The following is a 144,179-nucleotide window of genomic DNA, read 5'->3' as shown; positions in this document are numbered from 1 at the left end:
CCACTCACAGGTGCAGCTCAGTCAGTGGCTACCCAAAGCCACAGCAGGCAGTCACATTCTCTAATGTGCCCACACGCTGCAACCTCAGTAATTGTCATGGCCAGGATCATTTGTGGGACATCATAGTGTGGATTACATCAGACCTGGTTGTTTTGAGGGTAAATAGATTGGAGAAAGAGGGTATTTTTGGTGTGTTGGTTTTTTTGTTTTTTTTTAAGTAAATGACTTTTCTGTGTGTTTTGTGTTTATTTCTTTTTACTTACAGCATTTGTAATGGGGGTCCCATAGACCCCTACCCATTACTAATCCAGGGTTTAGTGGCAGATGTGATTTTTGACAAATGACCCCTGTCATAACCCTTTATATGACTCTGACAGGACAATTGGGTTGAGCTGGTTAAATTGCCAAAATTGTCGCATCTAATGGATACAACAATTCTGGGGACAGCAGGCTGCTATTTTTAGGCTGGGGGGGCAATAACCATGCGCCTCCCCAGCCTGAGAATACCAGCCCCCATCTGTCAGCTTTATCTTGGCTGAGTATCAAAATTGGGAGGGACCGCATGTTTTTTTTTGTTTTTTTTTAATTATTTATTTAAATAATTTTAAAAGGGCCACATGGGCTCCCTCGTATTTTGATAAACAGCCAAGATAACTCACAAAGCTGGGGGCTGCTGCCTATAACTTTATGTTTTATATGTGCTAGGCATCAATATATGAGGGACCCTACACCATTTTTTTAATCTATTTATTTATTTATACGCTCCATTAGGGGAGCCAGATAGCTACTGTGAGGGTAACTATGCAGAGACGCCGGTAGTGCTGCAACCAATCACAGACACTGTCACAGGCGCTGGGTGGGGGAAGCAGTAAATATGCATGAGATGTAATGAGTGGACCTGGAAGCAATGTAAGAGCCGCACCACAGAGACTGGTATGTCCTGCTTTACTCATTTTGCTTCTTTTTAATTTATTATCATCCCTGTGACTGAACTCGAACAGGAATTGGACATACAGGTAAAAGTCTGTGTTCGGGTCCAGAAACCGGACACCTGGTGGTTCCGATTTCCTCATCCCTACTTGAGAAGAAAGATGGTTGAAAAACATTAACAATCTCAAGGTTACAAGTCCATCTCCAGAGATCTTGATGTTCCTTTGTCCATGGTGCACAACATAATTGAGAAGTTTACAACCCATAGCACTGTAGCTAATCTCCCTGGATGGGGGTGCCAGAGAAAAATTGATGAAACATAGGATAGTCCGGATGGTGGATAAGCCCCAATCAAGATCCAGAGAATTCCAAGCTGTCCAGCAGGTCCGGGGGCATCATTAGCAGAACAAAATATCCGTCCACCTCTAACTGAAATTAAATGCCATGAAGGAGATCCAGGAGGACCCCACTGCTGACACCAAGACAAAAAAGCCAAAATGTACGTTAGGAACCAAAATCCTTCTGGGAAAGCGTCTTGTGGACAGATGAGACAAGATGCAGCTTTATGGTAAAGTGCATCATTCTACTGTTTACCAAAACAGAATGAGACCTACAAGGTAAAGAGCTCAGCACCTACAGTCACACATGGTGGAGGTCAGAGATGTTTGGGGTGGTTTTGCTGCCCCTTTTTCTGTTCTACACCCTGAAATGCACTGGGAACCCCCAACACAGATGAGAATGAACACTATGTGGAAGGTTTTACGTGAACTCATTGTGAGCGCCTTGACACTTATGAACACTCATGAAGTGACCGTCCTCACTCACCTCCACATACGGGAGGAATCGATCCTTAAAGGGGCACTCCACCTGCATCCCTTTTACAATGTGTCTCTTCTAGCAGCTCAGACTTCCATTTTAGTCTGTTGTCTGCAGAGCGGTGACAGTGAGGATTTCACCATCACCCAGGAATATGAGGAAATAAACACAAAATACACAAGAGGAGCAGAGCGGAGAGCGGACATTGCCTCTGACCCCGGCCTGAAGATGAGGAGCTGGAGGCCGTCTCTGCTGCCGTCTCTGCTGCTCTCTGTTGTCACATTACACGTCTGTCTCTCTGAAGCTGTGGAGCCCTGGATCAAAGATGGAGGATCTATAAGAGCCATCACCGACCGCTACAACCAGAAGGAAGGGGTCACATACTTATACAAATCCCTGGACCTGATCCACACTGCTCCCCCGGAGGTAAAGCACTGATTATGGTGAATTACCCAGAATGCATTTCATTATAACTTTTTTACTGTAGATTATATGTGATGTGTAAATTTCCCCTGAGCACCCACAATGCACCGCGGTCTGGTCAGAGGAAACTGGGGAATTGTTGCTGCAGCTTCGTGTGTGAATGGAGTGTAAGGATACTTTCACACTTGCATTGTGCGACATCCGTTGCAATCCGCCGCCTTGAGGAATTACGGTAACCGTCGCAGGAATCCGTTTATTCCTCATAGACTTTTATTAGGGGCGGATTGCAATGGATGGTCTTGCGTTGCATCCGCCCCGCAGCGCATCAGTCGTTTTATCAGTGACCGTCAGTGACCGTCGGGCGGAAGGAACGCGCAATGTAACGTTTTTTGTTCTGTGACGTTCTACTGAGCATGCTCAGCATATCCAGCAGAACGTTCTTTAAAAGCACTCCTGGTCTCTCTCTCTCGGTCTCTATCCCTCTCCTTCTGTCGGTCTCTATCCCTCTCTGTCGGTCGGTCTCTCCCTCTCACCCCCTCTCTTATACTCACCGATCACGGGTGCGGCGCTGCACGGCTGTCACACTGCTCTGGCGGCTTTTTCTGCTTTTGAATATGCCGGACGCTCATTATTCCATCTCGTATTCCCTGCTTCCCCCGCCCACAAGTGCCTATGATTGGTTACAGTCAGACACGCCCCCACACTGAGTGACAGCTCTCTCACTGCAACCAATCACAGCCGCCAGTGGGCGGGTCTATATCGTGCAGTACAATAAATAAATAAGTAATTAAAAAAAAACGGCGTGCAGTCCCTCCCAATTTTGATACCAGCCAAGATAAAGTCACACGGCTGAAGGCTGGTATTCTCAGTATGGGAGCTCCATGTTATGGGGAGCTCCCCAGCCTAAAAATATCAGCCAGCAGCCGCCTGGAATTGCCGCATCCATTAGATGCGACAGTCCCGGGACTCATCCCGAATTGCCCTGGTGCGGTGGCAATCGGGGTAATAAGGAGTTAATGGCAGCCCATAGCTGCCACTAAGTCCTAGGTTAATCATGGCAGGCGTCTATGCACAAACAATGAAAAATCCTTTATTTGAAATAAAAGACAAAAAACACCCTCTTTCACCACTTTATTAATCCCCAAACACCCCTCCAGGTCCGACGTAATCCACACAAGGTCCCATGACGCTTTCAGCTCTGCTACATGAAGCTGACAGGAGCGGCCGTAGAACACCGCCGCTCGCTGTGAGCTCCACAGAGCAACTGAAGTGACTCATGCTGTCAGTGATGACGTCACTGAGGTAATGCCGGTATCTGCAGAGATGATGGGGGCGGTAGTGCCGGTGTGTGCGGTGATGATGGGTGCAGTAGTGCCGGTGTGTGCGGTGATCATGGGGTCGGTAGTGACGGTGTGTGTGCGGTGATGATGGGGGCGGTAGTGCCAGTGTGTGTGCGGTGATGATGGGGGCGGTAGTGCCGGTGTGTGCGGTGATGATGGGGGCGGTAGTGCCGGTGTGTGCGGTGCTGATGGGTGCAGTAGTGCCGGTGTATGCGGTGATCATGGGGTCGGTAGTGACGGTGTGTGTGCGGTGATGATGGGGGCGGTAGTGCCAGTGTGTGTGCGGTGATGATGGGGGCTCTGTCTCTCTCTCGGATAAAGAAAACTAAAAGAATGCAACACGTTATTTCACAGGAATCCGTTGCTTTTATTATCACTCTATTTACAATGCATCAGTCACATGCATCACACAACGCAAGTGTGAAAGTAGCCTAAGACACAAAAACAAAAGAAGATGGAATGGCTCTGATACTTACTGAGATATTACTTTTGCAATCACAAAAAAATAACAATTCTCACTGAGTAATGGAAGAGATTGTAACTTCCGGCAGCTCCTGAGAATGAGGAGCAACAATGTATCAGTGTAACGAGAAATATTTACATGTTTATCACTTCCCACAGGACAATAAAGAGAGGAAAACCTTCATCATTAAAGAGACGGTGTGCCCGAAATCTGACAACCCGGATCTATCGCAGTGTGATTTCAAGCCGGACGGAGTGAGTAACGGAAACACCGAGAAAAAGCGCAAATATATACAGCACATATATACTGAAGATACACACACTATATATAATCACAGCAATAAACAGCTAACTCCTGCTGACTCCCTGCACAGTGATACATTATATATACACCAGATTAGGAGTAAAGGACCACTATAATACTGCCCCTATGTACAAAATTATAACTACTATAATACTGCCCCTATGTACAAAATTATAACTACTATAATACTGCCCCTATGTACAAGAATATAACTACTATAATACTGCCCTCTATGTACAAGAATATAATCACTATAATACTGCCCCTATGTACAAGAATATAACTGCTATAATACTGCTCCTATGTACAAGAATATAACTACTATAATACTGCTCCCATGTACAAGAATATAACTACTATAATACTGCCCCTATGTACAAGAATATAACTACTATAATACTGCTCCTATGTACAAGAATATAACTACTATAATACTGCCCTCTATGTACAAGAATATAATCACTATAATACTGCCCCTATGTACAAGAATATAATTACTATAATACTGCTCCTATGTACAAGAATATAACTACTATAATACTGCCCTCTATGTACAAGAATATAATCACTATAATACTGCCCCTATGTACAAGAATATAACTGCTATAATACTGCTCCTATGTACAAGAATATAACTACTATAATACTGCTTCCTATATACAAGAATATAACTACTATAATACTGCCCCTATGTACAAGAATATAACTGCTATAATACTGCCTCCTATATACAAGAATATAACTACTATAATACTGCTCCTATGTACAAGAATATAACTAATATAATACTGCCTCCTATGTACAAGAATATAACTACTATAATACTGCTCCTATGTACAAGAATATAACTACTATAATACTGCCCCTATGTACAAGAATATAACTACTATAATAGTTCCCTCTATATGCGAGAATATATCTACTATACTACTGCTCCTATGTACAGTAATATGCCTTCTATTAGGATAACATAGGAAATATATCACTTGTGGTCCTGACTTTTATTGTTCTGTGTTTTGTGCATTTGTTACTTTCTTTCCTCTTTTTCTATAGACTGTAATGTGTGATTTATATTTGTAATTTCTCTGATTATTGTTTCTTCTTCTCTATATATACTTGTTTCTATATTTTGCAGGATGTGAGGCTTTGTTCTCTGGATCTTGGTGATGAAGTGTCTGTGGATGAAATCTGTATTAGTCTGAGCAAGGTGAGAAAATATAAAGATGAGAATTCATGTCCTGACATTTATCTTATCCTAAGTTGAGTCTTTTTATGTCTTCATATCTGAAGATTTGTGACCCTTTTCCTACTGATGAATCTGAGAACACATGACTGATTGTTATTGTCTTGTCCGTTCTTCTTCTCTTTACTCTTGATACTTTGTTGCCATTTGAGCCAAAATCCAGGATAATAATAATATAATAAGTTTTATTTCTATAGCGCCAACATATTCCGCAGCGCTTTACAATTAAGAGGGGACATGTACAGACAATATGAGACAATACAAAATAACAACATTAAGATACCAGGAGGAGTGAGGGCCGCGCTCGTAAGCTACAGTCTATGAGGAAATAGGGGGGCACAAAAGGTGAATGGGGGGAGAAAAGCTTGTCATATATGGTCCGGCCATCGATTTAATAGGGGATTCAAAAGCAAATGCATGAACCCATCGGTGAGAATTTATACAAGTACAGGGGACGAGAACTGGAAGTACGTTTTTTGAAGGGCAGAAAGGGACTAGATTAGATCAGGGCAGTGAGGGGATAGGCCGGTCTAAAGAAATGCGTTTTTAGGGCCCGCTTAAAGGTGTGGATGTTGGGAATTAATCGGATTTCTCTTGGTAGTGTGTTCCAGAACATAGGCGCAGCTCGTGAGAAATCTTGAAGACGGGAGTGGGAGGATCGAATTGTTGAGGATGTCAATCTTAAGTCATTAGCAGAGCGGAAGGCACGGGTGGGGTGATAGACAGAGATGAGGAGGAGATGTAGGGTGGTGCAGCACTGTGGAGGGCACGGGTGGGGTGATAGACAGAGATGAGGGAGGAGATGTAGGGTGGTGCAGCACTGTGGAGGGCACGGGTGGGGTGATAGACAGAGATGAGGGAGGAGATGTAGGGTGGTGCAGAACTATGGAGAGGATGGGTGGGGTGATAGACAGAGATGAGGGAGGAGATGTAGGGTGGTGCAGAACTGTGGAGAGCTTTGTAAGTGAGAGTGATAAGTTTATATTGGATTCTGTAGCGGATAGGCGACCAGTGCAATGACTGGCACAGAGCAGAGGCATCAGTGAAGCGGTTGCAGAGGAAAATGATCCTGGCTGTGGAATTCAGAATGGATTGGAGAGGGGAGAGTTTAGTAACAGGGATACCAATTAGTAAACAGTTACAATAATCCAGGCGAGAATGAATGAGAACGACAGTAAGAGTTTTTGCAGAGTCAAGTGTAAGAAAAGGTCAAATCCTTGAGATGTTTTTGAGGTGGAAGTGATAAAATATGTTGGATACTGAGATATTTTGAAACTACACATGGAAATAGCTACTGATTGTCTGGCCCCACTGGTGTCTGTTATTTTCATATTCATGTGTTTTAACGTATATACATATGTAAATAATCAGATATTTATAAAGTGCCCACTTTCAGGGATTTTTTAAGATGTTCCTTGTGGGTCTTATTCATAGACAACAAGCTTAAAGTTGACAGAATCTTTTTTAGGTTTGTAGAACCTTATAAAAGGCAATCTCGTCTAAAAAAGGGAAACAAAACAAGAGGATCCACCTCCTGGGCATGTGACATTCTGCTTGCAATCTCCTCAGCAGCACCTCCTTTTTTTCAAATATTCACAATGCAATGTAGAAGATACAAATACTTCAGACAGTGTGTGTTGTACAACTGTAACAATGAAGATAAGGAGATTAAATTAATGTAGGGCCTCGGGGGGAGGATTAAAATTGATATTTAACCGCTTCCCGACTTATCGGTACGTCTTATTTTGCTGTCTTCTTTTTATGACACAGTGAGTGGCGTAAAAAAAAGCAAAAAAAAATCAATTGCTGTTTCTTTTTGATTCTGCCTCACAAAAAACAGTAAAAAAGAAACCAAAAAACATGTGGTCCAAAATTGCCCCAATAAAAACTCCAACTGATTCTTCAAAAAAACAAGCCCTCACATGACTGTCGTCAGAATAATATAAAAGCTATAGCCTTCAAAATTCAATGATGCAAAAAACCTTTATTTTATAAAAAAGAATGATGACAGTAGCCAAATCTAAAAAAATAATATAAACTTGGTATTACTGTGATTGTACTGACCAGAGGAATAAAACCGCCAAATCACTTACACTGCAAGATGATCGGCATAAAAAATAAATAAATGCAGCCCATTCTTCAACTGCTTTTGATTTGTTCATTCTGCCTCCAAAAGATCGCAGTACGGTGCAGATCACATTTATCCTGCGCTCTACAGTGAGCACTTACATCGGGGACTATGTGTAAATATCTGAAATACATGATTCAGGTAAAATTCCCAATAGAAAATTTACTGTAATGAGGCAGAGGGGGTCACTTTGACCTCATGTCTGGCCTGTGGTCCGGCAGTGTCCATATTTTCATGCGTCTTTTTTATATGTGCACAAAAAGTGTGGTCAACAACACTTTTGTTCATCTTTGAAAAGACGGACCCCACTGAACAGAGACCAAACAGAGTCCGGAGTAACTCTGCTGCCTCATTATAGTAAATGGATCCATCAGGGGTTTCACCTGAACCACAGATTTTGGAGATGTAGATAGAAGCCCTGATGTAAGTTCTCAGCATAGAGCACAGGATAAATATGACCTGATCCAAAATGTTCTTTACCAAAATCACCACCAAATAACATTCAACTCAACACACAAAAACACAAGTCCCCACTTAGGTCCATCGTCTGTTAACAGAAATATAGGGGGCTTCCATGTTACTGGTAGTACAAAGGCTCGGGAAAAATGCTATAGTCACCCCCCCCAAAAAAAACCAACTAAATCCTAGCATCCACATGTTTGGCATTGTTGTAGTGAGCAGCACCCACTTAATTTATGGGGGTGCAGGTATCCAGAAGCACAAGCTGGGCATAATGTATGGGCACTACAATATATGAGACACTACAATGTACTGGGCTCTACAATGGCTTATTTGCTATTTTTAATTCAGCAATATTCACTGCGTTTGACTTCATGAGTGTTTTCAAGAGACTAAATCATCACTATACCCATAGATGAATTCCCAGTGGTGTGTGATATTAAAAATGGGGTCACTTGATGGGGCTTTACTGTTCTGGCACTTGGGGGAGGGGTGCAAATGGAGTCTGCAAAATATTCTATGAAAATCTGTGCTCCCAAATGCAAATGCCCCCCTACATTACACTTAGCATCCACATGTTTTGCACTGTTGTAGTGAGTAGAGCCTGGTTAGTTCATGGGGTGCAGATCTCCAGAAGCATAAGCTGGGCACAATATACAGGCACTACAATGTACTTGGAATGACGTGTTTATTTGCAATTTTTAATTTTGCAACATTCACTGCGTTTGACTTCATGGGTGTTTTTCCGAGACAAAATTGTCACTATACCTGTAGATGAACTACCAGAGAGGTGTAATATCCAAAACTTGGTCACTTGAGGGGGTTCCTGCTGTTCTGGCAGTTAGGGTCTCTGCAAATGGAATCCGCAAATGATTCTAGGAAAATCTGTCTCCAAAAATCAAATGGCATTCCTTCCATTCCGACCCCAGTACTGTACAGTCACATGTGGGATATTGCCACATTCAGAAGAAATTGTGAAACACATTATGGGTCATTTTTTACCTATTCCCCTTGTGAAAATTGAATATCTGGGGTTAAAACAACAGTTTAGTGGTAAAAATATAATTAATTTTTTCTTCACCACCCAATAGTATAAAATTTTGTGATACACCTATGGTGTCAACATGCTCACTGCACTGCTAGATTAATTCATTGAGGGGTGCAGTTTGTAAAATGGGGTCACTTGTGGGGGGTTTCTGCTATTCTGGCCCATCAGGGGCTCTGCCAATGTGACCTGCAAACCATTCCAACTAAATTTGCACTCTGAAATGACACTCCTTCCCTTCTTCACTTTGCACTGTGCCTCAAAAGTAGTTTTCAATCACATATGAGGTATCTGTGTACTCAGGAGAAATAACACAACAAATTGTCTGGTGCATTATCTCCTGTTACCCTTCTGAAAATGCAAAATTTGGGGCTAAAGCAACATTTTTGTGAAAAAAAAGTAACATTGTCATCTTTTTCCTTCCACATTGCTTTGGATCCTCTGAAGCACCTGAAGGGTTAATAAACTTCTTGGATGCAGTTTTGAGCAGTGTGAGGGGTGCAGTTTTTAGAATGGGGTCACTTTTGGTTATTTTTTTCACCTCGGCCTCTCAAAGTCACTTCACATGTGATGCGCTCCCTAAAAAAATGGTTTTGTAAATTTTGTTGGAAAAATGAGAAATTGCTGATAAACTCTGAACCCTTGTAACTTCCTAACCAAAAACAATGTTGTTTCACAAATTATGTGTAAAGTAGAGAAATGGGAAATGTTACTTAGTAACTATTTTGAGTGACATAACTTTCTGGTTTAAGGACATAAAAATTAAAAGTTCGAAAATTGCAAAATTTTCACCAAAATTCCAAATTTTCACAAATAAAAGTAAAAAATTTCAACTTAAATTCACCACCGTCACAAAGGACAAGATGTCACGAAAAAATGTCACAATCAGAGAAATCCGTTGAATGTTCCAGAGATATTACAATATAAAGGGACACTGGTCAGAAATGAAAAAATAAGGCTCTGTCAGGAAAGTGAAAACAGGCTGGGGGGGTGAAGGGGTTAAAGGAACTTGCCATGTCCAAAAATGTAATTTTTATCCGCGGATATGGAATTAATTTTCAAGTAAGTAGCATGAATATCCTGCCTGCCTTAGGTGAGCATTTGCTACAGGGAGAACATGAGTTTATTTTCCCCCTGTGGCCGCTCGCTTGTAGTCATGGAGGCAGTATAGTAAATTGTTACAGTCACCATTCACTAGATAGGGAGTGTGCTGTAATCACATGCCGGCGTGCGGGCAGAGCAGGCTGTCAATCAATGTGTCGGGGAATTATAGCATTTCTCGTCAAGACAGGTTCCCTCATAAAGTCTGCACGTCATGAATATTGGAGGGGAGGAAGTTGAAAGCATTCTGGAATATTTGGCACATCACAGAAGAGAGGTGTTACCTCTGACAGCGACACTGTCAGCTTGAGTCAGTGTATTGCACAGAACAGTCTGCCTGATCAGAAATGACCAAGAGGAATAATGTTTGAACCTGTTTTACTTTATTACACATTTCTAAGGCTGTGTTTGTGCTAAAAAGCTTAACAAGGGGGGAATATAGTCCTAGGGGGCCTTAAAGTGTTACATGCGTCTTTTTAGGGAATTTGGAGGTTTTGTAGTATTGTGATTCATTGCAATTTGTTGTTGCTTTACAGAAGATGTAGAATACTGTAATATGCAGCATAATATATAATAACCCAATATGATATTTGCATGGTATGAAGGAAACTTAGGAAAAGGATATAATAATATTGGATCGTCCATGACGTTACAATGGGGTTTAAGTATCATAAGTCATTACCTTTCCAAGAGGGTGGAGGAGCCATTGTTAAGACTCTTACCAATCGGAACTGTGGGACCAAGGAGGACCCCATGACCAGTGAGGACCCCATGACCAGTGAGGACCCCATAACCAGTGAGGACCCCTTGACTAGTGAGGACCCCATGACTAGTGAGGACCCCATGACCAGTCTGGCCCCCATGACCAGTGAGGACCCCATGACCAGTGAGGATCCCATAACCAGTGAGGACCCCATGACGAGTCAGGCCCCCATGACCAGTGAGGACCCCATGACCAGTGAGGACCCCATGACCAGTGAGGACCCCATGACCAGTGGGAACCCCATAGCCAGTGAGGACCCCATGACCAGGGAGAATCCTATGACCAGTGAGGACCCCATAACCAGTGAGGCCCCCATAACCAGTGAGAACCCTATGACCAGTGAGGACGGCATGACCAGTGATGACCCCATGACCAGTGAGGCCCCCATGACCAGTGAGGACTCCATGACCAGTGAGGCCCCCATGACCAGTGAGGACCTCATGACCAGTGAGGACCCCATGACCAGTGAGGACCCCATGACCAGGGAGAACCCCATGAAGCAGCTGACTGGTTCCCTTTAAGAGTAACTATTCATGATTATTCTGTTTCATTTTAGAATGTCCGTGTGAACAGATCTAGTAGAAGTAAATGCCCGAGAAAGCCCTGCTATCTGCCTGGAAGTAATGGTCCCCTCGACGTCCCCGATCTTTGAGGGTCTCCCGGCTCCTGTAGCTCTGATTCTGCGGCGGTCACTCCCTGTATTTTGGCTTTGCTTGTTTATCACACTTGATACAATGTAACACTGAATGCTCCAAAAAGTCAAGAGATACAATGCTGCAAATAAACTCTGCAACATATAATATTCCTTGTGTTCTTTATGAAAAGTGATGATGATGGTGAAGAAGAGCATGGAGGATGATGATGAAAGAGGAGAATGAATGATACAAATGGCAGCCATGATGATATACATGGGGGTGTCAATACAAAATACGATGGTGACAATGAGAAATAAGAATGAAGAAAACGGGGAAGAAATGAAGAAGATGTGAAGTGTGATAGATGGTGATAAGGAGAATAATAGTGATGAACATATGGAGGATGATATCAGGAGAAGAAGGAGGTGTGATGACACTGATGCCCTGGACTAGCCAGGTAGACACAGTTAGACCCCCGCACTACACCTGTCCCCTAAACAGGAGTCATCAGCCAACCACAAAAACCCTAATCACCTCTCTCAGTGCTTGATGGACACACCAGGGGGGGGAGGCAGGTGGTTGGCACACCCACAGAGGAGTTCAGAGGGCCTGAGGCAGGAAACACAGCAGTTTAGTTTTAGTATCGAGCAGTGGAGGAGGTGAGGCCTGTGAGACAGGCCGGTGACAGTCTCACAGGTGTGAGGGTCGTAGCCCAAACACCTTCGCTAGGAGGCATACGGTGGCCTTAGCCTGCAGGAGCAGAGAAGACAGCTTGGTGGAACCGTGGTGGACCGGGACAGGGTAGTGGCCCGCCGGTACCGACCCGGGGAACCGACTCGGAAACCGGAGCACACAGGGAGGTACTCAGACCCTGAAACGAGGTCCAGAATCCACTGGACTGAGTTAATTCACTGATTGCGGTCTGGACTATAGGTCCTTTCCCATCCCAAGTCCTGACTAAAGACAACAGCCCACCGAGGGGGATAGAAAGCCACCGCACAGGCAGAGAGATCCCACGGGCCAGCTTCTGCGGGCAAACGGGCTCCTCCGACATATACACAGCCGGGGAGCGGACTCCTGACGCTGAAGCGCAGGCAGTCTACACATACACTACACGGTGCAGGAGAAAGGCCAAGACTACCACCCGAGTGGGGGACCAGACGCAGCCGGCTGCGGGCACCGACCACCATCAACTTGGTTTACCAGTGACTTGTGTGTGTAAATAACCGTGAGTACAACAGTGCCATCCGGCCGCGCAACGCCCTGCTACTCTCCCCAACGGGTCCCGGGGCCTCCATCCCTGCCCACCGAGGGGTTAACATCTTGCTGCATAACATCTCCCCCGGGTGCCCCGTAACTGCAGCGGTTGTGTCCACCTTCACCACAACCCGTGGGTAGTGTCACAAACTGAAGAGCGGCTCCGGCCGTTCACCTACCTAACCCCCCACCGAAAGCTCCAGCATCCCCTTTCAGAGCGAAGTGACCCCGGGTCCGGAGGCGCTCGAGCCACCCACCAACTAGCCCGGATCCGAGGGGCTCAGCTGCGGCCGAGCGCGGGGCGCTACAACACCATTACGAAGAGTTAGCATGAAGACAAATATGGGGGATGATGATGATGATAATAGATTATTTTACTATGGATGAGGGTGTGAGACCAAGAAAAGAACAAGGGATGATGATGATTATGATGATGATGATGATGACTATTGTGAGGAGTGCGAGAAACAATGATAGAAATGGGGGATGATGATCAGACAATGATGATGATGAGGAATCATGACAGCGATGATGAATATAGTGATCATATTGATTAATGCTGTAGAGGGATGATAATACAGAAGACCCTGTTAGTGCGGCCAGAATTTAACCCTTAGGGCTCACACCAGAGTATAACTGGAGCCAGCGCTGTCCCATGTTTAATGGAGAAATTAATCTCTCCATCTTCTGTGCTACAATACTCACCATCGAGAAATCAGATCACAGCAAAGTGACACTGTGATATCTACTGTATATATATAGGTGTCATCAGTCATTCTACAGAAGGAGGAGGAGGTGAGCTGTGATATTGTGGAGGTGGCACTGAGCAATAGCTTGTTTGTTCAAACGTAATAAGAATATCTGTGTATATAAATAATCAAAATATAGATGTAGTTGTATAATAATCTGGCTGTCTATGTAGCCATCGCATAGACCCATAATATAATTTTAAGTTGTATAGCCATGAAGGAGTTAACCAAAGATAATGAAGCCAGAATGCGAAACTGCAAAAGTGTTATCAGTAATGTTCACACAGAAGGAATGTACGGGAGGCAGGCAATGTGCTGTGAGAAATTGGGGAGTGAAGCACTCCCTGTTTAGCTTTAAGGTTATTCATGCTTACTGTATAATTGGATCTATCGAATACACGAGTCAGTTGATGACGCTGGCTGAAAGAGAGAGCATGTCTGTGTGTTCATTGTCGGATACATTGATATATCGGCACTGGTATACAGCTAATACGGCACCGTCTCTGGATATCCCAAACGAAGATTCCATTAGCAGTCTTCACCCAAATTCCTCCCTTGACAATATCACATATTGTGAATGTGGATACTGTGTTCTCTGCTGTATATAGATGTGTTATGTCATACAGTAGGAAGAGGTGAGCTGTGATATCACCTATTGTGAATGGTGGATCCTGTGTTATCTACTGTATATAGAGGTGTTATCAGTCATTGTACACGAGGAGGTGGAGGTGAGCTGTGATATCATCTATTGTGAAAGGTGGATCCTGTGTTGTCTACTGTATATAGATGTATTATCTATCATAATAAAGGAGGAGTAGGTGAGCTGTGATATCACCTATTGTGAATCGTGGATCCTGTGTTATCTACTGTATATAGAGGTGCTATCAGTCATTGTACAGGAGGGGGAGGAGGTGAGCTGTGACATCACCTATTGTGAATGGTGGATCCTGTGTTATCTACTGTATATAGAGGTGTTATCAGTCATTACAGGAGGAGGAGGAGGTGAGCTGTGATATCATTCATTGAGAATGGTGGATCCTGTGTTAGCTACTGTATATAGAGATTTTATCTATTATTATACTGGAGGAGGAGGTGAGCTGTGATATCATCTATTGAGAATTTTGATTATTTGGGTCATCGGTGTATGGGGTGAGAAGGAGCTGATAGTTTCCCCACTATTAGTATTACTATTCCCCAGCTTGTGCTGCGGCCCCTCTACCACTCCAATCCTCCGCGTCCTTGTACTTGGATCTGACTTAAGGGGGCTTTACACGCTACGATATCGTTAATGTTTTATCGTCGGGGTCACGGTGTTTGTGACGCACATCCGGCGTCAGTAACGATATCGCAGCGTGTGACACTTTTGTGCGACCTAAAACGATCGCAAAAGCGGCGAAAATAGTTTGCCGCGGAGAGGTCGTCCTAAAACAAAAAATCGTTCTCTTCTAATTAACGATGTTGTTAGTCGTTCCTGCAGCAGCACACATCGCTATGTGTGACACCGGAGGAGTGATGAACATCTCCTTACCTGCCTCCACCGGCAATGCAGAAGGCAGGAGGTGTGTGGGATGTTACGTCCCGCTCATCTCCACCCCTCCGCTTGTATTGGCCGCCTGCCGTGTGACGTCGCTGTGACGCCGCACAACCCGCCCCCTTAGAAAGGAGGCGGATCGCGGGCCAGAGCGACGTCGCAGGGCAGGTAAGTGCGTGTGACGGGGGAGCGCGATTTTGTGTGCGACGTGCAGCGATTTGCCCGTGTCGCACAAATGATGGGGGCGGGTACGCTCGCTAGCGATATCGGTACCCATATCGCAGCGTGTAAAGCCCGCTTAATACTTCTATTAGTTATTACTATTCAGCTTCTCCCTCCAGGTCCACATTTGTCTCCGCAGAAATAGAGGAGATCTCGGTGTTTCAATATTTTCGGTTTCCCAGAATTTCGTGTATATTGTGGATGTCGAGATCACAGGAAGCGCTGAGGAAATCGCATGCAATTCTGCGGCTCCGGACGTTGCATCTCAGCTGTTTATTCCTGTATTTGTTACAACACAGATACAATGTGAAAATAAACAACTCACATTTAAAGGGACGGCGCTTGTTTTTTTTTCGACGACTTGTCCTTTTGAACGGCGCCTTTCATTTTCCCCCATAGTTTACTGGAAAATGGAAAAAACCTCCAAGTGCAGTGAAATTGTGAAAAATGGTGGAAAAGGAACGGATTTAAACTTTTATGTTTTTCATATTTTTTTAAAAAAAAAAAATTATTTTCGTTGCATTTTTAGTGCCATTAGGAGACTATAACCTGCAATCATCTGATCACTGGTGCCATATACAGCAATAGCAGAGGAGGGGTCCCTGTGCAGAAAGTGCACCCTCCAGACCCCCTAAAGCCAAAGATCTGACATACTCCTCTCTAGTGAAAGGAGAACCCCAATTGTAAACTTGGCCTAGGGTCCCCCATATTATGATACCCAGTACAGATAAAGCATACGGCTACAGGCTGCACCTATCTTGGCTGCGTATAAAAAAAAAGAGGAATCGCAAGCAGCTTTTTTTTTTTACATTATTTAAATAAATAATTTTTAAAAACTCCCCCATTTTTTTGATACCTAGCCATGATAAAGCCCAACAGCTGGACGCTGTATTCTCAGGCTGGGGAGACCCATGATTAGTGGGTCCTCCACAGCCTAAAAAATACAGCCTGCAGCCACCCAGTATTGTCACATCCATTAGACGTGACAATCCCGGCACTTTAACAAGCTCATCCCAATTGCCCCGGTGCGGTGGCAATCGGGGTAAAATAACGGTGGGCTTTTTGTATTTTATTTCAAATAAATAATTTTTTTCAGTTTGTGTTTATTTCTTTTCACTTATAGATGAGTAATGGGGTGTCTTATAGACGCATCCCATCACTAATCTAGGGCTTAGTGGCAGCTAAGAGCTGTCATTAACCCCTTATATTACCCCGATTGCCGCTGCACCAGGGTAAAAATCCAGGATTGTCACATCTAGGAGGATGCAGTTTTTATCATAACCACAAAAATGCACCTGTGGCCAAAAAACACATAAAAAAACGCATTGCGTTTTTGGTGCCTTATTGACCATGCATTTTTGATGCATTTTTTAACACCAGTGGGTGAAAAACGCATTTTTGTTGTCACCACAAAACTGCAGCCCAAAATAAAAAGCAACATGCGCACAGCAAATCTGAAATCTCATAGACTTTGTTGGGGAAGGAAAAGCATGCAGTATGTGGTGACTAAAAGGTCACCACAAACTGCATCACAAACTGCAGCGTGCGCATGGGGCCTAATGGATGCGACAATCCTGGACAGCTGCAGGCTGCTATTTTTAGGCTGGTGTGAGGACAATAACCATAGGTCTCCCCAGCTTGAGAATACCAGCTCCCAACTGTCGACTTTATCATGGCTGGGTATTAAAAGTAGGGAAGGGGGGACTGTCGCGGGAGGGGAGGAGGGTGTCGGCACACTACGCTCACCCCTTCTGCTCGGGTCCGGCAGCTGCTCAGTGGTGGCTCGAGCTGTGGGCCGGATCCCGGGGTTTCTCGAGCGACACTCCTCGCCCGTGAGTGAAAGGGGGATTTGTGGTTGGGTGTGGGGATTGTTATAGTTCGTGACGCCACCCACGGTTGTGGTGATTTCACCACCGCTGCTCAATTCGGGGGTCCCGGGGATGGTGATGCGGAGCAGCCAGGTGTTGTGTTGCCCCTCCGTGGGTAGGGGTTGGTGATCCCGGGGCCCGGTGGTGGAGAAGGAGGTGCGGGGCCTGGTGGGCGCAGGGACGCGGGGGCAGCGCTGTGCCTTGCGGCACTGTGGTACTCACTCAGCCTGAGACATGGACACAGTTTGTACGGTAAACCAAACGGCTGGTAGGACGGTCCCACAGACGGCTGCACCTGCACTCCCGGTAGGTGACGGTGATGTCCCTCTTCCTTGCACCTATGTTTGACTGATGGTAGCGGTGGATTCCCTCCGGTTACCCGCTCCCCGACTGCAATCTGGGCCGGAGGAGCTCTACACCTTGCCCGCAGGCGCTGGCCCTGAGAAACTGGTGCCGTGGCGGTGGCGGTGTCTCTCTGCTTCGGGTTGGGCTGTTGCCGTCAATCGGGACTTGGTTGTTGGGGGATCTACGTCCCCTTCACTGACGGATTCGGCAAATTTGGCGACTCCTAGCCTTGCCGGGGTCCGAGAGGCCCCTGCCCTGGTGCTGACTGTCTTTCGGAACACTGCTCCAGACCACCGGGCACACAGCCAACGGGGTCCTTCCAGGAACTTCCAAACGGTCCCCCTCCAGACAGTCACCGCCGTCGCTGACCTTGCTGATCTGGCCCTCCACAAAGCTGGACCTTCCAGGCTTTCCTTCTCTTTTTCCACTTTACTTCCTTCACTTTCACTTAGCTGTTGTTTACCTTTGCCCTGTCTGGGCTTCTCCTCCACTCCTTCTACTTCCTCCTCCCTGACTAGACTCTCCTTTCTCTTGCCCTCCCTGGGCTCAACTGCCTGGTTTTTCCCGCCTCCAGAGCTGTGACCTCCTTGGTGGGCGGAGCCAACCGCCTGGCCCACCCCCTGGTGTGAATCATCAGCCTCTGGAGGAAGGCAACAAGGATTTCTGGTTAGCATTGATGTGCCTACCTGGAGTGTGGGGTGTGGTGGTGTTGTGACCTGTGACCCCTGGCTTGCCCAGGGCGACACATTCCCCCTTAGCAAAATGCAGACCGTCCGCGGGCTGCCGTCCTACACCGGTTTTATTTTTCTGAAAAAGGGGGTAACAAGGTTAAGCAAACATGAATAACATTTTTAATAACTCTTCCCAAAACGGGAGGCACATTTTCTTTTAACGTTGCACCGGTTTACGGCTACGGTTTCCGCTCTCTCCCACCCAAGCAACCTGGCCCTGATGCTGCCCCTAAAGCCCAGGCAGCACCCCTTGACCCACAGTCCAGCACAAGTTACCCGAGCGGGATCTGTCCTTCCCTCCAGAGGGTAGCCACCGGTTCCTTTGGTGGCTGGGCCCTAGCCTGCTCTGCTCAGGGCCCTCCCTCCAACCTGCCTCTCCGGAGACGGCATTGCGGAAACGGTAACGGTAACCAACATATTTACAAGCCACTTAACGTTTGTGGTGCCCTGCAAGTTCACGGGCTTGTCCATGGATAGTTCCCATGCGAAACTTTAAACGGTCCCCACAGGGACAACGGTGTCGGCTCCTGCCGGTTCAATCACAAAGCAAATCAGGTGAAAAACTCGGTAATTTTAATTTTCTTATCATGTCAAACTTTTCAAACAAACAACAAACTTGAACTCAGTGGTGGTCCCAACGGGGACGGTGTTACGGGCATCCGCTGCCCTACTCCGGACTTCCAGGCTCCAGTGCTCCTTCCAAGGGAGGGGGCGCGGCGCTTGCTAGGGCCTCTGGGCTGCCCTCCAATCTAGCGTCCAGCGCAAACCACCCTCACTCCCCAAAGAACCGAGTGTACTGGACGATATCACCCGGCATCAGATTACGGCCAGGATGCTCCTCGGGCAGGTGGGCATTCACATCCCGCCGGGCTACAAAAACTTCGGCCTCCAGGCCCGGCTCGTAGATGAACCCGTAGCCCCGGCGGACATCAAACCGCCTCACCTGCCCCACGTACAACGGTCCTCGGGCACGGGAGGTTGCCCGCCGGAGGTGCTCCTTCTCCCGGATCGCTCTAGCCACCAGTTCGGCCTTCTTCCGCTCCCTCTCATCGATCTCCAGGCCCAGCGGTACCGGCTCCCTATCCCAGTACGGCGCTGCTGCCAGCGCCGGCGCACGGGTCGGGCCCCGCGGGACATCCAGAACGTTACCCACTGTCAGGAAGGTGGGCGGCGTATCCCGCGGTGTCATGGCCTTGGGCGCTGCCTTGCAGCAACAACCCGGCGCCACCTCAGCCGAGGTGTGGGGGATGGGCATAGGGGCTTTCCGCTGCCGGGCCTTCGGCTCGGAACGGGTCATCGGCTCCGGCTTGGGGAGTTTTTCAAGGGATGCCTCCGGTTCTACTTTCGGCGTCTCCCACAGTAACACCTCCGGTGTGCCGCGGGCTCCGGTTACAGGTCGGCCCGCCTGGGCGGGGACGCTGGGTACTGCTACCGGTTGCGGTGGTAGCAGGCCTAGTGGCGGGGTCACGGCCTCCGGGACGGGTGGCGAGGGAGGCAACGGGGGGAGAGGGCTTGGACCGGGCCCCACAGCCGCTATGACCGGCCCTTCAAGGGCATCGGGACGTGGGTCACTCACCCTCCCTTTCTCCGCCTCCTCCTCGCATCTCCGCACGGTGGCTACAACGTCCGCCATGTCGGCCTCCCACTCCTCCATGAGGAGCTGCATCCTGACCTGCAGCCTTTGATAGAGCTGCGCGGTTCGGATCTCCACCCACGCCGCGGTTCCATGCGCGGGGGCTACGGTGTCGCGGGACGGCATCCACATGATGGCTTCTCTGTTTGCTTCCAGGAACGGTATGCTTGCAAGGTCCTGGCGTCCCTGCTTTTATATTCGCGACTACATGCCGCCAGCCGCCATCGCGTCCCCCTTAGCTCTTTCCGGCCCCTCCTCTCTCGGGGCGGGGTCTTGGCCTTCGTGCCTCTACTGCTCGAGAAGACGCTCGAGCGGGAACTTTTCGCGCCAAAGATGGCGGCTTCTGAAATTTTTCTGCCGGGTACCTCCGGCGGTAACAAGGCGCACCTCTACCAGACGGCAGAGCGGTAAGATCCTGTTCGTGACGCCAAGTGTGTCGCCCGGGGACCAGGGGTACTCAGATCCGGGCCACGAGGTCACTTCTGTGGGTATCACGGTGGTGTGACCCGGTCTGTGATCCCAGGCTCCACAGTAAAAGGGGATTTGGTAAGGGAGATTGTCCGTGACGCCACCCACGGTTGTGGTGAGGTTGGAACACCACCGCTGCTCTGGACGGGGATTCCGGCAGCGATGGTATGGAGCAGCTAGATGTTATTTCTCCCCTCCGTGGGTAGGGGATTGGCTGTCCCGGGGCCCGGTGATGGGGTAAGCAGGGAGCAGGGCGCAGTGCTGCGGTGCGGTGCCCAAGGGCACGGGCGTACTCACAAGTAATTCACACGGAGTCACTGGTAAACTAGGAATTGCCGGTGTCCGCAGCCTTCGGTACGGGGGTGTTAGTGTCCCACACACGGTGCAGCAGCTCCTGTTGTTCTTTCCCTGCAGCAGGTGCCTTTCTCTCCACTCTCTTCCTCTTTCTCCTCAGCCGGGAATGGGGAATCCACTCCCCTGTAGCGATCCGGGTCACCCTAGGTACCGAGGGGTCACTACCCTGCTCCGGCTACCTCTGACCCCTTCCTCACTACGGCCTGTCCCGGCCCTCTCGGAGCACGCTTCACTATCAGCCTGGGAGCTACAACTCCAGGCTTCTCTTCTCTCTGCCTCTCCAAACACTCTGCTCCAGCCCCTCCCCTCTGCTCTGCTTTTCTCTTACACTGGGGGCTGTGGTTTGTCCTGCTGCACCGGTGTGAGATCAGATTACCAAGGAGGATTAACTCTTTCTGTGACAACCTGGCTTGCCCAGGGCGACACAGGGACCACATGTCGGTTTTTTAAATTATTTAGTTAAATTATTTAAAAAAGAGCTGCATGCAGTTCATCTTCTTTTAATTCACAACCAAGATAAGTGCACGGCTGGGGGCTGCAGCCTGTAGTTGTCTCCTTTACTTGCACTGGATATTACAATATGGGGGGGACCCTACGCCAATTTTTTTAATCTCTTTGTTTATTTTTACAACACTATAAAGGCACAGACAGGGTGTGTGATTTTAAGCAGTAACACACACTGTCACAGAAGATGGGAGCGCTGTCTAACTGCAACCAATCAGAGACACCGGCAGTGCATATGTATGAGGGTTAATGAGCAGCCTCGGATGTAGTGTCGGAGAGCGCACATCTAGCTGAAATGCATCGTGGCTCAGAGAGGACGCTGTGCGATGTGGGAAGGGTGAGTAAAATGTTCGGGGGGGGGGGGTTCTGTTTGCGCCAGACAAATATACAAGGAGGGGCCCAGGAATGGGACATATATACCAGGAGGAGGACATATATACCAGGACCGGGACAGAAACCAGGATGGGGATATATATACACCAGGGTGTGCCCAAAAGGGGGATATATATATACTATATATATATACACTAGGAAGGGCACAGGATGGGACACATATGCCAAGAAACATATATACCAGGAAAAGGACAAATAAACAAGGTTGGGGACATACTGTATATACCAGGAGGGGCCCAGGAAGGGAACATATATACCAGGAGTAGGACATATATGCTAAGAAGAGGACAAATAAACCAGGATGAGGACATATATACCATCATGGGCCCAGGAGAAGAACATATATACCAAGAGGGGGACAAACACATCGGGAATGGCCCAAAATGGGGACATATATACCAAGAGCAGGACATATGTACCAGGAGGGGCCCTGGATGTTAATATATATATATTTATATATAAACTTGGCTTTTACTGATACAAAATATAAAAGGCTGACAAAAACAAAGGTTGAAAACCCACCCTCTATTTATTTACTGCCACATAACCTTTAAGGTGAGGCTCTACAGCCAGGTATTGGGTGTTTTGGGGTTATATTATTTATCTGCGGACACTGCCTTGTTTATATACTTATTGTGCATTCTATTATCAGTGCCCTGACACTTCATTGGGGATATGTACAGGATTATTATGTCCATCCCCTTATTTCATCCATTCTTTTTCTCTTGTCAAACATGTTTTTACCCTTTGTTTTTGTCAGCTTTATATGTTTTGTATCAATAAAAGCCAAGTTTATATATAAATAGCTGGGTGTGTAAATTGTTGCTATGCAGCTTTTTTCCTCTCATGTTACAATTCATTTTTTTGCATAGTTTTTGTTAGCACCACTGTCTTTATTTATATTTATTACACGGTGATGCCCTCTACTTTTTTTCTTAAAAAAGTGTTGCAAGGGGTAATTGTGTGGGGATATTATACAAGGGGGCAGCTTGTGTGGGAGGGATAGTATACAGAGAGGCAGTGTATGTGAGGGGATATTATTATACAGAGGGGCAGTGTGTGTGTGTGTGTGGGGATATTATACAAAGGGGCAGTGTGGGTGAGCGGATACTAATTAGAGGGGCAATGTTTGTGAGGGGATATTATTATACAAAGGGGCACTGTGTGTGTGGGGGGATGATATTATACAGGGGGAACAATGTATGTGGGATATTAAACAGTGGAGCAGTGTATGTGGGAGAGATATACAAAGGGGCAGTGTGTGGGGGATACAAAGGGGCATTCTCCATGGGGATATTATACAAAGGAGCAGTGTGTGGGTGTAATATTATGCAGAGAGGCAGTGTATGGGAGAGATATAATACAGAGCGGCAGTGTGTGTGGACATTATACAGAGGGTCAGTGTGTGGGGGATACAAAGAGGCAATGTGGGAGAGATATTATAGAGAGGGGCGGGTGTAGAGGATATATTATGGAAAGGGGCGGTGTAGAGGGTGTATTATGGAGAGGGCAGTGTAGGGGTGTATTATTAATTTTCTAAGAGAAATGCTTCATTGGATGTCCCTAGACTCCACAATCCTCCTCACCTCCAGGCCCTACAAGGGGAGGTGCCGAGTCTGGAAAAGTGAAGGACCCCAAAGCAAGAAGACGCAGGGATGGCTGATATTGTGTATTGTATTGCTACATTGTTGCTCTTCACTTTCATGGTTTTGATACAGAACGTAATTCTGTGGTGAAATTTAGGAAAATTATCACTTATGAGTCAGCGAGACCCGGTCATCACCGAGGAATATGAGGAACTAGAAACACAATAAAGAGAGGAGCAGAGCGGAGAGCGGACATTGCCTCTGCCCCAGGCCTGAAGATGAGGAGCTGGAGGCCGTCTCTGCTGCTCTCTGTTATCACATTACACGTCTGTCTCTCTGACGCTGCGGAGCCCAGGATCAAAGATGGAGGATCTATAAGAGCCATCACCGACCGCTACAACCAGAAGGAAGGGGTCACATACTTATACAAATCCCTGGACCTGATCCACACTGCTCCCCCGGAGGTAAAGCACTGATTATAGAGAATTACCCAAAATGGATTATATTCATTAGATATTTGCATATAATGCTCCGTCCACAGCCAAAGCTGCAAGATCCTGCGGGGGTTTGTGACAGCTGAGCCCCGGATGTGGAACCGAAGGAATTGTCGCTGCAGCTTCGTATGTGAGTGGAGGGCAATTTATATTTTTAAACTAATAGAATTTTAGTTTCTTTTTTCTTTGTTTTTAACAGGAGGATGAAAGCCCAGAGAGGAAAACTTTCCTGATTAAAGAGACGGTGTGCCTGAAATCTGAGAACCCGGATCTATCGCAGTGTGATTTCAAGCCGGACGGAGTGAGTAACAGAAACACCGAGAAAACACATTGGGTCTCATTCAGACGTCCGGTGTGCGCGCGTCTCCGGTGTGCGAGCGTCTCCGGTGTGCGAGCGTCTCCGGTGTGCGAGCGTCTCCGGTGTGCGAGCGTCTCCGGTGTGGGAGCGTCTCCGGTGTGCGAGCGTCTCCGGTGTGCGAGCGTCTCCGGTGTGCGAGCGTCTCCGGTGTGCGAGCGTCTCTCATGTGTAAGTGTCTCTGGTGTGTGAGCGTCTCCGGTGTGCGAGTGTCTCCGGTGTGCGAGCGTCTCCGGTGTGCGAGTGTCTCCGGTGTGTGAGCGTCTCCGGTGTGTGAGTGTCTCCGGTGTGCAAGTGTCTCCGGTGTGTGAGTGTCTCCGGTGTGCGAGTGCCTCCGGTGTGTGAGTGTCTCCGGTGTGTGAGTGTCTCCGGTGTGTGAGTGTCTCCGGTGTGCGAGCGTCTCCGGTGTGCGAGCGTCTCCGGTGTGCGAGCGTCTCCGGTGTGCGAGCGTCTCCGGTGTGGGAGCGTCTCCGGTGTGCGAGCGTCTCCGGTGTGCGAGCGTCTCCGGTGTGCGAGCGTCTCCGGTGTGCGAGCGTCTCTCATGTGTAAGTGTCTCTGGTGTGTGAGCGTCTCCGGTGTGCGAGTGTCTCCGGTGTGCGAGCGTCTCCGGTGTGCGAGTGTCTCCGGTGTGTGAGCGTCTCTGGTGTGCGAGTGTCTCCGGTGTGCGAGCGTCTCCGGTGTGTGAGCGTCTCCGGTGTGCGAGCGTCTCCGGTGTGTAAGTGTCTCTGGTGTGCGACTGTCTCTGGTGTGCGAGCGTCTCCGGAGTGTGAGTGTCTCCGGTGTGTGAGCGTCTCCGGTGTGCGAGCGTCTCCGGTGTGTAAGTGTCTCTGGTGTGCGAGTGTCTCTGGTGTGCGAGTGTCTCCGGTGTGCGAGCGTCTCCGGTGTGCGAGCGTCTCCGGTGTGCGAGCGTCTCTCATGTGTAAGTGTCTCTGGTGTGTGAGCGTCTCCGGTGTGCGAGTGTCTCCGGTGTGTGAGCGTCTCTGGTGTGCGAGTGTCTCCGGTGTGCGAGTGTCTCCGGTGTGCGAGCGTCTCTCGTGTGTAAGTGTCTCTGGTGTGTGAGCGTCTCTGGTGTGCGAGCGTCTCTCATGTGTAAGTGTCTCTGGTGTGTGAGCGTCTCTGGTGTGTGAGTGTCTCCGGTGTGCGAGCGTCTCTGGTGTGCCAGCGTCTCTGGTGTGTGAGCGTCTCTGGTGTGTGAGCGTCTCTCATGTGTAAGTGTCTCTGGTGTGTGAGCGTCTCTGGTGTGTGAGTGTCTCCGGTGTGCGAGCGTCTCTGGTGTGCGAGCGTCTCTCATGTGTAAGTGTCTCTGGTGTGTGAGCGTCTCTGGTGTGCGAGTGTCTCCGGTGTGCGAGCGTCTCCGGTGTGTGAGTTTCTCCGGTGTGCGAGCGTCTCTGGTGTGTGAGCATCTCTGGTGTGCCAGCGTCTCTGGTGTGTGAGCGTCTCTGGTGTGTGAGCGTCTTTGGTGTGTGAGCGTCTCTGGTGTGTGAGCGTCTCCGGTGTGTGAGCGTCTCTGGTGTGTGAGCGTCTCCGGTGTGTGAGTGTCTCCGGTGTGTGAGCGTCTCTGGTGTGTGAGCGTCTCTGGTGTGTGAGCGTCTCCGGTGTGCCAGCGTCTCCAGTGTGCCAGCGTCTCCGGTGTGCCAGCGTCTCCGGTGTGCCAGCGTCTCCGGTGTGCGAGCGTCTCTGGTGTGCGAGCGTCTCTGGTGTGCGAGCGTCTCTGGTGTGCGAGCGTCTCCGGTGTGTGAGCGTCTCCGGTGTGCGAACGTCTCCGGTGTGCGAGCGTCTCTGGTGTGCGAGCGTCTCTGGTGTGCGAGCGTCTCTGGTGTGCGAGTGTCTCCGGTGTGCAAGCGTCTCTGGTGTGTGAGCGTCTCCGGTGTGCGAGCGTCTCCGGTGTGCGAGCGTCTCCGGTGTGCGAGCGTGTCCGGTGTGTGAGTGTCTCCGGTGTGTGAGTGTCTCCGGTGTGTGAGTGTCTCCGGTGTGTGAGTGTCTCCGGTGTGTGAGTGTCTCTGGTGTGCGAGCGTCTCTGGTGTGCGAGCGTCTCTGGTGTGCGAGTGCCTCCGGTGTGCAAGCGTCTCTGGTGTGCGAGCGTCTCTGGTGTGTGAGTGTCTCCGGTGTGCGAGTGCCTCCGGTGTGCAAGCGTCTCTGGTGTGCGAGCGTCTCCGGTGTGCGAGTGCCTCCGGTGTGCAAGCGTCTCTGGTGTGTGAGCGTCTCCAGTGTGCGAGTGTCTCCGGTGTGCGAGTGCCTCCGGTGTGCAAGCGTCTCTGGTGTACGAGCGTCTCCGGTGTGCGAGTGCCTCCGGTGTGTGAGTGTCTCCAGTGTGCAAGTGCCTCCGGTGTGCGAGTGCCTCTGGTGTGTGAGCGTCTCTGGTGTGTGAGCGTCTCCGGTGTGCGAGTGTCTCCGGCGTGCGAGTGCCTCCGGTGTGCAAGCGTCTTTGGTGTGCGAGCGTCTCCGGTGTGCGAGTGCCTCCGGTGTGTGAGTGTCTCCAGTGTGCGAGTGCCTCCGGTGTGCGAGTGCCTCCGGTGTGTGAGTGCCTCCGCTGTGTGAGTGTCTCCGGTGTGCGAGTGTCTCCGGTGTGCGAGCGTCTCCGGTGTGCGAGTGTCTCCGGTGTGCGAGTGCCTCCGGTGTGCGAGCGTCTCCGGTGTGCGAGTGTCTCCGGTGTGCGAGTGCCTCCGGTGTGCGAGTGTCTCCGGTGTGCGAGTGCCTCCGGTGTGCGAGTGTCTCCGGTGTGCGAGTGCCTCCGGTGTGCGAGTGCCTCCGGTGTGCGAGTGCCTCCGGTGTGCGAGCGTCTCCGGTGTGCGAGTGCCTCCGGTGTGCGAGTGCCTCCGGTGTGCGAGTGTCTCCGGTGTCCGAGTGTCTCCGGTATGCGAGTGTCTCCGGTGTGCGAGTGTCTCCGGTGTGCGAGTGCCTCCGGTGTGCGAGTGCCTCCGGTGTGCGAGCGTCTCCGGTGTGCGAGTGCCTCCGGTGTGCGAGTGCCTCCGGTGTGCGAGTGTCTCCGGTGTCCGAGTGTCTCCGGTATGCGAGTGTCTCCGGTGTGCGAGTGTCTCCGGTGTGCGAGTGTCTCCGGTGTCCGAGTGTCTCCGGTGTCCGAGTGTCTCCGGTGTGCGAGTGTCTCCGGTGTGCGAGTGCCTCCGGTGTGCGAGTGCCTCCGGTGTGCGAGCGACTCCGGTGTGCGAGTGCCTCCGGTGTGCAAGCGTCTCTGGTGTGCGAGCGTCTCCGGTGTGTGAGCGTCTCCGGTGTGTGAGTGTCTCTGGTGTGCAAGCGTCTCCGGTGTGCGAGTGTCTCCGGTGTCCGAGTGTCTCCGGTATGCGAGTGTCTCCGGTGTGCGAGTGTCTCCGGTGTCCGAGTGTCTCCGGTGTGCGAGTGTCTCCGGTGTGCGAGTGTCTCTGGTGTGCGAGTGTCTCCGGTGTGCGAGTGTCTCCGGTGTGCGAGTGTCTCCGGTGTGCGAGTGCCTCCGGCGTGCGAGTGTCTCCGGTGTGTGAGTGTCTCCGGTGTGTGAGTGTCTCCGCCGTGTTCACACTGTGATCATCTGAGGAAACATTCACAGGTCCATCATTTTTCATGGGGATGTGTCTGATTTTTGTCAGATTGTCTAAACCGTCATTGCAGGTCCGTGACATCCGAGCGCCGTCCGATTTTCCCGGACTGTCAGAAAGGAGAAGGTGGAGAAACTATTTTTTTTTTCTCCACATACGAGAAAATCCGATGACTCTCGGCCACGCTCTGATCACAGCGAGGTCCGAAAAATCTTTACGTTTTTCTCGTGCGTGGAGAAAATTAGACATCTGAATGAGCAATACTGTAAATGAGATTCTCTAATGGAGAACAACAGTGGTCACGCACCGACTCCATGCTCAGGATAAAGGACAAAACAACTAGAGGGAAGGAGGCAAAAAGCGCACAAAGGATGCACATAGACAGGATCCATGGCTGCATGGAGAAAGCAGGGTTTTGTGAGAGTTTCAACTTTTTCTCGAAACTTCTTAAGCAGTTCTTGGACTAGTTTTTTTCTTCCTGAAGAGCTTTTGAAGCGTTTTGAAAAAGTATTGTTTCAATCTTGCTGTTCGCAGGCACCGGGGAGTCACTGCAGCTTCACAGTGCAGGGGGGACGGCAGGCAGAATGTGCAGGCACCAGGGAGTCACTGCAGCTTCACAGTGCAGGGGGGACGGCAGGCAGAATGTGCAGGCACCGGGGAATCACTGCTGCTTCACAGTGCAGAGAGGGATGGCAGGCAGAATGTGCAGGCACTAGTGATGAGCGAGTACTAAAAAGCTCGGGTGCTCGAAGCTCGGGCCGAGCCTCCCAAGATACTCGTGTACTCGGGCCGAGCAACGAGCCCAATGTTATCCTATGGGAGACCCGAGTATTTTTGTGAAATGACCCCCCGGCAGCATGGAGAAACCCTAAAAATGGCACAAAAGTCTCAGAAGAGTGCTCAAATGACATGGCAACAGCATGGGGAAGACCCCTTGAAGCATTTATCACTGAAAAGTCACAGCTGTGAACAATTTTGTCCGCGTTTTACGCCATTTTTACGGACTCACCAGAAAACCTTCCAAAATGACCCCATAATGATTTTTCATGGCGGAAATGTTAAGGGCACATACCCAATAGTGAGATAGAGCTGGTGTATGTTACTTTTTGAGATTAATACATGAAAGATTTTACGTGAAAACATTGTGTGGCACTCCGATGTCCCTGAGAAGAGACGTACATGAAGGCCTCTTGAGTCTAATGTGCCCATTTTGAGGAAGTGAGTCTTTGTAGTATTTTCCTTTGCCAGGGCAGTCCAAAATTGTGAGGTTCACCAATGCCCCTGCATAGAGACGTGCATGAGGGCCTGTAAACCTGAAGTGCCCATTGTAAGGAAGTGGGTCTATTGTAGTATAGCCCTTTGCCAGGGCAGCCAAAAATTGGGAGGCTCCACGTTGTCCCTGGGTAGAGACGTGCATGAGGGCCTTTAAACCTGAAGTGCCCATTGTAAGGAAGTGGGTCTATTTCAGTATAGCCCTTTGCCAGGGCAGCCAAAAATTGGGAGGCTCCACATTGTCCCTGGATAGAGACGTGCATGAGGGCCTCAAAACATTAAGTGTCCATTGTAAGGAAGTGGGTGTATTATAGTATAGCCCTTAGGCAGGGCAGCCAAAAATTGGGAGGCTCCACGTTGTCCCTGGATAGAGACGTGCATGAGGGCCTCAAAACATTGTTCCCATTGCAAAGGAGCGGGTCTCCTGTCGTTGTAATGTCCATTCTGCAAAGAATGGGCGAAAAAATTTACCACTGGGGGTATACCTGAAACAAAGGCCTAAGTATTGCAATTTGTAACGGTCATCATCATGGTGGCGCATGAGGAGAAGGAGGAGCAGTCCAGCGATTATCCAAAGTCCAGAAGTGTGTACCCATGGGTGAGTGGAGGTACATGGCAAACTTTAAATTCCGCTCTCATTTGCTGGTGGTGTGGTGAAGTCTGGCCCAATCCAACCCTTGTTCATCTTGATCAGAGTCAGCCTGTCAGCATTTTCAGTTGACAGGCGGGTGCGTTTATCTGTAATGATTCCACCTGCGGCACTAAAAACACGCTCTGACAAAACGCTAGCGGCAGGGCAGGCCAGGACTTCCAAGGCGTAGAGAGCCAATTCATGCCACGTGTCCAGCTTGGATACCCAATAATTGTAAGGCACAGAGGAATGTCGGAGTACAGTTGTTCGATCTGCAAGGTACTCCTTCAGCATCTGGGCAAACTTAGGATTTCTTGTGTCACTACCCCTCACCTCAGGGGCTGTGGTACGTGAGGGGCTGAGAAAACTGTCCCACATCTTAAAGACTGTTCCCCTACCTCTGGCGGATTGGACTTGTGCCTCTCTCGGCTGTACGCCTCGGTTGTCCACTGATTCCTGACCTATGCCGCTAGCGTTTTGTGAGGGGAATGCTTTGCCTACTTCCGTGACTATGGCCTTCCGGAACTGCTGCATTTTGGTTGACCTCTCCTCCACGGGAATAAGAGACAAAAAGTTCTCCTTGTAGCGTGGGTCTAACAGTGTTACCAACCAGTAATGATTGTCGGCCAAGATGTTCTTAACGCGAGGGTCACGAGACAGGCAGCTTACCATAAAGTCAGCCATGTGCGCCAGACTCTTAACAGCCAGGACTTCAGTAGCCTGACCAACAAGATGACTGAACATGCTGTCCTCCTCCTCCTCCTCCTCCTCCTCATCTACCCTGTCCTCTGGCCAGCCACGCTGAACCGAGGATATGACTGGTGTGCATGTCATATCCTCAATTTGGCCGGAGAGTTGCTCCATGTCTTCATCCTCCTCCTCGTCATAGTCCTCCACTGCACGTTGTGATGAGACGAGGCTGGGCTGTGTGTTATCACCCACACCCACTACTGTTTCTTGCTGCAACTCATCGCGCTCCGCCTGCAATGCATCATGTTTGTTTTTCAGCAGAGACCGTTTTAGAAGGCAGAGTAGCGGTATGGTGACGCTAATAATGGCGTCATCACCACTCACCATCTTGGTGGAGTCCTCAAAGTTTTGGAGGATGGTACATAGGTCTGACATCCATCTCCACTCCTCAGGTGTTATGTGTGGAGTTTGACCCATTTCCCGACGGCTTAGGTGATGCAGGTACTCAACAACTGCCCTCTTCTGCTCACATATCCTGACCAACATGTGCAGAGTTGAATTCCAACGCGTGGGGACATCACACACCAGTCTGTGAGCCGGAAGATGCAAACGGCGCTGAAAGCCGGCAAGGCCGGCTGAAGCAGTAGGTGACTTTCGAAAATGTGCAGACAGGCGGCGAACTTTTACCAGAAGATCAGACAGCTCTGGGTATGACTTTAGAAACCGCTGAACCACGAGGTTGAGCACATGGGCCACGCATGGAACATGTGTCAGCTGGCCTCGCCTCAAAGCCGCCACCAGGTTCCGGCCATTGTCACACACGACCTTTCCTGGCTTTAGGTTCAGAGTTGTGAGCCAGTGATCTGCCTGCTGTTTCAGAGCTGTCCACAGCTCTTCTGCATTGTGGGGTTTGTCACCTATGCAGATTAGCTTCAGCACAGCCTGTTGCCGCTTCGCCGAGGCAGTGCTGCAGTGCTTCCAGCTTGTGACTGGTGTGGAGGGTACAGTGGATGAGGATGCGCAGGAGGAGGAGGCTGAAGAGCATGACATTCCGGAGCTGTAGAGTGTGGGTGAAACACTGACTGAGGTAGGGCCTGCAAACCTTGGTGTGGGAAGGACGTGTTCCGTCCCTCGCTCAGACTGGGTCCCAGCTTCCACAATATTAACCCAGTGTGCTGTCAACGAGATGTAGCGGCCTTGCCCACAAGCACTTGTCCACGTGTCTGTGGTTAGGTGGACCTTGGGTGAAACAGCGTTGTTCAGGGCACGTGTGATGTTTTGTGACACGTGGTTATGCAACGCGGGGACGGCACACCGGGAGAAATAGTGGCGGCTGGGGACCGAGTAACGTGGGACAGCTGCCGCCATCAGGTCACGGAATGCTTCTGTCTCCACCAGCCTAAAAGGCAACATTTCCAGCGCAAGCAGTCGCGAAATGTTAGCATTTAGAACTGTGGCATGTGGGGTGTTGGCAGTGTATTTGCGCTTGCGTTCAAAGGTTTGCTGAATGGATAACTGAACGCTGCGCTGGGACAAGGACGTGATTGATGATGGTGTTCTTTCTGCGTAGGCAACTGCAGGTGCAGGAGTGGAGGAGGCTTGTTCTCGGGCAGCATGGACAGGGGATTGGCTCGCATGCACAACCAGCGAAGACGTAGCAGTGACATCAGCAAGCACTGCTCCTCGACTCTGTTGTACTTCCCACAAAGTCGGGTGCTTGGCTGACATGTGCCTGATCATGCTGGTGGTGGTCAGGCTGCTAGTTTTGGTACCCCTGCTGATGCTGGCACGGCAGGTGTTGCAAATGGCCTTTTTTGAATCATCTGGATCCAACTTAAAAAACTGCCAGACTCGGGAAGACCTAACATTTGTACAGGCACCTTGTGTCGTTGTGTTGTTCCGGGGAACGGTTGCCTGACTTCTGCCTGGGGCCACCACCCTGCTTCTTACTGCCTGTTGTGATGCTACGCCTCTCTCCCCCTGTGCACTGCTGTCCTCGCTCTGCATATCCTCCTGCCAGGTTGGGTCAGTTACTGGATCATCCACCACGTCGTCTTCCTCTTCCGCACCCTGCTCCTCCTCCTGACTTCCTGACAATTGTGTCTCATCATCGTCCACCACTTGTTGGGACACGTTGCCAACTTCGTGAGAACGTGGCTGCTCAAATATTTGGCCATCTGTACAGACGATCTCCTCATGACCCACTTCAATATGAGCTGGCGAGAGGCCAGAATGTGTGAATGGAAACGTGAACAGCTCTTCCGAGTGTCCAAGTGTGGGATCAGTAATGTCCGAGGAGGACGTGTACTCAGCCTGGTGGTAGGAAGGAGGATCAGGTTCAGAAATGTGCGGTGCAGTATCACGGCTACTGACACTTGACCGTGTGGAAGACAGAGTGTTTGTGGTGGTGCCAATCTGACTGGAAGCATTATCCGCTATCCAACTAACAACCTGTTGACACTGGTCTTGGTTCAAGAGCGGTGTACTGCTGCGGTCCCCAAGAATTTGGGACAGGACGTGCGAGCGACTAGATGTGGCCCTTTGTTGTGGCGAAATTAGAGCTTGCCCACTACCTCGGCCTCTGCCTGCACCACCATCACGTCCACTTCCTTGTTCCTTGCCAATGCCCTTGCGCATTTTGCAATGCTGTGCACTGCTGACGTGTATATTCACTACTTGTGCGTTATATCAAAGTTTGTGGAAATTGCACACAAGTGCACCTGTACGCTGCCACCAACAGGCACACACGTGCGGTTTTAAAAACCAAGCACGGACGCAATAAGAACCTAACAGGTTTTTTTGGGGAGCGACAATTACAGACAAGTCAGACACTATCTGGACTGTTTTACACTGTGTACACCAGCCCCAGATATGATGAAGGCTGGTATACGGTCACCACTACCCTGCCTGCCTGCCTGCCTGCCTGCCTGTATACTGGTACAATAGTCCTGACAAGGACTCTTCTGGTCACTAGCCTGTATTCCGACCTGGCTATACCCTGCCTGTATATAGCAACAATAGTCCTGAGAAGGACTCTGCTACTGTACGCCGACCTGGCTATACCCTGCCTGCCTGTATACAACTAGAATAGTCCTGAGAAGGACTTTTGGTCACACTGTTTGCAGCCCTGCAACTGAAAAAGCTATAAAGGGCCGCAAAGCTTTCCCTGAAGCAGCGACACTCTCCCTGCACTGACTGTCTGGATAGCTGTGAGCAGAGCACAGCGCGCCGGCCGATATAAAGGCTCGGTCACGCTGTGCAGGCCGGCCAATCACTGCAATTCCACAACTAACAGGGCTGTGGCATTGCAGTGGTCTGCCAGCCAATCCCTGCATGAGGGCTGGCTCTCAAAAGAGCGCCAACATGCAGGGATGAAGACCACGAGTACAGCACGAGTATCGCGAGATTACTCGGTCCCCGCCGAGCAGCCCGAGTACAGCGATACTCGTGCGAGTACCGAGTAGTGACAAGCATGCTCGCTCATCACTAGCAGGCACCAGGGAGTCACTACAGCTTCACAGTGCAGAGAGGGACGGCAGGCAGAATGTGCAGGCACCAGGGAGTCACTGCTGCTTCACAGTGCAGAGAGGGACGGCAGGCAGAATGTGCAGGCACCAGGGAGTCACTACAGCTTCACAGTGCAGAGAGGGATGGCAGACAGAATGTGCAGGCACCAGGGAGTCACTACAGCTTCACAGTGCAGAGAGGGACGGCAGGCAGAATGTGCAGGCACCAGGGAGTCACTGCTGCTTCACAGTGCAGAGAGGGATGGCAGGCAGAATGTGCAGGCACCAGGGAGTCACTGCTGCTTCACAGTGCAGAGAGGGATGGCAGACAGAATGTGCAGGCACCAGGGAGTCACTGCGCCTTCACAGTGCAGGGAGGGATGGCAGGCAGAATGTGCAGGCACCAGGGAGTCACTACAGCTTCACAGTGCAGGGAGGGACGGCAGGCAGAATGTGCAGGCACCAGGGAGTCACTACAGCTTCACAGTGCAGGGAGGGACGGCAGGCAGAATGTGCAGGCACCAGGGAGTCACTGCGCCTTCACAGTGCAGGGAGGGATGGCAGGCAGAATGTGCAGGCACCGGGGAGTCACTGCTGCTTCACAGTGCAGAGAGGGATGGCAGACAGAATGTGCAGGCACCAGGGAGTCACTGCAGCTTCACAGTGCAGGGGGGACGGCAGGCAGAATATGCAGGCACCAGGGAGTCACTGCGCCTTCACAGTGCAGGGAGGGATGGCAGGCAGAATGTGCAGGCACCAGGGAGTCACTACAGCTTCACAGTGCAGGGAGGGACGGCAGGCAGAATGTGCAGGCACCAGGGAGTCACTACAGCTTCACAGTGCAGGGAGGGATGGCAGGCAGAATGTGCAGGCACCGGAAAGTCACTGCAGCTTCACAGTGCATAGAGGGACGGCAGGCAGAATGTGCAGGCACCAGGGAGTCACTGCTGCTTCACAGTGTAGGGAGGGACGGCAGGCAGAATGTGCAGGCACCGGGGAGTCACTGCTGCTTCACAGTGCAGGGAGGGACGGCAGGCAGAATGCGCAGGCACCGGGGAGTCACTGCGGCTTCACAGTGGAGGGAGGGACGGCAGGCAGAATGTGCAGGCACCGGGGAGTCACTGCGGCTTCACAGTGCAGGGAGGGATGGCAGGCAGAATGCGCAGGCACCGGGGAGTCACTGCTGCTTCACAGTGCAGGAAGGGACGGCAGGCAGAATGTGCAGGCACCGGGGAGTCACTGCTGCTTCACAGTGCAGGAAGGGACGGCAGGCAGAATGTACAGGCACCGGGGAGTCACTGCTGCTTCACAGTGCAGGGAGGGATGGCAGGCAGAATGTGCAGGCACCGGGGAGTCACTGCGCCTTCACAGTGCAGGGAGGGATGGCAGGCAGAATGTGCAGGCACCGGGGAGTCACTGTGGCTTCACAGTGCAGGGAGGGATGGCAGGCAGAATGTGCAGGCATCGGGGAGTCACTGCGCCTTCACAGTGCAGAGAGGGACGGCAGGCAGAATGTGCAGGCACCGGGGAGTCACTGCGGTTTCACAGTGCAGGGAGGGATGGCAGGCAGAATGTGCAGGCACTGGAGAGTCACTGCGGCTTCACAGTGCAGGGAGGGACGGCAGGCAGAATGTGCAGGCACCGGGGAGTCACTGCGGTTTCACAGTGCAGGGAGGGACGGCAGGCAGAATGTGCAGGCACCGGGGAGTCACTGCAGTTTCACAGTGCAGGGAGGGATGGCAGGCAGAATGTGCAGGCACTGGAGAGTCACTGCGGCTTCACAGTGCAGGGAGGGATGGCAGGCAGAATGTGCAGGCACCAGGGAGTCACTGCTGCTTCACAGTGCAGGGAGGGATGGCAGGCAGAATGTGCAGGCACCGGAAAGTCACTGCAGCTTCACAGTGCATAGAGGGACGGCAGGCAGAATGTGCAGGCACCAGGGAGTCACTGCTGCTTCACAGTGTAGGGAGGGACGGCAGGCAGAATGTGCAGGCACCGGGGAGTCACTGCGGCTTCACAGTGCAGGGAGGGATGGCAGGCAGAATGCGCAGGCACCGGGGAGTCACTGCTGCTTCACAGTGCAGGAAGGGACGGCAGGCAGAATGTGCAGGCACCGGGGAGTCACTGCTGCTTCACAGTGCAGGAAGGGACGGCAGGCAGAATGTGCAGGCACCGGGGAGTCACTGCTGCTTCACAGTGCAGGGAGGGACGGCAGGCAGAATGTGCAGGCACCGGGGAGTCACTGCGCCTTCACAGTGCAGGGAGGGATGGCAGGCAGAATGTGCAGGCACCGGGGAGTCACTGTGGCTTCACAGTGCAGGGAGGGATGGCAGGCAGAATGTGCAGGCATCGGGGAGTCACTGCGCCTTCACAGTGCAGAGAGGGACGGCAGGCAGAATGTGCAGGCACCGGGGAGTCACTGCGGTTTCACAGTGCAGGGAGGGATGGCAGGCAGAATGTGCAGGCACTGGAGAGTCACTGCGGCTTCACAGTGCAGGGAGGGACGGCAGGCAGAATGTGCAGGCACCGGGGAGTCACTGCGGTTTCACAGTGCAGGGAGGGACGGCAGGCAGAATGTGCAGGCACCGGGAAGTCACTGCAGTTTCACAGTGCAGGGAGGGATGGCAGGCAGAATGTGCAGGCACTGGAGAGTCACTGCGGCTTCACAGTGCAGGGAGGGACGGCAGGCAGAATGTGCAGGCACCAGGGAGTCACTGCGGCTTCACAGTGCAGGGAGGGACGGCAGGCACAATGTGCAGGCACCGGGGAGTCACTGCGGCTTCACAGTGCAGGGAGGGACGGCAGGCAGACTGTGCAGGCACCAGGGAGTTACTGCGGCTTCACAGTGCAGGGAGGGATGGCAGGCAGAATGTGCAGGCACCGGGGAGTCACTGCAGTTTCACAGTGCAGGGAGGGATGGCAGGCAGAATGTGCAGGCACTGGAGAGTCACTGCGGCTTCACAGTGCAGGGAGGGACGGCAGGCAGAATGTGCAGGCACCAGGGAGTCACTGCGGCTTCACAGTGCAGGGAGGGACGGCAGGCACAATGTGCAGGCACCGGGGAGTCACTGCGGCTTCACAGTGCAGGGAGGGACGGCAGGCAGAATGTGCAGGCACCGGGGAGTCACTGCGGCTTCACAGTGCAGGGAGGGACGGCAGGCAGAATGTGCAGGCACCAGGGAGTTACTGCGGCTTCACAGTGCAGGGAGGGATGGCAGGCAGAATGTGCAGGCACCGGGGAGTCACTGCGGCTTCACAGTGCAGGGAGGGACGGCAGGCAGAATGTGCAGGCACCGGGGAGTCACTGCGGTTTCACAGTGCAGGGAGGGACGGCAGGCAGAATGTGCAGGCACCGGGGAGTCACTGCGGCTTCACAGTGCAGGGAGGGATGGCAGGCAGAATGTGCAGGCACCGGGGAGTCACTGCGGCTTCACAGTGCAGGGAGGGATGGCAGGCAGAATGTGCAGGCACCGGGGAGTCACTGCGGTTTCACAGTGCAGGGAGGGATGGCAGGCAGAATGTGCAAGTGCAGATTTTCGGCCACGCACCTGACATCACAGGGTCACCAGAGAAGAGAAGGTGAGGAGGAATCCTGTATAATGAAGACTGGAGGCAGCACATGCCCCATAGCCTGGAAGATAGAGGATATAAAAGAGGATTTTGGCCAATCATCCTGGAGCCACACAAGAATGGCTAATGTCGCCTCTATGCCACCTATGTGCCCACATTAATATCTACTATCTAACTAAATCTCAAAATGGGGGCAGTTTCTTCCCTTTAAGTTGTGAGCTTTGGGCTCCTGAGGAGTCTTCTTGGCAGATGACTTTTCTCTGTGTTGCAGGATGTGAAGATTTGTGCTGTGGATCTGGGCGACGAGGACGCGGAGGACGCAATGTGTATAAGTCGGGCGCAGGTATGAAGAGGCAGAGCCCTGCAATGTTTTCCTGCACTTTTTGCTGTTTCCAGATGCCCCATTGCTGTGGATTCCCGCACCGTGCTCCTCAGAGGACGGAGCAGGAGACACTTTGCTGCTTCGCCTTCGCTTTTATCTCTTCCTCTTCTGCTATGTGAGCACGTTGCGTAAATACATGCAGTTACGCTGCGCTTTGTAGCGCAGCGTAACTGCATGCGTCCTGCGTCCCCTGCACAGTCTATGGAGATTGTGCAGGGGCCGTGCGCACATGGCGTTTTAGAGCGCAGCGCTTCGGCTACTGCCGAAGCGCTGCGTAAAAGTGACATGTCACTTCTTCCATGCGCTTTGCCGGCAGCTCCTGCTCTGTCTATGGGAGGAGCTGCAGGCAGAGCGCATGGAATCGGCTTCACTACGGACATTTCTACAGCGATTTAAAGCGCACATGTGCTCTTCAGATCGCTGCAGAAATTTCTGCAGTGAACTGTACGCAACGTGCGCACATAGCTTGTCGGTCTCCCCTATACCTCATCATTCTTCTCTATGTCAGGTTTCATCATTCTGGGGGTCTAAGGCTATGTGCGCACGTTGCGTACAAGCCCTGCAGAAATTTCTGCAGCGATCTGAAGAGCACATGTGCGCTTTAGATCGCTGCAGAAATGTCCGTAGTGAGCGCCGATTCCATGCGCTCTGCCTGCAGCTCCTGCCATAGACAGTGCAGGAGCTGCCGGCAAAGCGCAGGAAAGAAGTGACATGTCACTTCTTTTTGCGCAGCGCTTCGGCAGTAGCCGAAGCGCTGCGCTCTTAAACGCCACGTGCGCACGGCCCCTGCACAGTCTCCATAGACTGTGCAGGGGACGCAGGACGCATGCAGTTACGCTGCGCTACAAAGCGCAGCGTAACTGCATGTTTTTACGCGACGTGCGCACATAGCCTAAAGGGGAATATTCCTCTATGGGTGGATCACCAAGCTGTCATAGGTCGGCTTATAGGCCCTGAAATGCTCCTCCGGGACTGTAGATGTGCAGAAAGGACAGAATCTCTAGCGCCACCTATTGGATGTAGGAAAATTACAAGATGAAGGAGCCTTGCCACATGATTTAGGAGAAGAGGTCTAAGAAACTCCATGTGCAGACACGTGTTTTTTGATGTTTGCTCCTCATCAGTGCAAAGCGGAGACCTGATCTGGCTGGATGACAGTGACAGGGGCTCTATGGGTGACGTTACTCCTTCTGTGCGACAAATTGGTGTAAGGTGACTGATATTTCTGGAGTATCGGCGGAAACAAGATCCATTATCAGTTCAAACTCATTATCTCCAGGGTCCATCCTCAATTATTGTAGTTTTTATCTAAAAAAAATCTTTAAAAAAAGCCTGAAAACCAATTCTGTCCAATAGTGTGCGAGCTGCAGTAAAACATGGATGGGATCTGGTCGATCACACACTAACGCTGCACTTCTCCGGCACTGGGCTGGAGAAGGACAATGATTAAGGCTGTGGGCAGGTTTTTTGTGCAGCTTTTTTGTGCAGTTTTTTTGTTCAGTTTTGTCACAAATCTGTAAGCAAATCCTGATGACAGGAAAGTCAAAGAGGAACCTGAAGTGTAGCGCACACCCTTGCAGATTTGGTGCACAAAATAATCTTCAGCATGTCAATTCTTTCAGTGTTTGGGGAGTGTTTTTTTACTCTGTCAATTCAAATAAAAATAAACAAACATGCAAAACCGCATCAAAAGCGAGGCCAAAAACACACAAAAAATGAGGCAAAAATGCATAAAAACAAGGCCAAAAACACAAAAGTAAGGCAAAAAGGCATCAAAAATGCATCAAAAGCAAAAACGAGGCCAAAAACACACAAAAATAAGGCAAAAAGGCATAAAAAACAAGGTAAAAAGCATAAAAAACAAGGCCAAAAACACACAAAAATTAAGCAAAAAGGCATAAAAAATGCATCAAAACCGCATCAAAAACAAAAAACGACGCCGAAAACACAAAAAATGAGGCAAAAGTGCATAAAATCAAGGTAAAAAACAAGGCCAAAAATACACAAAAATTAGGCAAAAAGGCATCAAAAATGCATCAAAAACAAGGCAAAATGCATCAAATATGAAGCAGAAACCCATCAAAAAGCACATAAAAAAGAGACAAAAATGCATCAAAACCTAGGCAAAAACTCATAGAACAAGGGAAAAATGAGGCAAAAAAACACAAAAAAACAAGGGAAATGCATCAAAAACGAGGAAAAAAAACACATCAAAAACAAGGCAAAAACACAAAAAAGAGGCAAAAATGTGTTTGAGCAGTTGAGATGCAGAAATGATGCAGAATTTACGCAACCAAATCCTCAATGTGTGCACATGGCCTTACTCTGCCTCTAATGGACGCGCCTCTGCCAGGAGCAGCAGGATCCAGCGTCTGCAGCATCTGGAACAGAGACTTTATAGGAATATCTGATACAAGATGAGTGATGGGGAATGGAGACGTGGATAGGAAATGACTGGAGTTCAGGGGGCTTCACTGATGGACACGGCCCACTAGCACCGTCATGGCCGACCATCATGACAGGTGGGCTCTGCTGCACTCTGTGTCTTATGGGCTTCGCTGTTCTGTTCCTTCCAGGATGTCCGCGTGAAGAGGTCCAGTAGGAAGCCGTGCACGAAGAAGCCATGCCGGCCCAGACTGACGGGGGGCTACACCCTTATCGGGAGACCGGGCAAGGACCAGAGCGCACCCCAGATCGTCAGGGTGTGAAGATCTTCCCAAATTGAAGAACCAGCCCAGACATTGTGCCTGATATCCCAGGAATGACAAGTCACCTGTTACTATGCAACACGAGGAGATACAATGTAACAGACAATTGTTACTAAGAGATACAAAGACAAATAAACGCACAAATAGAAACTATTCAGTGTTTGCTTTATTACAAGAGATGAAGACAAAGGGAAGACGAGGATGAATGATGATGGCAAATATGGGTGGGGGGATAACAGGATGATGGAGCTGGTGATAACAGGATGATGGAGATGGTGATAACAGGATGATGGAGGTGATGATAACAGGATGATGGAGGTGGTGATAACAGGACGATGGAGGTGGTGATAACAGGATGATGGAGGTGATGATAACAGGATGATGGAGCTGATGATAACAGGATGATGGAGGTGGTGATAACAGGATGATGGAGGTGGTGATAACAGGATGATGGAGCTGGTGATAACAGGATGATGGAGGTGATGATAACAGGATGATGGAGCTGATGATAACAGGATGATGGAGCTGGTGATAACAGGATGATGGAGCTGATGATAACAGGACAATGGAGGTGGTGATAACAGGATGATGGAGCTGGTGATAACAGGATGATGGTGGTGGTGATAACAGGATGATGGAGCTGGTGATAACAGGATGATGGAGGTGATGATAACAGGATGATGGTGGTGATGATAACAGGATGATGGAGGTGATGATAACAGGATGATGGAGATGGTGATAACAGGATGATGGAGGTGATGATAACAGGATGATGGAGGTGGTGATAACAGGATGATGGAGGTGGTGATAACAGGATGATGGAGGTGGTGATAACAGGATGATGGAGGTGGTGATAACAGGATGATGGTGGTGATGATAACTGGACGATGGAGGTGGTGATAAGAGGATGATGGAGGTGATGATAACAGGATGATGGAGGTGATGATAACAGGATGATGGAGGTGATGATAACAGGACGATGGAGGTGGTGATAACAGGACGATGGTGGTAATGATAACAGGATGATGGAGGTGGTGATAACAGGATGATGGAGGTGGTGATAACAGGATGATGGAGGTGATGATAACAGGATGATGGAGGTGATGATAACAGGATGATGGAGGTGGTGATAACAGGATGATGGAGGTGATGATAACAGGATGATGGAGGTGATGATAACAGGATGATGGAGGTGATGATAACAGGATGATGGAGGTGATGATAACAGGATGATGGAGGTGATGATAACAGGATGATGGAGGTGGTGATAACAGGATGATGGAGGTGATGATAACAGGATGATGGAGGTGGTGATAACAGGATGATGGAGGTGATGATAACAGGATGATGGAGCTGGTGATAACAGGATGATGGAGGTGGTGATAACAGGATGATGGAGGTGATGATAACAGGACGATGGAGGTGATGATAACAGGATGATGGAGGTGATGATAACAGGATGATGGAGGTGATGATAACAGGACGATGGAGGTGGTGATAACAGGACGATGGAGGTGATGATAACAGGACGATGGAGGTGATGATAACAGGACGATGGTGGTGGTGATAACAGGACGATGGAGGTGGTGATAACAGGACGATGGTGGTGGTGATAACAGGATGATGGAGGTGATGATAACAGGATGATGGAGCTGGTGATAACAGGATGATGGAGGTGGTGATAACAGGATGATGGAGGTGATGATAACAGGACGATGGAGGTGATGATAACAGGATGATGGAGGTGATGATAACAGGATGATGGAGGTGATGATAACAGGACGATGGAGGTGGTGATAACAGGACGATGGAGGTGATGATAACAGGACGATGGAGGTGATGATAACAGGACGATGGTGGTGGTGATAACAGGACGATGGAGGTGGTGATAACAGGACGATGGTGGTGGTGATAACAGGACGATGGAGGTGATGATAACAGGACGATGGAGGTGATGATAACAGGACGATGGTGGTGGTGATAACAGGATGATGGTGGTGGTGATAACAGGATGATGGAGGTGGTGATAACAGGATGATGGAGGTGGTGATAACAGGATGATGGTGGTGGTGATAACAGGATGATGGAGGTGATGATAACAGGATGATGGAGGTGATGATAACAGGACGATGGAGGTGGTGATAACAGGATGATGGAGGTGATGATAACAGGATGATGGAGGTGATGATAACAGGATGATGGAGGTGGTGATAACAGGATGATGGAGGTGATGATAACAGGATGATGGAGGTGATGATAACAGGATGATGGAGGTGGTGATAACAGGATGATGGAGGTGGTGATAACAGGATGATGGTGGTGGTGATAACAGGATGATGGAGCTGATGATAACAGGACGATGGAGGTGATGATAACAGGATGATGGAGGTGATGATAACAGGATGATGGAGGTGATGATAACAGGATGATAGAGGTGATGATAACAGGATGATAGAGGTGATGATAACAGGATGATGGAGGTGATGATAACAGGATGATGGAGGTGATGATAACAGGACAATGGAGGTGGTGATAACAGGACGATGGAGGTGATGATAACAGAACAATGGAGGTGATGATAACAGGATGATGGAGCTGATGATAACAGGATGATGGAGGTGGTGATAACAGGATGATGGAGGTGATGATAACAGGATGATGGAGGTGATGATAACAGGATGATAGAGGTGATGATAACAGGACAATGGAGGTGGTGATAACAGGATGATGGAGCTGATGATAACAGGATGATGGAGGTGGTGATAACAGGATGATGGAGGTGATGATAACATGATGATGGAGGTGATGATAACAGGATGATGGAGGTGATGATAACAGGACAATGGAGGTGGTGATAACAGGATGATGGAGCTGATGATAACAGGATGATGGAGGTGGTGATAACAGGATGATGGAGGTGATGATAACAGGATGATGGAGGTGATGATAACAGGATGATGGAGGTGATAACAGGATGATGGAGGTGATGATAACAGGACAATGGAGGTGGTGATAACAGGACGATGGAGGTGATGATAACAGGACAATGGAGGTGATGATAACAGGACGATGGAGGTGATGATAACAGGATGATGGAGGTGATGATAACAGGATGATGGAGCTGATGATAACAGGATGATGGAGGTGGTGATAACAGGATGATGGAGGTGGTGATAACAGGATGATGGAGCTGATGATAACAGGATGATGGAGGTGGTGATAACAGGATGATGGAGGTGGTGATAACAGGATGATGGAGGTGATGATAACAGGACAATGGAGGTGGTGATAACAGGATGATGGATGTGATGATAACAGGATGATGGAGGTGATGATAACAGGATGATGGAGCTGATGATAACAGGATGATGGAGGTGATGATAACAGCATGATGGAGGTGGTGATAACAGGACTATGGAGGTGGTGATAACAGGATGATGGTGGTGATAACAGGATGATGGAGGTGATGATAACAGGACGATGGTGGTGATAACTGGATGATGGAGGTGATGATAACAGGATGATGGAGGTGATGATAACAGCATGATGGAGGTGATGATAACAGGATGATGGAGGTGGTGATAACAGGACGATGGAGGTGGTGATAACAGGACGATGGTGGTGATAACAGGATGATGGAGGTGATGATAACAGGACGATGGTGGTGGTGATAACAGCATGATGGAGGTGATGATAACAGCATGATGGAGGTGATGATAACAGGACGATGGAGGTGATGATAACAGGACGATGGAGGTGATGATAACAGGACGATGGTGGTGATGATAACAGGATGATGGAGGTGATGATAACAGGATGATGGAGGTGATGATAACAGGATGATGGAGGTGATGATAACAGGATGATGGAGGTGATGATAACAGGATGATGGAGGTGATGATAACAGGACGATGGTGGTGATCATAACAGGATGATGGAGGTGATGATAACAGGATGATGGAGGTGATAACAGGATGATGGAGGTGGTGATAACAGGATGATGGAGCTGGTGATAACAGGATGATGGAGCTGGTGATAACAGGATGATGGAGGTGGTGATAACAGGATGATGGAGGTGATGATAACAGGATGATGGAGCTGGTGATAACAGGATGATGGAGGTGGTGATAACAGGATGATGGAGGTGATGATAACTGGACGATGGAGGTGGTGATAAGAGGACGATGGAGGTGATGATAACAGGATGATAGAGGTGATGATAACAGGATGATGGAGGTGATGATAACAGGATGATGGAGGTGGTGATAACAGGATGATGGAGGTGGTGATAACAGGATGATGGAGGTGGTGATAACAGGATGATGGAGGTGATGATAACAGGATGATGGAGGTGGTGATAACAGGATGATGGAGGTGGTGACAACAGGATGATGGTGGTGATAACAGGATGATGGAGGTGATGATAACAGGATTATGGTGGTGTGACGATGATGGTGGTGTTTATAACAGAGTGATGTTGGTGGTGGTGATAACAGGATGATGGTGATGATGATGGTGGTGGTGGTTGAGATAACAGGATGATGGTGGGGGTGATGATGATGATGATGATGATAGTGGCAGTGATAACTGTATAATGGTGGTGGTTGATAATAGTGGCGATGATGATAACAGGATGATGGAGGTGGTGATAGGACATGCGTATGTCCTCTGTGTGTACATATACAGTATGTGTGTATGTGCTTTGTGTATATGTGTGTATGTGCTCTGTGAATACATAAATGTGTATGAGGTTTGCTTTCTCGCCGTGCTCATCTTTCAGGCACGAGTACAATTGAATCCCTGACCGCTGGCACATTCAGGTCAGGACAACAACAGTAGCATGATCAGGTCAGTTGATCACACTGCTGACGTTACTCCTTAGCATCACAGAGGCAGCAGAAGATGGTGTGGTCAGTGCTCCAGCTGAGCTGAAGACACCAAAGATTTAATATAATTGAAGAAGGAGGGAAGAAATTTGAATACACAGTATGGGGAGGGAGGGTGGGGGGAGTGTATGTAGACACAGTATGGGGAGAGAGGGTGGGGGTAGTGTATATGGACACAGTATGGGGAGAGAGGGTGGGGGGAGTGTATATGGACACAGTATGGGGAGAGAGGGTAGGGGAATGTATACAGACACAGTATGGAGAGCGAGGAAGGTATGAATATGGACACAGAATGGAGAGTAAGGAGGGGAATTTGAGGACACAGTACTGGAAGCAAGAGGGAATGTATATGGACACATTAAGGGAGAAAATGGGGGAAGAAATTTAAGGATACAGTATGGGTCGCAAGGGAGACATGTATATGGACACAGTATGGGGACGAGGGGGGATTTTGAGGACACATTGCTGGGAGTGAAGGGGATGGGTGAGGACACAGTATGGGTAGAAAAGGGGGATGAGTGCGGATACAGTATGAGGAGCACGTGGGGGATAGGAGAGGACACAGTATGGGGAGCAATGGAGCATACATGACGACAGAGTATGAAGAGTGAGGGGGGAATGTATATCATCACAGTATGGAGAGGAGATTGGGGTAGAAATTTGGGAATACAGTATGGGCAGCGAGGAGGGGATGTATATGGACGTAGTATGGGGAATGAGGGGGAAATTTGAGAAAGCAGTACTGGGAGCAAGGGGGATGGATGAATACAGCATATGGAGAGGGAGGGGGGAATGCATGTGGACACAGTATTAGGAGTGAAAGGGGAATGTAAACAGAGACAGTAAAGGGATCAAGGGGGGAATGTATTCAGAAACAGTATGAGGAGCAAGGGGGAAATTGAGGACACAGTACTAGGAATGAGGTGGGGATTGATGAGGTCAAGTATGGGGAGCGAAGGGGGATTAGTTCAGACACAGTATGTGGAGCTAGTGGGAAATGGTGATGACACAATATGGGGAGTGAGGGGGGATGGATGAGGATACAGTATGGGTAACCTTGGGTAAAATTTGAGGACACAGTATGGGGAGTGAGTAGGGATGGGTGGGGAAACTGTATGGGGAGCAAAGAGAGATGATTGTGGACACGATATGGGAAGTGAGGGGCATGGATAAAGACACAGTATGGAGAGTGAGGGGAGAATGTATACGGACTCAGCATTAGGAGTGAGCAGGGAATGTATACGGTCACAGTATAGGGAACGAGGGGGGAATGTATACAACACAGTATGAGGAAAGAGAGGGGCATGTACACAGACACAGTATGGGGAGAGAGGGTGGGAGAATGTATACCAACACAGTATGAAGAGCGAGGATTAATGTATGTGGACACAATATAGGGAGCGAGGAGGGAATTTGAGGACACAATACAGTTGCATAATGAATAGAAAATATTGTCCAGACAGTGATAAGGTGAGAAATAATGATTTTTCATGAAATACTAATTTTCTCTTCACACTTTGCTTTCGGCACAGAACGCTCCTTTGCAGAAATTCCAGCTTTGCAGACCTTTGGCATTCTAGGTGTTAATTGCGGAGGTAATCTGGAGATATTTCGCCCCATGCTTCCCCCCCCCCCACAAGTTGGATTGTTGGGCACTTTTTGCTGCTCCCACAACAGCTCTATAGGGTTGAGGTCTGGCGACTGGGCTCCTCCATTACAGATAGATACCAGCTGCTGCTTCTTCCCCAAATAGTTCATGCATAATTTGGAGGTGGCTTTGGGTCATCGTCCTGTTGTAGGATGAAATTGGCTCCAATCAAGCGCTGTCCACAGGGTATGGCATGGCGTTGTAATATGGAGGGATAGCCTTCCTTATTCACAATCTCTTTTACCTTGTACAAATCTCCCACTTTACCAGCACCAAAGCAACCCCAGACCATCACATTGCCTCCACCATGCTTGACAGGTGGCGTCAGGCAGTCTTCCAGCATCTTTTCAGTAGTTCTGCGTCTCACAAATGTTCTTCTGTGGGATCCAGACACCTCACACTTTGATTCGTCGGTCCATAACACTTTTTTCCAATCTTACTCTGTCCAATATCTGTGTTCTTTTGCCTATATTAATCTTTTCCTTTTATTAGCCAGTCTCAGATATGGCTTTTTCTTTGCCCCTCTGCCCTGAAGGCCGGCATCCCGGAGTCGCCTCTTCACTGTAGACGGTGACACTGGTGTTTTGCGGGTGCTATGTAATGAAGCTGCCAGTTGAGGACCTGTGAGGCGTGGATGTCTCACACTAGAGACTGTAATGTGCTTGTCTTGTTGCTCAGTTGTGCAGCGCGGCCTCCACTTCTCTCTACTCTGGTTACAGCCTGTTTGTGCTCTCCTCTGAAGGGAGTAGTACACACCGTTGTAGGAAATCTTCACTTTCTTGGCAATTTCTCTCCTGGACTTACTTTAATTTCTAAGAACAAGAATAGACTGTCGAGTTTCACATGAAAGTTCTCTTTTTCTGGCCATTTTGAGAGTTTAATGGAACCAACAAATGTAATGCTCCAGATTCTCAACTAGCTCAAAGGAAGGTCAGTTTTATAGCTTCTCTAATCAGCAAAACTGTTTTCAGCTGTGCTAACACACTTGCACAAGGGTTTTCAAGTGATTTCTAAACATCCATTAGCCTTCTAACACAGTTAGCAAACACAATGCACCATTAGAACACTGGAGTGGTGGTTGTTGGAAATGGGCCTCTATATACCTATGTAGATATTGCATTAAAAACCAGACGTTTGCAGTGAGAATAGTCATTTACCACATTAACAAAGTATAGAGGTGATTTCTGTTTAATTTAATGTTAGCTTAATTGAAAAAAAAAAAGTGCTTTTCTTTCAAAAATAAGGAATTATCTAAGTGACCCTAAACTTTTCATAAACTTTTCAACTGTAGTGTATAATGACCCAGTATGGGGAGCGAGGAAGAGAATGTGATGACACAGTACGAGGAGCAAAGGGGGATTAATGTGGACACAGTATGGGCAGCGAAGGGGGATGAGTGATTACACAGTATGAAGACTGAAGGGAGAATGTATGTGGACAATGTATATGGATAGAGTATGGTGAGCAAACGGGGGAAATTTGAAGACACAGTACTGGGAGTGAGGTGGGGATGGGTGGGGACACAGTATGGGAAGTGAAGAGGGATTAGTGCAGACACATTATGGGAAATGAGTGAGAGATGGATGAGGACATAGTATGGGGAGCAAGGGGAGAAAAGATGAGGACACATTATGGGAAGCAAGGGGGGATAGTTGGAGACAAAGTATGGAGAGTGAAGGGGGATGAGTGCAGACACGGTATGGGGAGCGATGGGGGATGGAAAAAGACATTATGGAGAGTGAGGAGAGAATATATATGGACACAGTATAAGGAGTTAAGAGGGAATGTATACGGACACAGTATGGGGAGCAAGGGGGCAATATATATGGACACAATATGGGAAGCAAATAGGGAAGAAAAATTTGAGGATACGCTATTGGGAGCGAGGGGGGAATGTATACGGACACAATATGGGGAGCAAAGAGGGATGAGTGCAGACACGATATGGGGAACGAACGAGGACATTTGAGGAGATACTATGGGGAGCTACGAGGGGATGGGTGAGGATATAGTATGGGAAGTGAGGGGGAAACTTTGTGGACAGAGTATGGGGAGCCAGGTGGATGGGTGCAGACAGAGTATGGAGAGGAAGGGGGAAATTTGAAGAAAGCATGAGGAGTGAGGGGGTAAACTTAAGGACACAGTATGAGGAGCAAGAGGGGTGGGATAGGTGTGGACACAGTATGGGGAGGTGACATTATGTCGGGCAGGGGGAATGTGATGAAGGGGATAGTATAGGGACTAGGCAGTATAGGTGGGACACAGTGTGAGAGGACAGTGTAAAAAGGGCACCCAGTATGGAAAAGACAGCACAGTGTGAAAGGCATATACCATAATAGAGAGAAAATGTACACGAACACAGTGTGAGGAGTGAGTAGGGAATATATATGGATACATTATGGGGAGCAAGGCAGGAATGTGCAGGGACACAGTGTGGAAAGTAAATAGGGAGAAAAAATTTGAGGATAGACTATTGTGAGCGAGGGAGGAATGTATACAGACATAGTATGGGGAGCGAAGGGCGATGAGTGCAGACACGATATGTGGAACAAGGAGGGACATTGCAGGAAACAGTATAGGCAGCTACGGGGGGATGAGTGAGGATATAGTATGGGAAGTGAGGGGGGAAATTTGTGGACAGGGTATTGGGAGCCAGGGGGGATGGGTGCAGACACAGTATGGAGAAGGAGGGGGAAATGTGAAGACAATATGAGGAATGAGGGGTAAACTTAAGCATACATAATGCGGAGCAAGGGTGTGGGATGGGTGTGGACACAGTATTGAGAGGGAACAGTATGTTTGGAGGGGGAATGTGTTGAGGGGGATAGTATAGAGATTGGGCAGGATAGGGGGGACACAGTGTGAGAGGACAGTGTAAAGAGGAGTCCCAGTATGGAAAACACAGCACAGTGTGGAGGGCATATACCATCATAGGGACATTGTTGGGTCCTATTTTGTGCTGGGAACACTGTGAGGGGCATTTATTTATTTGGGGGCACGTCATAGGGAAGATATTATTATTCAGGAGCATTATAATGACACTGCTCTTTTTAAGGGTATTGTGTCAGGATGTGTTGTAGAAACCGGAGAAGAGGGAAATCTGCAGAAATTAGCTGTGGATTTGAAAAGTCATCCTGGCATCTGAACAAGATGAAGAAAAGGAAGAAAACAACTCAGATCAAAGAAAACATCAATTTTAAGGTACCTAGATAGTCAATATCATAAATAATATTTTATAATTCTCATCAGTACTGTGGTTCCTGTATTGTTTGCAGTCTTATGACTAACAACAACTGCCAGTGTCCCCTTACCATTGTTAAAACATACTGGAACTTGTAGGTTCATGCAATACAAATGTATATGTGTCTGACCTGACATTACAATTGATATATCATGTACTGATAGTGGTGCTGGTGATTTATCTCTGTACTGCTAGTGGTTCTGGTGATGCATTCTTGTGTGCTGTTCTTGGTTCTGATCCTGTATACATGTAACAATCCATAACTAGTAGGATTACGTTATACATGGCTCTTAATAAAGTATTGTGCTGTCTGATAACTTAAGGGTTATTAACTTTTTATGCTATGAGAATTAAAGGGGTTGTCCAAGTTTGAGATTAAAGTTTGCAGTTACTCCTTGGAATTGCAGACTTCTGAAATCTCACAGTGCATTCTCCACACTTTCAGGATTCTCTGGTGTTGGCAGTGAGAGCGGGAGGTCACGAAACCGCAAGTATGTGACTTACATATATGCAGTCACGTGCCGACTAGACATGTGTGGTCTCAATCAATGATAATGAAATGAGTGAGGCCGAAGAAGTCTAGTCGGAATGTGGCCAGAAGTATACAAGGGTCATATTTGTGCTCACATGACTGTCCCCTCTTGTCACCAGTCCTGGAAAACCCTAATAGTGTGCATTGTGCACTGTGATAATTAAAAAGCCTGCAGTCACATAGAATTATGATTAGCAGCTTGTCAGCATGTGACCAAGTGTGCAAATCACATATGAATGAGCGGCCAAAGACGATTACTCAATCCACTTGGGAAGGTGGGGGTGCCAAACAGAATTCTTGTCCTGAGTGCCGGTAAACCTGGATACTCTTTTGCATCCACTGGTTTGCCAACTAAAAAAGCTCTCACCTGGTGAAGCTGCTGGTGGTGCAGTCGCTGACCTACCTTGTGGAGTCGGCTGCCGCTCGAGAAATGATGGGTGCTCAGCCTCACTGGGAGATTCCAGCCGCCATTACTGAGAATTTCAAAAGAATCGCCCATTAGACGCATAAAGCCACATAAGAGAACCATATGTGAAGAATAAGTGCGACGCACATAGCCTAGTGGAGCAATCCCAATTACTGTCAATAGATGGCAGCAAAGAGCAATCCAACAGACTGGACCCACAGAAGCAGAGAGGAGGAGACAGGGGCTCTAGTGCCACCTACTGGAGGTAGCGAGCCAAGAAGTCATATGATCCTCGTAAGATGCAGAAAGTTAATATTGTATAAAAGAGTAAATGAAACAAGTATAGACTTAACCCCTTCACCCCCTGACAAATTTCCGTTTTTCGTTTTTTTTTTTGTTTTATTTTGTTTTTTGCTCCGTTTCTTCCGAGAGCTATAACTTTTTTATTTTTCCGTCAATCTTGCCATATGAGGGCTTGTTTTTTGTGGAACGAGTTGTACGTTTAAATGAAGCCATGATTTTAACCATATAGTGTACTGGAAAATGGCAAACAAATTCCAAGTGTGGAAAAATTGCAAAAAAAAGTGCGATCTCATGATTGTTTTTGAGATATTTTATTCACTGTGGTCACTATATGGTAACACTAATGTGTCAGTGTGATGCCTCAGGTTGGTGCGAGTTCGTGGACCTGAACCATGTATAGGTTTACTATTATCTAAGGTCTTAAAAAAAAATCCGAAGTTTGTCCAAAAAAGTGCTGCACTTTTTTTAACCATTTTCCACAACCTGTAGCATTCTCATTTTTCGGGGTCTATGGCTCAGTGACTGCTTATTTTGTGCATCTCGAGTTGACTTTTTAATGGAACCATTTTTGTGCTGATGCTACACTTTGATCGCCTGTTATTGCATTTTGCGAAAAATTTACGGCGGCCAAAAAACATAATTTTGGTGTTTGGAATTTTTTTGACACTACGCTGTTTACCGATCAGATTAAGGCTATGTGCGCACGTGTGCGTAATTCATGCAGTTATGCTGCGCTTTGTAGCGCAGCGTAACTGCATGCGTCCTGCGTCCCCTGCACAGTCTATGGAGATTGTGCAGGGGCCGTGCGCACGTGGCATATTAGAACGCAGCGCTTCGGCTGCTGCCCGAATCGCTGCGTTCTAAGAAGTGACATGTCACTTCTTCCGTGCGCTTTGCCGGCAGCCCCTGCTCTGTCTATGGCAGGAACTGCAGGCAGAGCGCACGTTCTCGCCGGCACCATGCGCTTCAGAACGCAGCTTTTCAGCTGTGCTCTGAAGCGCACCTTTTCGGTGCGGTGCAGAGCGCACACGTTCGCACATAGCCTTACTGATTCTATATTTTGATAGAGCGGGCATGTCTGAACGCAGCAATACCAAATGTGTGTAAATGGTTTAATTTTTTTTAACCCTTTAATTTTCAATGGGGCTAAAGGGAGCGATTTGAACTTTTATTTATTTATTTATTTTTTTAATTTAAAATTATTATTTTTTTTACTTTTGCATTTTACTAGTCCCTTAGAGGACTATAAGGATCAGCTGTCTGATTGCTTTTTCATTTCTGTTGATCACAGCTGCGCAGCTCTGATCAGCAGAAATGCTCATCTCTTGTAATGAGCAGCATTCAACCAGCTGTTACAGGAAGTGAGTCATGATAGCTACAAAAGTCATCACATGACCCTGTGCTACCATGACAACCATCGGCTCACAGTGATCATGTGGCGCCCCGGACAAGCCAGGTCGTCACAGAATTACACCAACACCCCCCACACTCCCAGCAGGCACACCGAAGCCAAACACAAAATCCTTGTTGCCTTCCTCCAGGGGCTGATGTCCACACCAGGGGGTGGGCCAGGCGGTTGGCCCCACCCACCGAGGAGTTCACAGTCCTGGAGGCGGGAAAAGGAGGGAGTTTCAGTTTTGGAGGAGTGAAGAGAGGAGTGAAGTGAAGTGGTAGCAGAGGAGACTGGCCGTGTCCGGGTGTGTGGCCCGGACGGAACAGCAAGGTTGGCAGACGGTGGTGACCGTCTGCAGGAGAGGCCGATTGGAGCGAACCGTAATTACCGGGGACGGGCGGTGGCCCGACGGTACCGGATCAGAGAGCAAAGAGAAGCCAGCACCATCCGGCAGGGCTTACGGACCCCGACCAGGCTAGGAGTCGCCGTTAAACTGGTCAAATCCATTAGCGCAGGGAACCTCCGGGGTTTCCCAGCAGCCAAGACCCAATTGAAGGCAACAGCTCACACCGTAGAGGGAAACACAGTCACCGCCAAGGCTACAGTTCCCAGGGCCAGAGCCTGCGAGCAAAAAGGGGCTCCCTCAGCACCCATCCAAGCTGGGGAGCGGGTTACCGGTGGGAACCCATTGGAACCGTACACACAACACAGGTGCAGGGAAAGGCAGTCACCATCAACCTGCCGGGAGGAGAAACACCGCAGCCGTCTGTGGGACCCGTCCATCCAGCTGTTTGTTTGACCAGAGACTCCGTGTGAATTACTGGCTGAGTGAGTACCACCGTGCCGTGCGGCACAGCGCTGCCCCTGCGACCCTGCACCTCACCAGGCCCCGTAACCCGCCTGCATTCCCTACCTCCCTCACCGGGCCCCGGGACAACCAATCCCCCTACCCACGGAGGGGAGAACCAACATCCAAGCTGCTCCCTATCACCGCTCCCGGGATCCCCGTCCAGAGCAGCGGTGGTGTCTCAACCTCACCACAACCGTGGGTGGCGTCACGGACAGTATCCCTAAACCAAACCACCCCCTTTCACTCACGGGCGAGGAACGCCGCTCGAGTCCCCGGGATCCGGCCCGTCGCTCGAGCCACCACCGACCAGCAGCAGCCGGACCCGAGCAGTGGGTGAGCACAGCGTCCCCTCCTCCGCCTGCGACAACTTGGCATCACGAACAGGATCTTACCGCTCTGCCGTCTGATAGAGGTGCGCCTTGTGACCGCCGGAGGTGTCCGGCCGAAAATTTTCAGAAGCCGCCATTTTGGGCGCGAAAAGTCCCCACTCGAGCGTCTCCTCGAGTAGTGGAGACGCGAAAGCCAAAGCCCCGCCCCTGTAGAGGAGGAGCCGGAAAAAGACTAAGGGGGACGGATGGCGTCTGGCCGCATGTAGCCCGCGGCTATAAAAGAAGGGACGCCAGGACCCTGCGGCTATCTTGTTGTTCCTGGAAGAGGCCGCCGCAGCAATGTACCAGCCGTTCAGCAGCACCGTAGCCCCCGCGCCTGGAACCGCGACGTGGGTGGAGGTCCGGACCGCCCAGCTCCAACAGCGGCTGCAGATCAGGATGCAACTCCTCTTGGAGGAGTGGGAGGCCGACATGGCGGAAGTGGTGGCGGCCATACGGAGACGCGAGGTGTAGGGAGTCTTGGAAGAGAGGGTAAGTGACCCACGCCCCTGTACCCCTAGTGGGTTGGTCATCGCGGCCGAGGGACCCGGTCTACACCCGCTCGCCCTGCTACCTCCCCCGCTACCCGTATTGGCTGCCGCTGCCCCGCCACTAGGCCCGCTACCACCACCACCGGTAGCGGTACCCCGCCCATCCGCCCAGGCGGACCGACCTGCAGCCGGGGCCCGTGACTGCCCGGAGCCGCTCCCGTGGAAGGTGCCGAAGTCCGAGGCCGTTAGACGAAAGATACCGGAGGCACCTGTGGAGACTTCCCCCGAACCGGTGCCGACAGACCGCTCCATGCAGGAGGTCCAGCGGGAGACGACCCCTGTGCCCATCCCCCACGCCTCGGCTGAGGCCGCGCCGGGTTGCCGCTGCAGGGCAGCACCCCAGGCCATGACACCGCGGGACCCTCCCCCCAGAATGCCACTCCTGGGCAGTGTGAAGGAGGTCTCGCTGGGCCCGACCCGTGCGCCGGGGCCCGCAGTAGCCCCTTACTGGGACAGAGGACAGAACCCGCTGGGCCAGGAGATTGAGGAGAGGGAGCGAAGGAAGGCGGAGCTGGTGGCCCGCACGATCCGAGAGAAGGAAAGTCTCCGCCAAGCCACCTTCCGTGTCCGGGGCCCGCTCTATGAAGGGCAAATGAGGAGGTTCGACGTCCGTCGGGTCTATGGTTTTATATATGAGCCGGGCCTGGAGGCCGAAGTCTTTGTGGCCCGATGGGACGTCAACGCCCATCTACCGGAGGACCACCCGGGCCGCAACCTGATGCCGGGAGATTTGGGACAGTACACCAGGCACTGCGGGGAGAGTGGTTGGTTTGCGCTGGATGCGAAGCTGAGGGGCGGTCAAGAGGCCCGAATACCAGCCCAGCCCCCTTCTCCAGCCGCCACCGAGGACCTAAAGTGAAGTCAGCGGAGCTCCGCTGCAAGTTGTCCCCGTTGGGACCACCAATACCGTATAGAAGTTTTGAATGATAAGAATGATCAACCGAAGGAAAGTTTACCTGATTTGCAATTTTGATTGAACCGGCCGTTGCCGGCAACTGTTGTCCCCGTAAGGACCCCTTGAAACCATTGCGTAGAAACTGCTACGGACAAGCCCGAGAACTTGCAGGGCAACCACGAACTTGAGGAATGTAAATAAAAATGTTTATGGGCTTGATACCGTGACCGCCTCCGGAGAGGCTGATTTGGAGGATGGGCCTGGAGGAAAGGGATGGCCCAGGCCCGCCACTACCGTAACCGGTGGCGATCCTCCGGGGGTTCAGGGGTCCCCATGGACGTGGGTCCCCTGAAAGGGACAGAACCCGCTCGGGCAGCCTGGTGATGGACTGGGGTCAAGGGGTGCTGCCCACTTCTTAGGGGCAGCATCAGGGCCAGGTTGTTTGGGTGGGAGAAGAGCGGAAGCCGTAACCGTTGTTTATTAAAAATGTTTGGTAACGTTTAAGAACCGTACCTCCCGATGTGGGAAGAATGAAAAAATATGCTTATGTTTTAAATGTTTTTACCGTTTTATCTTTTACAGTTAAACAAAAATAAAACCGGTGATGGACGGGCAGCCCGCGGACGGTCTGCATTTTACTAAGGGGGAATGTGGCGCCCTGGACAAGCCAGGTCATCACAGAATTACACCAACACACCCCACACCCCGGTTAGGCACACCGAAGACAAACACAAAATCCTTGTTGCCTTCCTCCAGGGGCTAATGTCCACACCAGGGGGTGGGCCAGGCGGTTGGTCCCGCCCACCGAGGAGTTCACAGTCCTGAAGGCGGGAAAAGGAGGGAGTTTCAGTTTTGGAGGAGTGAAGAGAGGAGTGAAGTGAAGTTGTAGCAGAGGAGACTGAAGGCGTCCGGGTGTGTGGCCCGGACGGAACAGCAAGGTTGTCAGACGGTGGTGACCGTCTGCATGAGAGGCCGATTGGAGCGAACCATAAGGACCATGGACGGGCGGTGGCCCGACGGTACCGGATCGGAGAGCAAAGAGAAGCCAGCACCATCCGGCAGGGCTTACGGACCCCGACCAGGCTAGGAGTCGCCGTTAAACTGGTCAAATCCGTTAGCGAAGGGAACCTCCTGGGTTTTCCAGCAGTCAAGACCCGATTGAAGGCAACAGCTCACACCGTAGAGGGAAACACAGTCACCGCCAAGGCTACAGTTCCCAGGGCCAGAGCCTGCTGGCAAAAAGGGGCTCCCTCAGCATCCATCACAAGCTGGGGAGCGGGTTACCGGTGGGAAGCCATTGGAACTATAAACACAACATAGATGCAGGGAAAGGCAGTCACCATCAACCTGCCGGGAGGAGAAACACCGCAGCCGTCTGTGGGACCCGTCCATCCAGCCGTTTGTTTGACCAGAGACTCCGTGTGAATTACTGGCTGAGTGAGTACCACCGTGCCGTGCGGCACAGCGCTGCCCCCGCGACCCTGCACCTCACGAGGCCCTGTAACCCGCCTGCATTCCCTACCTCCCTCACCGGGCCCCGGGACAACAAATCCCCCTACCCATGGAGGGGAGAACCAACATCCAAGCTGCTCCCTGTCACCGCTCCTGGGATCCCCGTCCAGAGCAGCGGTGGTGTCACAACCTCACCACAACCGTGGGTGGCGTCACGGACAATATCCCTAAACCAAACCACCCCCTTTCACTCACGGGCGAGGAACACTGCTTGAGTCCCCGGGATCCGGCCCGTCGCTCGAGCCACCGAGCAGCAGCAGCAGCAGCCGGACCCGAGCAGTGGGTGAGCACAGCGTCCCCTCCTCCGCCCGCGACAATCATGTCACAGCGCAGCCGATGGAGTCGGGTAAGTGAACGATTACTGCAACGGGCATTTAAATTGCGCTGTCACATTTTGACAGTGTGATTTAAGGGATTAACAGGCACGGGTGGATCACGGATCCACTCATGCCTGCAAGGCACACATGCCAGCTGTACAAATCAGCAGACATGTGCGGGGATCGCTGCCAGCTACCTGCACTAGCCGCAGGCGTTTACAACTATATGGCTTAGGACGTATCAGTACGGCCCACGGTTAAAACGGCAAAAGAGAAAAAAGTGTAAATTCATAGACATGAAGAGTGACGATGCTGAGTATTGAAGGTAAAGGAGACACCGGCATTGTGTATTTCCCTTGGGGATGGCGGCACAGGTTTCGCTGAAGCCTTTGTCAGGAGGTGAAAAGTGTTTCAGAGTCAGTGACACTGTCACTTTAAATAAAACAACCCTATAAATCTTCAAATCGAGACTTTATTGACGCTATTGGCCAGATATAGAGCACATCATATCTGCACATTAACCAATCATAAGGATTACATGGTAGTAAATAATCTATAGTGTAATACCGGAGGGAGCAATAATACATCACCAGCCTGCGACATCACAGGACTCCACAGCGCTCTCTAGAGGATGGATGAACACAATGCACCGGACACATCCCCAGTACAGACTGGAAGCAAAATACGTAACCACCTACAGGATCCGATTGTATGGACTTGTGTCTTGTGAGCCTATCTACGCTGGACACTGCCGCTGTCGCCGGCGGGCCAGAACCGGACAAGGACTGACACGTACAAGAAGATCAACTGTTCCTTACAAACATCACTTTACTCATCAGTTCCTTCTCGGCAGCGATGTTACACTCCAGATAGCTGGCACATAGCTTCCACGTTGCAGTTTCACAAAGTATATTCTACCACAGTACACCTCTCCCCTGGGTTGCTGCCGATCTTTCTGGTTCTCTGAGTTCCTGTAGAACCTGTGACAGTCGTCTTCTCTTCCTGCGGTCCCACGTCCAGTTTCCTTACAGGTCCCATTATGACCGGAGTAAAGGGCGCTTTACACGTTGCGACATCACTACCGATATATCGTCGGGGTCACGTCGTTAGTGCCGCACATCCGGCGCCCGTAGCGACATCGCAGCGTGTGACACCAAGGAACGACAATCAACAATCACAAAATTGTTCCAAAACGTTGCTCGTTGACACATCCTTCTTTTCCTTAATATCGTTGCTGCCACCGGTACGATATTGTTTGTCGCTCCTGCACATCGCCGTGTGTGACACTGCAGGAACGACGAACATCTCCTTACCTGCGGCCGCCGGCAATGAGGAAGGAAGGAAGGAGGTGAGCGGGTTGTTACGTCCCGCTCATCTCCGCCCCTCCGCTTCTATTGGCCGGCCGCTTAGTGAGGCCGCAGTGACGTCGCTGTGACGCCGAACGCACCTCCTCCTTGAGGGAGGGATTATTCGGTGGTCACAGCGACGTCGCAGCACAGGTAAGTGCGTGTAACGCTACCGTAGCGATACTGTTCGCTGCAGCAGCGATCACCAAATGTCGCACATATGACAGGGGCGGGGACTATCGCGCTCGACAACGCTAGCAATCGCTAGCGATGTCGCAGCGTGTAAAGCACCCTTAAAGCTTGTGCTCCTAGACGCTCAAGGGGAAACTGCTTGGGTGGAGGACTAGATGCATACGACAGTTAAGATTCACCTGGAACCTTGGTGGTTAGGGGGTTGTGGCTGTTGGCGACCTGACCTCCAGCTCCTATCGTCAGGGGCCACTGTGGTCAAGGAAAGGTCTCAAGTCATAATGCTGTTCACAGTCCAAGTCTCAGTCAGTTCTCAGTTCTGGCCATCTTCCCTCCCGTCTCCTTCTCTTGCTGCCACAAACCATCCTCTGTATGTGACCTTCACAACTGACTGACTGCACACCCATCATGTTCACTCACTAAAGGCCGCTTTACACGCTGCAATCTCGCTAGCAAGATCGCTAGCGTGCGTTCCCGCCCCCATCGTTTGTGCGTCACGGGCAAATCGCTGCCCGTGGCGCACAAAATCGCTCGGACCCGTCACACATACTTACCTGCCTAGCAACGTCGCTGTGACCGGTGAACCGCCTCCTTTCTAAGTCACTAAGCGGCCGCCCAATAGAAGCGGAGATGCGGAGATGCGTCCCGCCAACCTCCTTCCTTCCTCATTACCGGCGGACGCAGGTAAGGTGAGGTTCCTCGTTCCTGCGGTGTCACACATAGCGATGTGTGCTGACGCAGGAACGACGAACTACATCGTACCTGCCACAACAACGATAATTGGGAATAGGGGGGCATGTCAACTGTACCGCCCCGTTCACTGGAATCATTCTGCACCCCAATCATCCCCTGACGTTTCAGCACTGTTTGCCCTATGGTCAAAGTCACTTCCTTGAACCTCACTTGGGTCATAGGGAGTCCATTGGCCGCAATGATGGTTAAACTATCGTCCAGAGGGGCAAGTTTGTTATCAGACCAATACCGTTGGTACAACGTATAGGGCATAGTCGTTACCTGCGATCCGGTGTCGAGAAGGGCCATAGTCGGGATACCATCCACCGCCAGGGAGATGATGGGGCGACCTCCAACGTACCGGTCCCGCCAATCAGCGGGGCCTTGAGGATCTACTCCTGAGGATTGGCCCTTGGCCTCAGGGGTTGCTCTTTAACGGACACCGTCTGGAGTAGTGCCCGGTCTTGTAACATTTGTAGCAGACAGGTGGCCCATACCGGGTGTCATTGTTCCTCCTCCGCTGCATCCAGGCGACGTCCTCTGGGCTGTCGGCGAGCTGTATCTTCTCCGCTGGCTTGACTTTCGTCAGTAGCTGGAGAGCGGCGAGGATCCTAGCGACGTCATCATTCAGGCGCTGAACTTGCGACAACAGATCTTCTGGAGCTCCAATGGCTGCGGTAGGGGCCAGTAGGGAAAACAGGGGGGCTGCTACTGAGACGGGAGCAGTGTCAGCCGGCCAAGGTGACAGGTCGGGAGCACCAGCATCCGGCGCCTGGAGGGCTTTGATGGCCCGGTCTTTTAGAACCGCAAAGTTCAGGTCGGTGTGCTCCAGAGACCACAGCCGCAGTTGTTTGCGATCTTCGGCAGACCCCAGCTCCTGCAGGAACTGCTCTACCAGCATCTTGTTACTGTCAGTCTCATTGATGGGGTCCACCCACCTCAGCGTACGCAAGGCCGTCTGTATCCACAAGGCGTAGTCTCGGATACTGTCCTGCGGCCACTGCCGACAATTGTAAAACTGCATCCGCAACTCCGCTACCGTGCGGGTTTCAAAAGCGATCTGGAGCTTGTCAAAAATGGCGGTCACCGAGGCCCGGTCCGCGTCTGCCCAAGTCTCCACCTCCTGCTCGGCCACGACGGTCAGCTGCCCTAGCACTACCGCTGCACGCTGTTTGCCGGTCATGGCGTACAAATCGAGGATCGTGCATATTTTCTTCCGGAACACCTGCAAGGCGTCAGGCTACCCATCGTACTGGGGTAGCCAGGCAGCACCGGGCACGTAGGGTAAAGAGATTGGCATTACCTGGGTGATCGTCAGAGCCGCGGCTGGCGCCACTCCTCCGTCAGGATTAGGCGCAGACATCTTCCTGCTTCTCCCCCTTGGTCTTTTCTTGGCACTCCTCTAGCCGGCCGGTAAGTTTCGTTTTTCGACTTCCGGCTTTGCTTTCCGGCCGTGATTCCAGGGGGCGGGGCTTCAGCTTTGCGCCCTTTCTCGGGGAAGGAGACCTTGGGCGGCGATTTTAGCGCCAACAAGATGGTGACAAGATGGCGGATTCTGAAAATCTTGCAACGGATCACCGCTGACTTCAATACAAGGCGCACTTCCACAAGGTAAGTGGATGGGTAAGTATCCTGTTCGTGACGCCAGAAATTGAGGTGTACCACCCCGTGCTTGGCAGCCGAGCCGCTCGGATCCGGACCTTCAGTGGGTGGCTCGAGGGTCTCCGGACCCGGGGATCTCACGGTCACTTCAACTAAAAGGGGGGGTCGTGGTTTGGGGACGTAGATGTACGGCCGGAGCCGTGTTAAGTTTGTGACGCCACCCACGGGATGTGGTGAAGGTGGACACCACCGCTGCAGTTACAGGGCACCTGGGGGAGATGTTGCGCAGCAAGTTGTTAACCCCTCCGTGGGCAGGGATGGTGGCCCCGGGACCTGTTGGGGGTGTTTAGCGGTGCAGAGAGATGGGCGACCAGAGGGTGCTGATGTACTCACTATTAGCAAACACACGAGTCTCTGGTAAACCAAGGTGATGGTGGTCGGTGCCCGCAGCCGGCTGCAGTCTGGTCCCCCACCCAGCTGGTGGTCTCTGTCTTTCTCCCACACCTGTGTTGGATGGTGGACTGCCTGTAATTGCAACTTCAGGCGTCCGCTCCCAGCTTGTTGTTGCCTAAGGAGCCCTTTGCCCGCAGACACTGGCCCGTGGGATCTCTGAGCCGTGGCGGTGGCCGTTTATCCCCCTCCTTGGGCTGTTGCCTTCAAGTCAGGACTTTGGGCGGGACAGGACCTCTAGTTCTGGCCGCAATCAGTTAATTAGCTAGCCCCCAGTAGCTTCTGAACCAAGCTTCAGGGTCTGAGTACCCCCCTTTGTGCTCGGGTTTCCGAGTCGGTTCCCTGGGTCGGTACCGGCGGGCCACAACCCTGTCCTGGTCCACCTTGGTTCCACCGAGCCGTCTTCCCGGCTCCTGCAGACGGAGACCGCTGTCTGCCTCCTAGCCAAAGGTACAAGGGCTCCTACCCCGGCACCTGCTCAAATTGGGTTCTCTCCTCTGCTGGAGCTGCACACAGCTCCAGCCCACACACCTCTCCAACTTGAACTCTAGACTTGTTCTCTTTACTGTCCCGCCTCAGGCTGTCTGAGACTCCTCGGTGGGCGTCTTCCAACCGCCTGGTTCCACCCCCTGGTGTGTCCATCAAGCCCTGAGGGGGGGTGACTAGGGTTTTAATGTTTGGCTGAATGTTACCTATGAGGGACAGGTGTAATGTGGGGCCCTATTTGTGACTACCTGGTTCGGCCAGGGCGTCACACAACGATTAAAGATTTTGAACGATTTTGCAACCTTTTTCGATCACACGTAAGTGTCACACGCAACGACATCGCTAAAGCGGCCGAATGTGCGTCACGAATTCCGTGGGTGGGCTAGTCCCAGCGTTAACTATCTCTGTGCCTGTTAGCTGACCCCTGCCAGGGTGGGCTAGTCCCAGTGTGACGCCCTGGCAAAACCAGGTAGTCACAAATAGGCCCCCGCACAACACCTTCCCTCATTAGGAAACACACAGCCAACCAGTAAACCCTAGTCACCCCCCTTAGGGAATGACAGACACACCAGTGGGCGTGACCATGCAGTTAGAACACGCCCACCCAGAGGTCCAGAGAGCCCGGGGCGGGAAAAGGAAGAGACGAGTTGAGAGTCAGTTTGGAGAGGAGTGTGGGCTGGAGATAGGGGTAGCTCCAGCAGTCAAGTCCAAGTGGAATGGTACCAGGGTAGGAGCCCTGGTGCCACTGGCTAGGAGGCAGACGGTGGTCTCCGTCTGCAGGAGACGGGAAGACGGCTCGGTGGTACCGACACGGGGAACCGACCCGGAAACCGTAGCACAAAGGGGGGTACTCGGACCCTGAAGCCAGGACCAGAACCAACTGGAGCTGGTTAATTAACCGATTGAGGCCAGGACTAGAGGTCCTGTCCCACCCAAAGTCTCTCATAGAAGACAACAGCCCACCGATAGGGATAAGAGGTCACCGCCAAGGCCCATAGATCCCACGGGCCAGCGTCTGCGGGCACGGCTCCTTAGGTCACATCCAGCCGGGAGCGGACTCCTGAGTTTTATACTGGGAAAGTCCACCTTACAAAACGGTGCAGGAAAAGGACAGAGACCACCAGCCGGGTGGGGGGATCCCGAACGCAACCGGCCACCACCACCTTGGTTTACCAGAGACTTGTGTGTTTTACTAACAGTGAGTACACCAGCACCCCCTGCGGTCGTCATCTCCCCTGCATTGGAGCCATCGGGTCCCGGGGCCACCCTCCCTGCCCACGGAGGGGTTAACAACTTGCTGCACAACATCTCCCCCGGGTGCCCCATAACAGCAGCGGTGGTGTCCCACCTCACCACACACCGTGGTTGGCGTCACAAACTTACTACGGCCTAGCCCGTATATCTACATCCCCCTATTTATTCGGCATGTCCGCGAGACCCAGGGGTCTGGAGACCCTCGAGCCTCCACCCCTGAAGGTCCGGGCCCGAGCAGCGACCGGCTGCTGGCATGGGGGCGGCACACCAGCGTTAACTGTCTCTGTCCCTGACAGCTGACCCCTCCCTGGGGGATTTTGATTCCCCAATGGGGGCAGTGATGCGGTGTACAGACGGCTGTGCAGTTAATGGTGCTATATAAGTGAGTCAAATAAATCAGTAAATCATGAGACTGGAGGTGGTCTGCAATAAAACCTGCGGCTCCACAGCTTATCCATGTCACACCATCATTGCAGGATTTTCCAAGTGCACTGCTTATGTCTAGTTATGTAAGGGGTGACGTCAGTTCCCCTTGCAAGAACCAATATAATTTAGAAGAAGTAATCCCAATTTTACATCCAGTTTGACTTGGTAACAGAAGACCCTCTAAGACTTAGCTCCTAGACATGACATTGGGCTTAAACAATCAGATAAAGGGGGACCAAACATACAAACCAGGGGCGTAACTGCCATAGGTGCCGGGGTTGCAATCGCACCCAGGAATCTGGAGCCTAAGAGGCCCCAAGGGTCCTTTTGGCCTATATAAAAAGACCAGTGCTATTAAAAAATTGCTATATTTGTGGGCCCCCGTTGGAGCTTTTACACTGAGGCCCATAAACTTGGAGCTACGCCACTGATACAAAGCAATGTACTGTCCAATGTTACAGGGTGGACAACACATCAGGTTCTCACCTGGGACCCCACCAACATTTTTGTCATGGATTTGGTAAAAATGGTGTTAGAAGTTTTGGATTTCCAGTTCAACCACCTTCTACTCTTTGCCTAGAATACAAGGGTCTGATTCTCTTTAGGGGGCGCCTGATTATTTTAGGCATACAATCCATCGCACAAAGCTGTTGTGTGAATCATGACAAGATTATACGGTGTGTCCTTCACTGCTTGAAGCTGTGGTGGATGATGAAAATACCTGTCCTCAGTAGACGTAGAGCTTCCCCCATGAGGCAGGATTGCCAGGGGCTGAGGACTTTCTCACGACACGAGATATTGTATATCTGGATGTGCCATTGTAGCACCCAGGGGTCAGGGCTTGTCAGGCACGGGGAATCTCGTACCCGAGTTACTCGTCACCGGGCCGGTGTGATGGTCTGGGATATCGCGGCATTGTGCCCCGAGGTGTACACCAATAAGGAGGGAAGATGATAGGGGTAGTAGTAGGATAAATGTCGTGACGCCACCTGTGGTACGCAGCCAGGGATGAGCTGCTGCTGCTGTCGCTGTCCTCCAGGGCGGATGGTAGTAGCAGTCAGAGATGGTATCGCTCCCCACAAGTGGAGCGGGCCCCAGGGAGGATGATGAGGGGAGTAGTGGTGGCCTTTGGTGTCGATACTAAGAGTCCGAGTCAGTCACTGTGGTTCCAGGTGTCTTTACTCACTCTTTGCGCTGCTCGCCTACGTAGTAGTAGTTGACTCACTGTGATGGGCTCCGTCAAATGCGGGTAAGTTAGGAGAAGTCACCGGTGTTTAAAAGAAGAAGAAAGTCCTTTCTCAAAGTCGTCCTTCCTGCCAGGAGGAACCTTGGTTGAGCGCTCCGCTCCAAGTCGCAGGCCCTGTGGAGAGAAGAAAGCGGTGATGGTGTCATGTCCCAGAACTGATGTCCCGGGTAGACTCTCTAATGATTGTGTGAGTTTGCTTCTATTTCTACCCCAAGTGGAACTTGCCCCCCAGGTGGTTGTCCTAGTGACCGGGAAATTCCCAAGCTTCATGTTGGCCAACCCCCTGCCTACCCTAGTCCAGCTCCCCAGTGAGGAGGCTCCTGTGCTGTATGTAATGTATGAATGTGGAACACCAGTGATTAACTCCCTCCTTACCCGAGATGAATACCGCAGCTTAAATGAGCTGCAATACTCTGTGGCGACTGGAGCCTCAGGGGCGCAACACCATCACCAGGGCAGGGCACAGTAATGGGGAGACCGTCAGCTCCTACATAGGCAAACCTGCTCCTGGACTGATGTGAGGAGACAATCAGTGGTTTCCTCACATATTCTTCTGTGGACGCTACATAGATGATGTTTTTATTTTCTGGACTGGAGAGAGACAAATCTTAGGGATTTTGTGGCACAAATCAACATTAATGAGGTGGGATTGAAGTTTTCCTTCATTTTCAGATGTGCAAATCATGAACGGAAGTTGTGTGCCACTATTTATCCCAGGCCAACGTCCACAAAAACATGTCCAGGTGGAAGAGTCACCGGTCAGGGCCCTTACAAAGTGTTTTCACAAGGGACGGTTTTTGCGGATTTGGTGGTTACCATTTACAAGCTGTGACTCTCCAGCTCTAAATAAAGATGGCACCAAAAGACACAGTCGCATCTCACCACTCGTAAGTCAGGTCCACGAGGTAATAAGCTGGTGGGACGTGTGATAATCAAGGACGATATCACAGAGGTAATGGGGCATCTTTAGGAGGCACCTCTGTGGTATTACAATCTCAGGGCCAATTGTCGCCTTCTGACAGCCTCGATCTCTTGGTGACCGGTGACCACGGTCACTATGAAGACCATTTTTGGCTCAATAGAAAATAACAGGATGTATGTGTGTGGCATTTGTAAACTCTACCAGATGGTTAGAAAAACAAAAACTTTCTTCTGCAGTTACCGGAAAAAAATGACAATATCTGTGTTTCTGCAAGTTGTGACACCAAAGTGTTGTGTAACCGCACCTATATTGTCCTATCAACTATGGAGGAAATAATAGACTCGAGGGTGTGAACGTCTGGACGAGAGCGTGCGCTATGAGCCTTGTCAGCCGCGCTGTATATTCCCCATATGTAGCAACAAGAAAGATTTTGTTGCTACATATGGGGATTTATTCCTCTGTTTTCTAGGTGACACTAGGGTAAATCTTTTTAGCAAGCGAAACGCTGATTAGGCCAAAAGTATCTCTCCTGACAGACACATAGACATGAACACATGGCTCAGAGATGATGGGGTGCGCTGCTGACCCCTCTTCAGACCGTCTGTCCCATCCAGACCATCTGTCTCCTCCAGTATCATGGGGTGTGATGAGATAACCGTGGACCAGGGCTCCTAAACTGGCCCTCAGGCTAGCTGGGCCCTAGCTGTCCCTTATTCCAGAGATACGTCTAATGGTGACAATGTCTGGGCTGCCTTCCTTGCCCTGCTCCTATACAGTCCTGATCTAATACCCTGTCTCCCACACTCCAGGGGAAGATCGGGACAGGAATGGTAGAACCCACAGATAAAGGACAAAGGGGTAACTAAAATTCGATCACACAGCATGCTCACACAAAGGTTTTAGACAAGAAGTGATAAGGAGGAAAATAAGAGCAGTGAGGAAAAATGATATGATGAGAGAACAGCACAACAACTCCATGCACAAAGTAATACAATCACCAGAAGAACTGGGATACAACAGCACACGGACCGGTGTAGCTGTTGTATCCCATCTTAAAAGGCTGGGAGTAACTGTGATAGGTCTCCCACAACATATAATCTAAGAGGTAACCAACAGAAATTAACTCTGCAATCCCCATCACTAATGAGAACACAGCTGGTCAATGCCTGAGTCTGTCTGTGTAACTCAAAAGCAACAGAGAAAGTGTACCGCCCCGCAGGCTCGGCTGTGACCACCGAGCCGCTCAGATCCGTGCTCATACGGTGGGTGGCTCGAGCTCCTTACGGACCCAGGGGTCACGTCTCTCTGCAAGGGGGTTGGCGCTACACGCAGGGACATCGGTGGGGAGTTCCACGGCCGGGGCCACGGTGGTTTGGAAGGGATGTAAGTTCGTCATGCCACCCACGGGTTGGGGTGAATGGATGGACACCACCGCTGCCGTTAACTAGGCCTCCCGGGGATGGTGTTGCACAGCTTGGTGTTGACCCCTCCGTGGGTAGGGGAGTGATGGTCCCGTGGGCCCGAGGGAGGTGCTGAGGCGTGGGGACAGGTGCGTGCTGGATGCTGGTGTGGTGCGCGGCCTGAAGGCACTGGTGTACTCACTATGACACAATACACTGGAGTCTCTGGTAAACCAAACGGGATGATGAACGCGGCCCGCAGTTGGCTGCAGCTTCTCCCTTAACAGGTTGGTGGTTTCCGCCTTTCTCCTGCACCTCTTTGTGTGAATGTTTGACTCCTATGCCTAAGCAACGGTAGTCCGCTCCCCGGCCTGCTGGTTGTCGGAAGAGCCCTGTTTGTCCACAGGCGCTGGCCCTTTGGGTCTCTATGCCTGAGCGGTGGCGTTACCCTTTATGGTTGGGCTGTTGTCTTCTAAAGGGACTTGTGTGGGATAGGTCCTTAAGTCCAGTCCTCAATCAGTTGATTTGACTCAGCCCTGTCGGTTCGGGGCTTCGTACTGGGTCTGAGTACCCCTCCTGGTGCTCTGGTTTCCAATCGGCTCCCCGGTTCGGTACCGGCAGGCCACTACCCTACCCCCGGTCCCTACGGTTCCACCGGCTGTAATCCCAGCTCCTGCAGGCGGCCACCACTGTCTGCCTCCTTGCCAGAGGTGACTGGGCTCCAACCCAGCCACCTGAGTAGACTATTGGCAGGCCTGGACACAGGTCTGCCCTTGAACTCGACCGCTCTCCTTCACTGTCAAGATTAGACTCCAGGCCTGTGAACTCCTCGGTGGGTGGAGCCAACCGCCTGGCTCCACCCCCCTGCTGTGGACATCAGCACCTGGAGGGTGGTGACAAGGTTTTTAAGTTTGGCTGCTGTCACCTTTTCAGGGAGGGTGTGTGTGTGTGCATGGGACTACCTGGGACGACCTGACTAGTCCAGGGCGTCACAAAAGCACAGTGAGAAGTGTCAGACTCTGCAGTGTGAACAGCGTCTGATACCGCCATAAAATGCGGCAGGTTTAGAGCCAATCACCGTGTGACATCCACACTCACCTGTCCAATCCAGACTCATCTGTCTGTTCTAGAATCATCTATCCCATGCAATCTCCTCTGTCTTTTCCAGACTCCACTGAGGTTTGTTTTTTTTTCATTCTCCTCATCAAATTTCTGTTTTTTTCTGACTCTTCTGCCCCCTGTAGACGTGACTTCCATTCTCCAAACAGTTCTCTCCACCTTCAAACTTCTCTTTCTGACCTAGAAACCTCTGTTTCTACCTCTGACCCTGTTCTTCCATCTTTAAGATTCCTCAAAAAGAGTCTGGAGAAGAACAGCAGAAAAAGAATACAAATGTCTAAAGGGGGCAGAGGTATCTGTAAAGGGCAGAGAAATGTAGAAATGCAGAGAGGAGGACAGAGGAGTCTGGCAGCAACAGAGGTTTGAAGGGAAAGAAGGTCTGAGGGCCAGAGGAGTGTGCAGGGGACAGCGAAGTCTGGATGAAGAGAACAGATGAGTCAAGAGGGATAGAGAAGTCTAAAGCAGGAGGACAGAAGAGTCTGAAAGCAACAATAGGGTCTGGAGGGGAAAAAGGAGTCTGGAAGGGACAGAGGAGTCTGAAGGTTACAGCGATGTCTCTAGAAGAAAGAGGAACCTGTAGGGAGGAAATAAAAGTCTGGAGAAGACAGAGGAGTCTAGAGGAGGACAGAGAAGTCTAGAGGAAGAAAGAGGAGTCTACAGGGGAAAGAGAAGTCTGGAAAAGTGAGAGGAGTCTGTAGGAAGGACAGAGGAGTCTGGAGAAGACAAATGAGTTTGGAGGAGGACAGAAGCGTCTAGAGGAGACAGAGAATTCTAGAGAAGAGATAGGAGCCTGGAGGGAGGACAGAGGTCAGCTGAGCGAAGTGTCCTGCGGGATAGATGCTGCAAATTGAAAGCATCATCTACAGCGGGCAAAATAAGTATTGAACACGTCACCAATTTTCTAAGTAAATTTATTTCAAGCTGCTATTGACATGAATTCCTCAGAAGATATTGGTAAATCCCCAGCCAATCCACACAGGCAAAGAAATCAAACCATAGATGTCCTTTAATTAAGTTATATGAGATAATGAGAAATGACACGGAAAAAGTATTGAAATGTATTTAATACTTTGTTGAAAAGCCTTTGTTGGTGATGAAATTTCCAGACCCTCCTGTATGGAGACGCTTGTGTGACGCTCTGGGCAAGCCAGGGGTCACAGGTAGCTACATCACCGCACCCTACACCCCGGTTAGGTACACCAAAGCTAGACCAGAAATCCTTGTTGCCTTCCTCCAGGGGCTGATGTCCACACCAGGGGGTGGAGCCAGGCGGTTGGTCTCCGCCCACCGAGGAGTTCACAGTCCTGGAGGCGGGAAAACCAGGCAGATTCGTTTGAGAGGTGAAAGTGTGAGGAGTGAAGTAGAAGGAGGGAAAGTAGTGAAAGAAGAAAAAGTGACAGTTTGAAAGCCTGAAGTTGGTCCGGGTGTGTGCCCCGGACCGAGACAGCAAGGTTAGCAGACGGCGGTGACCGTCTGCAGGAGTGGCCTATCGGAGTTACCGTAAGGACCGCGGACGGGTGGTGGCCCGGCGGTACCGGAGCGGTACACAAGGAGAAGCCAGCACCATTGGCAGGGGCCTTTCGGATCCCGGCAAGGCTAGGAGTCGCCGTGAATTTGCCAAATCCGTCAGTGAAGGGGACCTCCGGGTCTCCAAACAACTACGTCCCGATTGAAGGCAACCATCCAACCGTATTGGAGAGACACCGCCACCACCAAGGCACCAGTTTCTCAGGGCCAGCGCCTGCGGGCAAAGAGGGGCTCCTCCGGCCCATATCCAAGCCGGGGAGCGGGTTACCGGTGGGAACCCATCGATACCAACAGAAGTACTAGGTGCAGGGAAAGGGACTGTCACCGTTAACTACCGGGGAAAAGCAACAGCAGCCGTCCGTGGGAACCGTCTTTCCAGCCGTGTGTTTTACTGTGAACTGTGTCAACGTCTCAGGCTGAGTGAGTACCACAGTGCCGTACGGCACAGCGCTGCCCCCGATACCCTGCACGTCACCAGGCCCCGCACCTGGCCCGCCATCCCTCATCCTCCACCCCATCACTGGGCCCCGGGACAACCAACCCCTACCCACGGAGGGAAGAACTAACAGCTCTGCTGCTCCCTGTCACCGCTCCCGGGATCCCCATACAGAGCAGCGGTGGTGTTACCAAAAATCACCACAACCGTGGGTGGCGTCACGGACAATAAATCCCCAAAACCAAACCCCTTTTCACTCACGGGCGAGGAGCGCCGCTCGAGTCCCCGGGATCCGGCCCATCGCTTGAGCCACCGAGCAGCAGCGGCAGCTGGACCCGAGCAGTGGGAGAGCGCAGCGTCCCCTCCTCCGCCCGCGACAACTTGGTGTCACGAACAGGATCTTACCGCTCTGCCGTCTGGTAGAGGTGCGCTTTGTTACCGCCGGAGGTGTCCGGCCAGAAAATTTCAGAAGCCGCCATCTTTGGCGCGAAAAGTTCCCACTCGAGCGTCTCCTCGAGTAGTGGAGGCGCGAAGGCCAAAACCCCGCCCTGATAGAGGAGGAGCCGGAGAGAGGCTAAGGGGGACGAAATGGCGGCTGGACGCATGTAGCTCGCAGCTGTACAGATAGGGACGCCGGAGGAATGTCCGCTCCACCTAGCTATGCGGATGCTACCGAGCCGGTGCCCAGGACAGCAGCATGGCTGAGGGCCCGAACGGCAGGGATCTGTCACCACTACCGGAGCCAGATCTGTAGGCTGATGGAGCAGTGGACCGCGGAGGTGGAGGAGGTAGCCGCATTCGCACGGGTGTATGGAATGGAGGCAATGATGGAGGAGCTGGTGAGTGACCCACGCCCCTGTGTCCCCGAGGGACCGGCCGTTGCGGCTGAGGGACCCGGTTTGTCCCTGGCCCCCATGCCGCCTCCGTCCTCCTTGCCCGTGCACCGCGCCACGTCTGACCCGTCGAGCGTACACCCCTTCGTAACGGTGGCTGAAAGGGTGGTGAGCCTGGAGGCTGCGGCAGCTGGCGGCAACCCGCCTGGCGCAGGGGCGGATGATAGCGACTCCGGACCGGACACAGAGCCTGTATCCGGGGAAGACGAGGGGGTCGTTGCCCTGTGCGACAGGGAGGCTACTTACATTTCCCGGAGCGGGAATAATGGGTACCGTGCGGCCCTTCCCCGCCGCGCCTGTTATGCGCTGGAAGGGTTGGTTCCCGTGTTCCTCCACCCGGGACCGGATGAGGATGATGAAAGCCAGCAGTAAGGGCAGCGGAGCACCGTTGTCACAGTCCCCGTTGGGACCACCAGTGTGTGTTTAAAGTTTGAAACAGTTTGAAAGTTTTGAAAAGGAATGATGAGAAATGAAACCGTGACAGTCACCTGATTTGCAACCGTGATTTGAAACCGGCCGTTGCCGACATCGTTGTCCCCGATGGGACCGTTTAAAAAGTTGTTTTGCATAGGAACTCCTATGGACAAGCCTGAGAACTTGCAGGGCAACCACAAACATTAGTGGCTTGTAAATAATTATTGTTGTTGCAGCTTCCAACCGTTGCCGCCTCCGGAAAGGCAGATTGGAGGGAGGGCCCGCAGTGGAGCAGGCTGGGGCCCAGCCACCACCGGAACCGGTGGCTAACCTCTGGGGGTTCCAGGGGCTCCCCATGGACGTGGGTCCCCTGGAAAGGACAGAACCCGCTCGGGCAACTTGTGCAGGACTGGGGTCAAGGGGTGCTGCCCATTTGCTTAGGGGCAGCATCAGGGCCAGCTTGCTTGGGTGGGTGAGAGCGGAAGCCGTAACCGTTAACCGTTTGCAACGTTTAAGAAAAGTGCCTCCCGTTGTGGGATGATGTTATTCTACTTGTATTGTGTTTTCTTACCTTTTTCAGAAAAATAAAACCGGTGTTGGACGGGCAGCCCGCGGACGGTCTGCATTTTGCTAAGGGGGAATGTGACGCCCTGGGCAAGCCAGGGGTCACAGGTAACTACATCATCACACCCTACACCCCGGTTAGGTACACCAAAGCTAGACCAGAAATCCTTGTTGCCTTCCTCCAGGGGCTGATGTCCACACCAGGGGGTGGAGCCAGGCGGTTGGTCTCCGCCCACCAAGGAGTTCACAGTCCTGGAGGCAGGAAAACCAGGCAGATTAGTTTGAGAGGTGAAAGTGTGAGGAGTGAAGTAGAAGGAGGGAAAGTAGTGAAAGAAGAAAAAGTGACAGTTTGAAAGCCTGAAGTTGGTCCGGGTGTGTGCCCCGGACCGAGACAGCAAGGTTAGCAGACGGCGGTGACCGTCTGCAGGAGTGGCCTATCGGAGTTACCGTAAGGACCGCGGACGGGTGGTGGCCCGGCGGTACCGGACCGGTACACAAGGAGAAGCCAGCACCATTGGCAGGGGCCTTTCGGATCCCGGCAAGGCTAGGAGTCGCCGTGAATTTGCCAAATCCGTCAGTGAAGGGGACCTCCGGGTCTCCAAACAACTAAGTCCCGATTGAAGGCAACCGTCCAACCGTATTGGAGAGACACCGCCAAGGCACCAGTTTCTCAGGGCCAGCGCCTGCGGGCAAAGAGGGACTCCTCCGGCCCATATCCAAGCCGGGGAGCGGGTTACCGGTGGGAACCCATCGATATCAACAGAAGTACTAGGTGCAGGGAAAGAGACAGTCACCATTAACTACCGGGGAAAAGCAACAGCAGCCGTCCGTGGGAACCGTCTTTCCAGCCGTGTGTTTTACCGTGAACTGTGTCAACGTCTCAGGCTGAGTGAGTACCACAGTGCCGTACGGCACAGCGCTGCCCCCGCGTCTCTGCACCTCACCAGGCCCCACACATGGCCTGCCATCCCTCATCCTCCACCCCATCACTGGGCCCCGGGACAACCAACCCCTACCCACGGAGGGAAGAACTAACAGCTCTGCTGCTCCCTGTCACCGCTCCCGGGATCCCCATACAGAGCAACGGTGGTGTTACCAAAAATCACCACAACCGTGGGTGGCGTCACGGACAATAAATCCCCAAAACCAAACCCCTTTTCACTCACGGGCGAGGAGCGCCGCTCGAGTCCCCGGGATCCGGCCCATTGCTCAAGCCACCGAGCAGCAGCAGCCGCAGCAGCAGCGGCAGCCGGACCCGAGCAGTGGGAGAGCGCAGCGTCCCCTCCTCCGCCCGCGACACTTGTCGCCTGTGTTCCTCAGGTGGATTTTGGCCCATTCTTCCATACAAACACTCTTAACATCTTGACGGTCCCGGCTCCTTCTATGAACTCTGAGCTTTAGTTCCTTCCGGACGTTTTCCATTAGATTCAGCTCCGGTGATGCAGATTTACTGTCTTCCTCTGAGACCAGTTGAGAGTTTTCTTGGCTGTGTACATACAGGCCATGGAGGGGGGGTGCATTACTTATTGTTTTCTGTGAAAAATTGCACCTGCTGATTCCAGGTCTTTCTGTAGCCTCCACTGGTGTCCTTGGCTCTTGGACAACTCTTCTGGCAATCTTTTTTCACTCCTCTTCCTGAAATCTTGTGGGGAGCACCTGGTCTTGGCCGGTTTATGGGGACACTATGTTCTTTAAACTTCTTGATTATGGCCCCAATAGGCCGACTTGAACTTTCAGTAGCTTAGAAACTCTTCTATAACCAATGCCATAAGTATTTGCAACTTTATAACTTTGTGAAGGTCTTGAGACAGTTCACTAGTGTGCCGCCCCCACGCCAGCAGTCGGGCTGCTCGGATCCGGATCTGCAGTGGCTCGAGGGATTTCCGGACCCGGGAATCGCGCGGACACTCAAATAAAAGGGGACATACATGTACGGGGATTGCTGTAGATACTTTGTGACGCCACCCACGGTGTGTGGTAATATGGAGTACCACCGCTGCTGCTGGGGAGCACCCGAGAATGATGGAATGGCAGCTGGATGTTAACCCCTCCGTGGGTAGGGGTGGATGCCCTGGGGCTCAGTGTCCAGAATACGAAGAGTGATGTAGGCTGGAGGTGGCGCGCCGGGCCGGATCGGGGGATGTTGGTGTACTGACTGTTAAATAATTGCACACGAGTCTGCTGGTAAACCAAGGTGTCAGTGGCCAGCTGCCGCGTCCGGGTTTACTCGGGTCCCACACCCGGCTGGTGTACTAATGTCCCTTCCTCCGGCACTCTGTAATTTTCCTCACTTCTAGACAACTTCGTATGGAATGGGGAAGACCACTCCTGGTATGTTCTGGTTGGGAGACGTGCCCGTGAAAACTGACCCTTGGGATCTCATGGGTGTTTGCGGATACCCTATCCCCCGCGGTGGGCTGCCGTTTCACTCTATCTGGGCTAACACTTCTGAAGCAATGTCTGGAACCTTGCTCCTGGCCTGGTGAATTAGAGAAGGGGCTTGCAACCGTCTTCTAACTAGGGTCCAGGTACCCCGCCTGTGCACAGTTTCTGGACCAGATCTCCGCTGTCGGTACCGGCTGGCTCCAACCCTGCCCCGGTCCACTTTGGATTTCCCGCGACCGGACTCCCGTCGCCTTTGGACACGGTCCACTGCTTGCCACCTAGCCAGTAGACCAGGGCCACTACCCTGTCCACCCTTCACTAGGCTCAGCTTTCCTTTGACAGTCTGTCACTGTCACTCCTCTCCATTCAACCTCCACACTCCAAATTTCAACTTAGACTTAAGGGGGCTTTACACGCTGCGACATCGCTAACGATATATCGTCAGGGTTACGTCGTTAGTGACGCACATCTGGCGCCGTTAGCGACATTGCAGCGCGTGACACCAAGGAGCGACGATCAACGAGCGCAAAAATGGCAAAAATCATTGATCGTTGACACGTCGCTCCTTTTCATAATATCGTTGGTGGTGCATGCCGCTGGTTGTTCGTCGTGGTGTGACGCCGCAGGAACGACGAACATCTCCTTACCTGCATCCACCGCCAATGAGGTAGGAAGGAGGTGAGCGGGATGTTCCGGCCACTCATCTCCGACCCTCCTCTGCTATTGGGCGGCTGCTTACTGATGTCGCTGTGACGCCGAACGTCCCTCCCCCTTGAAGGAGGGATTGTTCGGTGGTCACAGTGACGTCGCTGAAAAGGTAAGTGGGTGTGACGCTGCTGTAGCGATAATGTTCGCAACGGCAGCGATCACCAAATGTCGCACAAACGATGGGGGCGGGTGGTATCGCGCATCACATCGCTAGCGATGTCGCAGCGTGTAAAGCACCCTTTAGGCTAACTTGTTCCCGCCCCCGGATCCTCAAGACCCCTAGGTGGGCACTCCCAATCTGCCTGGTCCTGCCCACTGATGTGCCCTTCTTACCCTGAGGGGGGTGGCTAGGATTTCGTGGCAGATGGGACCTGGTGTGGGAAGGGGTTGTGTGGGGTGTATGTTTTCTGTGACCACCTTGCGGCGCCAGGGCGTCACACTATTTTTACCCATCATGAGATGTTTCTTGTGTGGTACCTTAGTAATGTGACACCTTTTTATAGGCATCAGTTAACCCAACTGATATTATTTGTCACTAAGTGGCAGGATTGCTTTCTAATTACTGATAGATTTCAGCGGGTGTGATGACTGTACATGGATACATGGATTTTGCACCTCTCTTTGTGTTCAATACTTTTTCCCTGTGCAATTTCTCATTATTAGACTTAACTAAATGTATGGGCATCTATGGTTTGATTCTTGCCTTGCTGGTGGGTTGTTACCGACATCTGGTGAGAATTTCATGTCAATAGCAACTTTAGAAATAGATTTACTTAGAAAATTGGTGATGTGTTCAATACTTATTTCACCCACTGTATCTGAATTGTATAACAGCCCCCTCACAGAAAGTGTATGGCTTAACTTCAGCGCCACCACAGGGAAAGAGGGAAAGTGAAGCATTACACAGTGTCCATTAACAGCTGTTAGAACCAGTCCTTTTTTGGGGGGCAGAACCTCATTGGGGTCTTGTGAACTGTTCATAAAGGAATAATTGGCCATTAGGATTTATAAATACGACATAGGCGCCGACAGGGCGGTGAAAGGATTGGACACAAACAGTCTCTTTACCTATTCCTCTTTTACTGTGCAAACGGTTAGTCCTGGGAGACCGTTACAGGTGGTAGAGGGCTCCGGCTGGCCTGGAAGTAACTGGGGTGATCTTTGTGGCCAGCTGAGTATGAGGCCTACTCCCTGTTCTTTCTTTGCTTTCACAGGACCCTGCACTCTGAATTAGCAATGGCCCTCTTGCTGCTGGGACCGGTGGTACGTCCCTTTCTCCTAGGATAGGCTGCGCAGGCCCTCTCTGGTGCTTCTCTGCTGGAGTCCACACCGGGCCCTGGTGATGCAGCTGTACCTTCAGGTTGCTTTGGGGGCCAGGAGACCTGCAGTCCTCCTGCCCTTCGGATTCGGCTACCAGGGAAGGGTTTTACACCCTGGCAACCACAGACTCCGATGTCTGAGTCTCTTCTGTGCCTCCCTGCCAATCCTGCTTCACTGGGCCAAGCTATTCCAGCTCCAGGCCCCAGTCCACAGGACAGCACTACTCTGCGTCTTCACTCTCCAGACTTCCCTCACAGACTGAACACTAACTCCTCCCTCAGGTCAGGCTTGAGGAATGCTCCCTGGATCTCCAGGTTCAGAGCTCCCTCTACTGGCCTGAGGGAGAAACTGCGTTGGATGTTGGTACCTACTGGCCAATGATTTCCCCAATTACCTCCAGGCTCAGCATTACCCCTTTTGAGGGGGCAACACTTTTGTGGCAACCCGGTGCAACTGTTGGTGCTTGTAAGTGTCGATGTAGTTGCGGCACCGCGCCGCGCTAACCCTGCACCTCACCAACCCTGCCTCCCCGTCACACCACCGGGCCCTGGGACCACCAACCCCTACCCACAGAGGGGGAAAACAACATCCCAGCTGCTCCCTACCATCGCTCCCGGGATCCCCGTCACCAGCAGCGGTGGTGCCCATCTTCACCACAACCCGTGGGTGGCGTCACAGACTAAATCCCCAAACAAACCAACCCCCTTTTTCACTCACGGGCGAGGAGCGCCGTTCGAGTCCCTGCATCCGGCCCACCGCTCGAGCCACCGAGCAGCAGCAGCGCCGGACCCGAGCGTTAGCGAGCGCAGCGCCCCGCGACAACTTGGCGTCACGAATAGGATAGAACCAGTCTACCTACCGGTAGAAGTGTGCCTTGCAGTCCCCGCCGGCGGTGTCCGGCCGAAAAATTTGAAGCACCGCCATCTTTGGCGCGAAGATTTCCCGCTCGAGTGTCTTCCCCGAGCAGTGAAGGCGCGAAAGCGAAGCCCCGCCCCCTAAAGAGGAAGTGCTGGAAAGAACCAAGGGGGGGACGGATGGCGTCCTGCCTCATGTAACCGAGGCCATAAAAGCAGGGACGCCAGGATTCTGCAAGCCATATGGTTCCTGGAACACTGCTGCACAGGATGTCCCGTCCGTCCAGCACCGCTGAAACCCCAGAGCCCACGCCAGGAACAGCGGTGTGGGTGGAGTTCCGGACCACACAAATGTGCAGCCGCTTGCAGGCCCAAGTGCAGTTCTTCTTGGAAGGATGGGTGGCCGACATGGCGGAAGTGGCGGCGACTGTGCGGAGACGCGAGGTGGAGACAGAGTTGGAGGAGCGGGTAAGCGACCCACGCCCCTGTGTCCCAGAAGGACCGGTCCCTGCGGCTGAGGGGCCCGGTCTGCGCCCGCTCACCCTGCTGCCTCCCCCGCTACCTGTATCGGTTGCTGCTACCCCGCCACTAGGCTTGCTACCCCCATCACCGGCAGCGGAGCTCCGCCATGGAGGACCAGCCTGCAAGCGATGTCCGCAGACGACCCGCACCGCTGCTATGGAAGATCCAGCGGGAGGTGCCCGTCCGCGAAGAGGAGCCGTCGGCACCGGAAGTGGCCGCACCCAAAACCGTCCCGGCTCCGGTAGTTCGTTAGGTCCAGAAGGAGGCGGAGGCCCAGCCGGTGAGGATCCTGTTCCCAAACCCCAAACCTCGGCTGAGGCTGCGCCGGGCCTCCGCTGCGAGGCAGCACCCCAGGCCACGTCACCGCGGGACCTTCCAAAAAGGGCACCAGTTGTGGGCAGCGTGAAGGAAGTCCCGCGGGACCCGACCCGTGCGCGGGGGCATGCAGACGCCCCTTACTGGGACAGGGAGCCGAACCCGCTGGGCCGTGAAATTCCTGAGAGAGCGCCAGAGGGCCAAGATGGTGGCCCGTACCATCCGTGAGAAGGACCACCTCCGAAATGCCACCTTCCGGGTACGGGGCCCGGTGTACGAGGGGCAGGTCCGGAGATTTGACCCTCACCGGGGGTACGGCTTTATATACGAACCGGGCCTGGAGGCCGAAGTGTTTGCAGCCCGCCAAGATGTCCATGCTCATCTGCCGACGGGCCACCCGGGCCGTGACCTGCTGCTGGGAGACCTGGTGGTCTACACTCGACACTGCGGGGAGAGGGGCTGGTATGCCCTCGATGTGAAGGTGAGAGAGGGCCGCAGTTTCCAGGCGCAGTCCCAGTCCCCTCCCCCACCTTGCTGTCAGGATGTCGAGAAGGAGGAGGTCTATGAAGAGGTCGACCTAAAGTGAAGGCAGCGGTCCACCGTTGCACCCTGTTGTCCACGTTGGGACCTTTAGCACTGTTACTGATGTGAGTGAATGAAAACTGATCAATCCGAAAAATCACCAGATTCCCGTCTGAGAAGAGAGCCATCCCCGTTGGGACTGGAGTTGTCCCTGTTGTTAAGTTAACTCCCCATAACCACATGAGAAACTCCTCATGGACATGGCCGAGAACTTGCAGGCCACCCACGAACTTGTGGGCATGGAGCCCTAAGGGTCCCCTAACTACCCAAGTCCCGTCAGAAGGCAACCGTCTGCACCGTGAGGATATACACCCACCACCACAGGCTAGAGATCCAAGGGCCAGCGCCTGCGGGCAAAACGGGCTCCTCCGGCACCTATACGCCGGGAAGCGGACTACCGTTGGGAAGCCATCGGAGTCAACACAGTACACAAAGGTGCAGGGAAAGACAGCCACCATCACCTGTCCGGGGAGAGACACTGCAGCCGGCTGCGGGACCAGTCCATCCAGCCGTTTGGTTTACCGGAGACTTTGTGCATCCTTTGCTGAGTGAGTACACCAGTGCCATCCGGCACCGCGCCGCGCTGTCCCTGCACCTCACCAACCCAGCCTCCCCATCACACCACTGGGCCCCGGGACCACCAACCCCTAACCACGGAGGGGGGAAAAAACATCCCAGCTGCTCCCTACCATCGCTCCCGGGATCCCCGTCACCAGCAGCGGTGGTGCCCATCTTCACCACAACCCGTGGGTGGCGTCACGGACTAAATCCCCAAACAAACCACCCCTTTTTCACTCACGGGCGAGGAGCGCCACTCGAGTTCCCGGGTCCGGCACACCGCTCGAGCCACCGAGCAGCAGCAGCGCCGGACCCGAGCGTTAGCGAGCGCAGCGCCCCGCCGCCTGCGACATCTGCGGATACCTTTTTGTGGAACTACCTTGTGTCTGCATTTCTGACTGTAATCTCTATGAATTGCTCATGTATATATTGTTTTATCTAGTGAGCCCTTAAGGTGATTAAATCCATAATTTAATCCTGGGCTGATTCTATTAATCACGATCCACGAATCCCCGTGATCTTGGTGTAGTATTGCACGCTACCTGGGCTGGATTCTGGCCCGATATAATCCTGCTAATAGATAAGGCCTATATCAAACGAGGAACCGGTGGCAGAGTACCCGGCTGGCAGGACTCTGTTTCACTGGGGCTAGTGAAAAGGGTCTATAGCCGGTCAGGGTTGTGGGCGAGTGTGGTGACACACCAGAGGTTGCATGGCTCACTCTATCTCCCTGCCCGTGCCTCTCTGTGCCCATGCGTACAGGGGGTATCTGTGTAAAACTGCGCCATGCTGACCTTACGTACCCCTGGGGTGCGGAACGTCACCTGTTGGCGGAAGTAACGAGTCCATATCGCATGGTGCCCCATGTACTGGACACGTCAGGGTGAGGCCGTGAGGAGCGGGTTTCACCCCAGGCGCGATGCTGATTTCCCCCTTCTGGACGTGTTGATGACATGGGGCGGTGCGATGCTCTGCAGATGGTGTTTGGTGCAATGTGTTTTCCTGTTCTTCCTGTTGCTGTGAGGTTTTATAATTAATTATCATCACATCCTTTTCTGCTTTAATTTACTGTACATTGAATTGTGAAATGTTTCTGATGGGAAGTTGCCTCAGTCGTGTTCTTACAGGGGCAGGGCATGGATTTATTTGGTAATACATTATTTCTTATGGGAAAATTAGCTTTGATATATAAGTGATTTGGATTACAATCACATTCCCGGAATAAAGTGAATACTCCTGATCCAAGGTCCCACTGTAATCAGCGATAGAAGGAGAAACCCACGAGACTGACGGACACCAGGAGAGAGAGGATAGGTGACCGGGTGACTACAGGCGGCTCTCAGCACCATCCATAATGGCTGACGATGGCGGCAGCTTCATGCCCCGGAGCACTCAGGATAAGAGGAGTAGTATCAGCACAAATATATGCATCTATAAAGTCTGTGGTGAGAAAACAGAGCCGCAGAAGCTACTAAGTATCAATGAGAGGAGAGAGACGAGCAAAGAACACAGAGCAATGTATCAAATATGCCAAAATAAAGGCACCGAGACCCCGCCCTCTAATGGTAATGCCATGACTCTGCTGACCCCGCCCTCTAATGGTAATGCCATGACTCTGCTGACCCCGCCCTCTAATGATAATGAGATGACTCTGCTAACCCCAGCCTCTAATGACTCTGCTGACCCCGCCCTCTAATGGTAATGCCATGACTCTGCTGACCCCGCCCCTAATGATAATGAGATGACTCTGCTGACCCCGCCCTCTAATGATAATGAGATGACTCTGCTGACCTCTCCCTCTAATGATAATGAGATGACTCTGCTGACCACACCCTCTAATGATAATGAGATGACCATTGACCCCGCCCTCTAATGATAATGAGATTACTGCTGACTCTGCCCTCTAATGATAATGAGATGTCTGCTGACTCTGCCCTCTAATGATAATGAGATGTCTGCTGACTCTGCCCTCTAATGATAATGAGATGACCCTGCTGACCCCACCCTCTAATGATAATGAGATTACTGCTGACTCCACCCATTCTCTTTCAGCGGCATGGAAGTAATTCCTTATAGTAACGTCCTTCCTCATCCGCAATATTGAAGAAGTTTCTCCCACCTCCGAGTACAGGTAGTGAATGTGGAGACACGGGGCTCAGTGGGTGCTCTCCTGTGGAGACACGGGGGTCAGTGGGTGCTCTCGTCCGCTAAAACCCGCCGCCTTTAGAAAGACAGCGTGGCTCAGCGCTCATCCCAACTGAACGCTGGCCTCCTTAACCATGGGCGTAACACTACTCAGACAACACAGGGTGATGGAACCACAATAATTAGACTTTATTGGATCCCCAAACAATTAACGGCACATAATACATAACCAGCAAAACACAACTGTAACAGGCAACAGAGTCTCACCCTTCCGCTGCTCACCAGGGATTAGAAGGTCCATGCCTCAGAGGTTCCAGGGCTATTTACTCAAATCCAGCAGCACCCCGCTTTTGGCGGGCACCCACCGAGAAAAGAATAATGCCAGATTTAGGAAGCTGGCTGAGGTCTGCAAAGTCTGTAACAGGTGACTGAACTGTCCCAACCTGAGTGTCCTCCTTAGGTAGTCCTGGTATGATGATACAATCCTGGCAGCCGGAGTCGAAATCCCTAGGCTGTGGATATGGTCTCCAACCGGAACCGGAGTCCCTAGATTGAAGCCATAAGATATCCTGATCCTCTAGTCAGCCCTGAAGAGCTTAGACTGGATCCATCAGCATCCATCAACAACCCCCTGGTGGCTTAAAGAAATCCCTTTTATAGCCACAGCCTTCCACTTGGATACACTGCGTCCTCATCGATTGGTTGGACAAGATCTCCTCTCCCATTGGATGAATCTCAAGCTGCATGGACAATGTTCATCCAAATGATGTCTACAGAAAGACTGAGGGTATACATGTAGTCTGGGAGTCACCGACTAGACAATGGCTACTAAGGTAATCACATTAGCAATACACAACTACAATACAATGGTTACTGGAAAAGTCTGGAGAACAATACGTCTGGCTTTCAGTGGCCAACACAATTACATTGAGTCAACAAGAGTCTTGTAGAAACAGTGAGGGACTTCTCCCCCGTCTATAGACAATCTGTCATGCTGTCTGGTTGAATTTTAAGAAACTTTAACCCATGAGAGTCCATGTCGTCATAGTGAACATTTCTGAACCTCTTTGTCCTTTCTCTTAGCCTTATCTGGTGATGCCTCACTTCTTTTCTCTCTGTGATTTCTATATATTTCCCTTATAGGAATGTGACCGATTTCTCCCTTTTCCTACCACTTTTCTACTAATTGTATCTTCTGCTTATGATCAGATATAAAGGTTTGTGGACCATTATAGATTTTTTCTCTTACATTTTATCCCTTGCTCACCTATAATTATCTATACATATATGTATATACATCCACAGGTGCAGTCATATCTCCACTCCAGCCCTATTGCGATATTGTCCCAATTTGGACTTTTACTATTTGCATAGCGCGGTATGTAATATCTATCTCCTACTGCTATAAGGGTGTCCCCTTAGCATAACTATATTTTGCTACATATGGACACGTTTTTTTATGTCTGTCTCCTCTAGGACGGTTTTCTTGGCACATGCTACCGTTCAGACTGTGAGGACATTACCTATTCTTGTAATCCCATGTATGCCTTTACCTAATCAACAGGGTACGTACAATTTATCCCATTCCCTGTTTTACCTATACTTCTAAGGGACCAAGATTTGATATTATCCCCTTAACAGTAGGAAGCACTGATCTTGATTTACGTAGCTTTAATACAGCATTTTCTAGTGGATTCTGTAAGTCCCGACCTACTCCTTACACTGTCTCTGGACTACCTGATGTAACCAGGATATAGCAACATTGGTGAATAGCAAATGTATCCACTGCGTCCTCTGTTTTCCATTACATCCTCTTCTTTTTCTTTCTTCTTTCTTTTCTCTCCTTTCCCTTTTTCCTCTTTTCTTTTTTATTTTTTTCTTTCTTCCCCCTTCTTTTTCTTTTTCTTTTTTCCTTATCCTCCTCCTACATTCCCATTTTCTTTTCTTGTATCATTTTCCCTCTCCTTCCATTCTTTTCCTTTTGTTTCTTGTCTTCTCCCTCTCCTTCCATTCTTTTCCTTTTGTTTCTTGTCTTCTCCCTCTCCTTCCATTCTTTTCCTTTTGTTTCTTGTCTTCTCCCTCTCCTTCCATTCTTTTCCTTTTGTTTCTTGTCTTCTCCCTCTCCTTCCATTCTTTTCCTTTTGTTTCTTGTCTTTTCCCTCTCCTTCCATTCTTTTCCTTTTGTTTCTTGTCTTCTCCCTCTCCTTCCATTCTTTTCCTTTTGTTTCTTGTCTTCTCCCTCTCCTTCCATTCTTTTCCTTTTGTTTCTTGTCTTCTCCCTCTCCTTCCATTCTTTTCCTTTTGTTTCTTGTCTTCTCCCTCTCCTTCCATTCTTTTCCTTTTGTTTCTTGTCTTTTCCCTCTCCTTCCATTCTTTTCCTTTTGTTTCTTGTCTTTTCCCTCTCCTTCCATTCTTTTCCTTTTGTTTCTTGTCTTCTCCCTCTCCTTCCATTCTTTTCCTTTTGTTTCTTGTCTTCTCCCTCTCCTTCCATTCTTTTCCTTTTGTTTCTTGTCTTCTCCCTCTCCTTCCATTCTTTTCCTTTTGTTTCTTGTCTTCTCCCTCTCCTTCCATTCTTTTCCTTTTGTTTCTTGTCTTCTCCCTCTCCTTCCATTCTTTTCCTTTTGCTTCTTGTCTTCTCCCTCTCCTTCCTTCCATTTGTCCATATCTTCGATAGAAGAAAAGTCTTTTTCGTACGGTCACACATAGCCCGTGCTGGGTATAGTTTCTGAAGTTTTCATCTACCCCTCAGGTAACCGTTACCCATTTCTCTGGATTTCCCACACATGTGAATACGTATTTATTCTACTTATGACCACATAGGTATGTTTTGTTGACTCTTATGAGATTTTCTTTATGGAGAATTTTCTTCTCTCCTCTCTAGAGAATAACTCTTCTTTTATATACAAATATTGAAGGTATTGTTTTTCTCGTTTCCATTTGCACCATGTATCAGTATCTATGTCTTGTTACTATTGATAGACTCTGGACATTTACGTGCATTTTGCTCATATGACATCACCATGTATCGTATATGAGATTGTTAACACATTTTTCCTTTCTGTATGTCCAATCCTGTTCATCTCTGATGAAGGCCCGAATGTTAGGGCCGAAACGTTAGAACTGTTTTTTTGACCTTTGCACCAATAAAAACAAGCAAACTAAATTTCAAGCATCATTCATTTTCTCTGTGTGCCCGAGTTAATTTTTTTCAATATTGTGATATTTCCTCGGTGGCACCAACTATAACAGTGAGCCAGACTTTATCTTTTGCTTCCTCATCCGCAGACCGGTGACTATAAGGATTTCATCATCATCCAGGACTATGAGGAACCAGATGGTCAATAAAAAAGAACATCCGAGCGGTGAGGAGACATTTCATCTTAGAAAGGAGAAGATGAGGAGCTGGAGGGCGTCTCTGCTGCCGTCTCTGCTGCTCTCTGTTATCACATTACACGTCTGTGTCTCTGAGGCTGAGGAGCCCAGGATCCAAGATGGAGGATCTATAAGAGCCATCACCGACCGCTACAACCAGAAGGAAGGGGTCACATTTTTATACAAATCCCTGGACCGGATCCACACTGCTCCCCCGGAGGTAAAGCACTGATTGTGGATAATTACCAAGAATACATTTCATTCATTAGATATTTGCATATGAATTTATGCTCCGCCCACATCCCAAGCTGATCCTCTGCTGGGAAAGGAACAGTCACCTGAAAAACCTGAAGTTACTTTAAAGGGAGCGTGTCACCAAGTTTTCTGTATCGCAGCCCCCAACTCCCCCTGCAGATACCAAAAACATACCCCCCATACTCCTGGCACATGACGCGGTACGGTCCCATAAGAGTCTTTTTTCTTTTCTCTGTGGGTCTACAATCCCTGCAGCTGCCGCCCTCCTGACTTACTTATGTGAATGATGTGAATTCTGTGCCTGCGTAGTAGAATTGCAAGAGCTATACGCTCTGCCCTACTAAGGGCAAGGCAAAGTCCTGTAATGCTCCAGCGCCAGTACCTGAAGTGAAACTGGTGCCTGCGCATGCACTACATGTGCTGCACCACTATGGGCAAGGCAAAGTCCTGTAATGCTCCAGCACCAGTACCTGAAGTGAAACTGGTGCCTGCGCATGCGCTACATGTGCTGCACCACTAAGGGCAAGGCAAAGTCCTGTAATGCTCCGGCACCAGAAGTGAAACTGGTGCCTGCGCATGCGCTACATGTGCTGCACCACTAAGGGCAAGGCAAAGTCCTGTAATGCTCCAGCACCAGTACCTATTAACTAGTAGTGAAGTCCGGGCCAGCATATGCACAGTGTGAGACCGTGCTCTGCAGAGCATATAGCACCTGAGCAAGTACCGACTTCACTTCTGGGTTAATAGGTGCTGGAGCATTACAGGACTTTGCCTTGCCCTTAGTAGGGCAGAGTACAGAGCGCAGGTGCAGGAATGCTCTTCCAATGTGTACGTAAACGATTTGTGCTGATCTGTGGGTGATACAGCATGCATCATCCACATCAATAAAGCCAGGAGGACGGCAGCTGCATTAATTGAGGAAGAGGCAAAAAAAGACACCCACAGAACCAGACCGCACTGTATGCCAGAGGTATAAATGGTATTTTTTGGCGTATGCAGGGGGCTTTGATACATGTCGATGGATTGCGGTAATAGAACTGTTAAAGGGAACCAATCACCAGGATTTTCCTCTATAACCTAAAGCCAGTTCTATATGGTCACTATCAGGCTGATTCTATACATACAGTGCTATACTGGCACTATCAGGCTGATTCTATACATACAGTGCTATACTGGCACTATCAGGCTGATTCTATACAAACAGTGCTATACTGGCACTATCAGGCTGAGTGTATACATGCAGTGCTATACTGGCACTATTAGGCTGAGTCTATACATACAGTGCTATACTGGCACTATCAGGCTGAGTCTATACATACAGTGCTATACTGGCACTATCAGGCTGATTCTATACATACAGTGCTATACTGGCACTATCAGGCTGATTCTATACACACAGTGCTGGAGGCCGAAGTGTTCATAGCCCGGCGGGATGTGAATGCCCACCTGCCTGAGGAGCATCCCGGCCGCAATCTGATGCCGGGTGACATCGTGCAATACACCCGGTACTTTGGGGAGCGGGGGTGGTTCGCGCTGGACGCTAAACTAAGGAGGGGCCCAGAGGCCCGAGCGAGCGCAGCACTCCCTCCCTTGGCAGCGGCACCAGAGCTTGAGTATCCGGAGTAGGGCAGCGGATGCCCGTTGCACCGTCCCCGTTGGGAACACCACTTTGGTTGTTTGTTTAAAAGTTGAAAAGTTTGAAAGAATGATGAAAATGATACCGAGTACATTACCTGATTTGTCTTTGTGATTGAACCGGCCGGAGCCGGCACCGTTGTCCCCGTGGGGACCGTTTAAAAGTTTTGCATGGAGGACTTTCCATGGACAAGCCCGTGAACTTGCAGGGCACCCACAAACGTTAAGTGGCTTGTAAATATGTTTACCGTTACCGTTTTCCGCAGTGCCGCCTCCGGAGAGGCAGGTTGGAGGGAGGGCCCTCAGCAGAGCAGGCTGGGGCCCAGCCACCAAAGGAACCGGTGGCTACCCTCTGGAGGGAAGGACAGATCCCGCTCGGGCACTGTGTGCTGGACTGTGGGTCAAGGGGTGCGCCTGGGCTTTAGGGGCAGCATCAGGGCCAGGTTGCTTGGGTGGGAGAGAGCGGAAACCGTAACCGTAAACCGTTATGCAACGTTAAAGAAATGTGCCTCCCGTTAAGGGGAGTGTTATTAAAAATGTACATATGTTATTATTATTTTACCATGTTATCTTTTGCAGAAAAATAAAACCGGTGTTGGACGGCAGCCCGCGGACGGTCTGCGTTTTGCTAAGGGGGAATGTGACGCCCTGGGCAAGCCAGGGGTCACAGGTCACAACAACACACACACCCCACATTCCCTGCAGGTACACCAGCTAACCAGAAATCCTTGTTGCCTTCCTCCAGGGGCTGGTGTCCACACCAGGGGGTGGAGCCAGGCGGTTGGTGTCCACCCACCAAGGAGTTCACAGCCCTGGAAGCAGGAAGAAGCAGGCAGATAGAGTGTGGAGTTTGAAGAGAATGGAAGTCTAGCTGAGGGCTAGAGAGGAGTTCAGCCAGGGAGGAGGAGGTGGAAGGAAGTGAAGTGTAGTGGAGCTGAAGAAGAAAGCTGAAGTGACAGAGAAGTGAAAGTAGAGAAAGTGCAAAGTGGCAGTTTAGTACAGCCTGAAGTGGTCTGAGGCTGTGTGCCTGGACAGAGACAGCAAGGTCAGCAGACGGCAGAGATTGTCTGGAGTGGGACTATTCTGTCTCTTCCTTGTAGCAATGAATCAAACCGCTCTAATTATCAGTCCCTTAGATAACTGTATGATTTTACTCACTCTACGGCTTCCACAGATAGTGTTAACTCAGCCCAACGATGACTTGTAGGAAGACAAGGAGAAACGCTGTAGTTTTCTTCTAGAATCTTGTATTAAGTACAAAGAAAATGCAGGTGAAAAGGAATAATCTGTACTGGGTTGCAGACATGTCTCTTCAGCAATGGTTTCTCTAGACTAAACTGAAGGAGAAGGGAGGAGCATTCTATACAGAAGCCAACTAAGGGAGGTACATAGGGACAAACTTCATCCAGTCTAATCTACCTAGTAACAATAAAGGAATTTCTTGATAGGAGGAAAAATATGCAATGCAAGAATTACATACAACAGGTTGTTCCCATTCATGGGACACAACACTCCCCGTCTGAAATCATATGATTTCACAAGTCCTTTTACGACGTAAGGAGTCGATCCTGTCCCTCGATGTCACGAAACCTGTAACGAGATAAGAGACAACACAAAAAATGCAACGTAATGCACTGAATTCAAGTCCATGCTTTGTTGATGACGCATTGTCCTTGCGTAAAAAATGAAAAAGTAGAAAAATGTTAAACATGAATTCAAGTTCAACAAACCCATCTTCAGATTGGGGAAACCGCAAACATGCCAACTCTTCCTCCAACCCAATAATCCAACGGTAAAGTTTTAATCCAAAGGAAAAGTTCAAGGTTCATTAGACACGGACAGTTGTGTCTCCATACAGCAGGGGTAAGGAAAGGTACGCTCCCCGCCGTGGCAGTGTCCAATGACAAAGTTAGTTCATGTAACGTCCTCCTTTGGTAAAAGTAGCACGAGTTCGGTGACTGGACGAATCACACACATGTGCCAGCCATGGCACGTTGAAGACTTGTAGTTGGTGAAACAGTGAGCGATGTGAATAAGACGAGCTACGGCTCGTACCTCAGATGACCAACTTGAGAAGCACTCGAAGCGATGAGATCTCAACTTCTGTTTTGATGTCACTGAAGTGTAGCGAGCGGAGACGACCGGTCTAATTTCCTTGTCAGATTCTGGTTCCACCAGCTCGTACATGTTGCCGGCGTAGTTATCGCAGATCTCCTCGTATAAGATACTTGGAGGTGTCAGCCACATGTTGTCGCCGAGTTTGGACGCAGCAGTGAGTCTCGTTCCTCGGTCAGCTGGATTTTGTTCGGTGGGAATGTGGTGCCACTGTTCAGCATGATCTCTGTCGAGGATGTTTTGCGTAATCTCGACAAAGCATTTCTCCATCTCTGGTTGTCTTTCCAAAGTGCGTTTTAGAGAGGAGGACCTTGCGGTTGCTTGCTGGGAGTTGTTTGGCAACCTTGGCCTTGGAGACCGAAAGGGTAATGGGGCTACCCAACTGTTAGAGTCATTTTGAGAGAACTCTTTATCCATAATCTTTATGAATACTTTGTCTTCTCTCATCGGAGCCAATTTGTTGTCTTCATTTGTAGACTCGAACGCTGTTGACCCGAAGTCGTCATCCCAGAGATGATATGCGTCCGCGCAGTCGGGAGGCTGCTGTCGCCACCTGGTTTCGCTCAGTCTCTCTTTCACCCCGTAGTGATGCGGACATGATTGAAAGTGAGTGCCGCGACCGTTTGGGAGGATGTGCGTCTTGTAGGAGGAGATCGCGTCGGGACTCTTCACTTTGCCTACGCAGACGTTTCCTATGATCACCCAGCCTAGGTCGTAGCGCTGAGCGAATGGCGCATCGTGTGGCCCGTTGATGTGTTGGCGTACTTTGTGTAGCCGGAGGATGTCCCTTCCAATCAGAATCAGGATTTTTGCACTATGATCAAGAGGTGGGATCTTGCTGGCAATAGTTCTCAGGTGAGGGTGGTGAAGAGCTGCCTCTGGTGTTGGAATCTCTTCCCGGTTAGCCGGTATCTGGTTGCACTCGACGAGTGTTGGTAGAGGTATCTCTACGGTATTTTCCAGAGATGTTACCACGAGACCACTGGCTCTTCTTCCGCAAGCTTCTGAGATGCCGCTGCAAGTGCCTAGTGTGTAAGGGTAGGCATTTCCTTTTAAGCCGAACAAGTCGAAGAGTTCAGACCTGGCGAGTGACCTGTTGCTCTGGTCGTCCAGGATGCTGTACACCTTCACAGCTCGTTCTGGGTGACCTTTGGGATATACCCTTACTAGGCATATTTTTGCACAAGACTTGTCCCAGAGATCTTCTCCGCAGACTGCGGTGCACGAGGAGGATACTGTGAGGTGGTTTGCAGCTTGGCCTGTACTCTCCCAGCCATGACTTGTGGTAGGAGAAGGTGTAGGTGCAGGATCAGGCTGAGATGGGTGCAGCGCTTGTACGTGATCCGTGCTGTCACACTCCATGCACTTAATTGTAACCTTACAGTCCTTGGCAAGGTGTTCTGTAGAGGCACAACATCTGAAACATACCCCAAACCTTTTCAAGAGTTCCTTTCGTTCTTGAAGGGGTTTCTTCCTGAAGCCAATGCACTTCTTCAGGGGGTGTGGCAGTTTGTGAATAGGACATTGGCGGTTCGGATTTTCCGCCTTCCCGCCTTCAGTGCCATTGTCTGGTGCTGACGTTGGTGTAGGTGGTAGAACATCGGTCTTTTTGACTGATACTGGGCCCCTACATTTCCTGTCATTTTGATGAGTGCTCTCATACCTGGGAGCTGGTGAAGTGGAGTCGGTGAGTTCTCCACAGGTGAAGCTGGGGTCTGCCTTACGTTCCGCGATGCCATTGATGAACTCACAGAAGTAGGAGAATGGAGGGAAGGACACTTGGTGCTCTTTTTTATAGTTTGTTCCTACCGTGGTCCACCTTTCCTGCACGTTGTAAGGTAACTTGGCGACTATGGGTTTCACCCCACGAGCGGTGTCCAGGTAGCTGAGGCCAGGTAGGTGTGTGTCTGTTTTGCCCAGCTGGAGCTCGGACAGCAGGTCGCTGAGTTCCTGGTACTTTGAAGCATCCTTGCTAGATATTTTGGGAAGGTCGTATAGTTGTTTCAGCAATGCATCTTCAATTGCTTCAGGACTGCCGAAGCCTTTCTCTAGCCTGTCCCATGCGGTTGCGAGACCAGTTGTTGGGTCGCTGATGTAAACGGATCTGAGTCTCTTGATTCTCTCAGCAGACCGTGGCCCTAGCCACCTGATTAGCAAGTCCAGCTCTTCAGCAGCTGTAATGCCGAGGTCACGCGTTGCGGTTTTGAAGGCACACTTCCACCCTCTGTAGTTTTCGGGCTGGTCGTCAAACTTTGTGAGACCGGTGTTGGTGAGTTCTCGGCGGATCATGTACCTCGCAAAGTCGGACATATCTGATCTTTCCGACGTTGGGGGCACATTTGCTGACTGCGTGATGCTGGTTGCGTGATTCGTAGCTTCTTGGTTCGGGAACATGGGAAAGTACGGAGTGGCGTAGGCGTTTAGACCAGTGACCGCCGGTTTGGTGTGTACAGTCTCTGTTGTATGCGGGTCTGGAACTACACAGTTGTTGGGAGTGTAGCGCCTTTCCGGCATGTTAGGTTGCATGTAGACATGGGCATACGGAGGTTGCTGATGCGCAGGGTGTGGCTGTGCATTGGAATATGAAGCTGGTTCAGGCTTGAAAGTCTGAGGTACATTGGACTGACCTGGAAGGCTGGAAGCTGTAGGTGGATCAGTGTCTTGAGGCTCTGGAGTGTTAGCACTGACGGGAATGTTGATGGTAGTTGGCGGTTCGTCGGCTTGGCTCAGCACGTAATCTCTTGTACGCTTAAGTGAGTCTTCTGTGTCGAGATCACACAAACTGGCGCTGCCTTCCTGGCTCCCACCCAGAGCTTGCTCAAAGACTTTTAGCCTTGCCATGGCTGCCACATGTTCACATTCCTTCTGAAGGGCTTCAATTTCTGCTTCCTTGCGTGCAGATTCTGCTTTCATCTCCGCTTCCTTGCGTGCAGATTCTGCTTTAATCTCCGCTTCCTTGCATGCAGATTCTGTTTTCATCTCTGCTTCTCTGCGTGCAGATTCTGCTTCCTTGCGTGCAGATTCTGCTTTAATCTCTGCTTCCTTGCGTGCAGATTCTGTTTTCATCTCTGCTTCTCTCTGGGCGAAGATGGCGTGTACTTTTGTTGTTTCTGCTTCAGCGCGCGCCTTTATGAGCTGCTCGCTGAGGGTTGAGTACCTTGATGAGCCTGATTTGAGTGAGTGCCTTGAGCTCTTAATGGACCTGGATTTGTAAGATGCCGCTCCTGACATTTGCGCAATTTTTGCTTCAGTCTCGCTCACAATGTCGCGCACAGTGCGGTCTCGTTCAGCATTAAGCTGTTGGAAGTCCTGTAGTTCTTTTTCAGACTCAGACGTATTTGATCTCAGCAGGGTAGAGGAATATTTTTTACAAATCTCTTTGTAGGACTGGTATGCTGAGTACAGTTGTTCCAGGGCTCCCTCTGGTGGTAGCTCATGAGCACCGGGCGCAGATAAAACAGTCACTTGTTTTTGCACTCTTTGCCACAATAATGCTGTCTGGGTAAACAGTTCACTTCTGGCTGTTTCTAGGTTCTCTTTAACCTTCCATGTTGGTTTGGTCAACCGCTTAGATCTTTCACTGTAATTTGAGTGTGAGACCATGTCTTCCTCTTGTTGCTTTAAAGCAGGTAGGGAAATTGTTCTCTTTGCCTCCATCAGGAAGGGTGAATGCTGCTCTGCACTGGTTGTCAGGGAAACAATACAAAGTTGCAATCTCTGCAGCCAGCAGTCTGTGTTTGCAGGATGTATTTACTGAGTCTCTGGCTGCAATTTACAATTAGCTTATGGGGGATTCTTGGGTTATAGCTGCACACAGTTCTGATAACAGGTTAATACTTTACATTGCACTTTGTCTGAAGCTGCTATAACGTTTATGCTATTGCTTGTTATCAGCCCCTTGGGGTAATCCTTTCTCTGGATTGTATGCAGTATAGCACTCCTGGAAACAGGTTCTTTACTGATATATGTATACTAATCCCGGTCACAGATAATCCTTTTCACTATTCTGTCTCTTCCTGGTAGCAATGAATCCAACCGCTCTAATTATCAGTCCCTTAGATAACTGTATGATTTTACTCACTCTACCGGCTTCCACAGATAGCTCAACTCAGCACAACGATGACTTGTAGGAAGACAAGGAGAAACGCTGTAGTTTTCTTCTAGAATCTTGTATTAAGTACAAAGTAAATGCAGGTGAAAAGGAATAATCTGTACAGGGTTGCAGACATGTCTTTTCAGCAATGGTTTCTCTAGACTAAACTGAAGGAGAAGGGAGGAGCATTCTATACAGAAGCCAACTAAGGGAGGTACATAGGGCCAAACTTCATCCAGTCTAATCTACCTAGTAACAATAAAGGAATTTCCTGATAGGAGGAAAAATATGCAATGCAAGAATTACATACAACAGGTTGTTCCCATTCATGGGACACAACAGGGACTGTTTGGAGGTTCCTGGAAGGACCGCGGACGGGTGGTGACCCGGCGGTCTGGAGCAGCGTGCAAAGGACAGTCAGCACCAGGGCAGGGGCCTCTCAGACCCCGGCAAGGCTAGGAGTCGCCAAATTTGCCGAATCCGTCAGTGAAGGGGACGTAGATCCCCCAACAACCAAGTCCCGATTGAAGGCAACAGCTCAACCATTACAGGGGAGACACCGCCACCGCCAGGGCACCAGTTTCCCCAGGGCCAACGCCTGCGGGCAAAGTGTGGAGCTCCTCCGGCCCAGATTGTAGTCGGGGAGCGGGTAACCGGTGGGAATCCATCGCTACCAATAGACGTAACATAGGTGCAGGGATGAGTGACCATCACCGCCAACTGCAGGGAACCGCAGCACCGTGAACCGTCCGAGGGACCCGTCCAACCAGCCGTTTGTTTACCGAGAACTGTGTCGTGGTTACTGGCTGAGCGAGTACCTCCGTGCCGCAAGGCACAGCGCTGCCCCCGCGTCCCTGCGCCCACCAGGCCCTGCACCCTGCACATCATCACCGGGCCCCGGGATCACCAACCCCTACCCACGGAGGGGCAACCCAACACCTTGCTGCTACACGCCATCATTCTCGGGACCCACATACAAAGCAGCGGTGGTGAAATCACCACAACCGTGGGTGGCGTCACGGACATTATCCCAACACCCCAAATCCCCTTTCACTCACGGGCGAGGAGTGCCGCTCGAGAACCCCCGGGATCCGGCCCACAGCTCGAGCCACCACTGAGCAGCGGCAGCCGCCGGACCCGAGCAGAAGGGGTGAGCGCGGTGTGCTGACACCCTCCTCCCCGCCCGCGACACATACAGTGCTATACTGGAGCTATCAGTCTGATTCTATACACACAGTGCTATACTGGCACTATCAGGCTGATTCTATACATACCTGTAGTGGTCAGCTCGGATGTTTAGGTTTTGAAACAAGCATGGAAAGTTTGTAAAATGAGCCGTATTTTTATTGGCAGCAGCTGCTGATCAGCTGATAGCTGGGGAGTATTCATAGTGATGCCCGTCCCCTGCCTGACCATCCTCCCCCTATCTATTATTTATGCTAGTTCCTTTATAGAAGGTTGTGGCTAAAAAGACCTGTGCTAATGTCCTAACCATGTGACCAGAAGGGGCGGAGCCTCAGCCAACAGAAAAATAGTGTTGCCTCCTGGTATTAGCTATGTTGGCTGAGGCCCCGCCCCTTCTGGTCACATGGTTATGACATCAGCACAGGTCCTTTTAGCCACAACCTTCTATAATGGAATTGGCATAAATAATAGATATGGGGAGGATGGTCAGGCAGGGGACGGGCATCACTATGAATACTCCCCAGCTATCAGTTGTTTGGCAGCTGCTGTCACTCAAAAAACTGCTCATTTTACAAACTTTACTTGCCTGTATTTCAAAACCTAAAGGTCTTAGCTGACAACTGAAGGTATGTATAGAATCAGCCTGATAGTGCCAGTATAGCACTGTATGTATAGAATCAGCCTGATAGTGCCAGTATAGCACTGTATGTATAGAATCAGCCTGATAGCGCCAGTATAGCACTGTATGTATAGAATCAGCCTGATAGTGCCAGTATAGCACTGTATGTATAGACTCAGCCTGATAACGCCAGTATAGCACTGTATGTATAGAATCAGCATGATAGCACCAGTATAGCACTGTATGTATAGAATCAGCCTGATAGCGCCAGTATAGCACTGTATGTATAGAATCAGCCTGATAGTGCCAGTATAGCACTGTATGTATAGAATCAGCCTGATAATGCCAGTATAGCACTGTATGTATAGAATCAGCATGATAGCGCCAGTATAGCACTGTATGTATAGAATCAGCCTGATAGTGCCAGGATAGCACTGTATGTATAGAATCAGCCTGATAGCGCCAGTATAGCACTGTATGTATAGAATCAGCCTGATAGCGCCAGTATAGCCCTGTATGTATAGAATCAGCCTGATAGCACCAGTATAGCACTGTATGTATAGAATCAGCCTGATAGTGCCAGTATAGCACTGTATGTATAGAATCAGCTTGATAGTGCCAGTATAGCACTGTATGTATAGACTCAGCCTGATAGTGCCAGTATAGCACTGTATGTATAGAATCAGCCTGATAGTGCCAGTATAGCGCTGTATGTATAGAATCAGCCTGATAGTGCCAGTATAGCGCTGTATGTATAGACTCAGCCTGATAGTGCCAGTATAGCACTGTATGTATAGAATCAGCCTGATAGTGCCAGTATAGCGCTGTATGTATAGAATCAGCCTGATAGTGCCAGTATAGCGCTGTATGTATAGAATCAGCCTGATAGTGCCAGTATAGCGCTGTATGTATAGACTCAGCCTGATAGTGCCAGTATAGCGCTGTATGTATAGAATCAGCCTGATAGTGCCAGTATAGCGCTGTATGTATAGACTCAGCCTGATAGTGCCAGTATAGCGCTGTATGTATAGACTCAGCCTGATAGTGCCAGTATAGCGCTGTATGTATAGACTCAGCCTGATAGTGCCAGTATAGCGCTGTATGTATAGACTCAGCCTGATAGTGCCAGTATAGCGCTGTATGTATAGACTCAGCCTGATAGTGCCAGTATAGCGCTGTATGTATAGAATCAGCCTGATAGTGCCAGTATAGCGCTGTATGTATAGAATCAGCCTGATAGTGCCAGTATAGCGCTGTATGTATAGAATCAGCCTGATAGTGCCAGTATAGCGCTGTATGTATAGAATCAGCCTGATAGTGCCAGCATAGCACTGTATGTATAGAATCAGCCTGATAGTGCCAGCATAGCACTGTATGTATAGAATCAGCCTGATAGTGCCAGTATAGCACTGTATGTATAGAATCAGCCTGATAGTGCCAGTATAGCACTGTATGTATAGAATCAGCCTGATAGTGCCAGTATAGCACTGTATGTATAGAATCAGCCTGATAGTGCCAGTATAGCACTGTATGTATAGAATCAGCCTGATAGTGCCAGTATAGCACTGTATGTATAGAATCAGCCTGATAGTGCCAGTATAGCACTGTATGTATAGAATCAGCCTGATAGTGCCAGTATAGCACTGGCTATAGGTTACAGGACAATCCTGGTGGTTGGTGCGCTTTAAGGGGCACTTTGCACACTACGACATTGCAAGCCGATGCTGCGATGCCGAGTGCAATAGTCCCCGCCCCCGTCGCAGCTGCGATATCTGGTGATAGGTGGCGTAGTGAACATTATCGCTACGCCAGCTTCACATGCACTCACTTGCCCTGCGACATCGCTCTGGTCGGCGACCCGCCTCCTTCCTAAGGGGGCAGGTCGTGTGGCGCCATAGCGACGTCACACGGCAGGCAGCCAATAGAAGCGGAGGGGCGGAGATGAGCGGGACATAAACATCCCGCCCACCTGCTTCCTTCCGCATAGCCGGCGTGAGCTGCAGGATGCAGGTAGGAGATGTTCCTCGCTCCTGCGGCTTCATACACAGCGATGTGCGCTGCCGCAGGAGCGAGGAACAACATCGTAACATCGGTCATTTCCAAATCATGGAAATGTCGGACACTACACTGATCATACGATTACGACGATTTTTCGCTCGTTAATCGTATCAAAAAGGCTTTACACACTACGGTATCGCCTGAGACGCCGGATGTGCGTCACTTCAATTTGACCCCACCGACATCGCACCTGCAATACCGTAGTGTGCAAAGTGCCCCTAAGAATGGTGGCTTTAGTTGATCCTGGGAAAACCCTCTGACAACTTCTCTGTAAAAGATTACCCAGTTTGCAGGAGCGAAAAAACATCAGAAACGTCACAAGAAATAATACCGCATAATGCACTCATCCTTCTACATGTAACAGGGGGACGAAGACGCAGCTGGAAGATTCTTCCTCATTCAAGAGACGGTGTGCCCGAAATCTGACAACCCGGATCTATCCCAGTGTGACTTCAAGCCGGACGGAGTGAGTAACCGAAACACCGAGAAAAAGCACAAATATATACAACACGTATATACTGCAAATACACATACACTATATATAACCACAGACATATGCAGCTAACTCCTGCTGACTCCCTGCACAGTGATACATTATATATACACCAGAATAGGAGATAAAACAGCTATAATACTGCCCCATATGTACAAGAATATAACTACTATAATACTGCTCCTCTGTACAAGAATATAACTACTATAATACTGCGCCTATGTACAAGAATATAACTACTATAATACTGCTCCTCTGTACAAGAATATAACTACTATAATACTACCCCTATGTACAAGAATATAACTACTATAATACTGCCCCCTATGTACAAGAATATAACTACTATAATACTGCCCCCTATGTACAAGAATATAACTACTATAATACTGCCCCCTATACACAGGAATATCACTACTATAATACTGCCCCTATGTACAAGAATATAACTACTATAATACTGCCCCCTATGTACAAGAATATAACTATTATAATACTGCCCCCTATATACAAGAATATAACTACTATAATACTGCTCCTATGTACAAGAATATAACTACTATAATACTGCCCCTATGTACAAGAATATAACTACTATAATACTGCCCCTATGTACAAGAATATACCTACTATAATACTGCTCCTATGTACAAGAATATAACTACTATAATACTGCCCCCTATGTACAAGAATATAACTACTATAATACTGCCCCATATGTACAAGAATATAACTACTATAATACTGCTCCTATGTACAGGAATATAACTACTATAATACTGCCCCTATGTACAAGAATATAACTACTATAATACTGCCCCTATGTACAAGAATATAACTACTATAATACTGCCCCCTATATACAAGAATATAACTACTATAATACTGCTCCTATGTACAAGAATATAACTACTATAATACTGCCCCTATGTACAAGAATATAACTACTATAATACTGCTCCTCTGTACAAGAATATAACTACTATAATACTGCCCCTATGTACAAGAATATAACTACTATAATACTGCCCCTATGTACAAGAATATAACTACTATAATACTGCCCCCTATATACAAGAATATAACTACTATAATACTGCTCCTATCTACAAGAATATAACTACTATAATACTGCCCCTATGTACAAGAATATAACTACTATAATACTGCTCCTCTGTAAAAGAATATAACTACTATAATACTGCCCCTGTGTACAAGAATATAACTACTATAATACTGCCCCTATGTACAGGAATATAACTACTATAATACTGCCGCCTATGTACAGGACTATAACTACTATAATACTGCCCTCTATGTAGAAGAATATAACTACTATAATACTGCCCCTATGTACAAGAATATAACTACTATAATACTGCTCCTATATACAAGAATATAACTACTATAATACTGCTCCTATGTACAAGAATATAACTGCTATAATACTGTCCCTATGTACAAGACTATAACTACTATAATACTGCCCCATATGTACAAGAATATAAAACTACTATAATACTGCTCCTCTGTACAAGAATATAACTACTATAATACTGCACCCTATGTACAAGAATATAACTACTATAATACTGCCCCTATGTACAAGAATATAACTACTATAATACTGCCCCCTATGTACAGGAATATAACTACTATAATACTGCCCTCTATGTAGAAGAATATAACTACTATAATAATGCTCTCTATGTACAAGAATATAACTACTATAATAATGCCCCTATGTATAAGAATATAACTACTATACTACTGCCCCTATGTACAAGACTATAACAACTATAATACTGCCCCCTATGTACAAGAATATAACTGCTATAATACTGCCCCTATGTACAGTAATATAACTACTATAATACTGCCCCTATGTACAGTAATATAACTACTATAACACTGCTCCTATGTACAGTAATATAACTACTATAATACTGCCCCTATGTACAGGAATATAACCAGTATACGCATAGCTGTGAATCTCCCCTGATTTCCGCATCTCGTGTTACGCTGTTGTTGTATGGGAGTATTTTTCTGTGTGTTTCCCTCTATTCCTGTGTTGCGGGATGTTGTCGCCGGGCGTCGTGTTGTGATGTAATGATGGTGATCGCTCGGCCTCGATGTGTCGGTGACGTTCCTTGCTTTGTGTTGCAGGATGTGAGGGTCTGTGCCCTGGATCTGGGGGACGCGGAGGACGTAATGTGCATCAGTCAGAGCAAGGTAACACGAGCACGGATTGTGGATGAAATGTCTCCACGCTCCTGAGACGCTCCCCCATGTGTGACCCCCATGCTTTACACTGCTTATTTTGAAGGGAAGGGAGGACTATTGATCCCTTCTTCTATGTTCCATCTCTCCTCCACTATAGATGAGATCTCTCATATTCCTCAGGTGGATCCCTTCTTCCACGCTCCGTCTTCTCCACCAGTATAGATGAGATCTCTCATATTCCTCAGGTGGATCCCTTCTTCCACGCTCCGTCTTCTCCACCAGTATAGATGAGATCTCTCATATTCCTCGGGATGATTCCTTCTTCCACGCTCCGTCTTCTCCACCAGTATAGATGAGATCTCTCATATTCCTCAGGTGGATCCCTTCTTCCACGCTCCGTCTTCTCCACCAGTATAGATGAGATCTCTCATATTCCTCAGGTGGATCCCTTGTTCCACGCTCCGTCTTCTCCACCAGTATAGATGAGATCTCTCATATTCCTCGGGATGATCCCTTCTTCCACGCTCCGTCTTCTCCACCAGTATAGATGAGATCTCTCATATTCCTCGGGATGATCCCTTCTTCCACGCTCAGTCTTCTCCACCAGTATAGATGAGATCTCTCATGTTTCTCAGGTGGATTCCTTCTTCCACGCTCCATCTTCTCCACCAGTATAGATGAGATCTCTCATATTCCTCGGGACGATCCCTTCTTCCACGCTCCATCTTCTCCACCAGTATAGATGAGATCTCTCATGTTTCTCAGGTAAATTCCTTCTTCCACGCTCCGTCTTCTCCACCAGTATAGATGAGAGATCTCATGTTTCTCAGGTGGATCCCTTCTTCCACGCTCCGTCTTCTCCACCAGTATAGATGAGATATCTCATATTCCTCAGGTGGATCCCTTCTTCCACGCTCCGTCTTCTCCACCAGTATAGATGAGATCTCTCATATTCCTCGGGATGATCCCTTCTTCTATGCTCCGTCTTCTCCACCAGTATAGATGAGATCTCTCATATTCCTCGGGATGATCCCTTCTTCCACGCTCCGTCTTTTCCACCAGCATAGATGAGATCTCTCATATTCCTTGGGACGATCCCTTCTTCCACGCTCCATCTTCTCCACCAGTATAGATGAGATCTCTCATATTCCTTGGGACGATCCCTTCTTCCACGCTCCATCTTCTCCACCAGCATAGATGAGATCTCTTATATTCCTTGGGACGATCCCTTCTTCCACGGTCCGTCTTCTCCACCAGTATAGATGAGATCTCTCATATTCCTCGGGATGATCCCTTCTTCCACGCTCCGTCTTTTTTCACCAGTATAGATGAGATCTCTCATATTCCTTGGGACGATCCCTTCTTCCACGCTCCATCTTCTCCACCAGTATAGATGAGATCTCTCATGTTTCTCAGGTGGATCCCTTCTTCCACGCTCCGTCTTTTCCACCAGCATAGTTGAGATCTCTCATATTCCTCGGGACGATCCCTTCTTCCACGCTCCATCTTCTCCACCAGTATAGATGAGATCTCTCATGTTTCTCAGGTGGATTCCTTCTTCCACGCTCCGTCTTCTCCACCAGTATAGATGAGGTCTCTTATGTTTCTCAGGTGGATTCCTTCTTCCACGCTCCGTTTTCTCCACCAGTATAGATGAGATCTCTCATGTTTCTCAGGTGGATTCCTTCTTCCACGCTCCGTCTTCTCCACCAGTATAGATGAGATCTCTCATATTCCTCGGGATGATCCCTTCTTCCACGCTCAGTCTTCTCCACCAGTATAGATGAGATCTCTCATATTCCTCGGGATGATCCCTTCTTCCACGCTCCTTCTTCTCCACCAGTATAGATGAGATCTCTCATATTCCTCGGGATGATCCCTTCTTCCATGCTCTGTTTTTTCCACCAGTATAGATGAGATCTCACATATTCCTCGGGACGATCCCTTCTTCCACGCTCCGTCTTCTCCACCAGTATAGATGAGATCTCTCATATTCCTCAGGATGATCCCTTCTTCCACGCTCCGTCTTCTCCACCAGTATAGATGAGGTCTCTCATGTTTCTCAGGTGGATCCCTTCTTCCACGCTCCGTCTTCTCCACCAGCACAGATGAGATCTCTCATATACCTCGGGATGATCCCTTCTTCCAAGCTCAGTCTTCTCCACCAGTATAGATGAGATCTCATATTCCTCAGGTGGATCCCTTCTTCCACGTTCCGTCTTCTCCACCAGTATACAGTTAGGTCCAGAAATCTTTGGCCAGTGACACATTTTTCGCGAGTTGGGCTCTGCATGCCACCACATTGGATTTGAAGTGAAACCTCTACAACAGAATTCAAGTGCAGATTGTAACGTTTAATTTGAAGGTTTGAACAAAAATATCTGATAGAAATTGTAGGAATTGTCACATTTCTTTACAAACACTCCACATTTTAGGAGGTCAAAAGTAATTGGACAAATAAACCGAACCCAAAAAAATATTTTTATTTTCAATATTTTGTTGCGAATCCTTTGGAGGCAATCACTGCCTTAAGCCTGGAACCCATGGACATCACCAAACGCTGGGTTTCCTCCTTCTTAATGCTTTGCCAGGCCTTTACAGCCGCAGCCTTCAGGTCTTGCTTGTTTGTGGGTCTTTCCGTCTTAAGTCTGGATTTGAGCAAGTGAAATGCATGCTCAATTGGGTTAAGATCTGGTGATTGACTTGGCCATTGCAGAATGTTCCACTTTTTTGCACTCATGAACTCCTGGGTAGCTTTGGCTGTATGCTTGGGGTCATTGTCCATCTGTACTATGAAGCGCCGTCCGATCAACTTTGCGGCATTTGGCTGAATCTGGGCTGAAAGTATATCCCGGTACACTTCAGAATTCATCCGGCTACTCTTGTCTGCTGTTATGTCATCAATAAACACAAGTGACCCAGTGCCATTGAAAGCCATGCATGCCCATGCCATCACGTTGCCTCCACCATGTTTTACAGAGGATGTGGTGTGCCTTGGATCATGTGCCGTTCCCTTTCTTCTCCAAACTTTTTTCTTCCCATCATTCTGGTACAGGTTGATCTTTGTCTCATCTGTCCATAGAATACTTTTCCAGAACTGAGCTGGCTTCATGAGGTGTTTTCAGCAAATGTAACTCTGGCCTGTCTATTTTTGGAATTGATGAATGGTTTGCATCTAGATGTGAACCCTTTGTATTTACTTTCATGGAGTCTTCTCTTTACTGGTGACTTAGAGACAGATACACCTACTTCACTGAGAGTGTTCTGGACTTCAGTTGATGTTGTGAACGGGTTCTTCTTCACCAAAGAAAGTATGCGGCGATCATCCACCACTGTTGTCATACGTGGACGCCCAGGCCTTTTTGAGTTCCCAAGCTCACCAGTCAATTCCTTTTTCCTCAGAATGTACCCGACTGTTGATTTTGCTACTCCAAGCATGTCTGCTATCTCTCTGATGGATTTTTTTCTTTTTTTTCAGCCTCAGGATGTTCTGCTTCACCTCAATTGAGAGTTCCTTAGACCGCATGTTGTCTGGTCACAGCAACAGCTTCCAAATGCAAAACCACACACCTGTAATCAACCCCAGACCTTTTAACTACTTCATTGATTACAGGTTAACGAGGGAGACGCCTTCAGAGTTAATTGCAGCCCTTAGAGTCCATTGTCCAATTACTTTTGGTCCCTTGAAAAAGAGGAGGCTATGCATTACAGAGCTATGATTCCTAAACCCTTTCTCCGATTTGGATGTGAAAACTCTCATATTGCAGCTGGGAGTGTGCACTTTCAGCCCATTTATATATATAATTGTATTTCTGAACATGTTTTTGTAAACAGCTAAAATAACAAAACTTGTGTCACTGTCCAAATATTTCTGGACCTAACTGTAGATGAGATCTCTCATGTTCCTCAGGTGTAACCCTTCTTCCACGCTCCATCTTCTCCACCAGTATAGATTAGATCTCTCAGATTCCTCGGGATGATCCCTTCTTCCAAGCTCAGTCTTCTCCACCAGTATAGATGAGATCTCTCAGATTCCTCAGGTGGATCCCTTTTTCCACGCTCTGTCTTCTCCACCAGTATAGATGAGGTCTCTCAGATTCCTTGGGATGATCCCTTCTTCCACGCTCCGTCTTCTCCACCAGTATAGATGAGATCTCTCATGTTTCTCAGGTGGATTCCTTCTTCCACGCTCCGTCTTCTCCACCAGTATAGATGAGGTCTCTCAGATTCCTTGGGATAATCCCTTCTTCCACGCTCCGTCTTCTCCACCAGCATAGTTGAGATCTCTCATATTCCTCGGGACGATCCCTTCTTACACGCTCCATCTTTTCCACCAGTATAGATGAGATCTCTCATGTTTCTCAGGTGGATTCCTTCTTCCACGCTCCGTCTTCTCCACCAGTATAGATGAGGTCTCTCATGTTTCTCAGGTGGATTCCTTCTTCCACGCTCCGTCTTCTCCACCAGTATAGATGAGGTCTCTCATGTTTCTCAGGTGGATCCCTTCTTCCACGCTCCATCTTCTCCACCAGTATAGATGAGATCTCTCATATTCCTCAGGATGATCCCTTCTTCCACGCTCCGTTTTCTCCACCAGTATAGATGAGATCTCTCAGGTGGATCCCTTCTTCCACGCTCCGTTTTCTCCACCAGTATAGATGAGATCTCTCATGTTTCTCAGGTGGATTCCTTCTTCCACGCTCCGTCTTCTCCACCAGTATAGATGAGGTCTCTCACTTTTCTCAGGTGGATCCCTTCTTCCACGCTCCGTCTTCTCCACCAGTATAGATGAGATCTCTCATATTCCTCAGGATGATCCCTTCTGCCACGCTCCGTCTTCTCCACCAGCATAGATGAGATCTCTCATATACCTCGGGATGATCCCTTCTTCCAAGCTTAGTCTTCTCCACCAGTATAGATGAGATCTCATTCCTCAGGTGGATCCCTTCTTCCACGTTCTGTCTTCTCCACCAGTATAGATGAGATCTCTCATGTTCCTCAGGTGTAACCCTTCTTCCACGCTCCATCTTCTCCACCAGTATAGATGAGATCTCTCATATTCTTCAGGTGGATCCCTTCTTCCACGCTCCGTCTTCTCCACCAGTATAGATTAGATCTCTCAGATTCCTCGGGATGATCCCTTCTTCCAAGCTCAGTCTTTTCCACCAGTATAGATGAGATCTCTCAGATTCCTCGGGATGATCCCTTCTTCCACGCTCCATCTTCTCCACCAGTATAGATGAGATCTCTCATATTCCTCAGGATGATCCCTTCTTCCACGCTCCGTCTTCTCCACCAGTATAGATGAGATCTCTCATATTCCTCAGGATGATCCCTTCTTCCACGCTCCATCTTCTCCACCAGTATAGATGAGATCTCTCATGTTTCTCAGGTGGATCCCTTCTTCCACGCTCCGTCTTCTCCACCAGTATAGATGAGATCTCTCATATTCCTCGGGATGATCCCTTCTTCCATGCTCCGTTTTTACCACCAGTATAGATGAGATCTCTCATATTCCTTGGGACGATCTCTTCTTCCACGCTCCGTCTTCTCCACCAGTATAGATGAGATCTCTCATATTCCTTGGGACGATCCCTTCTTCCACGCTCCGTCTTCTCCACCAGTATAGATGAGATCTCTCATATTCCTCAGGATGATCCCTTCTTCCACGCTCTGTCTTCTCCACCAGCATAGATGAGATCTCTCATGTTTCTCAGGTGGATTCCTTCTTCCACGCTCCGTCTTCTCCACCAGTATAGATGAGATCTCTCATATTCCTTGGGATGATCCCTTCTTCCACGCTCAGTCTTCTCCACCAGTATAGATGAGATCTCTCATATTCCTCGGGATGATCCCTTCTTCCACGCTCCGTCTTCTCCACCAGTATAGATGAGATCTCTCATATTCCTCGGGATGATCCCTTCTTCCACGCTCCATCTTCTCCACCAGTATAGATGAGATCTCTCATATTCCTCGGGATGATCCCTTCTTCCATGCTCCGTTTTTTCACCAGTATAGATGAGATCTCACATATTCTTCGGGACGATCCCTTCTTCCACGCTCCGTCTTCTCCACCAGTATAGATGAGATCTCTCATGTTTCTCAGGTGGATTCCTTCTTCCACGCTCCGTCTTCTCCACCAGTATAGATGAGGTCTCTCATGTTTCTCAGGTGGATTCCTTCTTCCACGCTCCGTCTTCTCCACCAGTATAGATGAGGTCTCTCATGTTTCTCAGGTGGATCCCTTCTTCCACGCTCCATCTTCTCCACCAGTATAGATGAGATCTCTCATATTCCTCAGGATGATCCCTTCTTCCATGCTCCGTTTTCTCCACCAGTATAGATGAGATCTCTCAGGTGGATCCCTTCTTCCACGCTCCGTTTTCTCCACCAGTATAGATGAGATCTCTCATGTTTCTCAGGTGGATTCCTTCTTCCACGCTCCGTCTTCTCCACCAGTATAGATGAGGTCTCTCACTTTTCTTAGGTGGATCCCTTCTTCCACGCTCCGTCTTCTCCACCAGTATAGATGAGATCTCTCATATTCCTCGGGATGATCCCTTCTTCCACGCTCCGTCTTCTCCACCAGTATAGATGAGATCTCTCATATTCCTCAGGTGTAACCCTTCTTCCACGCTCCATCTTCTCCACCAGTATAGATGAGATCTTTCATATTCTTCAGGTGGATCCCTTCTTCCACGCTCCGTCTTCTCCACCAGTATAGATTAGATCTCTCAGATTCCTCGGGATGATCCCTTCTTCCAAGCTCAGTCTTCTCCACCAGTATAGATGAGATCTCTCATATTCCTCAGGATGATCCCTTCTTCCACGCTCCGTCTTCTCCACCAGTATAGAGGAGATCTCTCATATTCCTCGGGATGATCCCTTCTTCCATGCTCCGTTTTTACCACCAGTATAGATGAGATCTCTCATATTCCTTGGGACGATCCCTTCTTCCACGCTCCGTCTTCTCCACCAGTATAGATGAGATCTCTCATATTCCTCAGGATGATCCCTTCTTCCACGCTCTGTCTTCTCCACCAGCATAGATGAGATCTCTCATGTTTCTCAGGTGGATTCCTTCTTCCACGCTCCGTCTTCTCCACCAGTATAGATGAGATCTCTCATATTCCTTGGGATGATCCCTTCTTCCACGCTCAGTTTTCTCCACCAGTATAGATGAGATCTCTCATATTCCTCGGGATGATCCCTTCTTCCACGCTCCGTCTTCTCCACCAGTATAGATGAGATCTCTCATATTCCTCGGGATGATCCCTTCTTCCACGCTCCATCTTCTCCACCAGTACAGATGAGATCTCTCATATTCCTCGGGATGATCCCTTCTTCCATGCTCCGTTTTTTCCACCAGTATAGATGAGATCTCTCATGTTTCTCATTTGGATTCCTTCTTCCACGCTCCGTCTTCTCCACCAGTATAGATGAGATCTCTCATATACCTCGGGATGATCCCTTCTTCCAAGCTCAGTCTTCTCCACCAGTATAGATGAGATCTCATATTCCTCAGGTGGATCCCTTCTTCCGCGTTCCGTCTTCTCCACCAGTATAGATGAGATCTCTCATGTTCCTCAGGTGTAACCCTTCTTCCACGCTCCATCTTTCCACCAGTATAGATAAGATCTCTCATATTCTTCAGGTGGATCCCTTCTTCCACGCTCCGTCTTCTCCACCAGTATAGATTAGATCTCTCAGATTCCTCGGGATGATCCCTTCTTCCAAGCTCAGTCTTCTCCACCAGTATAGAGGAGATCTCTCAGATTCCTCAGGTGGATCCCTTCTTCCACGCTCCGTCTTCTCCACCAGTATAGATGAGATCTCTCATATTCCTCAGGTGGATCCCTTCTTCCACGCTCCGTCTTCTTCACCAGTATAGATGAGATCTCTCATATTCCTCGGGACGATCCCTTCTTCCACGCTCCGTCTTCTCCACCAGTATAGATGAGATCTCTCATATTTCTCAGGTGGATCCCTTCTTCCACGCTCCGTCTTCTCCACCAGTATAGATAAAATCTCTCATATTTTTTGGGACGATCCCTTCTTCCACGCTCCGTCTTCTCCACCAGTATAGATGAGATCTCTCAGATTCCTTGGGATGATCCCTTCTTCCACGCTCCATCTTCTCCCCCAGTATAGATGAGGTCTCTCAGATTCCTTGGGATGATCCCTTCTTCCACGCTCCATCTTCTCCACCAGTATAGCTCCTCCAGTGACCGCCCCGTCTTCTGCCCCATCTGTGAGATGTCTCCTCTTCCTCGGTGGGATCTCCTTCCATGTTCTCACCTTTCCTTTCTCAGCTCCTGTTGATCCTTTTAGTGATTTCTCCACAATTTGTAACAATTTGATTTCTTCTTAGTTTCAGAGTGTCCGCGTCAAACGGTCCGGGAAGAAGAAGAAGAAGTGCAATAACTTCTTCTGTAAGATATTCCGAAGAGGAAGCACAAGCTCCATCGCGGCCGGGACGAACACCGGAGGACGCGTGGTGGCCTGAAGCTCCGGCCCGCAGGGACCCCGACTGCCCCCCCCAATATCACATCTCCAGTCACCGCTCCACAGAGAAACGCTCAGCTAATCAGTAACGCTTTGCTTCTTCTATGGGTCAAGACGCCTCAAGTCTGCGAAGATGAGACCTACTTAAGGAATATTAAAGATGAATATTTGTATCCATGATTCCAGATATCCGCTAATAAAATCACTTCAGGATAACGTTTTCTTATAAAGTTAGAAAGTTTTTGTCTTCTCCATTCACTTTGAATAACTGTGCACAGAAGACGCAGAAGGAGTTACCTGTGATCAGTCAGCGAGCTCCTCTCCAGTCTGGAGCACTGATCTCTCTTCTACATCTTGTGTAGCTCAGTACTTTGTAGCACCACCTTTCTCTGTCTTGCGTATGTGTTCATCCCCCCGGAGTAAGCACTTTCTAGGACCACCTGCCTCTGTATTGCATTAGTATTCATCCCCCAGAGTCAGTACTCAGTAGGACCACCTTCCTTTGCCTTGCATTTGTATTAAGCCCCTGGACACAGTTCTTTGTAGGACCACCTTTGTCTGTCTTCCATTTGTATTCAGCCCCCAAAGTCAGTACTTTGCAGGACCACCTTTCCCTGTCTTTTGGGGTCAGTCTCTGCAGCTTTGCACATTTAGAGGTGACATTTTTGCCCCTGCCTTGCACACGAGCTCTCTCTCATATGTCGTCATCCAAGGTCCATCATGGTATATATGTTCCCCATCCTGGTATATATGTCATCATCCTGGTATATATGTCCCTATCCTGGTATATATGTCTCCATACTGGTATATATGTCTCCATACTGGTATATATGTCCTCATCCTGGTATATATGTCCCTAACCTGGTATATATGTCCTCATTCTGGTATATATGTCCTCATCCTGTTATATATATCCCCATCCTGTTATATATGTCCCCATCCTGGTATATATGTCCCCATCCTGGTATATATGTCCCCATCCTGGTATATATTTCCCTAACCTGGTATATATGTCCTCATCCTGGTATACATACCCTCATTCTAGGCCCATCTTGGTATGTATGAAAATATGAGGAGAAACAAGCGAATGTGCAAAATACGTGATCACCTGGATATGTAAAAAATATCAATTATATTTTAATGACAAGAGAAAAAAAATTTTTGTCACACAATAAAAACAATTAAAAAGCATAAAGCTAGAGAACAGCCAAGAGGCAAAAATGGTGTATAAGTAATACTACACATACAAATCAGCCCCAAGTATGGTAACAAATATTGACTCACTAGAGCCCATGCACTGTGAGAACATAAGAAAGGTACCATCAAATGTATAATCTGCATATACAAAGATAGACAAGTGGTGCAAAAATAAACCTGCAAAAATCAGCAAAATGAAGGTCTAATGCACCATATAAAAGACCAAACCTGTCAGAACTGAGATGCTGGCATAAAAAACACCAAAGGTGCAAAAGGTGCATACATCCCCTAAATGTGAACCCTAGTGGACAGTGAGTCAGAGAGAGAGTAATACAAGGGGTGAAGGAGACCCCACGCGTTTCGCCAGGTGCGAGCGGCTTCCTCAGGGGACAGTGTATTGAACCTTCGCCAGACCCTGTCTTACATACACCTATACACTGACAATGTGAATAAGTAATTACCAGTAGGAGAGGGACGGAGGGAGCCCGCCAGAAGGAGAGGTGTCCTGTATTGGGGGCGCCATGTTCCCCATGTGATCTCATCACGTGACATAGGGATGTCACCTGGAGAAGTAGAGCAGTGTTGCATTTCCGGGTGATCCCATATTTTGCATATTCGCTTGTTTCTCCTCATATTTCCATTTGTTTCAGGATGTGCTTTATGGCTTAGATCCCCTGTATCTATTTCTGTAGTGCCCTCCCCATTCACTGCATTTTGCATCCATGTATATGTATTCCCCATCCTGGTATATACAGTTAGGTCCAGAAATATTTGGACAGTGACATAAGTTTTGTTATTTTAGCTGTTTACAAAAACATGTTCAGAAATACAATTATATATATAATATGGGCTGAAAGTGCACACTCCCAGCTGCAATATGAGAGTTTTCACATCCAAATCGGAGAAAGGGTTTAGGAATCATAGCTCTGTAATGCATAGCCTCCTCTTTTTCAAGGGACCAAAAGTAATTGGACAAGGGACTCTAAGGGCTGCAATTAACTCTGAAGGCGTCTCCGTCGTTAACCTGTAATCAATGAAGTAGTTAAAAGGTCTGGGGTTGATTACAGGTGTGTGGTTTTGCATTTGGAAGCTGTTGCTGTGACCAGACAACATGCGGTCTAAGGAACTCTCAATTGAGGTGAAGCAGAACATCCTGAGGCTGAAAAAAAAGAAAAAATCCATCAGAGAGATAGCAGACATGCTTGGAGTAGCAAAATCAAGTTGGGTACATTCTGAGAAAAAAGGAATTGACTGGTGAGCTTGGGAACTCAAAAAGGCCTGGGCGTCCACGGATGACAACAGTGGTGGATGATCGCCGCATACTTTCTTTGGTGAAGAAGAACCCGTTCACAACATCAACTGAAGTCCAGAACACTCTCAGTGAAGTAGGTGTATCTGTCTCTAAGTCACCAGTAAAGAGAAGACTCCATGAAAGTAAATACAAAGGGTTCACATCTAGATGCAAACCATTCATCAATTCCAAAAATAGACAGGCCAGAGTTACATTTGCTGAAAAACACCTCATGAAGCCAGCTCAGTTCTGGAAAAGTATTCTATGGACAGATGAGACAAAGATCAACCTGTACCAGAATGATGGGAAGAAAAAAGTTTGGAGAAGAAAGGGAACGCCACATGATCCAAGGCACACCACATCCTCTGTAAAACATGGTGGAGGCAACGTGATGGCATGGGCATGCATGGCTTTCAATGGCACTGGGTCACTTGTGTTTATTGATGACATAACAGCAGACAGGAGTAGCCGGATGAATTCTGAAGTGTACCGGGATATACTTTCAGCCCAGATTCAGCCAAATGCCGCAAAGTTGATCAGACGGCGCTTCATAGTACAGATGGACAATGACCCCAAGCATACAGCCAAAGCTACCCAGGAGTTCATGAGTGCAAAAAAGTGGAACATTCTGCAATGGCCAAGTCAATCACCAGATCTTAACCCAATTGAGCATGCATTTCACTTGCTCAAATCCAGACTTGAGACGGAAAGACTCACAAACAAGCAAGACCTGAAGGCTGCGGCTGTAAAGGCCTGGCAAAGCATTAAGAAGGAGGAAACCCAGCGTTTGGTGATGTCCATGGGTTCCAGGCTTAAGGCAGTGATTGCCTCCAAAGGATTCGCAACAAAATATTGAAAATAAAAATATTTTTTTGGGTTCGGTTTATTTGTCCAATTCCTTTTGACCTCCTAAAATGTGGAGTGTTTGTAAAGAAATGTGACAATTCCTACAATTTCTATCAGATATTTTTGTTCAAACCTTCAAATTAAACGTTACAATCTGCACTTGAATTCTGTTGTAGAGGTTTCATTTCAAATCCAATGTGGTGGCATGCAGAGCCCAACTCGCGAACATTGTGTCACTGTCCAAATATTTCTGGACCTAACTGTATGTCCTCATCCTGGTATATATGTCCCCCATCCTGGTATATATGTCCTCATCCTGGGCCTATCCTTTTATATATGTACCCCATCCTTATACATATGTACCCCATCCTGGTATATGCCCCCATCCTGGTATATATGTCCTTTATCCTGGTATATATGTCCCCCATCCTGGGCTTATCCTTTTATATATGTCCGCATCCTGGGCTTATCCTTTTAAATATGTCCCCAATCCTTATACATATGTCCCCCATCCTGGTATATGTCCCCATCCTGGTATATGTCCCCATCCTGGTATATGTCCCCATCCTGGTATATGTCCCGCATCTTGGTATATACAGTATGTCCTCATCCTGGATCGTACAGTTATATGTTCCCCATAAATGTATATGCAGTCCCTGTTCTGTCCCTAATGCATAAAATAGCTTAAATATACTACTCACCTTTCTCCGCACCATGTTGCACAACATTCTCCACTATAGCCAGCGCACAGTGCCTGCAGCTGACATCAGACTGCGCGCCCCCAGTCATGGTATCGCCAACGTCAGCTCCCGCAGCAGGTATTGCAGTGCAGGGACCCGATGGGTCTCTATGCCGCAATGCATTTCAGCTGGACGTGCGCCCTCAGACACACTTACAGCTGAAGTAGGCAGCGGCCCCCTCCCCACCCTCGAGCCCCTTACACTAGTAATGGCAGTAAAGCCCAGGGTCCGACCTGTGGGTGACTATGAAAATTATAATATCTGATAATGGTGAATGAATATAACAAAACTCCATCACAATTCATGGCAGAGCGTGATACAGCTCCGTGTATTCAGGCATTTCCAGGAGGAGTGACAGAGGAACTGCACAGCACAGTCCTGAGAAGCCCTGCACAAGACACTGTGTAATGGGGCCCGAGGCATCCCAGCTCTGGATGAAAGAGGGGCGCACGCGATGCCCGGCACAACTGTTTTTTCCTTGCACATTGCTCATTAGTGTAAGTAATAAGGAGTGACAAGGAACAGGAGTGGGAACACATCTGAGTGGGAGCCTGGCCCCCGAAAGGTACCCAACTTACAAGAAGGAACCTACACATCCTAGTACAACCTCTACAGTAGGGGAAAGAGCATGCTGGGGGTAGTTGTCATCACCAATATGTCCGCAGACTACACAGCCATCAAAGGCAAAACAGACATTAGCAATCAGTACGGAGGGTACTTTTTCTTTTCCTCTCCACCTGCTCCTGACCCTCATATTGACTTCTCCCGGCCACTATTTGTCTGTGTCACGCCTACTGCCCCAATGTCTTTGGTTCCTCGCCTTTGCAGCAGGATACGGAAACAACTGCATGTATCAGTGGTGCTGCGGAAAGAAGTTACCCCCTCCCTGCCGTGTCGTCCCCCAGAAAATAAGAAACTGAGTGAGCTGTCTGGTCCTGCCTGGTCCTACATGTAGCAGGGCTTTATGGGGGTGGGAGCTCGGACCACTACTATAAAGGTGAGCCCAGAATGACAGCGCCCTCTTCAGGACTGCTGTGAGTAGAGGGATCTGCCCCGCTCGGCCCGGCCGGCACTGCTGGAGGTGTCCATAGACCTGGAGAAGGGGCTTACAGAATTGTAGATGGAATATTTCTGTTGGGCTGGAATCCCACCTTGACCAGTCTGGGTATGCGTAAGGACCCCAGACATCGCTGCTCTACAGGAGGATTGGGACGATGAGGGCATCGAAAGTTTATAGCCAGACCCTTATGGTAGCGTCAGATTTTAGAAAGGAAAAGAGGTTCCCAGCTCCTTAAAGCTTGATGGTTTTTTGGACAGGTTAAACACAGGGAACGCGTTTCCAATGCATGACGTGCATTGCAGCTTTGAGAGAGAAAGATGGGTGCTGATATAGAATAGGGGAGGGGGGATTTGAGGACACAGTATGGGATTGAGGGGATGTGATGGGTGCAGACACAGTATGGGGAATGAGGGAAATGGGTGTGTTCACAGAATGGGGCGTGAGGCAGGATGGGTGCAGACAGTATGGGGAGTGAGGGAGGATGGGTGCAGACAGTATGGGGAGTGAGGGAGGATGGGTGCAGACAGTATGGGGAGTGAGGAAGGATGGGTGCAGACAGTATGGGGAGTGAGGGAGGATGGGTGCAGACAGTATGGGGAGTGAGGAAGGATGGGTGCAGACAGTATGGGGAGTGAGGGAGGATGGGTGCAGACAGTATGGGGAGTGAGGGAGGATGGGTGCAGACAGTATGGGGAGTGAGGGAGGATGGGTGCAGACAGTATGGGGAGTGAGGAAGGATGGGTGCAGACAGTATGGGGAGTGAGGAAGGATGGGTGCAGACAGTATGGGGAGTGAGGGAGGATGGGTGCAGACAGTATGGGGAGTGAGGGAGGATGGGTGCAGACAGTATGGGGAGTGAGGGAGGATGGGTGCAGACAGTATGGGGAGTGAGGGAGGATGGGTGCAGACAGTATGGGGAGTGAGGGAGGATGGGTGCAGACAGTATGGGGAGTGAGAGAGGATGGGTGCAGACAGTATGGGGAGTGAGGGAGGATGGGTGCAGACAGTATGGGGAGTGAGGGAGGATGGGTGCAGACAGTATGGGGAGTGAGGAAGGATGGGTGCAGACAGTATGGGGAGTGAGGAAGGATGGGTGCAGACAGTATGGGGAGTGAGGGAGGATGGGTGCAGACAGTATGGGGAGTGAGGGAGGATGGGTGCAGACAGTATGGGGAGTGAGGGAGGATGGGTGCAGACAGTATGGGGAGTGAGGGAGGATGGGTGCAGACAGTATGGGGAGTGAGGGAGGATGGGTGCAGACAGTATGGGGAGTGAGGGAGGATGGGTGCAGACAGTATGGGGAGTGAGGGAGGATGGGTGCAGACAGTATGGGGAGTGAGGGAGGATGGGTGCAGACAGTATGGGGAGTGAGGGAGGATGGGTGCAGACAGTATGGGGAGTGAGGGAGGATGGGTGCAGACAGTATGGGGATTGAGGGAGGATGGGTGCAGACAGTATGGGGAGTGAGGAAGGATGGGTGCAGACAGTATGGGGAGTGAGGGAGGATGGGTGCAGACAGTGTGGGGAGTGAGGGAGGATGGGTGCAGACAGTATGGGGAGTGACGGGGGATGGGTGCAGACAGTAGGGGGAATGAGGCAGGATGGGTGCAGACAGTATGGGGAGTGAGGGAGGATGGGTGCAGACAGTATGGGGAGTGAGGGAGGATGGGTGCAGACAGTATGGGGAGTGAGGGAGGATGGGTGCAGACAGTATGGGGAGTGAGGAAGGATGGGTGCAGACAGTATGGGGAGTGAGGGAGGATGGGTGCAGACAGTATGGGGAGTGAGGAAGGATGGGTGCAGACAGTATGGGGAGTGAGGGAGGATGGGTGCAGACAGTATGGGGAGTGAGGGAGGATGGGTGCAGACAGTATGGGGAGTGAGGGAGGATGGGTGCAGACAGTATGGGGAGTGAGGAAGGATGGGTGCAGACAGTATGGGGAGTGAGGAAGGATGGGTGCAGACAGTATGGGGAGTGAGGGAGGATGGGTGCAGACAGTATGGGGAGTGAGGGAGGATGGGTGCAGACAGTATGGGGAGTGAGGGAGGATGGGTGCAGACAGTATGGGGAGTGAGGGAGGATGGGTGCAGACAGTATGGGGAGTGAGGGAGGATGGGTGCAGACAGTATGGGGAGTGAGGGAGGATGGGTGCAGACAGTATGGGGAGTGAGGGAGGATGGGTGCAGACAGTATGGGGAGTGAGGGAGGATGGGTGCAGACAGTATGGGGAGTGAGGGAGGATGGGTGCAGACAGTATGGGGAGTGAGGGAGGATGGGTGCAGACAGTATGGGGATTGAGGGAGGATGGGTGCAGACAGTATGGGGAGTGAGGAAGGATGGGTGCAGACAGTATGGGGAGTGAGGGAGGATGGGTGCAGACAGTGTGGGGAGTGAGGGAGGATGGGTGCAGACAGTATGGGGAGTGACGGGGGATGGGTGCAGACAGTAGGGGGAATGAGGCAGGATGGGTGCAGACAGTATGGGGAGTGAGGGAGGATGGGTGCAGACAGTATGGGGAGTGAGGGAGGATGGGTGCAGACAGTATGGGGAGTGAGGGAGGATGGGTGCAGACAGTATGGGGAGTGAGGGAGGATGGGTGCAGACAGTATGGGGAGTGAGGGAGGATGGGTGCAGACAGTATGGGGAGTGAGGGAGGATGGGTGCAGACAGTATGGGGATTGAGGGAGGATGGGTGCAGACAGTATGGGGAGTGAGGAAGGATGGGTGCAGACAGTATGGGGAGTGAGGGAGGATGGGTGCAGACAGTATGGGGAGTGAGGGAGGATGGGTGCAGACAGTATGGGGAGTGAGGGGGGATGGGTGCAGACAGTATGGGGAGTGAGGGAGGATGGGTGCAGACAGTATGGGGAGTGAGGGAGGATGGGTGCAGACAGTATGGGGAGTGAGGCAGGATGGGTGCAGACAGTATGGGGAGTGAGGGAGGATGGGTGCAGACAGTATGGGGGAGTGAGGGAGGATGGGTGCAGACAGTATGGGGAGTGAGGGAGGATGGGTGCAGACAGTATGGGGAGTGAGAGAGGATGGGTGCAGACAGTATGGGGAGTGAGGGAGGATGGGTGCAGACAGTATGGGGAGTGAGGGAGGATGGGTGCAGACAGTATGGGGAGTGAGGGAGGATGGGTGCAGACAGTATGGGGAGTGAGGGAGGATGGGTGCAGACAGTATGGGGAGTGAGGGAGGATGGGTGCAGACAGTATGGGGAGTGAGGGAGGATGGGTGCAGACAGTATGGGGAGTGAGGGAGGATGGGTGCAGACAGTATGGGGAGTGAGGGAGGATGGGTGCAGACAGTATGGGGAGTGAGAGAGGATGGGTGCAGACAGTATGGGGAGTGAGGGAGGATGGGTGCAGACAGTATGGGGAGTGAGGGAGGATGGGTGCAGACAGTATGGGGAGTGAGGGAGGATGGGTGCAGACAGTATGGGGAGTGAGGGAGGATGGGTGCAGACAGTATGGGGAGTGAGGTAGGATGGGTGCAGACAGTATGGGGAGTGAGGGAGGATGGGTGCAGACAGTATGGGGAGTGAGGGAGGATGGGTGCAGACAGTATGGGGAGTGAGGAAGGATGGGTGCAGACAGTATGGGGAGTGAGGGAGGATGGGTGCAGACAGTATGGGGAGTGAGGGAGGATGGGTGCAGACAGTATGGGGAGTGAGGGAGGATGGGTGCAGACAGTATGGGGAGTGAGGGAGGATGGGTGCAGACAGTATGGGGAGTGAGGGAGGATGGGTGCAGACAGTATAGGGAGTGAGGGAGGATGGGTGCAGACAGTATGGGGAGTGAGGAAGGATGGGTGCAGACAGTATGGGGAGTGAGGGAGGATGGGTGCAGACAGTATGGGGAGTGAGGGAGGATGGGTGCAGACAGTATGGGGAGTGAGGGAGGATGGGTGCAGACAGTATGGGGAGTGAGGGAGGATGGGTGCAGACAGTATGGGGAGTGAGGGAGGATGGGTGCAGACAGTATAGGGAGTGAGGGAGGATGGGTGCAGACAGTATAGGGAGTGAGGGAGGATGGGTGCAGACAGTATGGGGAGTGAGGAAGGATGGGTGCAGACAGTATGGGGAGTGAGGGAGGATGGGTGCAGACAGTATGGGGAGTGAGGGAGGATGGGTGCAGAAAGTATGGGGAGTGAGGAAGGATGGGTGCAGACAGTATGGGGAGTGAGGGAGGATGGGTGCAGACAGTATGGGGAGTGAGGTAGGATGGGTGCAGACAGTATGGGGAGTGAGGGAGGATGGGTGCAGACAGTATGGGGAGTGAGGGAGGATGGGTGCAGACAGTATGGGGAGTGAGGGAGGATGGGTGCAGACAGTATGGGGAGTGAGAGAGGATGGGTGCAGACAGTATGGGGAGTGAGGAAGGATGGGTGCAGACAGTATGGGGAGTGAGGGAGGATGGGTGCAGACAGTATGGGGAGTGAGGGAGGATGGGTGCAGACAGTATGGGGAGTGAGGGAGGATGGGTGCAGACAGTATGGGGAGTGAGGGAGGATGGGTGCAGACAGTATGGGGATTGAGGGAGGATGGGTGCAGACAGTATGGGGAGTGAGGGAGGATGGGTGCAGACAGTATGGGGAGTGAGGGAGGATGGGTGCAGACAGTATGGGGAGTGAGGGAGGATGGGTGCAGACAGTATGGGGAGTGAGGGAGGATGGGTGCAGACAGTATGGGGAGTGAGGGAGGATGGGTGCAGACAGTATGGGGAGTGAGGGAGGATGGGTGCAGACAGTATGGGGAGTGAGAGAGGATGGGTGCAGACAGTATGGGGAGTGAGGGAGGATGGGTGCAGACAGTATGGGGAGTGAGGGAGGATGGGTGCAGACAGTATGGGGAGTGAGGGAGGATGGGTGCAGACAGTATGGGGAGTGAGGGAGGATGGGTGCAGACAGTATGGGGAGTGAGGTAGGATGGGTGCAGACAGTATGGGGAGTGAGGGAGGATGGGTGCAGACAGTATGGGGAGTGAGGGAGGATGGGTGCAGACAGTATGGGGAGTGAGGGAGGATGGGTGCAGACAGTATAGGGAGTGAGGGAGGATGGGTGCAGACAGTATGGGGAGTGAGGAAGGATGGGTGCAGACAGTATGGGGAGTGAGGGAGGATGGGTGCAGACAGTATGGGGAGTGAGGGAGGATGGGTGCAGAAAGTATGGGGAGTGAGGAAGGATGGGTGCAGACAGTATGGGGAGTGAGGGAGGATGGGTGCAGACAGTATGGGGAGTGAGGTAGGATGGGTGCAGACAGTATGGGGAGTGAGGGAGGATGGGTGCAGACAGTATGGGGAGTGAGGGAGGATGGGTGCAGACAGTATGGGGAGTGAGGGAGGATGGGTGCAGACAGTATGGGGAGTGAGGGAGGATGGGTGCAGACAGTATGGGGAGTGAGAGAGGATGGGTGCAGACAGTATGGGGAGTGAGGAAGGATGGGTGCAGACAGTATGGGGAGTGAGGGAGGATGGGTGCAGACAGTATGGGGAGTGAGGGAGGATGGGTGCAGACAGTATGGGGAGTGAGGGAGGATGGGTGCAGACAGTATGGGGAGTGAGGGAGGATGGGTGCAGACAGTATGGGGAGTGAGGAAGGATGGGTGCAGACAGTATGGGGAGTGAGGGAGGATGGGTGCAGACAGTATGGGGAGTGAGGAAGGATGGGTGCAGACAGTATGGGGAGTGAGGGAGGATGGGTGCAGACAGTATGGGGAGTGAGGGAGGATGGGTGCAGATATTATGGGGAGTGAGGGAGGATGGGTGCAGACAGTATGGGGAGTGAGGGAGGATGGGTGCAGACAGTGTGGGGAGTGAGGGAGGATGGGTGCAGACAGTGTGGGGAGTGAGGGAGAATGGGTGCAGACAGTGTGGGGAGTGAGGGAGGATGGGTGCAGACAGTATGGGGAGTGAGGGAGGATGGGTGCAGACAGTATGGGGAGTGAGGGAGGATGGGTGCAGACAGTATGGGGAGTGAGGAAGGATGGGTGCAGACAGTAGGGGGAGTGAAGGAGGATGGGTGCAGACAGTATGGGGAGTGAGGAAGGATGGGTGCAGACAGTATGGGGAGTGAGGAAGGATGGGTGCAGACAGTATGGGGAGTGAGGAAGGATGGGTGCAGACAGTATGGGGAGTGAGGGAGGATGGGTGCAGACAGTATGGGGAGTGAGGGAGGATGGGTGCAGACAGTATGGGGAGTGAGGAAGGATGGGTGCAGACAGTAGGGGGAGTGAATGAGGATGGGTGCAGACAGTATGGGGAGTGAGGGAGGATGGGTGCAGACAGTATGGGGAGTGAGGGAGGATGGGTGCAGACAGTATGGGGAGTGACGGGGGATGGGTGCAGACAGTATGGGGAGTGAGGGGAGATGGGTGCACACATACTATGGGGAACAAGGGAAATGGGATGGGTGCAGACAGTATGGAGAGCAATGAATTTGAGGACACAATATGGAGAGAGAGGAAATGGATGCATACAAAGTATGTGGAGTGAGGGGATTGGATGGGTGAGTATACAGTATGGAAAGTGAGGGGGATGGACGCACACAGCATATGGAGAGTGAGGGGGGATGGATGCACACAGCATTTGGAGAGTGAGGGAGGATGGATGCACACAGCATTTGGAGAGTGAGGTGGATAGGATGGGTGCGGACACAGTATGGGGTCTGGGGAGAGTGGGAATGGAGAAATTTGAGAGGACACAGTAAGAGGAACAAGAGGGGATGTATGCGTACAAAGTATGGGGAGCGAGGGGGATGGGATGGATGCAAACACAGTATGGGGAGCAAGGAATCAAAGGACACAGAATGGCGAGCGAGAGGGAAGGGAGAAATTTGAAGATACAGGATGAAAAGTGAGCAAGGGAAGGAAGTATGAGTAAGTGGATGTAAGCATACACAGTATGGGGGTGAGGGGGATGGCATGGGTGCAGACACAGTATGGGGAGCAGGGGGTATGGATAAATAGACAGTTTGGTTAGTTGAGGGGATGTGAGGGGAGACAGTATGAAGGAGGTGGGATGTGTGAGGAGCCTTTTGAGGGGAACAGTGTGAGGAGACAGTATGTGGAGAGAAAAGTGTGAAAGGGCACAGAATAGAAATTTAATAGTGTGCATGGGAGGGGTAGTATAGAGAGAGAACTGTATGGGAGAACAGTGTAAGGCCACAGCCAGAAGGGGACAATATGCTGAGGAGGGGGAGTGTGACATGTGGGTACAGTATAAAGACTGGGCAGTATAGGGGGCACAGTATAGAGGACAGTGTGAAATGGGGGTCCAGTATGGAAAGGAGGGGGCAGTATGGAGGGCATGTACCATAAGATGGACAGTGTGAGGGGCATATTTTGTGCAGGGAAAACAATGAGGGGCAAATATTTATTCACAGGAACAGCGTAGGGCAGATATTTTTATTGAGCATCATTATAATCATGCTGCTATTTTTAAGGGCACCATGATGGGCTGTTCTGCAGAAGATCAGAAAAGATTGAAGTCTGCAGAGGTGAGCCATGGATGGGACAAATCATCATCGCGTTTGGATAAGATGAAGTAAAGAAAGCGATGACTTGGGTTAGAGACAACATCATCTATAAGGTACCTGGATGTAAACGATTATATGTGATACTGACTATTGGGATTATAGGTTCATGCAATACAAATATATATGGGTCTGACTTGACATTACAATTGATATACCATGTACTGATGGTGGTTCTGGTGATGTATTTCTGTACTGATGGTGGTTCTGGTGATGTAGTTCTGTACTGATGGTGGTTCTGGTGATGTAGTTCTGTACTGATGGTGGTTCTGGGGATGTATTTCTGTACTGATGGTGGTTCTGGTGATGTATTTCTGTACTGATGGTGGTTCTGGTGATGTATTTCTGTACTAATGAAGGTTCTGGTAATGTATTTCAGTACTGATGGTGGGTCTGGTGACGTATTTCTGTACTGATGGTGGTTCTGGTGATATATTTCTGTACCGATGGTGGTTCTGGTGATGTATTTCTCTACTAATGGTGGTTCTGGTGATGTACTCCTATACTGATGGTGGTTCTGGTGATGTATTTCTGTACTAATGAAGGTTCTGGTGATATATTTCTGTACCAATAGTGGTTCTGGGGATGTATTTCTGTACTGATGGTGGGTCTGTTGATGTTTTTCTGTACAGAGGGTTGTAATGCTATGTTTCTGGTGATGTATTCCTGTGCGGTTATTAGTTCTGATTCTATACACATGTAGCAATCCATAACTTGCAATATCACATTATACATGGCTATGTTAATAAAGTATTCTGCTGGCTGACAAGTTAGGGGTTACTAACTTATGTTAGGAGCATTAAAGGGGTTGTCTAAGTTTTTGATGAAAGTCTGCAGTCACCCTATATGTCACTCTATGTGACTGCAGACTTCTGATTTCTCACAGCGCGCACACTGTACACTGTCAGGATTCTCTGGCGCTAGCAGTGAGAGCAGCAGGTCATAAAACCACATGTATGTGACATATACAGTATATGCAGGCACATTCCAACTAGAGATGCCTGGTCTAGCAAAATACAAGTAAATTGGGTGAGGTTGGACACGTCTAGTCGGAATGTGGCCAGAAGTATAGAAATCTCACACTACTGCTACTTGTGCTCACATGACCGTCCACTCTTGCTGCCATCATGGGAGAATCTGAAAAGTGTGCAGTGCTCACGCTGTGAGAATTCAGAGGCCTGCAGCCACCTCGAGTAACTGCAGACTTCTATCACAATCCTGGACAACTCCTTAAATTATAAGATTAAACAGTGTAGCATGCCCAATCCTAACAGTGTGTAATATACTCACTGTTAGGCCGGTGTCCCACTTGCGATTGCCTTGCGCGTATCTCGTGTGAGTGTTGCGGTGCATCACCCGTCACTAGAGATGAGCGAGGTTCGAGGTTCGCCAATTTCATGTTCGAGTGATTTTGGGGGGTGTTCGAGACGTTTGACGAACTCGAGCTTTTTGCTAAAAGTTTGGCAGCTTGAGTTACGCTCGAGAACGGTTCGATCACCAAAAGCGTGGCTTTTCACAGTAAGTATGTGCACACGTTGCTATCTGCATGCGTCCTGCGTCCCCAGCACAATCCCGCTCTCTTTCCTACTTACCGATCACGGGCGCCTCGCTGCACGGCTGTCAGAAATCTGCGGCGTCTTTTCCTATTTTGAAAATGGCTGCCGCTTCATTATTCAGTCAGTTATTCCGTGCTTTCCCCGCCCACCGGCACCCATGATTGGTTGCAGTCAGACACGCCCCCACGATGAGTGACAGCTGTCTCACTGCAACCAATCACAGCCGCCAGCGGGTGGCTCTATATTGTGCAGTAAAATAAATAAATAATAAAAAAAAAATTCGGACCTCCATATTTGATACCAGCCTGGAAAAAGCCACACAGCTGGAGGCTGGTATTGTCAGGATGGAGAGCGCCACGTTATCGGGAGCCCACCACCCTAACAATATCAGCCAGCAGCTGCACGGAATTGCCGCATCCATTAGATGCGACAGTCCCGGGACTCTACCCGGCTCATCCCGAATTGCCCTGGTGCGGTGGCAACCGGGGTAATAATGAGTTAATCATGCCAGGCGTCTCCCCGAGACACCTTCAATGATTAAACTGTAAGTGAAAATAAAGAAACACACAGCGAAAAATCCTTTATTTGGAATAAAAGACAAAAAAAATCCTCTTTCACCATTTTATTAAAATCCCCAAATACCCCTCCAGGACCGAAGTAATCCACACGACACTGTCAGTTCTGCTACAGAACATGATCGCTGTGTCCTCTGCACGTAGCACCTGAAGAGAATCGCGCTGTCACCTCAGACTTCAGTCTGCATTGCAGACCTCAAGATTACAAGATCTGCCTATGTTCCTCATTGGAGCCAGTGGCTGAATGGATAGAGCGCTCGCCTAAGAAGCATGCGTTCACGAGTTCAAGTCTCAGCTGTGTCGGTAAAATTTTTTTTTTATTTTCAATTTTAAATTAATTATTATTCTTTATTTATAATTGTATTTTAATTATCCACAGAGGGGAGTAGCCGGACATCAGCTGTGAGCCGCTTCACGGAATGAGGCTGCATTCATTCATTCTCTCGCTCTTTCTTTCTTTCTGTCTTTTTTTTTTGCACTGATACATCAGCTGATTGTATAACCGGCTTTTATACAATCAGCTGCTGTGTCGTGTCATTCAGGCCCTTGAACCTAACACATCACCTGATCGCTTTGCCTTCCAGCAAACCAATCAGATGATATTGGATCTGGATTGGACGGCGTGGGACCCTTGACCCAGGATTACTGCGGAGGGGGGTTCTTTATTTCAATAAAGATGGAGTCACTAATTGTGTTGTGTTTTATTTCTAATAAAAATATTTTTCTGTGTGTTGTGTTTTTTTTATCTGTACTAGAAATTCATGGTGGCCATGTCTAATATTGTCGTGACACTATGAATTTTGGGCTTAGGGCCAGTTTATAATATACAGGTAGCTCTAACCCCATTATATTAGCCAGCGAGCCACCCGTCACCAGGGCAGCTGGAGGAGTTGGATACAGCGCCAGAAGATAGTGCTTCTATGAAAGCGCCATTTTCTGGGGCGGCTGCGGACTGCAATTCGCCACAGGGGTGCACAGAAAGCATGGGCACCCTGAGCTAAGGATTCCAATCCCCAGCTGCCTAGTTGTACCTGGCTGGACACAAATTGGGCGAAGCCCACGTCATTTTTTTTAAAAAATTATTTCATGAAATTCATGAAATAATTAAAAAAAAAGGGCTTCCCTATATTTTTGGTTCCCAGCCAGGTACAAATAGGCAGCTGGGGGTTGGGGGCAGACCGTAGCTGCCTGCTGTACCTGGCTAGGATACAAAAAAATGGCGATGCCCACATAATTTTTTTGGGGGGGGCAAAAAACTCCTGCATACAGTCCTGGATGGAGTATGCTGAGCCTTGTAGTTCTGCAGGTGCTGTCTGTATGGAGGAGAGCAGACAGCAGCTGCAGAACTACAAGGCTCAGCATGCTTTATTCACTAGTGTATGCAGGAGAGCAGACAGCAGCTGCAGAACTACAACCGAACCGAACTCGAGCCTTTAGAGGTTCGCTCATCTCTACCCGTCACGGACTCAAACTGTATTGTGTGTGCGCAGGGTATTGTGTGTGCGCAGGGTATTGTGTGTGCGCAGGGTATTGTGTGTGCGCAGAGTATTGTGTGTGCGCAGGGTATTGTGTGTGCGCAGGGTATTGTGTGTGCGCAGTGTATTGTGTGTGCGCAGTGTATTGTGTGTGCGCAGTGTATTGTGTGTGCGCAGTGTATTGTGTGTGCGCAGTGTATTGTGTGTGCGCAGTGTATTGTGTGTGCGCAGTGTATTGTGTGTGCGCAGTGTATTGTGTGTGCGCAGTGTATTGTTTGTGCGCAGTGTATTGTGTATGCGCAGTGTATTGTGTGTGCGCAGTGTATTGTGTGTGCGCAGTGTATTGTGTGTGCGCAGTGTATTGTTTGTGCGCAGTGTATTGTGTGTGCGCAGTGTATTGTTTGTGCGCAGTGAGGTATTTCTATGTCACTGTTGCTGATTAATAACTATGTTTCTTTATTTAGGCTACTTTCACACATCCGGATTTTTGCTCTGCGGCACAATACGGCGTTCTGCAGAAAAACCGCAACCGGCTTTTGTAACGCCGGTTGCGTTTTTTTTTTGCATAGACTTACATTAGTGCCGTATTGTGCCACAGGGGCTTGCGTTCGGTCCGGTTTTTGCCGCATGCGGCAGATTTAGCCGATGCCGTGGCCGGATCGAACGTTCCCTGCAACGTTTTTTGCTCCGGCAAAAAACACCGCATCGCGCCGCATCCGGCCGCTGCGGCGCATTTTTCAATGCATACCTATGGAGGCCGGATGCGGCACGATGCGGAAAAACCGCATCCGGTCGCCGCATGCGGTTTTTTCCACTGCGCATGCTCAGTACCATGCCGCAACCGGAAAAAAACGGACGGGCCGCATGTAAAAACTTATGCAATGGATGCGGTGTTTTCGCCGCATCCGTTGCATAGTTTTCACAGCCGGATTGAGCCGCACTGCTCAAACCGGATGTGTGAAAGTAGCCTTACTGAGGTGAGTGATTCTTCTATAAAACTGTCACACCCAGAAATGAGCAGTCACTGCCCCGAGCATTGTGCAACACATCAGGGAACTCACTTTACTGCTCTCAATAAAAATTATTTTTCACTTTAGAATAAGTAATATAACATCCTAATAACCAACAGCTGCACTCATATCCCAAACCAATTCCCACCCTGAGTTACCTCCTGTATTATACTCCAGAGCTGCACTCACTATTCTGCTGGTGCAGTCACTGTGTACATACATTACATTACTGATCCTGAATTACCTCCTGTATTATACTCCAGAGCTGCACTCACTATTCTGCTGGTGCAGTCACTGTGTACATACATTACATTACTGATCCTGAGTTACCTCCTGTATTATACTCCAGAGCTGCACTCACTATTCTGCTGGTGCAGTCATTGTGTACATACATTACATTACTGATCCTGAGTTACCTCCTGTATTATACTCCAGAGCTGCACTCACTATTCTGCTGGTGCAGTCATTGTGTACATACATTACATTACTGATCCTGAGTTACCTCCTATATTATACTCCAGAGCTGCGCTCACTATTCTGTGTGAGGCACACATTTTACCTTATCTGTATTGTACTACTGTATGTATTAGTTGAGTCGTCTGTGGAGAGATTCATCTGTTATTACTTTGTTGCTATTAATCTGATGATTTTCGCGTGGATAACATCATGATTAAGGAAGATAAACGCACCTGAAACGCGTAGATGGAAGCGCTAATTTACTCCACTTAGAGGATATTATCCACACAAAAAATATTACTTTGTAATGCTGTTCATTAAGAATTATCAACAAAAGAAAAGCTGATTGTGCCACTGACCACCAGGGATCAAATGCTGATTGTACCACTGACCACCAAGAATCAAATGCTGATTGTTCCACTGACCACCAGGAATCATATGATGATTGTGCCACTGACCACCAGGGATCAAATGCTGATTGTTCCACTGACCACCAGGGATCAAATGCTGATTGTGCCACTGACCACCAGGGATCAAATGCTGATTGTACCACTGCCTACAAGGAATCAAATGCTGATTGTGCCACTGACCACCAGGGATCAAATGCTGATTTTATCACTGACCACCAGGGATCAAATGCTGATTGTACCACTGACCACCAGGGATCAAATGCTGATTTTATCACTGACCACCAGGGATAACATGCTGATTATACCACTGACCACCAGGGATCAAATGCCGAGTGTGCCACTGACCACAAGGGATCAAATGCTGATTGTGCCACTGACCACCAGGGATCAAATGCTGATTGTACCACTGACCACCAGGAATCAAATGCTGATTTTGCCACTGACCACCAGGAATCAAATGCTGATTGTACCACTGACCACCAGGGATCAATTGCTGATTGTACCACTGCCTACAAGGAATCATATGCTGATTGTGCCACTGATCACCAGGGATCAAATGCTGATTTTATCACTGACCACCAGGGATCAAATGCTGATTGTACCACTGACCACCAGGGATCAAATGCTGATTTTATCACTGACCACCAGGGATAACATGCTGATTATACCACTGACCACCAGGGATCAAATGCTGAGTGTGCCACTGACCACAAGGGATCAAATGCTGATTGTGCCACTGACCACCAGGGATCAAATGCTGATTGTACCACTGCCTACAAGGAATCATATGCTGATTGTGCCACTGTCCACCAGGGATCAAATGCTGATTGTGCCACTGACCACCAGGGATCAAATGCTGATTTTATCACTGTCAACCAGGGATCAAATGCTGATTGTACCACTGACCACCAGGGATCAAATGCTGATTGTACCACTGACCACTAAGGATCTAATGCTGATTTTACCACTAATTTGCAGGGATCATAGTGTGACTCCAGACTATGGGACAAATAATAACTAATTAGCGTCTTCCCTTCTGCTATGAGAAGCATACCGCCATCACTCTGCGACTGAGTATCTCATAATTTGGACTTCCTTCATGCGATTGCACAACTGCAGGTTTTCGCGCTCCCAGTGTGTGACATAATGTGATACTCAGCTCTCGGGGTGTGGTGTGAGGCTGCAGCCCTATGTAAGCGCACGGTGACTGTACTGGGGCTGCACATCATCGTGCGGCTGGCAGACCGGCATCCACAGCTGCGGAGCAATGAGGATCCTTCCGGTTGTGCTGATTGCGGCATCGGTTCTGCTGTCAGCAGCGGACCCTCAGGACAAAAACCAGCCCATGTGCTGCCAGAGAAGCCAATGCAAAGGGTGTGCGTGCCGCAGCAAGGTGAGTGCTCAGACAATCCAAGAGCAGCACCCGGAAGTGTCTAAGCTGTGCCTGGGGGCTTTATTTTAGAGCAATGGTCCCAAACCTTTCTGATCTTGAGAGCCACATCCAGCTCCGAAAGAGGGTCACGAGCCACATCCAGCTCTGAGAGAGGGCCGCGAGCCACATCCAGCTCCGAGAGAGGGTCACGAGCCACATCCAGCTCTGAGAGAGGGCCGCGAGCCACATCCAGCTCCGAGAGAGGGTCAGGAGCCACATCCAGCTCTGAGAGAGGGTCACGAGCCACATCCAGCTCCGAGAGAGGGTCAGGAGCCACATCCAGCTCTGAGAGAGGGCCGCGAGCCACATCCAGCTCTGAGAGAGGGCCGCGAGCCACATCCAGCTCTGAGAGAGGGCCGCGAGCCACATCCAGCTCCGAGAGAGGGTCACGAGCCACATCCAGCTCTGAGAGAGGGCCGCGAGCCACATCCAGCTCCGAGAGAGGGTCAGGAGCCACATCCAGCTCTGAGAGAGGGTCACGAGCCACATCCAGCTCCGAGAGAGGGTCAGGAGCCACATCCAGCTCTGAGAGAGGGCCGCGAGCCACATCCAGCTCTGAGAGAGGGTCACGAGCCACATCCAGCTCTGAGAGAGGGCCGCGAGCCACATCCAGCTCCGAGAGAGGGTCACGAGCCACATCCAGCTCTGAGAGAGGGCCGCGAGCCACATCCAGCTCCGAGAGAGGGTCACGAGCCACATCCAGCTCTGAGAGAGGGTCACGAGCCACATCCAGCTCCGAGAGAGGGTCACGAGCCACATCCAGCTCTGAGAGAGGGTCACGAGCCACATCCAGCTCTGAGAGAGGGCCGCGAGCCACATCCAGCTCTGAGAGAGGGTCATGAGCCACATCCAGCTCTGAGAGAGGGCCGCGAGCCACATCCAGCTCTGAGAGAGGGTCATTGGCCACATCCAGCTCCGAGAGAGGGTCAGGAGCCACATCCAGCTCCGAAAGAGGGTCTCGAGCCACATCCAGCTCTGAGAGAGGGCCGCGAGCCACATCCAGCTCTGAGAGAGGGTCAGGAGCCACATCCAGCTCAGAGAGGGCCACGAGCCACATCCAGCTCTGAGAGAGGGTCACGAGCCACATCCAGCTCTGAGAGAGGGCCACGAGCCACATCCAGCTCTGAGAGAGGGTTACAAGCCACATCCAGCTCTGAGAGAGGGTCAGGAGCCACATCCACCCTGAGAGAGGGTCAGGAGCCACATCCAGCTCTGAGAGAGGGTCAGGAGCCACATCCAGCTCTGAGAGAGGGTCAGGAGCCACATCCACCCTGAGAGACGGTCAGGAGCCACATCCAGCTCTGAGAGAGGGTCAGGAGACACATCCAGCTCTGAGAGAGGGTCACGAGCCACATCCAGCTCTGAGAGAGGGTCACGAGCCACATCCAGCTTTGAGAGAGGGTCACGAGCCACATCCAGCTCTGAGAGAGGGTCAGGAGCCACATCCAGCTCTGAGAGAGGGCCGCGAGCCACATCCAGCTCTGAGAGAGGGCCGCGAGCCACATCCAGCTCTGAGAGAGGGTCAGGAGACACATCCAGCTCTGAGAGAGGGTCAGGAGACACATCCAGCTCTGAGAGACGGTCAGGAGCCACATCCAGCTCTGAGAGAGGGTCAGGAGACACATCCAGCTCTGAGAGACGGTCAGGGGCCACATCCAGCTCTGAGAGAGGGTCAAGAGCCACATCCAGCTCCGAGAGAGGGTCAGGAGCCACATCCACCCTGAGAGAGAATTGCAAGCGACATCCAGATCTGAGACAGGGGACATATATACCAGGATTGGAAACATATATACCAGGATGGGGGGACATATATACCAGGATGGGGACATATATGCCAGGAAAGGGCACAAATATACCAGAATGGGGGAGAAAGATACCAGAAGGGGGATATACATACCAGGATGTGGGATATATATACCAGGATGGGGACTTGTATATACCAGGATAGGGAACAAATATACCAGGATGGGAAATATATATACTAGGATGAGCCCAGGAGGGGACATATATTCTAGGATAGAGACATACGGTATATACCAGGATGGGGGACATATATATCAGGATGGGTAACATTTATACCAGGATGAGGACATATAGACCATGATGTGGAACATATATAACAGAATGGGGGACATATATACCACGATAGGGACATACAGTATATACCAGGATAGAGCCCAGAATGGGGGACATACTGTATATTCCAGGATGGGAACATATATACCAGGATGTGGACATATATAAGAGAATGAGGACATACATACCAGGATGGGGAACATATATATCAGGATAGAGACACACAGTATATACCAGGATAGGGCCCAGGATGGGAACATATATACCATGATGAGGACATATATACAAGGATGGAGGACATACATACCAGAATTGGGAACTTATATACCAAGATTGGGAACATATATACCAGGATGGGTGACAAATATACCAGGCTGCGGGACATATTGTAGGATGGAAGACATATATACCAGAATGGAGGACATATATACCAGAATGGAGGACATATATATACCAGGATGGAGGACATATATAACAGGAAGGACCAATGATGGGGAACATTTACCAGAATGGGGATATTACTACACAATGAAGGGGAGGGGGCAGTCAGCTCATATGTCTTTATAGGTTTTAGGAAACTACAAGGGCCAACAAGTGGGGGAGATGGAATAAATCAGATGCAAATTTTGCATCTGACCCCAGTCACAGCCGCAGCTACTTACAGTGCATGGTCGCAATAGAGGGGACTGGTCGCATATGACATCAGTGACTTCTATTCCTAATCTGCCAGTGCGTCCTGGGCCCTTGCAGCACATGATATGCAGGAGCTGAGGGCCCGGAAGTGAGGCTGTGCACACACCCGCCAACTCACCTGTCCACTCACAGTAGGTAGTGTCACAGCTCACCTCTTCCCTTTTTCTGCACAATGACATTTGCATTTCACTGAACATGAGAACATGTATAAAAAACTCTTACAAGGACATAGTCCCCTATGATGTCTTGTGATATACTGTATATACATCCATACGTCCAATGTCCATTTCTACAAACAGGCAAGAGAGCGGCTTCCATAAATGACAATAATCTGCAATCAGAAATACAGATGATAAAACATAGTTAGAATCTGGTTTCAATTAGTTTAAAAAATATATGTGACACATCCCTGTTATTATTCCGTGATCGAGGAGGATCAAAAAAGGCAAAAACTGGGAAATCCAGAGTGTCACCAGAGTGGCTGGAATCTCAGCTGACTGCAGACCTCACACTGACAACACAACTAAAAGTAGCCGTGGGACGAGCCTACGATGACCTAGTCGCCTCGACACAGCCGGAGAACTAATTCTTCCTAAAGGGAGAAAAACACGAAAAGCTAATCTGCCTCGGAGCAGTTCCCCAAAGATTTAGATAGCCTCCAAACATATAAAACCTAGGAGACAAGATGAAACACAGTACACAGGTAGAAAACAGATTCAGCAAAGATGAGGCCCAAAATAACTGTATAGGAAAGGACAGAAAAGAGCACTGTCTGCAGCCGCGCAATACCCTAGAAAAAACCAACACACCTGATAGTAAAAAATTGAGACCACATGGCCTCTCCCCCACTATATCAGTGTTACTGGGATCCAAACAAAACACTAATATAGAGGAAGGACTAAAACTAATACCAAGCATGACAAAACACAAATACATTGCAGAATATGGAGCAAGGTACACAGACATTCCCAGCAGGGAATGATCCAACTCCACCCAGAAGTCCACAAGCAAAATTAGGGAACAATCCTTAATACCTTCAAATTAAACAGGAAAATGGAAACAAAACCAGCAGAGGTACAAAGACCAAACTTATCTGTTAGGAGTTCAGGTAGAAACAGAAGATAAGTCAGGCTTTAGAATGTCCACAGCACCACAGAAAACAACATTGATCAACCGGCCCAGACCAAGAGAACACTACTCAGTTATACAGGCCCAGTCTGAACAACCTGATTTCCAATCATCATCAGCTGTCTGGCTTCTGTTAAGCAGATCAACTCCACTACCAGCACTGGCCACAAGAGGGAGCTCCAAACCAGAACCCAGTCCAAATGTGTTCACAACACATTCCCCTAAAGAAAAATAAAGAAAAATGTACCTAAAAAGAATATGGGATATTTTACAAAACATTTTACCTTGTCGTGGCGGCCGCACTAACAAATATTTTGTCCAAAACAAAAAGGGAACTATTGATGTGTGATTGGTGAAGACGTGGTGCAGAAATGGAGTTTCTCCAAGAGTGGTGGTGGGACTGTGGAAGGGTCGCGGGGTAGAGGCGGAGTGTCAAGGGGCCCGAAAATGTTCCCAGTATGTGGCCCTGAAATTCCTGGTGGTGGTCCTGATTATAAAACATTAATTTTGCCCCTTAATTATATCTAGTTGTTGGGGTGAAATCAGGACCCAAAATGAAAACACAGAGAGGAACATCCAACAAGTATCTGCAAATAATGTAACTCCTTCTTTCTTCAGAATTCGCTGGCGGTAGACGAGGCTTTGAAGACGTATCTGGAGGAACCCTCTGATTACAGAAACAAGCTGGAGACACTTGAAGAAGATTCGGACAACGACATCAGGAAACGTCCAACTACCACCGACTCCAAGAAGAACACCGAAGAAGCCGTCACCACCGAGCAAAGCCCAAGAAACCGGCCAGAAATCGACAGCTCAAACCATGTTGCCGGCTTTGATACACTGGACTGTCTGATGTGTAAGATATCGCATTGTTAGCAGCGTCAGACCGGCCCAAGGAGCAATCACAACTCAGGATTCTTCATGCATCACTCTCGGTAGTATCTTCAGCATATATAAAGATTTACACTCTCAACATCAGAGCGAGCTCACTACATGCAGATTTATACAGTCACCACTAGGGGGAGCTCACTACATACAGATTTATACATCCACCACTAGGGGGAGATCACTACATACAGATTTATACAGCCACCACTAGAGGGAGCTCACTACATACAGATTTATACAGCCACCACTAGAGGGAGCTCACTACATACAGATTTATACATCCACCACTAGAGGGAGCTCACTACATACAGATTTATACAGTCACCACTAGAGGGAGCTCACTACATACAGATTTATACATCCACCACTAGGGGGAGATCACTACATACAGATTTATACATCCACCACTAGGGGGAGATCACTACATACAGATTTATACAGCCACCACTAGAGGGAGCTCACTACATACAGATTTATACATCCACCACTAGGGGGAGATCACTACATACAGATTTATACAGCCACCACTAGAGGGAGATCACTATATACAGATTTATACAGTCACCACTAGAGGGAGCTCACTACATACAGATTTATACAGCCACCACTAGAGCGAGCTCACTACATATAGATTTATACAGCCACCACTAGAGCGAGCTCACTACATACAGATTTATACAGTCACCACTAGAGGGAGCTCACTACATACAGATTTATACAGCCACCACTAGAGGGAGCTCACTACATATAGATTTATACAGCCACCACTAGAGCGAGCTCACTACATACAGATTTATACAGTCACCACTAGAGGGAGCTCACTACATACAGATTTATACAGCCACCACTAGAGGGAGATCACTATATACAGATTTATACAGCCACCACTAGAAGGAGCTCACTACATACAGATTTATACAGTCACCACTAGAGGGAGCTCACTACATACAGATTTATACAGCCACCACTAGAGGGAGCTCACTACATATAGATTTACACAGCCACCACTAGAGGGAGCTCACTACATACAGATTTATACAGTCACCGCTAGAGCGAGCTCACTACATACAGATTTATACAGCCACCACTAGGGGGAGCTCATTAGCATTTAATGCATAAGGTATTTTCAGAATTTGTGTTTTTGCAGCATTTTACTGTCCAAGCAAAGTGATGAGATCTGTGAAATCTTATTTACAGATGCTTGTGTTTTATTTGCCAATATGAAGCCGTTTACAATCTGCAGCGTGGCAATTCTTTCAGCGTTTTTCATCAATTCTAATGAATTGGGGAAAAAAGCAGTGAAGATTCTTCAATGAAGAACGAAAGCATTTTTCCTCCCAAGACAGGTTTTTTTATGCAAAACTATCTGCAGCAATAAGTAACGTCTGCACAAAGCCTTAGGGTTTTTCTCATTTGCTATTTTGGTGAATTTTTCATGATGCAATTTTTCAAGCTAAAGTCGATCATGGATGAGAAAATGAGGGAAATATCACGGGAAAGTTCCACATTCTGGATTTAAGATCTGGAGAAGCAGAACAGTAACGGGAAGTCCCGGGTTTATAGCTTAGTGCGGAGATTTGTCAGTGCATTTATATTGGTTTCTGGCATAAATAGGTTTATAATGAAGCTTTTGGAATAAATCACGAAGTTTTGAAGCAAATGCATCACTCAATGATTTATTTATATTGGCCACAAATATAAATGTCCTGAAATGTAAGTAAAGGATTGTTCCCATCCTCTGTCTCCCATATCTCATCTGTCCTCATTCTGCAGCTTCCCGGGGGCGGCGCAAAAACTGACAATTCAGAGAAGAGAGAAATGTGCGCAACCCGACACTGCTGCCCGAGGAGACTGTCCCTGCAGCATCACAGGAGAACAGACTCACGGGAGGTGAATTACCTCCTGTATTATACTCCAGAGCTGCACTCACTATTCTGCTGGTGCAGTCACTGTGTACATACATTACATTACTGATCCTGAGTTACTTCCTGCATTATACTCCAGAGCTGCACTCACTATTCTGCTGGTGCAGTCACTGTGTACATACATTACATTACTGATCCTGAGTTACTTCCTGTATTATACTCCAGAGCTGCACTCACTATTCTGCTGGTGCAGTTGTGTAGTCCCATTACCTTCAGGTCGCCTCCGGGTCTTCAGGGACTTCACGTGCTGGGAATCTTCTGGCCACAGGTAGGTCAGGTTAACTTCTATGGAAATCGTGATGCCACTCTCGGTAATTGCGGTCAGGGTGACCACCACTGCAGTTTAGGGAGCGCCTGGGGCTGATGGTAGATGCAGTCAGTTGTTGTGGCCTCCCGAGAGTGAGGCTGGCCCCAGGGTCCAGTGTGAGTGTGTAGTACCACAGGTCACAGAAAAACTCACACACAAGCAGCAATGTCTTTCAGGGTTTTTACTCACTTCAGGTGGCAGGGGTGAGTCAACCCGGGCGATGCTATGATGGACCAGGAGGAACCAGGTATCCCTCTGGCTGATGTATGGGTGACTGCTGACTCGCCTTCCTAGCCCTTGTTGTTTGGGGTGACTCTACTTGTAGTATTGCTGGAATCACCAGGGAAGTCGCAACTGCCGTTCTCCCCTTTCTGGCCCGTTTGCTGGCAGCGTGGACCAAGGTAAGATGGCTCTAGGCTCTGTCTTCCTTATGGGCCCCCTCGTTGCTGATGATGCTGCGGACTCTGTGTGGTTCGGTGAGGTACATCCAGTACCCTCACCAGCAGGTTTGGCAGGCCAAGTAAATGGGTTCCTGCTCTAGGGACCCGTTTCCCTGTGCGGGCTTGCTCTACCGGCAGTCCCCTTACTCAGCCACCTCTGCAATCGGTGGATTTCAGGCAGCACCACTGGGTAGCCGCTCTCCCCCGCCAGCAGCCACTACAGGTGCAAGGTCTGGCAGGGCCCTGCTCCTCTGCTCTGCCCTCCAGATGCAGCTCCTCTACTCCTCTGGCTGCCACTGCACAACTCTCTGTCTCCAGTCCCCTCTCCGGGACTGCCCAGGGGTCCCCTCTACTGTGTGTGTGTCCTGGTTACTAGGTGTCTGTGTGTCCACACTCTAGTCAGCCTTTGGGATTACCTGTTTTGTACTGGCCCAGCATGGGTGCAGTACTCAGTGGTGCCTGAACAGGTCAGGGGCGCCAAATTCCCCCTTAGTTACCAACAGCACGTCCTCGGGCTATAAAGACAAAAGCAATTTAAAATGCAACTTGTAAAACATTTAAAACAGTATAAAACATTGCAAAAACATACCAGGTACCATACATCACCACCCACCACCCATAAGTCCTTAACCCACCCAAAACCCCCTGATCTTCTTCCTTGAGGTTGGTGGTTAAAGGGTAAGCTTCCCTTGTCGAGCCGCATCTTCAGCCACTTCTGGCAGGAATGTAGAGGCGGTGTTCTCGGTCAGGGTCACTTCTTTGTGGTGGAGAGCCAGGCCCCATAAACAGGCGTGCTCCCTTTTCGAAGGCGAGCCAGGCCCCATAAACAGGCATGCTCTTAGCTTTAGGAAAGCAAATGCCATCACAGGCGTGCTTCCTGGTGGTGCAGAGCCAGGCCCCATAAACAGGCATGATCTGTTGCTGGTACTGCTGGGGTAACTATACACACTGCGAGAGTTTGTGGCTATAGCCAATTCATAGCCTTATGGTCCTTTAGTAGAAATGCACAAAACCAGGTGCAAAGACTTTTTTCAAAGAGTTCTCACAATAGTTCTTGTGGGCACATCATCTTAAACTTTATCAACGTTGCTTAACTGGTAAACTTGTCTGTACTTTTCTTTCTGTTGCAGGACTCAGAGGGACTCTCTCCTCTCGCGGGCGCTGGGCACTGCTCTTGCGCTGTCATCTGGGACTGTAGTGTCATCTGATGTTTCATCTTGATCTGCAGCTGTATCTGTGGCTGTGTCTTTAGCTGTAGCCGTAGCTGTGGCTGTGTCTTCTTCTGGTGGTGATAACCTTGGGGACTGAGCGGGGGTAGCAGAGCTGGAGCTGGAGCTCTTCGGGCATGGCACTACGTCCAGAGCATACCAGCCCCTTTCATCTTTGTGCCTGGTGAATGCCACTAGGTCTCCCATTCTTAGGTCACAGCCAGGGTGTCCTCTTTGCAGGTGGGACCGGACATCTCTTCGGCTTACAAAAATGCCCTGCTTGATGCCAGACGCAACTATAAACCCATAGCCGGTTCTCAGGTTGAATTCCTCAACCACTCCGCGGTGGAGAGGACCTCTGACCTGGTGCTTAGCTCTTCTGAGAGACTGCTTCTCCTCCAGATCTCGGGCTGTCACCGCTTCTTTCCGCTTGTCTGGGATAGGCTGCACGGGCGGTGGTCTTGCCCTGAGACGGCACTGTCCTCTGTGGGATGGTCTTCACATTACCGCCACCTCGCTGTCTGCTGGCTCCCAAGTGACACTCATACTGGGCATGAAGATGGTCAGCTCTTCTTCAGCAGAGGGTATCGCAACCTCTTCCCAGCGGGAGTAGTGCAATATCACAGCCTCCAGGCCTCCCCTCCCCCTTAGTGATGTTGATCACTCCTCTTGTTGCTCCAGCAGCAGTGCTGGGGACAGGCGTTCATCAGAAGGCCAAGGGGGTGGGCTCCTTTTAGCCATGGAAGGTGTCGGGACCATTTCGAGTCCAGATGACCGCCTGGGGACTATGTATCTGTCTACCAGGTCTTTGGTGAAGCGGGCATTCAGCTCTTCTCTGAGCCGCAGGAACTCTGGGTCTTCTCCCGGCGGGGACGGAGGACCCGGTTCTTCGGTCGGCGGCTGGGGCGCGGTGGCTGCTTCTGCTCTGCAGGTTGGGGTAGATGGCGGTGTGGCCTGGTCTGGTCTGGCCGGACGGGACACTTTTGCACCAGACGTCGCAGCAGGGATCGCAGCGGGCATCGCAGGGGCCTCCGGTTGTAACGCCGGCGGGGTTAGCGTACCCGAGCGAGTAGGGGAAGCCTGGGACTCACCCAAAGGCATCAGCATAGGGGTCTGGGTGGTCACCTCCCGGTGTGGCACTTGTCGCGCGGTAGGCCCGAACCGTTACCGCCAACTCCCGTAGCTCTGAGCGCCCTTCCATCACTTGCTGCATGATTCTTGCTTGCAGCCGGTCGCAGAACTGGGTGAGCGCCCAGTCCCACCAGGCAGCGGAGCCCGGTTCTGGGTCACTGCGTGCGGACGCCATTCTCTCTGCGTCGTCGCTGCTCACCAGGTTCCTTCTGCACCTTCTCAGTTTCGTTTCTTGCAGCCTCGTGACTTCCCGCCGTCTCGGGACAGATCCGCCTCCATCCTTCTCGCTCGCGGGCTCAGCATTCTCTCGCCACACCCCTACCTGTGGCCAGAAGATCCCCAGCACGTGAAGTCCCTGAAGACCCGGAGGCGACCTGAAGGTAATGGGACTACACATCTGGCGTCACGAACAGGATCAGAACTAGACCTGTTAAGACAGGTGACCATGTGCTTTGGCGGTCCGTTTGAAAAATTTGAAGCACCACCATATTGCCACCGAAGAAAGCGCGCCAAGAAACAACAGCAGCCCGCGCAAGAAGAAGACGCCACACAGTCACTGTGTACATACATTACATTACTGATCCTGAGTTACCTCCTGTATTATACTCCAGAGCTGCACTCACTATTCTGCTGGTGCAGTCACTGTGTACATACATTACATTACTGATCCTGAGTTACCTCCTGTATTATACTCCAGAGCTGCACTCACTATTCTGCTGGTGCAGTCACTGTGTACATACATTACATTACTGATCCTGAGTTTCCTCTGTATTATTCTCCAGAGCTGCACTCACTATTCTGCTGGTGCAGTCACTGTGTACATACATTACTGATCCTGAGTTACCTCCTGTATTATACTCCAGAGCTGCACTCACTATTCTGCTGGTGCAGTCACTGTGTACATACATTACATTACTGACCCTGAGTTACCTCCTGTACATCTTTTATTATAAAAGTAAAAAAACATAACAATAACAGAAACATAACAAAATATCAATCAGAAAAGCTGCATGTAACTGAGCCCTGGTTCAGCCGCTCGCTCTCTCCACACACACATTATCACATACAACCCTCATATATACACAATAATAATAAATAACATCACTGACTTCTGGTCCAGCTGCCAAAGAAAATAGCAAACATAATAAAACAGGAAAGAAAATAAATAGCCTGTACGGCAATTTTTTTTTTTTTTTCTTTATATACACACGCGTAAACATAAATAAAATCAATACTGACTATATACAAAACTAAATCTATAAACGAACCCCCCACTCCAGACCACCATCCCCACCCCTGCGCCGACCTGAGAGCTGGTCCTGCGTCTCATGCCTCAGTCCATGTCCAACGTCCCTGGACCAGATCAGGCAGCGCCAGTGTGTAACCCAAACCTCAATGTCCCAAAGTCCCAAAATAAAGAACCCACCACCCCCCTCCTGCCACCACCCAACCTAACACCTACACCCCTATCTATATACACAATATATACAATATATACAAACCAACAACAAATCAACAAACAAAACAAACAATCAACAAAGCCCAGGTTCGGCGCCTGCAGCCCTACATCACTGTATACTGCTCAAAACAAAAATCTAGGGTGTCAGCAGCAGCCCACCACCAGGAAAGGAGAGGAGTAGACTAAGGCACACTAAAAGAAAAGCCCCTCCAGAGGAGAGCCGCCCTCCGCGCGCCCAGTCTCTCATACTCCAGAGAGCGCACCTTCACCAGGTCACCGAGTATGGTCCTAAACACATCATCCACTGAGAGGATTTTCCGTTGCGTCGATACTAAGCACCGTGCGTTCCACGTGTGATACCTAACCACTACGCTAACTAGAAATAAAGTGCAGCGGTCCCGACCACCCAGGTCTCTGAACGCTCCATAGGCCCATTCCGCATAGGAGAGACCGGCCAGCCGAGGCCAGCCAATGGAGGCGCCCACCCTGGTGTATACCTCTGTGTTAAAGGGACAACGAAGCAGGAAATGGTCCATGCTTTCCAGCACAGTACCACACTGCTCTCGAGGACAATTCCTATCCTCAGAGCTCCTACACTTCAGATTGTCCCTCACACACAGTTTCCCATGGAAGCAGCGCCAAGCCAAGTCCCAAAACTTCGAGGGGATTCTGATAGAATTTAAAAGATGCAAACCCACCCCAAAATCCCGACTTGGGCAGTCTCTGAGCGCCAGAGGCCTCTGGAAATGGGTCAACAGAACCCTTTTGTCAAGGAGCTTCCTTGGCAGAGTCCTAATCTCCCACATTCCCAGTCCCCACCGGCGAATTACCTTCAGAACCAGGGTAGCATAAGCCGGAAGATGTCCATGCGGTGTGCGAAGATCCTTCACTTGCCCTCCTGTCTCCCATTCCTGGAAGAAAGGCTGAAACCATCCCCCACAGGAGAATACCCACGGAGGAGCCCTCTCTTTCCAGAGGTTTGCAATATTGATCTTAATGAAGGTATTCACAAGGAATACCACAGGGTTGACCATACCCAACCCTCCTAGTCTCCTCGTACGGTAAGTAACCTCCCTCTTGATCAGGTTCAGTCTATTCCCCCATAACATCTGGAAGAACAAACTGTAGATCCGAGTCCAGAGAGGCTCCGGCAAGATGCACACGCTGCCCAGATAGATGAGTAAAGGGAGCAGGTAAGTTTTGATCAGGTTTACCCTTTCCCTTAGGGTCAAAGACCAACCCTTCCATTGGTTGACCTTCTGAGTGGCGATCTCTAGCCTGCTTTCCCAATTTTGTTTGGGGTAATCCCCCTGGCCAAATTCGATGCCAAGAACTTTTGCAGAAACTTTGGGTCCTGGAAGGGTGTCCGGGAGATCAAAACCAGGATCTCCTCCTCCCAGCCAGAGACTCTCACACTTATCCCGGTTGATCTTGGACCCAGATGCCTCAGAGTAGAGATTTACCTCTGACATCAGCCACTCTGCCTCCCCATCCGAGGAAACAAAAATGGTGACGTCATCAGCATACGCCACCACCCTTAGAGTGGATTCCGGTGCCGTCCGGTCCATCTCGACCCCTGCCAACGGTCCACTCTCCACCCTCCGAAGGAAAGGATCAATCGCAAACACGTACAGCAGGGGGCTTAAGGGACAACCCTGGCGAACACCAGAACCAACCTCAAAAGAGCTGCCAATCCAACCGTTCACAAGCGGGAAACTCTCTGCCCCAGCGTACAAGGTCTTAAGCCAATCAACAAACCTCCCCGGCAGGCCATACCTCAGAAGGACAGACCAGAGGTACTCATGATTAACCCGATCAAACGCTTTTGCCTGATCCAGGGACAGCATGTACCCCTTCCAGTGGCCAGCCCTACCCTGCTCCACTGCCTCTCGGACACAGAGCACAGCACTAAATGTACTGCGGCCCGGAACAGAGCAATGCTGGGCCCCTGAAAGGAGCTGGGGTGCAAACTTCACCAGCCGATTAAACAGCACCTTTGCCAAAACCTTCCTGTCTGCATTGAGAAGCGCTATGGGACGCCAATTCTCAATGCAAGACGGATCCTTACCCTTTGACAAGATGATCAGGGCAGACCTCCTCATTGACTTCGGCAGAGTGCCCAAGGAAAGACACTCATTGAATACCTCAGTCAAGAGGGGAACCAAGGCGTCCTTAAAGGTCTTGTAGAACTCAGATGTTGACCATCTGGACCTGGCGATTTCTTTAGGGCTAGCCCTTCAATCGCCAACCTAACTTCCTCTTCCGTGATCATCTCCGTCAAAACATCAAGAGAAGGGTCTACCCCTGGTTCGGGGACAGCTTCAGCCAGGAAAGCCGACATCTCATCCCAGTCTAGATCCCTCTTCCCCAAGAGGTGCGAGTAGAAGGATCTGACGACCTCCAGGATCCCTGATCTGGATCTCCTCAGGGACCCTGTACTGTCAATCAGTCCTGTGACAACTTTACTATTCACTGACATCTTGCAGTTCCTGTAAGGGTCGGGCGAGCGGTACTTCCCATAATCCCTCTCAAAAACCAAAGATGCGTGCCTATCATACTGACACCTCCTCAGCAAAGATTTCACTCTGGAGATCTCCTCACGGCTACCTCCAGCTGAGACAAGATGCTCGAGTTTCCTCCTCAGGCCCTGGTACAGGCGGTACCTGTCCAGACTCCTGAGGCTTGAGAGCTGGCGGAAGAATCTCGCCACCCTTTCCTTGAACATCTCCCACTACTCTGACTTACTACTACAAAGATCCAGTAAGGGTACCTGGCTCTGAAGAAAATCCTCAAAGGACTGTCTTATCTCCGCTTCTTCCAAGAGAGACGAATTCAGCCTCCAAAAGCCTCTTCCCATCCGGGGGGTCTCTGTAACATTCAGAGAAAACAAAATTAAACAGTGGTCGGAGAACTCCACCTCAACAACAGATACTGCTGAAGAGACGGCTTCCTCCTTTAAATAAAACCTGTCTATTCTGGACCTACAATTACCTCTATGATAGGTGAACCCCTCGTGGCCCGGGGTGTGCCGGATGTGGACATCCACCAGGCGAGCCTCACTAGCTATACTATTAAGAGCGACGCTATCATAAGTCAGCTTGCCTCTGGCACCTCCTCTATCTCGGGGTCTCGTGACAGTGTTGAAATCCCCTCCAAAGACAACCTGCCGACTCGTAAAAAGGTAGGGCTTGATCCTCATAAAGAGACACTTCCGGTCCCACTTAGATTGGGGACCATAGATATTAATGAGCCGGAGCTCCTGTCCCTTCAGGAGGACATCTAAGATCAGGCACCTCCCCATTTCTAACTCAATAACCCGTCGGCATTCTACCGGTGCGGTAAAGAGGACCGCCACTCCGCTATACGGCTCGGCTGCAAGAGACCAATAAGAGGGCCCGAGTCTCCACTCCCTTTTGGCTTTAAACACCTCCGCTGTGTTTGACAGCCTGGTCTCTTGCAAAAAGAAAATGTCAGCTTCAACCCGGCTGAAAAAATCAAAGGCCGCAAATCTAGCCGTATTTGACTTAATGCTGGCGACATTAATGGACGCCAGCGTCAACGGAGTGGGTACCGCCATCATTGGTGATTGAGTTAGACGGCTTTCTTTTTCCCGCTCCCCTTCCTATCTTCTGCCTCCGAGGAGGAATCCTTCCCCCTCTTGAGGGACACAGATACGTCCATTCCCACACTCTTGCTTCTATTATCGTCCTCGTCTCCGGACTCTGGGCCAGTCCCTCCCCCCGTGGACCTGGCATCCCCAGGAGAAGGAGACTCGGCGCCTCCTGTAAGCACCGCCGAGGCCGGAACCTCACCCTCGTCTTCCTCTTCAGAGGAAGAGGTGTCCTCAAGGGCTTGGAACTGGTTAGAGAGACCCACCAGAGGGGAGTCGGCTTTACCTTCCTTGGGTACCTTAGTCAGAGCAGGAGAAGATGTTACATCTCCCTTGTTTTTCTTTTTCCTGGTGCCGCGCTTACGCTTTTCCTGTAGCCACTGCCTATTATCCTCATCCATACTTTCATAATGGGAGGATTCTGAGGAAGTGGCATTTTCCTCCCTGTGGATCCTCCTGGCCTCCTCATCCAACTCATTGTCCCTCGGGGCCTCAGCAGCAGGCCTGGCATCCAGAGCAGGGGTCACCCTAGTTGGCCGGGGCTCGCCCACCTGCCTCTCCTGTCTGCGCTTATCTAGACGCCTCAGCTGGGCAGGCGTCTTTTGCCTGCTTTTCCTCCCTGGCCCCTCAGCTCCTTCACCTCTGCCAGTCCCTTCCCCAGCAGAATCTGCCTCTCGACTTTCTCCCTCCGGGGTCCTGACTGTATTAGCAAAGGAGCGAGGACAACGGCTGAACGGATGACCTAACTCACCACACAGGTGGCACCTAATCTCCTTACAAGATGCGGCGAGATGGCCGACATCCCCACACAATGCACATTTCTGCACAGTGCAATTTGCACTAAAGTGCGTGGGGTCGCCACACTTGTGACAGAGCTTCGGTTGCCCCTGGTAGTGGACCAGGATACGATCCCTACCCAGGAAGGCAGATGATGGGATGTGGGCAACCGTACCACCTGAACGCTTAAGTTTTACCAAAAACGTCCAGGCCCCTGACCAGATACCAAACTCGTCTCGGTTTTTCTTCGGCATTTCCACCACCTCCCCGTACCGACTAAGCCACGTCATGATGTCAAAACAAGAGAGTGACTCGTTACAAGTCATCACGGTCACTCTCTTGACCTGGTTTTGGCGAGACACTGCCTGAACGTCAAAGTCTCGCCAGCCAGGCTCGTTCTTTACCAGCTCATAATTCGACCAGAAGAGCTCAAGCCCCTCCGGCCGAACAAAGCTGATATCAAACTCGGTCGTGCCATAGAAATGTAAGAAAGCGTAGATGTCATTCGCCTTGAAGCCCATCCCCAGCAGGAGCTCCACAACTTTTTTCCGTGGAAGACATGCATCACTGCCCCTCCACTGAAGATGGACCACATTCCTACGCACACGGGCCGGCCCGGCTGTCGGGAGGGACCACACAGTATCCCCCTCTCTTTGCTCTCGGAAGGCCCCGAGGCCATG

General features: G+C 50.1%; 2 protein-coding genes across 4 annotated transcripts; both read left to right on the top strand.

The window, feature by feature from the left end:
• The first annotated feature begins 1,933 nt into the window (after nucleotides 1–1,933).
• On the top strand, nucleotides 1,934–11,814 carry LOC142244649 (cathelicidin-3-like). The gene is made up of 4 exons (XM_075316914.1): nucleotides 1,934–2,172; nucleotides 4,131–4,226; nucleotides 5,411–5,482; nucleotides 11,571–11,814. Exons 1-4 carry the CDS (start codon nucleotides 1,975–1,977, stop codon nucleotides 11,664–11,666), a joined length of 462 nt encoding a protein of 153 aa, XP_075173029.1. The 5' UTR covers nucleotides 1,934–1,974; the 3' UTR covers nucleotides 11,667–11,814.
• Nucleotides 11,815–23,508: 11,694 nt separating this feature from the next.
• LOC142244648 (cathelicidin antimicrobial peptide-like) lies at nucleotides 23,509–108,505 on the top strand. Of its 3 annotated transcripts, none has more exons than XM_075316912.1 (4): nucleotides 23,509–23,754; nucleotides 23,984–24,085; nucleotides 37,607–37,678; nucleotides 40,294–40,571. In XM_075316912.1, the coding sequence occupies exons 1-4, from the start codon at nucleotides 23,569–23,571 to the stop codon at nucleotides 40,423–40,425; spliced, it is 492 nt and encodes a 163-aa protein (XP_075173027.1). In that variant the 5' UTR covers nucleotides 23,509–23,568; the 3' UTR covers nucleotides 40,426–40,571. The 3 variants fall into 3 exon arrangements, with proteins under 3 accessions (XP_075173027.1, XP_075173028.1, XP_075173026.1); XM_075316913.1 differs by lacking the exons at nucleotides 23,984–24,085; nucleotides 37,607–37,678; nucleotides 40,294–40,571 and adding exons at nucleotides 97,419–97,520; nucleotides 99,714–99,779; nucleotides 108,142–108,505 and having other exon boundaries at nucleotides 23,525–23,754; XM_075316911.1 differs by lacking the exons at nucleotides 23,509–23,754; nucleotides 23,984–24,085; nucleotides 37,607–37,678; nucleotides 40,294–40,571 and adding exons at nucleotides 85,092–85,314; nucleotides 97,419–97,520; nucleotides 99,714–99,779; nucleotides 108,142–108,505.
• The last annotated feature ends 35,674 nt before the right edge of the window (nucleotides 108,506–144,179 follow it).

The sequence above is a fragment of the Anomaloglossus baeobatrachus genome, chromosome 6 (assembly GCF_048569485.1).
Source record: "Anomaloglossus baeobatrachus isolate aAnoBae1 chromosome 6, aAnoBae1.hap1, whole genome shotgun sequence".
NCBI classification, from domain to species: Eukaryota; Metazoa; Chordata; class Amphibia; order Anura; family Aromobatidae; genus Anomaloglossus; species Anomaloglossus baeobatrachus.
Note: the sequence above shows the minus strand (reverse complement) of the source record. Positions and strands in the feature narration are given on the sequence as shown.

Excerpts from the sequence above, each read along its gene's own strand:
- LOC142244649 (XM_075316914.1), top strand. The coding sequence starts at position 1,975 with ATGAGGAGCTGGAGGCCGTCTCTGCTGCCGTCTCTGCTGCTCTCTGTT. Across the intron at positions 2,173-4,130 it reads TCCACACTGCTCCCCCGGAG|GACAATAAAGAGAGGAAAAC; the intron begins GTAAAGCACTGA and ends CACTTCCCACAG. Across the intron at positions 4,227-5,410 it reads GTGATTTCAAGCCGGACGGA|GATGTGAGGCTTTGTTCTCT; the intron begins GTGAGTAACGGA and ends TATATTTTGCAG.
- LOC142244648 (XM_075316911.1), top strand. The coding sequence starts at position 85,117 with ATGAGGAGCTGGAGGGCGTCTCTGCTGCCGTCTCTGCTGCTCTCTGTT. Across the intron at positions 97,521-99,713 it reads GTGACTTCAAGCCGGACGGA|GATGTGAGGGTCTGTGCCCT; the intron begins GTGAGTAACCGA and ends TTTGTGTTGCAG. Across the intron at positions 99,780-108,141 it reads TGTGCATCAGTCAGAGCAAG|TTTCAGAGTGTCCGCGTCAA; the intron begins GTAACACGAGCA and ends ATTTCTTCTTAG.